Source organism: Perognathus longimembris, unplaced genomic scaffold (assembly GCF_023159225.1).
Source record: "Perognathus longimembris pacificus isolate PPM17 unplaced genomic scaffold, ASM2315922v1 HiC_scaffold_5290, whole genome shotgun sequence".
NCBI classification, from domain to species: Eukaryota; Metazoa; Chordata; class Mammalia; order Rodentia; family Heteromyidae; genus Perognathus; species Perognathus longimembris.
Genome location: NW_025960701.1, coordinates 200266 through 340455, shown reverse-complemented (window position 1 = coordinate 340455; position 140190 = coordinate 200266). Strand labels below are relative to the sequence as shown.

The 140190-nt window shown below is 61.3% G+C and overlaps 2 protein-coding genes across 4 annotated transcripts; one reads left to right on the top strand and one right to left on the bottom strand.

Moving 5' to 3' along the window:
• The first annotated feature begins 28014 nt into the window (after positions 1-28014).
• Positions 28015-52630, top strand: LOC125345085 (protein naked cuticle homolog 2-like). 2 transcript variants are annotated; one of them, XM_048337326.1, is made up of 10 exons: positions 28015-28093; positions 29722-29781; positions 29923-30023; positions 46705-46762; positions 48174-48301; positions 48917-49012; positions 49628-49775; positions 50940-51009; positions 51387-51514; positions 52077-52630. In XM_048337326.1, the coding sequence occupies exons 1-10, from the start codon at positions 28069-28071 to the stop codon at positions 52628-52630; spliced, it is 1368 nt and encodes a 455-aa protein (XP_048193283.1). In that variant the 5' UTR covers positions 28015-28068. The 2 variants fall into 2 exon arrangements, with proteins under 2 accessions (XP_048193283.1, XP_048193284.1); XM_048337327.1 differs by having other exon boundaries at positions 28062-28098.
• Positions 52631-57014: 4384 nt separating this feature from the next.
• LOC125345086 (solute carrier family 12 member 7) lies at positions 57015-105768 on the bottom strand. 2 transcript variants are annotated; one of them, XM_048337329.1, is made up of 25 exons: positions 105580-105768; positions 90036-90130; positions 89491-89613; positions 86966-87112; positions 85833-85887; positions 83992-84122; positions 83539-83780; positions 82782-82993; positions 80911-81078; positions 79588-79686; positions 78304-78361; positions 76998-77172; positions 76270-76388; positions 75785-75883; positions 75212-75331; positions 74227-74331; positions 73714-73882; positions 70353-70548; positions 69860-70029; positions 69353-69484; positions 63701-63808; positions 62244-62422; positions 61356-61370; positions 58399-58532; positions 57015-57191 (listed from the first exon to the last, which is right to left on the bottom strand). In XM_048337329.1, exons 1-25 carry the CDS (start codon positions 105704-105706, stop codon positions 57100-57102), a joined length of 3270 nt encoding a protein of 1089 aa, XP_048193286.1. In that variant the 5' UTR covers positions 105707-105768; the 3' UTR covers positions 57015-57099. The 2 variants fall into 2 exon arrangements, with proteins under 2 accessions (XP_048193286.1, XP_048193285.1); XM_048337328.1 differs by lacking the exon at positions 61356-61370 and having other exon boundaries at positions 105580-105767.
• Positions 105769-140190: the final 34422 nt, after the last annotated feature.

The following is a 140190-nucleotide window of genomic DNA, read 5'->3' as shown; positions in this document are numbered from 1 at the left end:
ACCGAGTCGGGCTCAGGAGCCCAGCTAGCACTGAATCCCCGTCTGTGCCCTCTTCTTTTGCCTCCTCCCTCTGCAGGACCAGAGGGTGTCTCTTTGAGGCCCTGTCAAGTCCAGGGTCCAAGGCTGGGGCAGAGGCCTTGCTTTCAGGAAGAGAGAGACAGGAAATGAGGCAGGAACAGTGGGCCTGTTCCCCATACAGGCTCTGGGACAAGGTCTCAAGGGTAAAATGGAGCTGGCCCAGGGGTCCCAGAAGCAGAGAAGGAGTCAGGAAAATCAAACACCAGGATTGTTGGGGTCTCTAGCCCCCTACGCTCTCCTGACCTGCGGGAGAGATGGGAAAACACGCCCTGACCAGGCGAGCCAAGAAGAGGAAAGGGTGGACAGACTGCCCACACCCAGCCCTCCCTCACTGGAGGACAAACAGACGGCCTGGGAGCTAAGTCAGTGAAAAGTCTCGTTTATTGAGGTAGATCCTTCTATTAAATAAGGCACAGGAGCCAATCAGGTCAAAGATTGGCTGGAAGAGGAGGGGTATACGTGCACCTATCTAGGGACTGTGAGGGGTGGCCTGAGCTGTCCGTCAAGGGTGGAGAGCCAAGGGACCAATCCTAAAAGGTGGCCTTATTTTACGTCACAGCCCACAGGACCCTCTCTGGATTCACCATCAGGTGCCATCTTGGCCACACGTGGTCCCAAGGCTGGGAGGTGGGGCCAGCTAGAACCGCCTTTCCAGCGTAATAGCCACACGTGACCCCGAGCCTGGGAAACAGACAGGGCCAGCTAATTGCCTCTTTCTGATGTAACATGCCCCGGCATGTCCCACACAGGATGTCTCTGGATTGGCTCAAAATGGGCAGAGAGCTAGTGGCTGATGAGAGCCACCAGCCCGTTTGGAGATGGAATGGCCTCTGAGGGACCCAGGGGAACAGAGGGCAAACTACAGGAGTGGAACCATGTGTGCCAGGCCCCAGGTAGCGCCCACCGTGTGGCAACAGGTGGCCAGCCCCAAGTGTGTGTGTGACCTATGGAGATGGCCCTGAGTGCCTGGTGACCTGAGGCGTGCGGCGTGAGGGCGTGTTGAGAACTCGGCATGGAGGGCGTGGATGAGGAGTCCTCTAGGGTGAATGTTGGGGTCAGCTGTGCCTTTAAGGGGCCACTGCTGACCTTGGCCTGTCCCTCCCCTTCCTCCTTTGGCAGGAAGAGAAGGCCCTGCTCCTGGGGCAGCATGTGTGTAATGGAGGACACCCCAGAAACCCAATCCTTGGGGGACTGGGCCTCCGCCCCCCAAAGGAGGTCCCCTGACATCACTTGATGGACAGCCCTCTGTGACCAATCTGCAATCCCTCTCTTGTGCCCGCCCTCGGGGGTATATCTGGGGGGGGCTCCTCATTTGAATAAACAGAAGCCCTAGAGGTTTTCTCCGGGATCTCACGCGCTATTGTCTTCCTTGGGCTGGCGAGCATGGAAGTCTCGCACCCACACGTGACCCAAGGCTAAACCCGGGACCCCACTCCCGCGTCCGATACCCTACCGGCCGGAGGGGGCGTGAGAGAGTAGGTATGGATCCCCCGCAGAATAGATAGATAAGCCCAGGACCCTTCTCCACGTGTTGGGGAGGGATAGAGCTAAGCCCGGCAAATTTACAGCCCAACAGGTGAACACATCTCACACTGTCCTCTAGGAGGAGACTGCTCTTGGCCTTGGACATGGATGCCATACTGTTCTGGGGGGAGCTAGTGAGGCCTGGACACACAGCGGGGCAGACAGGGCCCAGTGAGATTTGAACACAGAGCTGAGAGCATGGATGTGAGAGCAGGCCCAAGCCCCTGGAGGAGGAGAGTGGTGGCTCCCAAGGGCTGGGGCAGGGCAGGGACGGACTGCTGTGACCCAGTGGACACAAAGGACACCGCACGGGTGACATGGGAGGCTGTAGACTCAGGTCTGGGACACCAGGCTGTGGGTGCAGCACGTGAGACCCGAGACTAGTGTGGAATAGGTTTGGAGGCACCTGGAAAGCAGAGTGCCACAAACCCTGGAAGGGTCCCAGCTATGCCAGGGCCTCTGTGCCCAGCGTGCACTACCATCTGGAGCTGGCATGTCCCACTGGCAAAGAACTGAAGGGAGGACACATGGAGATGGGGCAAGGAGCTAAACTAGCTGACTGCAGAAGTAACAAACTCCTCCAGAGAAGACTCCCACCAAATAGAGAATTTTTCGAGGCAGAAAACGTGGAGTAGAGGCAGAGCTTATTTGACTGGAAGACTAAGACACCAGGGGAAACTGAGATAAAGCCTCTTAACTGCCAGTGAGTTGGTAGAAATCCCTAACCTGGACTGCTGACCAGGAGGGCTGCCTTATGTCCTGTGAGGTGTTAATGCTCCTGCTTCCGAGGTGAGGAGGACACTATGGCGGTAGAGACACTGCCACAGATTCCACAGACACCAAGGCGACAGAGGCACCACCACAGATCCCACAGACGCCGAGGCGATGGAGGCACCGCCACAGATCCCACAGATGCCGAGGCGACGGAGGCACCGCCACAGATCCCACAGACGCCGAGGCGACGGAGGCACCGCCACAGATCCCACAGACGCCGAGGCGACGGAGGCACCGCCACGGATCCCACAGGCGCCGAGGGGACAGAGGCACCGCCACAGATAGATCCCACAGACGCCGAGGCGATGGAGGCACCGCCACAGATCCCACAGACACCGAGGTGATGGAGGCACCGCCACAGATCCCACAGACGCCGAGGCGACAGAGGCACCGCCACGGATCCCACAGATGCCGAGGCGACAGAGGCACCGCCACGGATCCCACAGACGCCGAGGTGACAGAGGCACCGCCACAGATCCCACAGATGGCGAGGGGACAGAGGCACCGCCACAGATCCCACAGACGCTGAGGTGACAGAGGCACCGCCACAGATCCCACAGAAGCCCAGGCGACGGAGGCACCGCCACGGATCCCACAGATGCCACAGATGCCGAGGCAACAGAGGCACCGCCACAGATCCCACAGACGCCGAGGCGACAGAGGCACCGCCACAGATAGATCCCACAGACGCCGAGGTGATGGAGGCACTGCCACAGATCCCACAGACGCCGAGGCGATGGAGGCACTGCCACAGATCCCACAGACGCCGAGGCGACGGAGGCACCGCCACAGATCCCACAGACGCCGAGGCGATGGAGGCACCGCCACGGATCCCACAGACGCCGAGGGGGCAGAGGCACTGCCATAGATCCCACAGACGCCGAGGCGACGGAGGCACCGCCACAGATCCCACAGACGCCGAGGCGACAGAGGCACCGCCACAGATCCCACAGACGCCGAGGTGACAGAGGCACCGCCACAGATCCCACAGACGCCGAGGCGACGGAGGCACCGCCACAGATCCCACAGACGCCGAGGCGACGGAGGCACCGCCACGGATCCCACAGACGCCGAGGGGACAGAGGCACCGCCACAGATAGATCCCACAGACGCCGAGGCGACGGAGGCACCGCCACGGATCCCACAGACGCCGAGGCGACAGAGGCACCGCCACAGATCCCACAGACGCCGAGGGGACAGAGGCACCGCCACAGATCCCACAGACGCTGAGGTGATGGAGGCACCGCCACAGATCCCACAGACGCCGAGGCGATGGAGGCACCACCACAGATCCCACAGATGCCGAGGGGACAGAGGCACCGCCACGGATCCCACAGACGCCAAGGCGACGGAGGCACCGCCACAGATCCCACAGACGCCGAGGCGATGGAGGCACTGCCATGGATCCCACAGATCCTATAGACATCGAGGCGATGGAGGCACCGCCACAGATCCCACAGACACTGAAGTGATAAGAGCTACACTGAATAACATTCATGCTAATAATTTAGTTTAAGTAAATTGTATTAATTCTTAAAAGCCAACCCTGACAAGACCGGTACAAGAAATATTTGGCTATCTGAGTGATTCTGGTAAACATGCATCTGGCTCTGAAAGTTAATTCTTAGGCACCTCTCCACAGACCTCTTCTGCCTGCCCTCCCTGAGGGTTCAGGACATGTGGTGTGGCTGGGCCCTGAGGGAGGAGGAGGTGCTTCCCACCAGGCTGCACAGCTGGCTTTGGGAACGGCAATCAATGACAGCCGTTGAAATGTTTACATGGAGTGGGTAGGTGGCGTGGCATGTGAGTTATAACTCATAAGTTAGTCAATGTAAAAAATAAAACCCACTTTAAAAAGTACAAAGAACTAGTTACACATATTGGTAGATGTTTTAAAAATCAAAACACGGGGCAGCAGTGGCTCACGCTTGTAATCCTAGCTACTCAAGAGGCTGAGATCTGAGGATTGAGGTTCAAAGTCAGCCCAGCAGGAAAGTCCATGAGACTCCCTCTTATCTCCAATTAACCACCAGAAAACCAAGCGGCACTGTGGCTCAAGTGGTAGAGAGCTCGCCTGGAGCTGAAGGCTCAGAGACAGAGCCCAGGCCCAGAGTTCAAGCCCCACGACCAAACAACAACAACAACAACAAAAGTAAAAACACTGTGTACTCATTGTGGAAAATTTGGGAAGTACAGAAAGCCACAAAAAAGGAAAATAAACTCACTCCCACAGCAGCTTCTAAGGCCACCAGTTCAGTGGCATTTGCATTTTCTCTGCTTCTACATCAGCTTGGTGGTGACACCGCAGCCACCCCGGGGCGGTGACACCATGGCCACTGCGTGCGGCCGGGGACATTGTCCCTGTGTGCACACAGCCCAGCCACCCTGCCCTCCACTGGCACACCCTGGCCTTCACTGCCCTAAACAACACCACCACGGACATCCTCCTTCCTGACGCTTCCTTTGAAATAAAATCTCAAAATAAAATTGCTGAAAAAAGAAAACAGGCCTGGATTTTAAAAGGCTTAGAAAAGAAGGCAAGCTTTGACAAAAAAAAAAAAAAAAAAAGTTCATATTCCCGGCAAGTAGGGGAACAGCTCAGTGCATACGGACACGCGTGGGACCCACTGTGATTGGAGGTTCTTGTGTAAACAGTCTTCACCTTTTCTGACCACGATTAAAGCCTACCAAACAGAACTGGCTCTTTTCCTTAGCAAGACGCGCATTCCTCTTCTCAGAAGAATAGCTGCCATGCTTGCTGGCCTGCGTTTGGTTTTTCATCTCTTTAGTGTGGCTCAGCTGGCTGAGTCTCTGTGTCTGTGTCTCCCTGTCCCTCTGTGTGTCTCTGTCTCTGTCTCTCTGTGTCTCTGTGTCTATGTCTCTTTCCATCTCTGTCTCTATCTCCCGCTCATCCTTTGCCTTCCAGGGTTCTTATGATGGTAGTACAAAGCTTGCTGGGATACTTAGTGATTGTTTCCAAACCACACTGCTGCCAGCCTGCTTTTCATCCTCACCAGCCAGCAAGAACATCGAGCAGTTTCCTCTGTAGATCCTGGGCTGTGGCTCCTTTAACCTTAGCCAGCCACTCTCCCTCCTTGCAACTTCCCTTTGATCCCAGGAAACGGGCAGCTGGCCGGGACAGTGTCTGGGACCCTCTGCCTCCACCTCCCAGCAACCCCCGCAGCCTGCAGCAGCAGCAGCTGTGTCTCCTGCGGGGAGCGAATGGCTCTAGGCGCTGTGCTCTGGCCGGTGATGGCCCTCTTCGGGGGTGTCTGTGGGTGCAGTGTCTAGGGTGCGTGTGGGGGAATAAGTGTCTGGATGTACTGGATGTGTTTTCAGAGTCTGCTCCATGTGGATGACCAATGCTGTGTCTCCCACCGTCTCCCACAGGACACCACCGTGACGGGCTGGAGGCGATGGAGGCCTTTCAGGAGCCCGCAGGGACGAGCCGCCGTGGCTCAGCCACAGACCCCAGCTCTGCCCCTCCAGCCAGAGGCAGCCATCCATCCGTCCACCTGAGTGGCAGCAAGGGCTGCCTTCAGGGAAAGACAGCTGTAGCCTGGGCCATCCTTGTTTGACTTCCGCCTTCCATCTTGCTTTCCTTCCTCCCAGGGTAGAGACTGAGTAGCCAAAACACATCACCTTCCTTCTGTCTCCAATTTCCCTTCACAAAAAGCCTTCTGTTGGGGGGACTTGTCAGCTGTGCCCAGCTCCTGGTACCCCTCCCCAGAGGTAGGGCTCTGAGCTAGCAGGTCAGCACACGGGAAACAGGAAGGAGCGCACACTTTGCTCTGCCTCCACTTTCCTTTGACTTTCAGCCCCACGTGTCTTACAAGCCAGGGGGAAGCTGTCTCTATTGAAGGAAGGAAACACCTTCTCCAGGATGTCCTACATGGGAGGGGGATGTTCATGGAGCCACCTGGAAAGGAGTGGGTGACGGGGTGAGTGTCTGCCCAGAGGCCGTATCTCCAGCTGGAGGCACCAGCCCAGGACCAGCGACAGTGGCCAGTGTGTTCTGGGTCCCAGCCCTGGCACAGCCTCCTCTGCGCTGAGAGCAGCAGCCACAGGTGACAGGAGGGTGGGGCCAATGAGGTTTGGTCCAGTGTCTCTCCAAACACAATGGCATCGTGCGGTCATGGTGGATTTAAGAGCAAAGAAATCATATTATTACTTTTGTTCTCTTAAGGCAAGGTGAGTAATAAAACAATACAAAGCTAGCCATCAAAACTCAGTTTCCCTAGCCTGTCCCTAAAGAAAGAAATCATCCCAATGTGCCCTGTGGGGCTCTGCCTCTCTGTTCTCCTTCCAGAAGCCTGTAGGAGGCCCAGGGGAGGCCCAAGGCTTGAGCAGGGCTCCGGGCCGAGGGGAGCTGCACCCGCGCAGGGCTCTGGCCTGGCAATGCACACACGTGCAGACAGACATGCACATGTGGGGGCAGCCCACACGGAATGAGCCATCCACCAAGAGGACACGAACTACGGGACGAGCCTTCCACTGAGGACATGGACCACGGACGAGCCTTCCACTGAGGACGTGAGCCACAGGACGAGCCTTCCACTGAGGACGTGAACCACGGGACGAGCCTTCCACTGAGGACATGAGCCACGGGATGAGCCTTCCACTGAGGATGTGGACCATAGACGAGCCTTCCACTGAGGACGTGAGCCACGGGACGAGCCTCCCACTGAGGATGTGAGCCACGGATGAGCCTTCCACTGAGGATGTGAGCCACGGGACGAGCCTTCCACTGAGGACGTGAGCCACGGGACGAGCCTTCCACTGAGGACGTGAACCACGGGACGAGCCTTCCACTGAGGATGTGGACCATAGACGAGCCTTCCACTGAGGACATGAGCCACGGGATGAGCCTTCCACTGAGGATGTGGACCATAGACGAGCCTTCCACTGAGGACGTGAGCCACGGGACGAGCCTTCCACTGAGGACGTAGACCACGGGACGAGCCTTCCACTGAGGACGTGAACCACGGGACGAGCCTTCCACTGAGGACGTGGACCATAGACGAGCCTTCCACTGAGGACGTGAACCACGGGACGAGCCTTCCACTGCGGACGTGGACCACGGGACGAGCCTTCCACTGAGGATGTGGACCATGGGACGAGCCTTCCACTGAGGACGTGAACCACGGGACGAGCCTTCCACTGCGGACGTGGACCACGGGACGAGCCTTCCACTGAGGACGTGAGCCACGGGACGAGCCTTCCACTGAGGACGTGGACCATGGGACGAGCCTTCCACTGAGGACGTGAGCCACGGGACGAGCCTTCCACTGAGGACGTGAGCCACGGGACGAGCCTTCCACTGAGGACGTGGACCACGGACGAGCCTTCCACTGAGGACGTGGACCACAGACGAGCCTTCCACTGAGGACGTGAGCCACGGGACGAGCCTTCCACTGAGGACGTGAACCACGGGACAAGCCTTCCACTGAGGACGTGGACCACGGGACGAGCCTTCCACTGAGGACGTGGACCACGGGACGAGCCTTCCACTGAAGATGTGGACCACGGGACGAGCCTTCCACTGAGGACGTGGACCACGGGACGAGCCTTCCACTGAGGACGTGAGCCACGGGACGAGCCTTCCACTGAGGACGTGAGCCACGGGATGATCCTTCCACTGAGGACGTGGACCATAGACGAGCCTTCCACTGAGGACGTGGACCATAGACGAGCCTTCCACTGAGGACGTGAACCACGGGACGAGCCTTCCACTGAGGACGTGAGCCACGGACGAGCCTTCCACTGAGGACGTGGACCACGCGACGAGCCTTCCACTGAGGACGTGAGCCACGGGACGAGCCTTCCACTGAGGACGTGGACCACGGACGAGCCTTCCACTGAGGACGTGGACCACGGGACGAGCCTTCCACTGAGGACGTGAGCCACGGGACGAGCCATCCACTGAGGACGTGGACCACGGGACGAGCCTTCCACTGAGGACGTGGATCATAGACGAGCCTTCCACTGAAGACGTGGACCACGGGACGAGCCTTCCACTGAGGACGTGGCCCACGGGATGAGCCTTCCACTGAGGACGTGAGCCACGGACGAGCCTTCCACTGAGGACGTGAGCCACGGACGAGCCTTCCACTGAGGACGTGAGCCACGGGACGAGCCTTCCACTGAGGACGTGAGCCACGGGACGAGCCTTCCACTGAGGACGTGAACCACGGGACGAGCCTTCCACTGAGGACGTGGACCACGGGACGAGCCTTCCACTGAGGACGTGAACCACGGGACGAGCCTTCCACTGAGGACGTGGACCACGGACGAGCCTTCCACTGAGGACGTGAGCCACGGGACGAGCCTTCCACTGAGGACATGGACCACGGGACGAGCCTTCCACTGAGGACGTGGACCACGGGACGAGCCTTCCACTGAGGATGTGAGCCACGGGACGAGCCTTCCACTGAGGACGTGGACCACGGGACGAGCCTTCCACTGAGGACGTGAACCACGGGACGAGCCTTCCACTGAGGATGTGGACCACGGGACGAGCCTTCCACTGAGGATGTGAGCCACGGGATGAGCCTTCCACTGAGGACGTGGACCACGGGACGAGCCTTCCACTGAGGACGTGAACCACGGGATGAGCCTTCCACTGAGGACGTGGACCACGGGATGAGCCTTCCACTGAGGATGTGGACCACGGGATGAGCCTTCCACTGAGGATGTGGACCACGGGATGAGCCTTCCACTGAGGATGTGGACCACGGGATGAGCCTTCCACTGAGGACGTGGACCACGGGACGAGCCTTCCACTGAGGACGTGGACCACGGGATGAGCCTTCCACTGAGGATGTGGACCACGGGACGAGCCTTCCACTGAGGATGCAGCCCCAGGACTGGCAAAAAATAAAAATGAATAAAATTTAAAAGAACAAAAGCATAGAGACACAGAGATGCAAGGGGAAGAAAGCAGAATGGGTGTTCTGTGCCTAGTCCATTCACACACTGACAGGGCAATAGGGCGATCCCTAATTTAATGTGCCAGTGCGTTTTTATAAAGAGAGGAGCCTGGAACTAACTTACAGACAAGAAGAGCACGTGGATTGCACCCCACATCCCGAATTGCATTCACGAGCCAAGGACCCCGAGGCCTGTAGCCAGTGCAGAGAGGGGCTGAATGCCCCTCCCTCCCTGCCTCAGGAGGAACAAGCCTGCCACACCTTTACCTCAGACATTCAGCTTCCAAACACCCAGACAATGAAGGCCTGTGTCTGAGCCACCCCGTGGGCCTTTGTCTTGCATCCGCAGGAATCTTATGCGCAGAGATCCCCACAGCAGCCAGGCTCTGCAGGGCGAGTGGAGGCTGCTCTGTGCTGCAGGCTCTGTGCTCGGGCGGGGACAGCACTCAGGGTATCGCTGGGCCCTCGCTCCCTTCCACCCCAGCCGCTCTGCCGAGCACGTGCGATGGCCTCCTTCCTAGTGGAAACAAGAAGACATAACAATGAACCTATGGACAACCGGAGATGAATGACATCAGGAGACCACTGTTTGCTTGGATTCCTAGACACCAGTTAACCAAAACTGAACTTCTGGGAATGAAAACCACACATCTGAGATTAGAAATAAATATGTGGAGTACTGTGGAGACAGGCACGGCCAGGAAGTCAGAAAAACAGAATCTGTCCACACAAAGAAAGCTAAAAACTGCAAAAAGTGAAAAGTGCCTCAGAGAAGCACGGGGAATCCTGACGTGGTCTCCACATGCATTGTGTGGGACCAAGGAAAGAATACCAAAATACTTAAAGAAATAATGGCCTAAAATGTTCAAATCTGATGTGAGCTTCAACACTCTCCTTGTACAGGAGTCACACCAACCAAGGGGCATTAGGGACATCATAGGAGCAATCAGACCTAAAGAATAAATGTGAAGGGAGGAGCAGATTATCTTGTGAGCTATGAGACAATGAAGCATCCTCTGAAGTATCAGCATTAAAAACACATCAACCTGTTTTCTTTTTAGCCCAGTAAAAATATCGTTGAAAAACAAAGGCAGAGGTTCCTTCAGATAATTAAGTGCTGAGATAATTCATAGAATCCACTACACTACATGAAACACCACAGCCCTCAGGAAAGAGCCAAACGTTCAGCATCAGAATAGCAGGTACATGTGGTCTCTGATGTGTCAGTCTATGTAAATATGATGAAATGATATAGTCCCAACTTGCTGTTTATTTAGACAGAACCCTGTAAGTATAATTCTCTTAACAACTATGAAAACAAAAAAAGAATAGCAGGTGTAGATTCAGGAGTCTGAGATCTGAGGATCGAGGTTCAAAGCCAGCCCAGGCAGGAAAGTCCATGAGACTCTTATGTCCAATGAAGCACCAAAAAAGCCTGAAGTGGAGCTGTGACTCAAGTGGTAGAGCACTAGCCTGGAGTTAAAAGCTCAGAGACAATGCTCAGGCCCTGAGTTCAATTGAGTCCCAGGACTGGCATTCAGAAAATAAAAGCCAGGAATGAGGATGCCTCGTGTCCGTAGTGACAGGCCTCTGACAGGCTGAGGCATGGAGTAAACCACCAACTCAGTTCTTTTGAGAAGTTAACACAACTGTTTTTGCCTTGCACATGCAGTCAAGGCAATGTGGTATAGTCCCTAAAAAAGAAAAAGACATCCCTATGAACTGGAGTTGTGGTGATTTGGGATGAAGTGGGGGAGCCTTTACTTTGCAAGCTAAACCTCAAGTCAAAATTTAGTAACATCAATAAAGAAATAAGAAATGAATGAGTGGCCTGAGATGAGGCCTCGAGTTACAATAAATAAACAAGCAAATTAATAATATTGGTGTGGCCAAGCAAGCCTGAAGGGAAACCTTGTGTGAAACCTCAGTACCAAAATTAAACAGATAAAACCTTTATTGATGGTGGTCTGAGATTGGACCTAGCAAGCCTGATGTGAGACCCCGAGCTAAACCCCAGGAACAAACGAACAAATAAAAGAATAGCAGTTATGTGTGTGAATATGTAAACAGAGAAAACTTCTCCTTTATATGTCTTTCTAGAGCGTTAACCAACTGTGTCAACCAACATGGCAACAATGTAGGTATGTGAGGTTTATAATGTGTTTGAGTAGAGCAACAACATCAGAGACCAGAGAGGAAATGTGAGGGTAGGTCCTGCTCCTTACATTACCCATGAATGGGCATGAGGTCACTTTACGGTAGACATCTGAGAGAGATGCAGTCCTAACCCCTACAGCAAACACAAAATAGCAAAACAGAATTGTAGCTAATAAGCTAACAGAGCCCTAGATAACCACAGCAATGCCGATGCTATACCCTAAACAAGAGGGCACCAGAGCAGAAGAAATCAGAGAGACAAGGCGGGAATCGACCCCAGAGCCAGCAGCATGCTGGAGTAGGGAGGGTGGCCCCCACAGGGCCCTCATTCTTCCCAACGGGCCTCCGAGTCCACCATGGTGTTCAAAGCTGACTCCTCTGGAGTCAGGAGACTGGTACTCAGTGTCCCAGGCTGCCGCAGGAGCGCCACTAGCCAGGTTGTGTGACTCATGGCTCAGAGGCCACAGATCCAGCCCCCATTGCTCCTCTTAGACCTGTCCAGGTGAGCCTGCCCTGGCGCCTCTACTCATCTAGGTTCCAGGTGACCCCTGACTGCAGGCCCCAGGTCCGCCCGTCTCGTCCCAGCTGAGTCGGAGACTGGACCTTCACAGTGCATGGCAAAGCCCCTCCCTGCCCCTGAAAGAAAACTTTTGCCACCTCTCTGCAGGACTGCACTTAGTTCTCCAAAGATAATCTCTTACTTTAGCCTCAAGAGTTTTAAGTTCAGGGCTGGGAATATGACCTAGTGGCAAGAGCGCTTGCCTCCTACACATGAAGCTCTGGGTTCATTTCCCCAGCACCACATATACAGAAAATGGCCAGAAGGGGCGCTGTGGCTCAGGTGGCAGAGTGCTAGCCTTGAGCGGGAAGAAGCCAGGGACAGTGCTCAGGCCCTGAGTGCAAGGCCCAGGACTGGCAAAAAAAAAAAAAAGTTTTAAGTTCATAAGAAACCAAGACTCCAGACTTGGCACAGAAGTGCATACCTTTAATTCAGCATTATGAGAAATATGTAGGAGGATTATAGATTGAGGCTGACACCAGAAAAAGCACAAAACCTCATCTGAAAAGTAACTAAGGGCTTGGGGGCATGACTCAAATGGAAAAGTACCTGCCTAACAAGCAAAAGACCTGAGTTCAAATCCCAGAAAGAAAGGGAGGCTCAGGTCAGAGCCAAAGCTATCATGGTTTGACCCGTCGTCTTCCTACCTTCTCTCCAGGTTGGGAGAGTTTGTCCCACCCCACTGAGGGGGAGGAGGGTAGGCTGGGTCTGTAGAGGGCCAGCAGCTGCCCAGCAAGCTGGTCACGGCACCGAAGGACTCCCCCTCAGCTCTGGTGTCCAGTGCCCCACCCACCTGGGAGCCTCCTGCCGGATGGAGAGTACTAAGGGGGGGGCGGGAGGGGCAGGGGGGTATGCTTGAGTACCTTGTGAGCACAAGACCACAAGTACAAAGAGAAATGGAGTCCCTCCACGTCTCTCTGAGCCAGAGGTGGCTCTGTGCCTTCTGGACACCCAGCATCAGACTTCTTACATATCTCATTTGCTAATAGTTACCTTGGCCTATCCTTGCAATCATCTTTTGGCTAGAGAAGTCTGTAATTATACCCATTACCAGGATGAGACGGTGAGGAACACACCCAGTATCCCATGGCCTCAGCTGGGTCCCCCTCCAGCTGTGCACAGGCAGTGGGGGCGTAGAGAAATACAGGTGTAGGGTACACCCTTGTAGACCCCAAATCTGACCATGTGGGCCCCAGCACTGAGAGGCTAGTGAAAGGGACCCTAGTCTCTCATCAGCTCTCTACCTACCTAGACATGCGGGCATTGGCAGAGCAGTGGGTAGCTCCTCCCCCACACTGCCAAATGGGCTCCTCTGGTGGTTGGAGCAGGTGCATGGCTCTGGGAAGAGGCATCCGAATCTAGATGAGCCCCTTCATGGCCAGGTGCCATCCCAGGAGAGGCTCAAGTGTTCTCATCTGCCGTCATTCACACACACACACACACACACACACACACACACACACACACACGCGCCTTCGGAGCTTGGGGACACTGCAGACCCTGTCCAGTGCTCCTCGCCCGGAGTCATGCAAGACCCCTCCAGGCAAAAGCGACATTTGGGGAGACAGGAAACCCTCTTGGCTCCTGGGAACTCAAGGACAGATCACGCCTTCCTGGAACACTCTGGGATGTCCTCCCCGCGCTCCTATTCACCTCCTAGTGCCTGGGGTCTACTTGTGCTAAGCCACCACGCTGGGCTCGCCCAGGGCCCAGGGACCTCTACCTGAGGACCAGCCCAGCTGTGCCCTCGTTGCACTTTTCAGCTGCTTCTGGCCACTGAGGAGTTGTCTCCCCGAGCGGCACGCAGCGTCAGCACGCATTCCCATACCTTCCCCTGCCCCTACTTTGACCTCTGCTGCCCTCCCCAGCTCTCTGTGCCCTCTGTGGCCCAGCCTGGGGTCCCCCAGTGCAATGATGACAGAGCGGAAGAGTGCACGGACCGTCTGACAGCGAGCACGAGGTCCAGCGGCCCCGCTCCCCGGTGGCCCAGCCTGGGGTCCCCCAGTGCAATGATGACAGAGCGGAAGTGTGCATGGACCGTCTGACAGCGAGCACGAGGTCCAGCGGCCCCGCTCCCTGGCCTGGATGCCGGTTGCTGCTTCTCACCGGTGCAGCCTCCCCAGATGCCTCGCCGCTCCGTGCCCTGCAGTGACACTCGTCCCTGCCCTGCCCTCCCGGGGGACCTCACGGGACTCAGCAGTGGATGTTGTGTCTGACCTGAGGGGACACAGTGCCTGGGTCTCACCACAGACCGATGCCTTGTCCCTGTGCCCAAGTACAGGGCAGGCTAGGACAAATGGGAGCTGAAGACTGACCCTGCTTGTCCTGGGAGCAGAGAAAACGGAACTGTGCCCACACCAAGGACAACTCTTTCCCTGCGTCCTCTCAGATAAGGTGGCCCCACCCAATGGCTGAGATGAGAAGCTGAGGACTCAGTTGTGCAAGATCAGACAGGGCTGAGGACAACAGGCATGGCACCATGCTCGGCTGCGGGGGCGCCATCTTGTTTCCGTCACTGTCCTGCTAACTCGAAGCCAAATGGTTTGTGAGGTTCTGGGGTTCTGAGGACTGCCTGTCAATAAGGACCTGCCTGGGAAGGACCTTGACTCGCCGGTGCCTACTGTGCACTCAGCACAACATAGGAACACAGGAGAGGACACTGGACCTGGGGCCGAGGGGCGTCATGGTTCAGGTGATGACAAGGACTCTTGGACTCCAAGGCCTAGGAGGAACAGCTGTTAACAACTGGGCCAACAGCAGCGCCCCCTCCCCTTCACTGTCTGGGAAGTCAGACGCTGTCATGGGCATGTGAACAGTGGGTGTGGAAAAGCACTTATAAGCCTCCTGTGCCTGTGAACACTTGTGACTAGTTTACCCGTGTGTCCATAGGTGTCAGTGTATTTGTGTGCCCACGTGGTTATGCATGTCTGTACATGCCTGTATCCATGCATGTGTGTTTGTATCCCATGTATGCCATTGTGTTCGTGTGTGTGCATCTCTGTATGTCTCTGTGTTCATGTATATCTCTGTGTATGTGCATGTCAGTATATTCATGTCTGTGAGATCATATATGTCAGTATGTTCATGTATGTCTGTGTTCACACATGTCTGTGCATTCCTATATGTCTGTGGGTTCCTGCATGTCTGTGTGTGTGTGTGTGTGGAGGGGCCTTCCTGCATAGCTGGATTCTGGGCTCACCCCACCCTTGGGGGAGAACACAGTAACAATCGCCCACAGCGCCCACGCCTGGACCTGACACCTCTCCATCCACCTGGTGTGCTTCGCCACATGCAGTGTTCACTGAGGTCACACAGGGCCTGGCCAGCATGGATCCAGGCTACTGGGAATGGAGAGGAGGGCCTGTGGCTGAGTCCTCTGCTCAGTGAGCTCAAGCCTCTCACTCACCTTGCCCTATCCAGAGACAGGCTGAAGTCAAGGTGCTCCCCTACCAGTAGCATTGTGGGCACTGGGCCAGCAGGACCCCTGAGGCCAGCAGGTACCCCTCCTAAGGTCAGCAGGACCCCCCTCCCAAAATCACAGGACCCCCTCCCAAGGTCAGCAGGACCCCCTCCCAAGGTCAGCAGGAGCCCCCTCCCAAAGCCAGCAGGACTCCCCACAGCCAGCAGGACTGACTCCCGAGGCCAGCAGGACCAAAGTCACCAGGAGCCTCCTCAAGGCCAACAGGACCCCAGAAGGCCAGCAGGATCTGCTCCCAAGGCCAGCAGGACCCCCTCCCAAGGCCAGCAGGACCCCCCTCCCAAGGTCATCAGGACCCCCCTCCCAAGGCTGGCAGGACCCCCCCCACCAAGGCCATCAGGACCCCCCTCCCAAGGCCAGCAGGATCCCCCCCCGTCCCAAGGCTGGCAGGACCCCCCCAAGGCCATCAGGACCCCCCTCCCAAGGCCAGCAGGACCCCCCCCCCGTCCCAAGGCCGTCAGGAACAGCCCCCCCCCCCAAGGCTGGCAGGACCTCATCACCTTTCCTGAGAAGGTCCAGGCCATGATGGGTTCCAGGTCCAGTCGTGGGCGCTGTGGGCGATTGTTACTGTGTTCTCCCCCAAGGGTGGGGTGAGCCCAGAATCCAGCTATGCAGGAAGGCCCCTCCACACACACACAACGGCGTGGGGCTAGCAGAGCTGATGGGAGGGCGGAGGCCTTGCTGGGTACCAGGTCCAGGACTGGGGCTAGGAGGACTGCAAACACAGTGGTGAGAGGCTCGGGCATCCATCAGTCCGGGGTCTGCTCAGAGTGGCCCAGTGGGATCTGCCTCCTTCCGTGCCTGCCTGGATCTCTGCCCACAGTACGCTGGCCTGAGAGTACCAGGGGTGCAACGGGCTGCAGAAGCCTTAGGAGGCCACCACATGCCACCGGGACCCGCCAGGCAGCCCTGCCTTAGGAAAAGGCGGACCTGGGGGCCACACAACGCTCCAGAGGCCCGCTCCCAGCCTGCGGGAAGCCTGTTCACAGCGTCCCAACGCTCTGGAGACAGTGTCAAGGCCAGCAGCCTCTCCTGGGAAGTCCCTGCTCCCCTGACCCTAGGGCATCACAAATCACCAGCTTACAATGGCACAGCACTTCCTGTTGCCTGCAAACGGGACATTTATTCTACGATGACAATTCTGATTACGTCGTCTTTCTCTAAGGGCTGGGGGACACACCCGATGTCATGGACACTTAGGTAGAACTCCAGGGACGAGGCAGGCCCCACACCCCGCAGGCCAGGTGTACAGAAGGAAGCTCCATGCCGGCCTGCTTCCCAGTGACTAACCTTAAACAAACACATTGTTTCATCCTGCTCCCCCACAGGGCTGGGAGGGAGGGGTGGGGAGGGACCGGGCCTCATCCAGCCCTCAGCCCACCGCAGCCTGGAAGCAGGACCTGCCGCTGGTGCCCCGGGGGGGGGGGGGGGGGGACAAGGGAGGTGCTGGGGCAGTGCTTCCAAGAGGCCCCCTCCTTTCTGTTGGATAAGGACCTAGAGAGTGGTGGCGTCTGTCTCTCTCTCTCTCTCTCTCCCCCCCCACCCCACCGGCAGAGGCACTCTGTTCTGCCAGGCAAAGCCCCCCAGGTCACCAGCAGGAGGACTAGGCCTGGCCCCCCACACCCATGAGCCCCATGCCTTCGCGTCCTCATCATGCCCTCCGCCCGGGGTGAGGCCGCACAGGCCCCTCCTCCTGCACCTGCTCCCCACAGACTCCACTCGCTCGTCAGGGAGAGCTGTCAGGACTCAGCCCTGAGGCATCTGACACACAAGGAACCTCCCCTCACCTTAGATGGCGTGTTCACGCCAGTGGCTTTGGGAACAGCAGTGGTAGGCAAAGGGGACTGCAGGCAAGAGGTTAAGTGGGACTTAGAGTCTTCCTCAAGGAAATCCCGTTGAGGGCCAGGGTGGGAAAGGCCTGTGCTCATCCCTAGGCCGTGGGCCTGCTGAGATTGGCGTGCTACCCTCCCCTCCCCGAGCTGAGCTGTGGGGTCCTCATCGTGGTTCCAGGGGAGCTGCCTCAGCAACCATGAGGGGGACCGTGGGTGTGCGTCCTCCATAGGCGGGGCATTGGCCCCAAAAGCAGAAGACCGTGTGAGCGTGGAGTCAGGGTGTGAGTGCCCTCATCTGTCACCCACCTGGTGTGAGCTGCATTCTCACTACCCACCCAATGAGAACTCCTTCCTCCATCACCACACAGTGTGAGCTCCCTACTCGTTACCCACCAGGTGTGATCTCCTTCCTCCATCACCACACAGTGTGAGCTCCCTACTCGTTACCTACCAGGTGTGATCTCCTTCCTCCATCACCACACAGTGTGAGCTCCCTCCTCATCACTAGGTGGTGTGATCTCCTTCCTCCATCACCACACAGTGTGAGCTCCCTCCTCAACACTAGCTGGTGTGATCTCCTTCCTCCAACACCACACAGTGTGAGCTCCCTCCTCATCACTAGCTGGTGTGATCTCCTTCCTCCATCACCACACAGTGTGAGCTCCCTCCTTGCCACCACCTGGTATGAGCTCCTTCTTCATCACTACTTGGTGTGAGTGCCTCCTCCCCCACCGCTGATGTGTTTCTGGGCCCCAGCATAGCAGTGTCCCCTTCTCTCCCCCAGAACCACATACCATCACCGTGGCTGGAGAACCTCCAGCCTCCAGACTGAAATGCTGTGGGCTGGGCCCAAGCGAGGAACCCATCGCTGGTGTGACCTAAGGCAAGGTGTTGTGCTTTTTCCTGCTGGGTATGTCTTCTAGTCCTAGGGTGAGCAGCCTCAATGCCGCATGTGGCTTCTCTTGGCTGCAAAACGCGGGACCTGATAAAGGAAGCAGAGGCCCCAGAGCCCGAGAAGGACACCATGTGGCCACCTAACGGGGAGGGACAGCTACCGGGGTCGGGATGAGTGGCCAGGAGCACTCTTTTTTTATCTTTTTTTTTTTTTTTCCAGGAGCACTCTTGATGACCGCAGCAACAGAGTGCACGGATCCTTCTGGAAAGGCACAGGGAAACACAGTGTCTAGGGGTCTTTGGGGTAGTGGAGGTGCCTGTGAACAGCCTGGGCTGGAGGACATTGTGATAACTGGCCATCTGGAGCCTGGCCAGAGGCCAGCAGCAGCCACCTTTGCATCCGAATCCCTGGTCCTGAGGGAGAGCCTTTGGCCTGGGGTGTGAGTCCTACACTATGGGAACAAGAATGGGCCCTGTGTGCAGACCACGCTCTTCAATCCAGATCTTCCTCTGTCTCAGGGCTGACAGCTGCAAAGAACCAGCATCGACACCTTCCTGAGTAGGTAAGCGCAGTGGTAAGCAGGCGTGGACATGGTAAGGACTCTTAAGATTCTCTGTTGACTCCTGAACACACTTTGCAGCCACCTGACAGGCCTGCCGCAGAATGGGCTTTCAGAAAGTAGGTACAGAGCTCCAGGTGGCTTTTCAGCTTCACCGCCAGCCCTCCTACCTCAAAGAATGCTATGTGCGAAAGCTACGGCCATGTTCTCTGTGACACACAGGTGGGCACTGGGGTCTCAGGTGGCAGAGCCTGTACCCAGCAGTTGTTTGTCCATAGTCCCCCATCTCCCGGATACTCAGTCTGAAAAACTTAATTTTGATGTGATTAAAACTTGTAAAACAATGCATGCAAAACCAGGCTGAGGATGTGTTTGTGTTTTGAAAGATCCTTTTGTGAATAGCATAAAATTTGCATGAATGGCTTGCATAGATATTCCTCTTTCTGTGAAAATCTATGTCTCCTTGCCACCCACAAAGCTTATTTCCAAGGAGAAGTGCGGTCATGCGATGGAAGTGTGCAGGTAACTCTTGGTCAGTGTGGGGACCCATGAGACTACTCTTTCTAGGAACCCTGGGGACTGACGCGCCTCCCAGGCCTCCCTGCTTCAGATCCATTTCTATTGTAGTAGCTTTGAGCGGCTGAGATGCAAGTACAGAGCGGGCAGCTATTATTTCTAAAGCAACTGCCACTGGACAGATCCCTGAGCATCAGAGGAGACAGGAAGAAAGTGGAGGGCTGCAGGTAGTTGTCAGAGCAATTCTGAGGTCATCTTGGGCACAATAATCCATTCACAAAGTGATGAGCAGACACCTGCTTCTAGACTCGGCCACTGTCTGCGTGTGTGTGTGATAGAGAAGGGAGACTTACAGGGCTTTGATCCTATCATCTAGCTTTTCCTGAAGTAGGCAGTGCTTCCTGGGCAAGACCCCGGGCCCACAGGAAGCTGGCATGCCAACCCAGGCCCACAGGAAGCTGGCCTGTGAGACCCCATGGCTCATATTAAGCTGGTCCACGGCTGCATGCAGCTTCCAGTTGTACCAGCAACTTTAGCAGGGGGAACAGCCTGTTCTTGCCCTGTGCTAGCAAAGTGTCCCGTGAGGAGGGCACCCTACATCGGTGTCGGGGGGAGGGGTACCCTAAAGCCCTGTGCATTGAGAGGAGCTGGCCACCACAGATACAGAGCCCACTCTACCCTTGGAGACTTCCAGCAGCCAAAATCCATGGCGAGTGGAAGCTGAGGTCCAGATCCAAGGGGAAGTGGAGGCAGCTCTTATAGTGCCTCTGGACAGTCCCTGTTCCACCCAGTGTGGACAGACTCACACACACACACACACACACACACACACACACACACACACACACACGCCACATCTCCTCTTCCTTTCTTTGAGCATGTTTGTCTTTATAAAAAGGACCGTAGCAGCCCCCAGACACGTTGGCATGGTGGACGACAGTACCAGAGCTGGGTGCTCACATGGCAGCAGGGTAGGGTCCTGGTGTCCAGCAGAGGCCAGGAGATGGGGCCAGCTCCCATCTCTGATGGGATCAAAGCCCGGAGCTGAGGCCTCCACACACAGGGAGGGCCCTGCTGTCTTCACAAGTCTGATTTCCGTAAGACCTGCTCAGCCTGTGGTGAGTTGTAGACAGGGTGGTGTGCAGGGCCCCATCCTCACTGCCGTGAGTTGGCCCACACCCATCGTGCCAGGGGTGATGCTTCCCTTGGAAGAGGGACGGGCACTGGCAACCAACCGTGGTGTAAACACCCCACGCTCGGGACGTGTCACCCCTCAGCATGGTGACCGGGCCCTGAGGACGGCGCCACCTCTCTGCACGGTGGCACGGACACGAGAACAGTTTCACAGCTGAGGCCCAGTCCTGTGAGGTGCCCTCGGGATAGATTTCATAGGTGCAAGTGTCTTCCTGGCTTCAGAACAGCCAGTGACCTCATCCACAGGCAGAGGAGCAGGGGCGCAGCCGTCCCCACGGTGGAGGCCATGGCTGCCCCCTGGAGAGACGGGGCACAGCTCACAGAGCAGAGCACCCGGGAGCCGCACAGCCCAGGGCCCGCCCCGTCCCAGGGCTCCAGCCGCAGGGAGCGCAGGGGTGGGCGTGGGTGGCTGTCGTGCGCAGGCTGCCGCGTCTCTTCATGTCAAGATAAGAGCTGCTCTGCTCACCTCTGACGGATAATGAAAAAAATGCTTTGAAAAGCTGCATGAACACAAATTAACAAAACAGGTGTTGCTGCCACATAGCTTTGCTCTTTGAAAGTTCTGAGAGCAGATTTTATCAGCAAGGAGAGCTTTTCCAAGGGCCTCAGGCCTGAGGAAAGGGGAACCTGGACACAGGATTTGCCAGGCAAGATGAAGGATGATGGATGTGCACAGAAGATATGGGATGTGGGGTGCGGGCAAGTCCCTACCTGGTCCAGGCTCTCCTCTGTCCTCCCACACCGGCCTGCCTGAGAAACAAGGCACTTTGGCCCCAGAAGTTGCTAGGGACCCCAATGACCACAGAGACTAGCGGGGGGGGCGGGGGTCCTGGGAAGGGGCAGAAGCCATCCTAGGCCCCAGGATGAGCAGGGACAGACGCCGCTCCAGATATGCCAGGAGAGAGGGCCTCGAGTGGGCACCACGGGAGGAGGTGACCCGGGACGCTGGGAGGAGGTGACCCCTGGGAGGAGGTGACCCCTGGGAGGAGGTGACCCGGGACCCTGGGAGGAGGTGACCCGGGACCCTGGGAGGAGGTGATCTGGGACCCCTGGGAGGAGGTGACCCAGGACCCTGGGAGGAGGTGACCCGGGACACTGGGAGGAGGTGACCCGGGACCCTGGGAGGAGGTGACCCGGGACCCTGGGAGGAGGTGACCTGGGACCCCTGGGAGGAGGTGACCCGGGACCCTGGGAGGAGGTGACCCGGGACCCTGGGAGGAGGTGACCCGGGACCCTGGGAGGAGGTGACCCGGGACCCTGGGAGGAAGTGACCCGGGACCCTGGGAGGAGGTGACCCGGGACCCTGGGAGGAGGTGACCCCTGGGAGGAGGTGACCCGGGACCCTGGGAGGAGGTGACCCCTGGGAGGAGGTGACCCGGGACGCTGGGAGGAGGTGACCCTGGGAGGAGGTGACCCCTGGGAGGAGGTGACCCGGGACCCCTGGGAGGAGGTGACCCTGGGAGGAGGTGACCCCTGGGAGGAGGTGACCCGGGACGCTGGGAGGAGGTGACCCGGGACCCTGGGAGGAGGTGACCCGGGACCCTGGGAGGAGGTGACCCCTGGGAGGAGGTGACCCGGGACCCTGGGAGAAGGTGACCCGGGACCCTGGGAGGAGGTGACCCGGGACCCTGGGAGGAGGTGACCCCTGGGAGGAGGTGACCCCTGGGAGGAGGTGACCCGGGACCCTGGGAGGAGGTGACCTGGGACCCTGGGAGAAGGTGACCCCTGGGAGGAGGTGACCCGGGACCCTGGGAGAAGGTGACCCGGGACCCTGGGAGGAGGTGACCCGGGACCCTGGGAGGAGGTGACCTGGGACGCTGGGAGGAGGTGACCCGGGACCCTGGGAGGAGGTGACCTGGGACGCTGGGAGGAGGTGACCCGGGACCCTGGGAGGAGGTGACCCCTGGGAGGAGGTGACCCCTGGGAGGAGGTGACCGTGGCTCCTCAGGACTCTGGCAGGAGGATTCTGTGACCTGGACGGAAGGGGACAAACGTCCACGGTTGTACCTGGCCTCTGGGGGCCGAAGTCCCCCTGGCCCAGCAGTGTCCCGTGTCCCCCCCATCCTGAACAGACTGTGCAGCCCCCTGAGTGATGGTGGATCTGGGATGGGGAGGGGTGGGGAGTGTGAGAGTGTCCTCAGAAATTCCACCCAGGCCTGGCTCTACCAGGCAGGGGAGCCATGGACCCCCCGACCTCCCTCCCTCGCCCCTCGCCCCCCGCCCCGGCATGGCAAAGTGGGGGTGCGGGACACCTGCCCCCCCAGTGTGGCAAAGTGGGGGTGGGGGGTGGGACGCTTGCCCAGAGGTGAGTCTGGGAGGCGGCCGAGCACACTGGTGCACTCTCACTGGGGCTCAGGGATGGGTATGGTTGTGTCGCCGTGCACACTGGTGCACTCTCACTGGGGCTCAGGGACGGGGATGGTTGTGTCACTGTGCACAGTGGTGCACTCTCACTGGGGCTCAGGGATGCGGATGGTTGTGCACACTGGTGCACTCTCACTGGTGCTCAGGGACGGGGATGGCCGAGCACACTGGTGCACTCTCACTGGGGCTCAGGGATGGGGATGGTTGTGTCGCCGTGCACACTGGTGCACTCTCACTGGGGCTCAGGGACGGGGATGGTTGTGTCGCCATGCACACTGGTGCACTCTCACTGGGGCTCAGGGATGGGGATGGTTGTGTCGCCGTGCACACTGGTGCACTCTCACTGGGGCTCAGGGATGGGGATGGTTGTGCACACTGGTGCACTCTCACTGGGGCTCAGGGACGGGGATGGTTGTGTCGCTGTGCACACTGGTGCACTCTCACTGGGGCTCAGGGACGGGGATGGTTGTGTCGCCATGCATACTGGTGCACTCTCACTGGGGCTCAGGGATGGGGATGGTTGTGTCGCCGTGCACACTGGTGCACTCTCACTGGGGCTCAGGGATGGGGATGGTTGTGCACACTGGTGCACTCTCACTGGGGCTCAGGGACGGGGATGGTTGTGTCGCTGTGCACACTGGTGCACTCTCACTGGGGCTCAGGGATGGGGATGGTTGTGTCGCCGTGCACACTGGTGCACTCTCACTGGGGCTCAGGGATGGGGATGGTTGTGTCGCCGTGCACACTGGTGCACTCTCACTGGGGCTCAGGGACGGGGATGGTTGTGTCGCCGTGCACACTGGTGCACTCTCACTGGGGCTCAGGGACGGGGATGGTTGTGTCGCCATGCACACTGGTGCACTCTCACTGGGGCTCAGGGACGGGGATGGTTGTGTCGCTGTGCACACTGGTGCACTCTCACTGGGGCTCAGGGATGGGGATGGCCGAGCACACTGGTGCACTCTCACTGGGGCTCAGGGATGGGGATGGTTGTGTCGCCGTGCACACTGGTGCACTCTCACTGGGGCTCAGGGATGGGGATGGTTGTGCACACTGGTGCACTCTCACTGGGGCTCAGGGATGGGGATGGTTGTGTCGCCGTGCACACTGGTGCACTCTCACTGGGGCTCAGGGACGGGGATGGTTGTGTCGCCGTGCACACTGGTGCACTCTCACTGGGGCTCAGGGACGGGGATGGTTGTGTCGCCATGCACACTGGTGCACTCTCACTGGGGCTCAGGGACGGGGATGGTTGTGTCGCTGTGCACACTGGTGCACTCTCACTGGGGCTCAGGGATGGGGATGGCCGAGCACACTGGTGCACTCTCACTGGGGCTCAGGGATGGGGATGGTTGTGTCGCCGTGCACACTGGTGCACTCTCACTGGGGCTCAGGGATGGGGATGGTTGTGCACACTGGTGCACTCTCACTGGGGCTCAGGGATGGGGATGGTTGTGTCGCCGTGCACACTGGTGCACTCTCACTGGGGCTCAGGGACGGGGATGGTTGTGTCGCTGTGCACACTGGTGCACTCTCACTGGGGCTCAGGGATGGGGATGGCCGAGCACACTGGTGCACTCTCACTGGGGCTCAGGGATGGGGATGGTTGTGTCGCCGTGCACACTGGTGCACTCTCACTGGGGCTCAGGGATGGGGATGGTTGTGCACACTGGTGCACTCTCACTGGGGCTCAGGGACGGGGATGGCCGTGCACACTGGTGCACTCTCACTGGGGCTCAGGGACAGGGATGGTTGTGTCACCGTGCACACTGGTGCACTCTCACTGGGGCTCAGGGACGGGGATGGTTGTGTCGCCGTGCACACTGGTGCACTCTCACTGGGGCTCAGGGACGGGGATGGCCGTGTCGCCTTGCACACTGGTGCACTCTCACTGGGGCTCAGGGACGGGGATGGTTGTGTCGCCGTGCACACTGGTGCACTCTCACTGGGGCTCAGGGATGGGTATGGCCGTGTCGCCGTGCACACTGGTGCACTCTCACTGGGGCTCAGGGACGGGGATGGCCGTGCACACTGGTGCACTCTCACTGGGGCTCAGGGACGGGGATGGCCGTGTCGCCGTGCACACTGGTGCACTCTCACTGGGGCTCAGGGACGGGGATGGTTGTGTCGCCGTGCACACTGGTGCACTCTCACTGGGGCTCAGGGATGGGGATGGTTGTGCACACTGGTGCACTCTCACTGGGGCTCAGGGATGGGTATGGCCGTGTCACCGTGCACACTGGTGCACTCTCACTGGGGCTCAGGGACGGGGATGGTTGTGTCACCATGCACACTGGTGCACTCTTACTGGGGCTCAGGGACGGGGATGGTTGTGTCGCCGTGCACACTGGTGCACTCTCACTGGGGCTCAGGGATGGGGATGGTTGTGTCACCGTGCACACTGGTGCACTCTCACTGGGGCTCAGGGACGGGGATGGCTGTGCACACTGGTGCACTCTCACTGGGGCTCAGGGATGGGGATGGCCATGCACACTGGTGCACTCTCACTGGGGCTCAGGGATGGGGATGGCCGTGTCGCCGTGCACACTGGTGCACTCTCACTGGGGCTCAGGGACGGGGATGGTTGTGTCGCAGTGCACACTGGTGCACTCTCACTGGGGCTCAGGGACGGGGATGGCCGTGCACACTGGTGCACTCTCACTGGGGCTCAGGGACGGGGATGGTTGTGTCGCTGTGCACACTGGTGCACTCTCACTGGGGCTCAGGGATGGGGATGGCTGTTTCTGCAGATGCCACAAGGCGCAGCTGCAGCCCCCGACCATGGTGGCCAGGGCTCTCTCCGTGCTCCCTCCCTCACAGGGCTCCTCTCCTGGTACCCTCTTGGCAGCCCTGCCTTGCTTCCTCCCCCACTTGCAGGGAGCGGGAGCGGGTGGGGGCCTGTCTCAGGGAGGGGAGGGAGAAGGCAAGCTGGGGTCCAGGCCCTGGTGTGCTGGCTGTGAGCCCCACCCTCCACGAGGTGTTCTGCCTCTGCCTCCCCTGCTTCTGCCTCGTCCCTGGCTGTTGCACCGTGCTGCCTGGGATCAACAAGTGTCCTGGGGTGAAGAACTCAGCACCGACCACCGGAAGGTGCTCCTCTGAACCCTTGATGGGCCGCCTGCTGGCTGCTGCCATGGGAGTAGTGAGTAGACAGCAAAACGATGGCCCAAAGAACAGAGAGGTACGCCACCCGCGCACGGCCAGCCGAGCGAACAGCAGATGGGGATGGGAAATGTCTGTCTCAGAGGACACCGCTGAGAAAGTGGGAGGTCAGCCTGGGATGGGACGCAACGGCCGCAAGTCACACTTGTCTGCAGACCACTGCAGGCTACTCAGCAACAGAAAGAGCAAAGGCTCTGAAAGGACGCCCGGGCATCAGGCAACAGGCAGGGGTGGTGGAGCAGGTGGGCGCTTCGTGTGCTGCTGTGGCAGCGGACCATCGGGGGGCCCTGAGCCAGAGTGAGGAAAAGCAGCCTCCCCACTCTATGCCGGTGCAGAGAACACCCAGAAGCGCTTGCGTGGGCTCGTTCACGGCACCAGCGTGTGGAGAAACCACAGGGTCAGTACACAACACAGAACGGTACTTGGCAACGCATAGGCTATTACACGGATGGACTGTGAAAACACCACACTGCACAAACCACGCCAGACACAGAACACCGCACGCCACGGGAGTCCATTTGTACAAAGTGTCCAGGAGAGGGATATTCAGGGACCCAGGAGGATTCGTGGCTGCCTAGGCCGGGGTGGGGGGTGGATTGAAGGAGCCGAGAGAGTAAAGGATATAGGGTAGAATTCACTGTCCCAGGCAGAGACCATTCTAAATTGACCCTGGTGGTGGCTGCAGTACCAGTGAATCAGGAAAAGCCATTGGGTGAATGACAAGAAAACTGGGAGCGCGGAGGCCGCACGCACGTGTGGGTGATGGCAGCCTGTGGGGGCAATACCCCTGCTTGCTTTGGAACTCGTCCCAGTGCTGCCCCAGAGGAGGCGGAGGTGCCCAGGAGGGAAGCGTCCTAAGGGGCAATAGGTGAAGGAGGAGGCAGGAAGAGGAGGTGAGAAAACGCAGGCTTCTCTGAAGGGCAGTGCCGCCACGGAGAGGACGCTGCATGGGCGTCTCAGGCTGGCCACCGAGGGACGCGTAGCCAGCGCCACCGGAACCAGCCAGGGGACCGAGCTGAAGAGCGCCCACCCCCCTTCCCCATGGCCCTCAGACCAGCGGGGACTCCACCCGGCCGCCGGGAGCTGAGCGGGAGGGCCGCGGCTCCTCCGCGTGAGGACAGCTCCTCCACGTGAGGACAGCTCCTCCATGTGAGGACAGCTCCTCCACGTGAGGACAGCTCCGCTCTGGTGGTGGCTCAGCTCCTCCACGTGAGGACAGCTCCGCTCTGGTCGTGGCTCGGTGTTGGGCAGAAAGAAGCCGGCGCTGGCCCATCCCCAGTAGGAAGGGCGGCCCAGGGAAGAGCTCGTCCCTCCTCCCCCCTTCTCCCCCCCCCACGGGCACCCACGGGGGACCTCCGCCGCCCAAAGACCTGGGCTGCGCCCCTGAGGCTGGGCGTCCTTCCCAAGGCAGCCCCCCCCCCAGGCTCCTGTAGGACTTGGGTGTCCCGGCTGGGGTGGCCGGCTGAGGGCGGGCAGCTGGGTCCTGTGGGTCCTTGGAGAGCCAGGACCTGGGGTCCAGTTGTGGCCCCAGGGTCCTCATGGGCAGCACCCCTCCGTGGGACACGTGGGGTGTTCAGGAGGCGCTTAGGGGGTGCTGGGGTGCTTAGAGGGTGTCAGAGGATGCCCCGGGAGTGCTTAGGAGGTTGTGAGGGGGACCCGGGGCGCCCGGGGGGTCTGGGGGCCCCGAGCGGGCACATGTGCTGGGTCGGCACCCCGGGAAGCCGGGCGGCTGCGGTCGGGGCCGCAGGGGTGGCGCCGGCCGGGGCGCTGCGGGCCGGGGCGCTGCGGAGCTCGGCCACCGGGGGCGCTGCGGGGGCCGCCGTTAAAACCGGGAGCGGGTGGCGCGCGCGGAGCAGAGGCGGAGCAGAGGCCGCCGGCGCCCCGGTCCCCGCCGCCCCGGTCCCGCCGCCCCGGTCCCCGCCGCGCCCCAGGCCCCCCGCCCGGCCCGCCGGTCCTCCGGGCCTCGCGCCGGCCCCGGACCTCAGCCCAGCCCGCGGCGCCCGGGACCCCGGCGGGCGGTGGCCGAGGACGCGGGCGCGGGCGCCGCAGCATGGGGAAATTTCAGTCCAAGCACGGTGAGGTGCGGGCCCGGGGCCGGGCACGGGGTGGGCGCCTCCCCTGCCGTCCCCCCCACCCCGCCCTTCCAGCCCCTCCCGCCCCCTGCCCCCCCGTCCTCCCCCGTCCCCTCGGCCCCCTCCTGTCTGCTCTGGCCTGTGCCCGCTCCTCTCCCCATCCATTTCTCCCCCCATCCCCTCCGGTCCCTTCGGATCCTATGTCCCCCCAGGTCCCCTCTGAACCTCTAGATCTTCCTGTACCCCAACCCTGCCTGTCCCCCACCCACTCCTGTGCCCCCAACCCCGCCTGTGCCCCCAACCCCGCCTGTCCCCCAACCCCTCCTGTACCCCAACCCCTCCTGTCCCCCACCCCCTCCTGTGCCCCCACCCCCTCCTGTGCCCCCACCCCCTCCTGTCCCCCAACCCCTCCTGTCCCCCAACCCCTCCTGTCCCCCAACCCCTCCTGTCCCCCAACCCCTCCTGTCCCCCACCCCCTCCTGTGCCCCCAACCCCTCCTGTCCCCCACCCCCTCCTGTGCCCCCAACCCCGAAGTCCCCCACCCCTCCTGTGCCCCCAACCCCGACTGTCCCCCACCCCTCCTGTGCCCCCAACCCCTCCTGTCCCCCACCCCTCCTGTGCCCCCAACCCCTCCTGTCCCCCACCCCTCCTGTGCCCCCAACCCCTCCTGTCCCCCACCCCTCCTGTGCCCCCAACCCCTCCTGTCCCCCACCCCTCCTGTGCCCCCAACCCCTCCTGTGCCCCCAACCCCGACTGTCCCCCACCCCCTCCTGTGTCCCCAACCCCGACTGTCCCCCACCCCCTACTGTGCCCCCAACCCCTCCTGTCCCCCACCCCTCCTGTGCCCCCAACCCCGCCTGTCCCCCACCCCTCCTGTGCCCCCACCCCCTCCTGTCCCTCACCCCCTCCTGTGCCCCCAACCCCGCCTGTCCCCCACCCCTCCTGTGCCCCCAACCCCGCCTGTCCCCCACCCCTCCTGTGCCCCCAACCCTGCCTGTCCCCCACCCCTCCTGTGCCCCCACCCCCTCCTGTCCCTCACCCCTCCAGCCCACCTCCGCCTGTCCCCCATCCCCTCCTGTCCCCCACCCCTCCTGTCCCCCGTCCCCTCCTGTCCCCCTCTCCCCTGACCCCCTCCACTCACCCTCCCCTCCTGTCCCCCTCTCCCCTGACCCCCTCCACTCACCCTCCCCTCCCGTCCCCCTCTCCCCAGACCCCCTCCACTCACCCTCCCCTCCTGTCCCCCTCTCCCCTGACCCCCTCCACTCACCCTCCCCTCCTGTCCCCCTCTCCCCAGACCCCCTCCACTCACCCTCCCCTCCTGTCCCCCTCTCCCCAGACCCCCCCCTCCACTCACCCTCCCCTCCTGTCCCCCTCTCCCCAGACCCCCTCCACTCACCCTCCCCTCCTGTCCCCCTCTCCCCAGACCCCCTCCACTCACCCTCCCCTCCTGTCCCCCTCTCCCCTGACCCCCTCCACTCACCCTCCCCTCCTGTCCCCCTCTCCCCAGACCCCCTCCACTCACCCTCCCCTCCTGTCCCCCTCTCCCCTGACCCCCTCCACTCACCCTCCCCTTCTGTCCCCCTCTCCCCAGACCCCCCCCTCCACTCACCCTCCCCTCCTGTCTCTTGCAGGGCGCATGCCCTGCGTCACTGCAGCCGCTCACACCTGCAAGAGGAGAGAGAGCCCGGAGGGTAAGCGCCCGCGGGCCCCAGGCCGGACACGAAAGCCCCGATCCTGGGGTGCCCTCGGGGGTGGGTGGGGGCTGAGGTCCCGGGGCTTGGGGCTTGGGGCTCACCCCACCCCCGGCATTGCCTGATCTCCCACGCCCACAGGGGACAGCTTTGCGGCGTCACAGGCCGGCAGGGGCGGCCACAGAGGCGCGGAGGAGGTGCGCTGTGCCGGCAGAGCGGAGCACCATGTCCGGGACAGGCCGGTAGGTAGGGGCCAGGGGCCTCGGCCACGCCGGCAGGTGGGCCGGGCCGTGCAGGAGGGGGGACCGCAGACCACGCGGAGGGCCACGCGATCACGGGAGCAGGAGCACTGTGGCCGCTCGCCACGGGCCGGGCCGTGCAGGAGGGGGGGCTGCAGACCACGCGGAGGGCCACGCGATCACGGGAGCAGGAGCACTGTGGCCGCCCGCCCACGCCTCGGTGCTCACCGAGGCGTGCTCAGGACTTGGGTGTCCCTGAGGGTGGATCGGGGGGCACCATGCCTGCGATGAGAGCCACCCTGGCCCGCCCACTGGGTAGTTAGGTAAAGAACGTGGGCCTGCTGGTCGAGCCTAAGGCAGTGGACATTAGGTTGGCATGGGTGTGTGTGTAGGTGGGGGGCCGGGGGATGAGGGTTAGTGTAGACAGCCGGCCGAGACCCTGCTGGTCCCCGGGGCCTGCTGCGCCCCGTGAAGTAAGCCCCCTCTCTGACAGTCGGAGGCTGCTGGGGTTGTGAATGCTGTGCGTAGCCCCGTCAGGGTCGGGGGCCTTGTTTGCCCGCATTAACCAGTGATGGATGGCGCTTTGGACTTCTGCTTTCTGGGGTACGGAATGCCGCACTGCATGGAGGAATGCATTCTGAGACACTTTTCAGATCCAGAATAAGAAGAATGGTGGGGAGGGGTGACAGGGAAGGGACTGTAGGGGCTCCCCTGTTCCTGGTGAGGAATCCAGATTGAGGCTATACAGGGTGACACCCCAGTCTTGCCTCGCTCGCTTGCCAATCGCGTTTGCCGATGAGCATGCGGATGGCCACGTGGTGCCGTCTGAACCCAGGTGTGTCCAGAAATGCTGGACTGGATCGCCTGGGGATCGGGCCGGCCCTTCCTAAGGGAGGGGGAGGACTGCCCCTTGTCGCCTGGCTTTCTCCCCCGCAAGTGCTGTGGGCTCAGCCCCCAGGGCCCTGGGTGTGACCGGTGGTGCCCAGAGCAGGACTGACACCCAGGAAGGACGTCCCTCGGGGTGGGGCACAGAGTCCACTGGGGAGAACGGCAGCCCCTCTCTCGGGGCTTGTGACGCTGGGCCTAATGGGCCCCGCCGTGGGAACCTTTCAAGACCCCGGTGAGGCCCCGGCTGGCGCGGTTAACATTTGATTCTACCATCATTCCACGGGCACAGTCCTGTCCAGAAAGAACAGAATCCAGAAGCGAAGACTGCCGTGTGACTTAAGCTCTATCCTCATTCGGCTGTGGTCTGGATGCCTGGCCGGCCTGGAGCCCGGAGTCAGGGCCTGCCCAGGCCCGGCCATCTCTGTCTGTGCAGTGCATCCCTGCTCCTCTTCGTGGACAGCTCCGGCTCAGGCCCAGCAGGGGCTGTCCATCCCCCCTCCCCCCCCGCCCAGCCACTCTGAGCGGGAGGAGACAGAGTCCCTTCTGTCTCTACCCATCTGCACAAGGTGTCGCCCCTCCCAGTGGCGTCTCCTGTGGAAGGCCAGCCCTGGATTGTACTGCGCCCCCATCAGGGAGGCTTCACGGGGCCGGCTCAGAACCTCGCCCTCCTCCTCTCTGCAGTACCCCAGGTTTCGACACAGTGACGGGGTGCGGGGTCACCCCAGCGACGGCAACAGGCATCTGTGAGGACACCAGGTGTTCAGCACTCAGCAGATCCACCTGCCCTCCCCACACCAGCTCCCGCCTGCCCTCCCCACACCAGCTCCCGCCTGCCCTCCCCACACCAGCTCCCGCCTGCCCTCCCCACACCAGCTCCCACCTGCCCTCCCCACACCAGCTCCCGCCTGCCCTCCCCACACCAGCTCCCACCTGCCCTCCCCACCACACCAGCTCCCACCTGCCCTCCCCACACCAGCTCCCCCCTGCCCTCCCCACACCAGCTCCCACCTGCCCTCCCCACCACACCAGCTCCCGCCTGCCCTCCCCACCACCAGCTCCCCCCTGCCCTCCCCACACCAGCTCCCGCCTGCCCTCCCCACCACCAGCTCCCCCCTGCCCTCCCCACACCAGCTCCCGCCTGCCCTCCCCACCACCAGCTCCCACCTGCCCTCCCCACACCAGCTCCCCCCTGCCCTCCCCACACCAGCTCCCACCTGCCCTCCCCACCACACCAGCTCCCGCCTGCCCTCCCCACCACGCCAGCTCCCCCCTGCCCTCCCCACACCAGCTCCCGCCTGCCCTCCCCACGCCAGCTCCCGCCTGCCCTCCCCCCACACTGACTTTGGCAGGGACCACCCTGAACTGCATGGTCTCCTTGTGTCTGAAAGGCACCCGCGTGTCAGCCTTTGCTGAGGAAAAGTCCCCTTAGTTTCCTGTTCCAGCCAAGTTCTCCTCCCAGTCAAAAGAGACCAGGACCAGGGACATAGACCCATCCTCACGGAGACTGGGGGCCGGGAAGCTGCTCAGGACTGGGGGAGCACCACCATGGCTCAGGAGGGTGATCAGGATGAGGAGGGAGCACCACCATGGCTCAGGAGGGTGATCAGGATGAGGAGGGAGCACCACCATGGCTCAGGAAGGTGCTCAGGACTGGGGGAGCACCACCATGGCTCAGGAAGATCAGGATGAGGAGGGAGCACCACCATGGCTAAGGACAGTGATCAGGATGAGGAGGGAGCACCACCATGGCTCAGGAAGGTGATCAGGATGAGGAGGGAGCACCACCATGGCTCAGGAAGGTGATCAGGATGAGGAGGGGGCACCACCATGGCTCAGGAAGGTGATCAGGATGAGGAGGGAGCATCACCAGGGCTCAGGAAGGTGATCAGGATGAGGAGGGGGCACTACCATGGCTCAGAAAGGTGATCAGGATGAGGAGGGAGCACCACCATGGCTCAGGAAGGTGCTCAGGACTGGGGGAGCACCACCATGGCTCAGGAGGGTGCCCAGGGCCAAGGGAGCACCACCATGGCTCAGGAAGGTGATCAGGATGAGGAGGGGAGCACTACCATGGCTCAGAAAGGTGATCAGGATGAGGAGGGAGCACCACCATGGCTCAGGAAGGTGATCAGGATGAGGAGGGAGCACCACCATGGCTCAGGAAGGTGATCAGGATGAGGAGGGAGCACCACCATGGCTCAGGAAGGTGATCAGGATGAGGAGAGAGCACCACCATGGCTCAGGACAGTGATCAGGACGAGGAGGGAGCACCACCATGGCTAAGGACGGTGATCAGGTTGAGGAGGGAGCACCACCATGGCTCAGGAAGGTGATCAGGATGAGGAGGGAGCACCACTATGGCTCAGGAAGGTGATCAGGACCGAGGGAGCACCACCGTGGCTCAGGAAGGTGCTCGGGACTGAGGGAGCACCACCAGGGCTCAGGAAGGTGCTCAGGACGAGGAGGGAGCACCACCGTGGCTCAGGAAGGTGCTCAGGACCGAGGGAGCACCACTGTGGCTCAGGAAGGTGCTCAGGACCGAGGGAGCACCACCGTGGCTCAGGAAGGTGCTCAGGACCGAGGGAGCACCACCATGGCTCAGGAAGGTGCTCAGGACGAGGAGGGAGCACCACCATGGCTCAGGAAGGTGCTCAGGACGAGGAGGGAGCACCACCATGGCTCAGGAAGGTGATCAGGATGAGGAGGGAGCACCACCATGGCTCAGGAAGGTGATCAGGATGAGGAGAGCACCACCATGGCTAAGGACGGTGATCAGGATGAGGAGGGAGCACCACCATGGCTCAGGAAGGTGATCAGGATGAGGAGGGAGCACCACTATGGCTCAGGAAGGTGATCAGGACCGAGGGAGCACCACCGTGGCTCAGGAAGGTGCTCGGGACTGAGGGAGCACCACCAGGGCTCAGGAAGGTGCTCAGGACGAGGAGGGAGCACCACCGTGGCTCAGGAAGGTGCTCAGGACCGAGGGAGCACCACTGTGGCTCAGGAAGGTGCTCAGGACCGAGGGAGCACCACCGTGGCTCAGGAAGGTGCTCAGGACCGAGGGAGCACCACCATGGCTCAGGAAGGTGATCAGGATGAGGAAGGAGCACCACCATGGCTCAGGAAGGTGATCAGGACGAGGAGGGAGCACCACCATGGCTCAGGAAGGTGATCAGGATGAGGAGGGAGCACCACCAGGGCTCAGGAAGGTGCTCAGGACTGGGGGAGCACCACCATGGCTCAGGAAGGTGATCAGGATGAGGAGGGAGCACCACCATGGCTCAGGAAGGTGATCAGGATGAGGAGGGAGCACCACCGTGTCTCAGGAAGGTGCTCAGGATGAGGAGGGAGCACCACCAGGGCTCAGGAAGGTGATCAGGACGAGGAGGGAGCACCACCATGGCTCAGGAAGGTGATCAGGATGAGGAGGGAGCACCACCATGGCTCAGGACAGTGATCAGGATGAGGGGGGAGCACCACCATGGCTCAGGAAGATCAACACCAAGGGAGCACCACCATGGCTAAGGACGGTGATCAGGATGAGGAGGGAGCACCACCATGGCTCAGGAAGGTGATCAGGATGAGGAGGGAGCACCACCATGGCTCAGGAAGGTGATCAGGATGAGGAGGGAGCACCACCATGGCTCAGGAAGGTGATCAGGATGAGGAGGGAGCACCACCGTGTCTCAGGAAGGTGCTCAGGATGAGGAGGGAGCACCACCAGGGCTCAGGAAGGTGCTCAGGACGAGGAGGGAGCACCACCATGGCTCAGGAAGGTGCTCAGGACGAGGAGGGAGCACCACCATGGCTCAGGACCGTGATCAGGATGAGGAGGGAGCACCACCGTAGCTCAGGAAGGTGCTCAGGACCGAGGGAGCACCACCGTGGCTCAGGAAGGTGCTCAGGACCGAGGGAGCACCACCAGGGCTCAGGAAGGTGCTCAGGACCGAGGGAGCACCACCATAGGTCAGGGTCAGGTGGGATCTTGGGATGAGATCAGGAGGCTCTTCCTCATCCTCAGTCTCTGTCCCAGAAGGGCTGGGTTTCCTCTGCGCACATTCCGCAGGAGCTCCAGCCACAGAAAGCTCTGGGTTCAGGGGACTCAGCCCTCTCGCACTCAGGATGAAGGGCGGTTTCAGAAGGAAGGAAGCCCGGGCCCCCTGGGTGTGCTGTCTGGGTGTTGGTGGGGCTGTTGCCGACAGCGTACCTACCCGGTCGTCTTTGGCTGTCTCTGCGTGTCTGATCCTTGGAGATCAGCACAGATGTGTCTGTTTGCGTGTGTGGACCCTTGGGTGTCGGCCTGGGCGCCCGCCCTGGACCCCGGAGGAGCACTGCAGGTCCTGTGCTTCTGAAACTGCGCCTCTTCTGTGTTCACCATGCAGGCGGTTGTGGATTGGGTGAATTCACTACGTCAGGCCTGGGGGCTCCACCTGAGGGAGCCATCCTGTCTAGGTACCTGGAACGTTCCGCACACCACAGTGGTCTGTGTCCCTGCGGGAGGAACCGCAGCTCTCTGCAAGTGAAAGCCAAGTTCTGCCCTGACCGGTGGGTGTCGGCCTCCGTAGGAACTCGTGCCACCTCTTCGAAGCTCAGGTCCTGCTCTCCAGTTTTACATGTGGCTAAGTAATTTGAATAACCAAGGTTGCTTTCTTTGGTATTTTGGAGTTGAAGAGCTGATAGTGTACCTTTTCTTGAAAAGTCTTTGCATGTCGTCTCCAGCGTTCAGCCCTGGCCGCTGTCTGGAAAGGCTGTGTCTAGGTGGTGTGGGCAGACTCGCAGTGGGTGAGCTCCTGAATCTGTTAGCCAGGCCAGCGGGCGTCCGGGGCTGTGTGCGTCGGGGGCAGTGAGCGTCAGGGCAGTGTCCTCATGGAAGAACGCACCTGGCGAGGTGCCATGTCACAGATCCTAGCACGTTTTGGCCGTCACTCTGGTCCCCACAGCCTCCCCTTGGGTCTTGGCTCATTCGGTGGTTGTTCTGGGGGATGTGAATGGCCATGCCCCTTCCAAATCGGGTTCAGAGCAAGTGGGATTCTGGCTGCTCACTTGGGCCCTCAGTGGGAACCGAGGGCCGAGGGCCCTTGCGAGGCTCCGTTCTGCCTCAAACCCCAGTGCAGCCTAACTCCAGGGAGGGTTGAAGCAATGCCTCTAGCATGGAGTGGGGCCTCCTGGAACAAGGATGGCCCCGTCTAGGCCCTCACGAGATGCGAGTGATTCTGCCCCCAGCCATGGCCTAGGGGTGCCCGTGTTGCTTCCCCAAGCCCAGCACCAGTGGCTCAAGCTTGTCGTGCCGGTGAAAAAAATGCTCATGCCTCAGGAGGGTGAGATCTGAGTATTGCAATTAGAAGCCAACGGAGGCAGAAACCTCCATGAGTAACGCAGCAAAAAGCTGAGATGGAGGTGTGGCTCAAATAGTAGACCAGCAGCCTTCAGTGAAAACGCCAAGTAAGAGCTTGAGGCCCTGCGTTCAAGCCCCAGTACCAGCGCCAAAAAATAAACCCATGAGTGAACCCGTTGCTGTCCTGAGCAGAAGTGCAGTGCTGGCTTAGTCTGGACCAGTGCGCTGGGAGCTGCTGCTCTGTGGAGAAGCCTGAGTGCAGATAGACCTCAATCTGGTCTCGCAGCAATCCCACCCGCTGCAGGGCCGGGGCCTCGGGGGGGGGGGGGAGCTGTTAGCCCTCCCCCCAACTGTAGGGCTGCCGTCTCGGGGGGCTGCGCCCTCGCCTAGGCCGTGGTTTCGGGGAGGCTCGCCCTCCGCCGGGCCGGTACATGCTTTAATCGGCTTTCCTGTTGACAGAGATCTGGCAGGGCCCCCACTGGCAGCCTTTCGTGCCAACATTGAACAAATTGTGTCTGTTGGATCCTGTTTGCCTCACATAGCTGGAATTTACGGATGATGGCCAGCCTTGGCAGCCGCAGGGAGGATTCCGTTTCCTTTTGTTCTGCAGGATCTTCCAAGGAAATGGTAGTTAGTTTTGAGTTCTGAAATCAGAGAAACTAAAAAGCACGTGAAATGCTAATATAGAAATTCAAATGGCGAATCATTTTAACACACATCAAGCGTCCCGGCCAGCCTGAAGTGAGAGCACCAGGCAGGCAGCCTGTGCACAAAGCCCACCCTGCAGCGGTCCCCACACTGTGGGTGCTGCTGGCCTGTACCCCAGGGACCACCCCAGGATGCCCGCACCCCTCCATTTGCCCATGAGACCCTTGGCCCAGCACCAGGACCCCTTCAGCTACAGGAGAAATGAGTCTTTTCTCCATCTCCAGTAATGAGAAGCCTAACTTCAACTTGTCTCTAGGGCAAACCGTCCTTCAAGCCCACAGGCCCCGCCCTCCTCCAGACCCCCGGTGCACACGCCTCGAACACGTCCCTCGCTGCAAGCCCCTCCCAGCCCCTTCTTGAATGAGGTCAGGGCATGGAGGATGGATCTGAGGACTGAGGGCCGGAGGGCAGACGGGTCGGCTCCGGCCCTCACTCTCAGCTGGTTGACGTCCCACCCTGACTGTGGATGGCCACAGGCTCCTCTGGTGCCCAGGCCCTGTGCCGTGGACTTTGGGTTGGCAGGGTGTGTTCTTACCCACAATGGTTGGCTTGGTGCCCTGCCAGAGGAATCCCTCTGCCCATTGAATCCTTCAAATCTGCCCTCCCACCTCTGCTGACTGCTCTTCATCTGCGCTGGAGCTGGATAGCTCAGGTTTTGTGCAGCCCAAGCCCTGGCCCTTGTCCCCTCTTGGAGATGAGACATGCCATCATCACGTAGCACTCTGCCCCCGACATACTCCCCAAGGTGCCAGGATGGCAAGCCTGGGGGTACAGAGCATGAAGGGCGGTGCAGAATGAAGGATGGTACAGCATGAACAGCATGAAGGGTGGTACAGCATGAAGGGTGGTACAGCATGAAGGGCAGTACAGCATGAAGGATGGTACAGCATGAAGGGTGGTACAGCATGAAGGGTGGTACAGAATGAAGGGCGGTACAACATGAAGGGCGGTACAGCATGAAGGGTGGTACAGCATGAAGGATGGTACAGCATAAAGGATAGTATAGCGTGAAGGGTAGTACAGCATGAAGGATGGTACAGCACGATGGATGGTACAGCATGAAGGGTAGTACAGCATGAAGGGCAGTTCCGCGTGAAGGGAAGGGTAGTACAGCATGAAGGATGGTACAGCATGAAGGGTGGTACAGCATGAAGGATGGTACAGCATGAAGGATGGTATAGCATGAAGGGTGGTACAGCATGAAGGGTGGTACAGCATGAAGGGCGGTACAGCATGAAGGATGGTACAGCATGAAGGGCGGTACAGCATGAAGGGCGGTACAACATGAAGGGCGGTACAGCATGAAGGGTGGTACAGCATGAAGGGCGGTACAACATGAAGGGCGGTACAGCATGAAGGGTGGTACAGCATGAAGGGCGGTACAACATGAAGGGCGGTACAGCATGAAGGGTGGTACAGCATGAAGGGCGGTACAACATGAAGGGCGGTACAGCATGAAGGGTGGTACAGCATGAAGGGTGGTACAGCATGAAGGGCGGTACAGCATGAAGCACCATATCTTCTTGGGTTGAAAGGAAAGTGAACAGACCACAGCACTCATTTCACTCTCTCCATTGTGCCTCTGGCTGTCCCCAGACCTAGTTGCCTAAACAGTGTTCAGCCAGCAACCTGTCTCCTCCTCCCAGACCCTACTTACCTTTTTCTTTAACGTTTAGGTCCAAGATCAGGACTTGAGCTTAGTACCTGATACCTTTGCTCATTGGCTAGTGCTCTAACCGCTACCCCACACCTCCAGCTCCTCGGAACTCCATTACGCCCACGCTTTCCTGCTCTTCTGTGTTTGGGGCCCGAGATCTGCTGCAGCGGGCTTCCTGCTCCTCAGAGCTCATTCCGCAGCTGCGCGGCTGCTTAGCTACCTGGGGTCAGCTTTGCTCCGGAGACAGGATGGTTGTTGTCTTAATGGATGTGCACGCTAGCCTCTGGACACTTTCATGTTTTGCACAAGGCCTTGCTGAACTCCAGCACGACTGCGGTTGTGTTTGAGAGGAGCTTAGCTTTGGCCTCTGCTCCTTCAAGGTCTCTGAGGCCTCTGCTTTGATCCCCACAGCCAGGCCAACAACAGTAGAGCCAGTGAGAGGCTATTAAATTGTGGTGCGCAGTAGTGTGTTTCCACACAGAACTGCCCAGGGCACTTTAATAAAAAAAAGAAGAAGAAATGTTTATTGCTTTTTTCTGAGAAGCTTAGTCCCTAAGGCCTGGGGCAGTGTGCAGTCTGCTTATCTCTGGCCAGGGCCCGGTGCCACTCACAACTCGTGGCTAGCATAGGAGCCTTCTAAACGGAAACCAGCGCAATAACTTAATTTAAACAATAATGGGAATGCAGTGGGGTTCCCTTCCAGATTTGGAATTAATCGTCCTTTGAAATGGGAAACATAAGGCTTTAATATGAATGAAAGAAAACTAAGATGTCCAGAGGGCCCCGGTGGAGGGTCATAGGCAGAGGGAGCTGACGTAGGGCCTGCGTTTCAGACGCGGTGGAGCAAGCCCCCGTCGCAGCAGGCTGAGGATGGAGGTTCTGGGGCTTGGGGGGACTCTGGAGTCGAGGGGTTGTTTTGTAACCTCAGTGGCTCGTGAGCTCTGGGCAGTTGCCAGCGTGGGAAGGCCGCCCTTTCTTGGTCTCCTTTTTTCTGTGAAATTCTAAGTCATTAGCTTGAAGACGGAAATGGCAGCAGGCATGGTTGGGGGAAGAAAGAGGCGGGGCTGCTGATTTCTGTGAAATGGTCATTGAAGACCTAGTGATAAATTAAAAATGGGGGTCCATGGGTGCCTCATGTCCTTTAAACCTCCGCACTGAAATGGCCTCTATTTGCTGTTCATGTGTAGGCACATGTGTACAGATGTGTACACAAAGAGGCTGCACACACGTGCGTGTGCAAAGCCTGAGTTTGTGTGCCAGGAACATTTTGAGGCGTGGGATCCCCTGGGGATCCGGTTGAAGGTGGATCCCTTCAGTGCCTAGCTGTGTTCTGAGCTGTGTTAAAGTGGGAGACGCAGCTTGGCCGGGTCCCTGCGAGGGGTGGAGAGTCCTGACCCCCGAGTCCAAGCAGAGGTGTTGCTGGTCTCCCTGCACTGCTCACGCCGGGGAGGTTTCATCCGCGGAGGGTTGCGGCTCCGACCTGCAGCACCAAGCGAATCATTCTGCGCTTCCTCCTGGAAGTGCAGGGCCGGCCTTGTCCACACGGATGGCCGTGTCCGGGGACCCGCAGGGGCCTCCTCCCGGCCCCCTGGGGAGTGAGAGGGCTCAGACCCGGTGTGGCACCCACCACTCTTGGAAGCGAGAGGAGTCCTGGCAGGGACGAGAGGAAGGTCACGACGGGGAGGTGTGTATTTTTCCGCCTGGCCCAGGAAGTGGAGTTACAGTGAAGCCCACCATGGGAATTTTAGGGGACCCTGCGACCCCAAGTTACCAATCTAGCAGTGAGCGAGTTTCCAACCCGCTCATCCCGAAATCTGGTGGAACAATCCTTAACCAAGAACGCAGCAGGTAGGCGGAATAGAGATGTCCTCAGATCCCGACGCTGGTCTAATTCAGAAAGAGGACCAGGCAGGAGGCCCGCGCGGCGTGGAGGCGGAGGCGGCCGTGTGCCCACGCGGTGCGGAGGCGGCCGTGTGCTCGCGCGGTGTGGAGGCGGAGGCGGCCGTGTGCCCGCGCGGTGTGGAGGCGGCCGTGTGCACGCGCGGTGTGGAGGCGGAGGCGGCCGTGTGCACGCGCGGTGTGGAGGCGGCCGTGTGCTCGCGCGGCGTGGAGGCGGCCGTGTGCCCGCGCGGTGTGGAGGCGGAGGCGGCCGTGTGCACGCGCGGTGTGGAGGCGGCCGTGTGCACGCGCGGTGTGGAGGCGGCCGTGTGCACGCGCGGTGTGGAGGCGGAGGCGGCCGTGTGCACGCGCGGTGTGGAGGCGGAGGCGGCCGTGTGCACGCGCGGTGTGGAGGCGGCCGTGTGCTCGCGCGGCGTGGAGGCGGCCGTGTGCCCGCGCGGTGTGGAGGCGGAGGCGGCCGTGTGCTCGCGCGGTGTGGAGGCGGAGGCGGCCGTGTGCCCGCGCGGTGTGGAGGCGGAGGCGGCCGTGTGCTCGCGCGGTGTGGAGGCGGAGGCGGCCGTGTGCTCGCGCGGTGTGGAGGCGGCCGTGTGCCCGCGCGGTGTGGAGGCGGAGGCGGCCGTGTGCACGCGCGGCGTGGAGGCGGAGGCGGCCGTGTGCACGCGCGGTGTGGAGGCGGCCGTGTGCTCGCGCGGCGTGGAGGCGGCCGTGTGCCCGCGCGGTGTGGAGGCGGAGGCGGCCGTGTGCACGCGCGGTGTGGAGGCGGCCGTGTGCCCGCGCGGCGTGGAGGCGGCCGTGCGCTCGCCCTCCCCTGGCAAGCTCCGCTTCCACCCTTCGGCACCGTGCCCGAGACCCGGCCTCCGGGCCGGTGCAGCGCCGCCGGGGCCCGGGCCCGCACCGCCCATGTGTCGGAACTACTAAGCCCATAAAACGACACCGTCACATCTGAAACGGTTTAGCTGCCGAGACCGAGACGTGGCTTCAAAGCGGGCTGCGTCTCCAGACGGACGAGCCGGCGGAGCGCCTCGAGGTGGAGTTCCCGCCGCTGGCGGCGGCCGCGTGCGCGGGGGACGGGCTCCTCGCCCCAGCGGGGCGCGTGCGCGGAGGGCGGGCCCCTCGCCCCAGCCGACGGCGCGTGCGCGGAGGGCGGGCCCAGCCGACGGCGCATGCGCGGAGGGCGGGCCCCTCGCCCCGGCGGACGGCGCGTGCGCGGAGGGCGGGCCCAGCCGACGGCGCATGCGCGGAGGGCGGGCTCCTCGCCCCAGCCGACGGCGCGTGCGCGGAGGGCGGGCCCAGCCGACGGCGCGTGCGCGGAGGGCGGGCCCAGCCGACGGCGCGTGCGCGGGGGGGACGGGCTCCTCACCCGGGCCCCCGGCTTCACTCCCGCGGCCGGCCTGTGTGGGCCTCGTGCCTGTCCCTGCCATCTCCAGTGACTCCTGACGTGCTATGGTGGCCTCGGCCAGCTACAGCTCCCACCCCCGGGCAGCCGGGCTCCCTCTTGCCCCCTCAGCCTTCTGACTACCCACGCCCACCGGCTGCTCCGGCTGGGCTGAAGCCGAGGAAGCAGAGCCTGTCGGTGTGGTCAGAGCTGCGTCCTCCCATCCGCGGGGACGGACGGCACGCGGCGAAACGCAGGCCTCCTGCAGCCCGCGCCGGACGGGGCCGCCGCGTCTCTGCGTCTCGTCTTCGCTCTAGGAGAGGGAACCCCAGTGACCGGAGCTCGAGGGACCCGCGTCCCGTGGCAGGGGGCTTGTTCTCGGGAAGACAAAGGCCCGGAGAGCAGGAGGCTGGTCCACAGTGGCCAGGGGGGGCTCGGCTGCCACTCGGCACGGACGGCACAGGGGCGACGCTGCCTGGAGCTAGTGCAAGGGGAGGCATCAGCAAGTGCGGGCCGCTCAGCGCTTGCCCACTGCGGGGTGAGCCCACGACCAGCCCCGGGGCTCTCAGCCCCGAGGGGTCGCCACCGCGGGGGGGCAGGGCCCCCGGCATCGGCGGCCAGCTGCCGAGGGTATGAAGAGGGCAGTCAGCAGGAAGCTTGGCCAGGGAGGGAGGTAAGAGGGCGATGAAGGTTGGTTAGAGGGCGTTGTGTGGGGTTGGGTTTCGTGGGAGGGGTGAGGGAGAGGAGGGAGACTGGGGCCCTGGCGTCTAGCGTGGGGCCTGAGGCTGCCGGGCTCTGCCCTGCGGGGGTAGGCGGCCTCTGTGTGTGTCCGGCCTGGCCTGGGAACCTGAGTTCTGGGGGTTTGGCCGCTCGGGAGGAGGGGCTGTTGCTCATCCGGCCAGAGCTCTGGGCAGGTTTTATAAGTTGCAATTAAAGTTCTCAGTCCTTCTATTTAACTGAAGCAGTTAGATTAGAGAGTGTTTTATGAAAGCAGGGAACATCTGACTTAAATCACCAGGCACGGAGACTTGAATTACTTTTTCCCACAAATGCTCATTTCCTCTTCTTTGATCCTTCTGGCTCTTGTGACTTCGCAACCTGCGTGGCTCGGGGCTGGTGGGCGGGCTCTCCTGCCACACTGCCTTCCGCATGGGACTGGGTGCTGTGACCTTGCTGGGTTGAAGCAGCCATGTTTGGTTATAGCAGTCTAGATTGGAATTTTTTTCAGTCGCAGTTGGTTATTCCAGCCTTAGTTGGTTAAAGCAGCTGTGGATATTGAAGCATTTGGGAATGTGTCCAGACCAACCTAGAGTCTGAGATTTATTTTTCTTTCTCTCCTTTGCAGTGCTGAGGATTGAACCCAGTCCTCTTCTGTCTTGGATTCTGTCCATATTCTTCTATCCATCCATCCGCCTACCCAACTACCAATCCATCCACCCGCCCACCCATCTATCCATTCATCCATCCATATACCCACTCATCTACCTACCTACCCATCCATCCATCCATTCACCCATCCACCCCCCCTCATCTACCTACCTACCCATCCATCCATCCATTCACCCATCCACCCCCCTCATCTACCTACCTACCCATCCCTCCATCTACCCACCCATCCATCTACCTACTCTCCCATCCATTTATCCATTCATTCATCCACCCACCCACCCACCCATCCATCCACTCATTACACTCTGATCTATAACCAATGCAGGATGCCAAATCCAATGCTCAGATTATCTTAAGAATGAAATGTTGGCTCAGGCTCCCACCTGTCGATTGTACCCCTGGTCTCATCAGGAGCTACTGTACCCTGCAGATTCTGTGGCGCCCAGCACTTTCCCAGAAGCTGCTGCTCGTTCTGTAGCCCTGAGGGCTGCAGGGCTCTGACCAGGGCGTGGAGTGACGTGGCACTCCTGGGATGCTCCTGGCTGTGTCCCACCATCACTGCTGCCACTCACTCCTGCATGCAGCAAGGTGAGAAGCGTCACTCATCAGGATCCAAGCTCTCTGGCCACTGGTCTAACAAGGGGCCAAGCCTCTTGAAGTGCTGTGTCTAGACCACGAGACCCTGCATCTTTGTACCTCCAGAAGTGCCGGGGGGCAGGGCACGAGACCCCATGTGCTTCCCTGCCAGCCTGCCACGTCTGGGAAGTCCTGCTGCGGAGTCTCGGGGAGGCCCACCTTGGCATCTGCAGTGCTGGCCTTCCCTGCTGGCACTGGTCAATGGCTCACCCAGTTTCTGTCCATGGACTTGCGGGGTCTAGCCTGGCATAAGACCCACAAGCCTTGCCACCTTGGAACCCCCCAGAAGGAAGTCGAGGCTACATCTGGTGTCCTCGGCACCACCTTGTACCTCATGGAAGGATGTTTTTTATTTTTCAGAAAAACAAACTCCAGGTCATGTTAGACATTTCTAGAAGTGAGTAGTTTCATCTTAATGTCCACCTGATGCCTGTGTTGCAGGCTGGAAATTCCTCCGCACGTGAGGCCCCTGCTCTGTAGGGGGCAGGTGGCAAGAGGCTTCACAGAACCCAGGTAAAAAGAAAGTCCTTCACACGTCGGCGGCTGTAGAGGGAAAGAGTGCTCCCCACTCCCGTCCTGGGGCTTGAACGCGGGGCCCGGGCGCTGCCCTTGTGCTTGTTTGCTCAAGGCCAGCTCTCTACTTCTTGAGCCACAACTCCACTTCCAGCTTTTTTTTTTTTTTTTTTTTTTTTTTTTGGTGGTTAATTGGATATAAGGTTTTATGGACTTTCCTGTCTGGGCTGGCTTTGAACCGTGATCCTCAGATCTCAGCTTCCTGAGTATCTAGAATTTCAGGCGTGAGCCACTGGCATCTGGATAAAAGTGCTTTCTAATGGCTGTTTTCTCTTATTAAGCTGGGCTCTGGCATAACCCTCCAAAAGGAATCCCGAAGCCCAACTACACAAGCAACCTTTTCCTGATGGGTCGGTCCCCTAGGAAGGGGCCTGGGGACATGGGGATGCCGGAGTCCAGAGGCCAGGGGCCAGGTCTCCTTCGTCCCAGCCGCACTCTCCTGCTATCACATGACCCGCACAGCATTTCCGGGGCAGCCAGACTTTGGGGTGCTGGGGCGCCTGCCAAGATGGCGCTGTGCTGCCGTAAGCGTGGGTGAAGCTCGTAGCCTGCATGCTCAGGGTGGCAGCATGGTGGCATTATGTGCTGTTCGCCCCTGAGGGGTGGACATGGGGACAGGCAGACGTGGCAGGTGCCTTCAGGCCAGCTGTGGCCCTTGCCGCTGTCTGTGCACCTCAGTGTCTCCCTGTCCTCCAAGCGGCCTGCAGAACAATCCACCTGTCCACTTTTGCCCTTAATGTCTACTTCCACTTGCTGCCACACTCGGAAAGGACAGGCCAAGGACACTTTTCTGGGTTTGGGAGGGGGCATGTTGCCCGATGCCTCCCGAAAACGGGCACAGGTGGCAGAGGTGGTGCCATGTGTCCTGTCACCAAGAAACCAGAACTGGCAGGCACTGCCATGTCCTCAGTGGGGGGCTGAGCAGTATGTGGGCGCCGCCGTGTCCTCAGTGGGGGGCTGGGCAGTATGTGGGCGCTGCTGTGCCCTCAGTGGGGGGCCGAGAAGTATGTGGGTACTACCACGTCCTCAGTGGGGGGCTGGGCAGTATGTGGGCACCGCTGTGTCCTCAATGGGGGGCTGGGCAGTACGTGGGCGCCGCCATGTCCTCAGTGGGGGGCTGGGCAGTATGTGGGCACTGCCACGTCCTCAGTGGGGGGCTGGGCAGTATGTGGGCACCGCTGTGTCCTCAATGGGGGGCTGGGCAGTACGTGGGCGCCGCCATGTCCTCAGTGGGGGGCTGGGCAGTACGTGGGTGCTGCTATGTCCTCAGTGGGGGGCTGGGAAGTACATGGACCAGAGCAGTTGCCAGAAGGAGTCAACAAGCTCCGGTCCCTGGATTTGTTTCCTATCATCACTGGTCAGGGCAAAGACATGCCAGGCTCCCCTTGGGGGGGCGGGCTGCGTGCTCTGGGTAACGTGTAAAGTGTTCTGCACCAGCTACGAGCCAGGGGAGCCCTCTGGCCTCCGCGTCACTCCGGCAGATGCCATCTCCTAGCTGGGTGGCATGGCATCTCTGAAAGGCTTTCAGGGCTTTGTGGCCACCTGGCCTCAGAAAGACATGCCAGGTAACTGTGGGGTAACTCCTGGGGTCACAGGCACTGGGCTTGGGGACTCCACCTTCCCAGCCCAGGCAGGGCCCTCTGAAGGAAGGCAGTAGCCGTGGGCTTGTTTTGTGTTTTTCTTTCTCTGTATCCTCCACTTCCACGGGTTACTTATGAGAACCATGTGAGCTTTTGTTCTGCAGAGTTTCTTGGCTGACACATTGCTGGGATGTGTTTGAAGTGTTTCCCATCTTTCCATGACTCGTCTTGAGATCAACTGCGGGCCGAGCGGGGTCTCCCGGTGGCTGGCCTTGGGAGCCGTGCCGGCCGGGCCGGGGCCCCCGCTGAGACCGTCCAGCGCCAGCCACGCCGCACTGGGGGCCCTGCGCTCCCAGACATCGAGAGGACTGGAAGCGCTGCAGGCCGGCCCGGCCACAGAGGCCAGGCGGGGCTCTGGGACTCGGCCTCTCGCGGCAGGGGAGCCTTGGGTTCTTCAACCAGCGGTTATTGCTGGCAGTGACGGCCCACCCCGGCCACATGGCAGGCCCTGGGCGTTCTGGTGGTGTTGCTGGTCTCAGAGCTCAGGAGCCCCAGGAGCCTGAGGCTGGCTTCTGTTCTAGCCCTGGCCACCCAGGGCTCACCCCCCCCGCCCAAACCTGTCTTATGGCGCTATTCTCCTGCAGGAACTGCTCAGCGGGGACCCCAAGGAAGGGCCTTTTCGAGAGGAACAGGGGCCTCTAGGTGAGTAACTCATGGCTGCTCTTCCTGCACCTCATGGGATTCTCTCCGCAGATACTCGGTGCGCGTGTGAGCCATCCCAGGCCCTTCCCGCAGAGGGCAGCACAGCCAGCGATCAGAGCAGCAAACTGGGCCGGTGTCCCCAGGTGCCCCAGGAGGGACGGGGAGCTGGCTTCTATACACAGACAGTTGTGAATTCGGAGCCAACACTTGCCTGGCAGTGCAAGGCATCCTGTGCCAGTGTGGAAGGCTGCTCAAGGCTCCCGGTGTGACTCACGGGCACGCCTGTGTGTCTTTGGTGGAAGTCCCACCTTAGCATGTGGCAGATTACCCAAGGCTACTGCTGATAAAGAGCCAGGGTGCTGGGCTGACGGCACCCTCACTTGGGAGCTCCCGGGGCCCCCAGCTCTGGAGAGGGCACCTCCCGCAGGCCTGCTTGCCCTCTGGGGGCTTGGCTTGTGATCCAGAGGACGAGCAAGGCCCCGCATGGGGGGCTTCTACTTGAAGCCGGCAGGGCTGCTCAGCCTTGCCGTGGGCATGCAGAGGTGGAGACTCCATGACGCAGGGCCTTCCCCGTGTCCCCGAACAGAGCCGAGGGGCTTTCCCCAACGTCTCTGCACCCCAGCAGCCACTCTCTTAAGCCCAAGGACATTTTGCTCCCTGGATGAGCACTGTGGGCACCTGGGAGCATGCGGGAGGGGCCTCTGCGTTGGAGCTGGCCCCGGAGGGGGTTAGGGCTCGGCAAGTCTTTTCCTTGCTGGCCCATTGACACCTTGTCCCCGAGGGACACGTTCTGGCCCAGCCCAACGAGAAGCAGAGGGTAGGTGAGGGCAGGGAGGGCAGACACGGCTTTCCCAGGCTAGGCCAGAGTCTTTGTCTCTAATGGCTATGTGGACCAGGCCCGTCCCCACCCCCTCTCATCCCTAGTGGCAGTCCCCCCCGAGAGCCACGTGGACCAGGCCCGTCCTCACCCCCTCTCTTCCCCTAGTGGCAGTCCCCCCTGAGAGCCACGTGGACCAGGCCCATCCTTATCCCCCTCTCTTCCCCTAGTGGCAGTCCCCCCTGAGAGCCACGTGGACCAGGCCCGTCCCCACCCCCTCTCATCCCTAGTGGCAGTCCCCCCTGAGAGCCACGTGGACCAGGCCACATCCCCACCCCTCTCATCCCTAGTGGCAGTCCCCCCTGAGAGCCACGTGGACCAGGCCCATCCTCACCCCCTCTCATCCCTAGTGGCAGTCCCCCCCGAGAGCCACGTGGACCAGGCCCATCCTCACCCCCCTCTCATCCCCTAGTGGCAGTCCCCCCTGAGAGCCACGTGGACCAGGCCCGTCCTCACCCCCTCTCATCCCTAGTGGCAGTCCCCCCCCTGAGAGCCACATGGACCAGGCCCATCCCCACCCCCTCTCATCCCTAGTGGCAGTCCCCCCTGAGAAGGCCGAGGGCCGAGAGGGCCCAGGACAGCTCTTGGGCCTGGAGGATAGAGAGAGGACAGGGAGCCACGAAGGACCACGGGGACCAGGGAAGAAGAACCTAAATATCGATGTAAGTCTTTGCCTTCTGTTCCCACAGGCATTCCTGGGCCTGGGTCTGAATGGGTGACGGGGGGGCTTCCAGTCCATGGCTTCCTGTAGTTCAGCCAGTTCCAGGCATTACAGAGAAACTGAAGTCACGGTGCTAGTTCTGGGCATCACTCTAAATGTGGCTAAGTCAGTTTATGCGGCACTAAAATGTCTGAGACACTTAAGGTTGACGTGCTCAGCCCTTCGGGAGTCAGTGAAGAAGACTTTCTGGAGTCCATGCCACCTTTGACTTTAAGTCTGGATTTCTGGACTGACAACACCCTGTGCTCAGGTGGCCTCGCATGGGTGGGCTGGCCATCCGCGTGAGCAGGGACACATCCCATAGTAAGGAAGCCAGTCCCAGGGCTTGGAGCCAGATCCCCACAAGGAGTGGAGTTGGCTAAGGTGAGGTGGATCTTTAGGTTCTGGCTGGAAGAAAGGAGAGCCTAGCCATGTCCCATGGAAGCTTCTGGTAAGAGGCCCCTTGAGGTCATGGTCCCCTTGTTTGGTGAATGCAAAGAAGATCCAGAGGTGGCAGGGAGACTGCTGGCCTCAGGCCCCAGAGCCGCTGGCCTCCTGACACCTCTGCCACCTGTAGGCCCTGCAGTGCGACGTGTCCGTGGAGGGGGACAACCGACAAGAGTGGACCTTCACGCTCTATGACTTTGACAACTGCGGGAAGGTCACCAGGGAGGTAATGCGGCCATGTGTGGCAGAACCGCTATCGGGAAGGGACTCCGGATGTGGCCAGGGAAGTGACGTGGCCACAGGCGGTAGGCCAGCCATGGGAAGGGGACTCGGGGTGTGGCCTACGGTATGTGGAATCCCGCTGGTCCAAGAGAGGGACGAACAGATAGATTGTGCTTGGGCCAAGATGGGGAGACGGGCTGTGCTTTGAATGAAAGCGAGGACACGCTAGCTGGCGTCTTTCAAGACAGGATGGGAGGTGGACGTGGCAGTGCCCGCTGCATGTCCTCAGCTGGAAGTGGGGCCTCTGTACCTAGCTCCCTGGGTGAACCCACAGAGCCTCGTGCAGTCTCGCTTCTGCAGCTGTGAACCTCCCTGGCCCCACCTGGTCCCCAAGGTGGCCCCGCTGCGCGGGGCTGTGTGTCCAGGATGGCCGAGGAGATGAGTGTGTGTGTGTGTGTGTGTGCACGCGCGCGTGTGCAGACGTCCACAGAGCCAGCCGGGGGCCAGGCCAGGCTGCCTAGACAGCACGAGTGCAGGTCTGGACGTAGGACGAGTGGAGCTGGGGCAGGACGGCTGGGCGGGAGGGCAGGGCCCCTAAGGCCCGCTGTGTCGCTCCCAGGACATGTCCAGCCTGATGCACACTATCTACGAGGTCGTGGATGCCTCCATCAACCACTCCTCAGGCAGCAGCAAGACTCTCCGAGTGAAGCTGACAGTCAGCCCGGAACCCTCTAGCAAGAGGAAAGAGTGTCTTCCCAGCGGTCAAGGTGAGGGGGCCTGCGCCAAGGGGCACCCGGCCCGGTGCTGTCCCGCGCACAGTAGGCCTGCGCCAAGGGGCACCCGGCCCGGTGCTGTCCCGCGCACAGTAGGCCTGCGCCAAGGGGCACCCGGCCCGGTGCTGTCCCGCGCACAGTAGGCCTGCGCACAGGGGCACTGGGCCCGGTGCTGTCCTGCGCACAGTAGGCCTGCGCCAAGGGGCGCCCGGCCCGGTGCTGTCCCGCGCACAGTAGGCCCGCGCCCTGGGGCACTGCACCCAGTGCTGTCGCACGCGCAGTAGGCCTGTGTTTCCCACACACGGTACTCCAAAGAAGGGTGTCAGTGGCACGCCCCCCCCCCAGCCACCCGGTTCACGCCCTCCTGTGCTTCCCAGGACTCTCCACATCGTGCCAGGACCAGCCCCTTGTCCTTTGTCCCCTGCCTCCCCCACCAGGCCCAGGCCTCGTGTCCATGTCCCCCCTAGCAATCCATGACCCCTGGAAGGGAAAACTGTGTGAGGGGAAGGCTGGACATGGGTGGCGGCCACGCCCACAGCCCTAGCAGCAGACCTGAGGAAGGGGTGGTGTGTTTAAGTCAACCTGGGCCACCGAGTAAACCCCTGCCTTACACACACATATCCCCCGTACCACACGCGCGTGCTCGCACACCCGCCATGCACCTGCTCCTGTGCATGCACATGCACACGCACGCACACACACACATGCACACACATGAGCACTGGTCGCTCATGTCTGTAATCTTGGCTACTCTGAGTAGCTAGGCCAGCCCAGGCAGAAAAGCCCACCAGCCTCTATCTCCAAGACAACCGTAGAAAGGCCCAGATGGAGGTGTGGCTCAAATAGTAGCACCCCAGCTGAGCCAGCAAGCCAAGCCAACCCAAGCACGAGACCCTGAGTTCAAACTCCAGTACTGGCAAAAGCAAAAACAACCCGCCCCCCCCCAAGGATTTGATGGATGGGTAAATGATGAAGCTACAATGAGTGGGTGGATGAAAGGCGAGTGAAAGGCAGAGGAGTGGATGGGGCTGAATGAGCACGCGACCCGGGGGGGAGGGGGAGGAAGGGGGAGGGGGGAGGAGGAGCGAGTGTGTTAGCCAGTGGGAAGCGCACACACCGGTGGGGCCTCGTGCTCACGGGGGGACCCCGCCTTTCCAGACCAGGAGCCCTCGCGCAGCAGGACCGAGAGCGACCTCGCGGACGACAGGAGACCGTCTTACCACTGCAGGTGAGGGGGGGGCCCGGCCGCCTGGCCCCGGCGAGGCCCGCGCAGGGCCGGGCACCAGGTGAGCCCTGCCCTGGGTGGCTGGAACCACCTAGCCCAGGGCGTGCGAGCTGCGTGGCTCCACTCCCCAGCCCCGGTGTGGGGGCAGGGGTCACGGTGGGCCGGGGGGGTCGCAAGCACCCCCCCCACGCCCGGCTGTGGGAGGGGGCAGTCCTGGATCCCGGCGGGCCTTCCCGTGGGTGACACGCAGCCGGTGCCCCTCTCCAGCTTTCCCCGGGCAGCGAGTGCCCTCAGCCCTCCCGCCACCCTCCGCGCGGGGCTCCCATCAGGAGGGGGCTGCGTCTGTGTCGGGGGGTCAAGTCCCCCTCTGTTCCCTGCAGGAGGCCCAACACAGACTCACGGCCCTGCTCCGTGCGGGGGTCCTACTGCGTGGACGAGAACACGGAGCGGAGGAACCACTACCTGGACCTCGCGGGAATCGAGAACTACACATCCAAGTTTGGCCCTGGTTTGTATCCCGGACCTTCGCTGCTGGCCCGGCGGGGGCACCCTGCCCGCCTGAAGGCCCGTCCCTCCTGGCGCCCCGGTGTGGGCCCACGGAGGCCGTGGGGCAAGGCTGCTGTGGCCCAGGAGATGCGAATCTGATCGCTGGGCTTCCGTGCACGGGGCGGGGCGGGTGGGGCTGGCCAGGGGCCGACCCTGCCTCCGAAGCACTCCGCCCCGGGTGCTCCAAGAGGCGGGGCCTGCGTCTCCCGATGCCACGGCGGTCGCTGCAGAGGAGGGGTGGCGGCAGCAGATCCCGGCCCCCCACTGGGGGGGTTCTGCTGTCACGGCTGCTATCCCTGCAGGCAGGACCCCCACGGGACAGGGCCAGCAGCGGGCACCACGGTGGCTGTGCCCTCTCCTGGGGTGACAGCCAGGGCCACCTCCTGGAGTCCAGGACAGGTCCAGACTGGGCTGGGACCTCCCTGCCCCGTGCACGGGGGGTGCCCTGACGCAGACCCCCCACTGGGGCCGCCGTTAGGAGGAGGGCACAGGCCCGACCCCAGCCCTGCCGTGTCTCGCTGCAGGGTCGCCGCCAGACGCGGGCAGGCAGGAGCACCACAGCAGGGCCGTGCACCCCCAGAGCCGGTGCCGCTCCCAGGACTCAGACGCACACGGCGGGCACCCACGCAGGTCCCAGGCGCCGGCTGACCACCCGCCGCCCGCCGCCCAGCCCCGACCGAAGGGGCCGGAAAAGCAGTTCCTGAGGTCCCCCAAGGGCTCGGGGAAGCCCCCGGGGGGGCCGGGCTGCGGCAAGGCCGGGAAAGCCCCGAGCCACTGCCCGGCGGCCGCCCCGCCCCCCCCCGCCGCCCAGGACGGCCACCACCTCCCCCCGCCCCCGCCGCAGCCCCCGCCGCAGCCCCACGGCCAGAAGCGGCACCGGCAGAAGGGCAGGGAGGGCCACTCGCCCCTCAAGGCCGCGCACGGCCAGCCGGCCCCGGCGGAGCTCGAGGCGGCCAGGGACCTGCCGCCCGTGCTGGCCCCCGAGGGCCACGGGGGGCCCGTGATCCAGAGGCACGAGCACCACCACCACCACGAGCACCACCACCACCACCACCACCACCACTTCCACCCCTCCTAGCGCGGGCCCCGCGGAGGGCGCCCCGGGGACTCGCCCCCGCCACCCCCGGCGGCCGAGGCCAAGCGCCGCGCCGCGGACAGGCCGGGCCGCTCCAGGACCGGCTCCTCTGTGTCCCCGCCCCACCTCCGTAGACGGCAGCGCACTTGGCGCCGCCGGTAGCTCCGTCGCAAGCTGTTCTGCGTAACTCCCAACCGCAGACAGGGGCGCAGGGCGATCTCCACCGCTTTCCCTTGTGATCCCGAAGCGGGGCCCAGGGCCTCTACAGGGGCCTGGGGGCCACCCCTGGTCCCCGCGAGCCAGCCGGGCGTCCTGCTGAGGACCTGCCCCGGTCGCCCCGCACAGGGCGGCACTGGACCCACCCGGGGGCACCGCGCAGGTGGGGCTGCGGGCGAACACAGCGCTGACCTCTGGGTGCCTCAGGTTGGGCCCAACGGAAAAAGCAAAGCCTCGTGGGGTTTACTCAGAAAGTGCCAACACGACCGTGCGCTTCCTGTCTGACAAGGGCAAAGGGATGGAGCGGGGGCTCACTTTTCCTCAGTGCGCTGTGTGCTGCTTCCCGGAAAGGCAAAGCGCCTCGGAGCACAAGCCCAGCCCAGGAACCAGCACGAGGGGGGCCAGGGAGAGGTGGGCCACGCAGTTCTGCGCGTCCAGCCAGCTGGGAATGCCACGGCCGCCGGGCGCCGCCTCGCGCTACCGGGGCCTCTCCCCAGAGCAGGCGCTGCCGGGGCCTCTCCTCAGAGCAGGTGCTACCGGGGCCTCTCCCCAGAGCAGGCGCTACCGGGGCCTCTCCCCAGAGCAGGCGCTGCCGGGGCCTCTGCCTCTCCCCAGAGCAGGCGCTGCCGGGGCCTCTCCCCAGAGCAGGCGCTGCCGGGGCCTCTCCCCAGAGCAGGCGCTGCCGGGGCCTCTCCCCAGAGCAGGCGCTGCCGGGGCCTCTCCTCACAGCAGGCGCTGCCGGGGCCTCTCCTCAGAGCAGGCGCTGCCGGGGCCTCTCCTCACAGCAGGCGCTGCCGGGGCCTCTCCTCACAGCAGGCGCTGCCGGGGCCTCTCCCCAGAGCAGGCGCTGCCGGGGCCTCTCCCCAGAGCAGGCGCTGCCGGGGCCTCTCCCCAGAGCAGGCGCTGCCGGGGCCTCTCCTCACAGCAGGCGCTGCCGGGGCCTCTCCTCAGAGCAGGCGCTGCCGGGGCCTCTCCTCACAGCAGGCGCTGCCGGGGCCTCTCCTCACAGCAGGCGCTGCCGGGGCCTCTCCCCAGAGCAGGCGCTGCCGGGGCCTCTCCTCACAGCAGGCGCTGCCGGGGCCTCTCCTCAGAGCAGGCGCTGCCGGGGCCTCTCCCCAGAGCAGGCGCTGCCGGGGCCTCTCCCCAGAGCGGGCGCTGCCGGGGCCTCTCCCCAGAGCGGGCGCTGCCGGGGCCTCTCCTCAGAGCAGGCGATGCCGGGGCCTCTCCTCACAGCAGGCGCTGCCGGGGCCTCTCCTCAGAGCAGGCGCTGCCGGGGCCTCTCCTCACAGCAGGCGCTGCCGGGGCCTCTCCTCACAGCAGGCGCTGCCGGGGCCTCTCCCCAGAGCAGGCGCTGCCGGGGCCTCTCCTCAGAGCAGGCGCTACCGGGGCCTCTCCTCAGAGCAGGCGCTGCCGGGGCCTCTCCTCAGAGCAGGCGCTGCCGGGGCCTCTGCCTCTCCCCAGAGCAGGCGCTGCCGGGGCCTCTGCCTCTCCTCAGAGCAGGCGCTGCCGGGGCCTCTCCTCAGAGCAGGCGCTGCCGGGGCCTCTGCCTCTCCTCAGAGCAGGCGCTGCCGGGGCCTCTGCCTCTCCCCAGAGCAGGCGCTGCCGGGGCCTCTGCCTCTCCTCAGAGCAGGCGCTACCGGGGCCTCTCCTCAGAGCAGGCGCTACCGGGGCCTCTCCTCAGAGCAGGCGATGCCGGGGCCTCTCCCCAGAGCAGGCACTGCCGGGGCCTCTGCCTCTCCCCAGAGCAGGCGCTGCCGGGGCCTCTCCTCAGAGCAGGCGCTGCCGGGGCCTCTCCTCAGAGCAGGCGCTGCCGGGGCCTCTCCTCAGAGCAGGCGCTGCCGGGGCCTCTGCCTCTCCCCAGAGCAGGCGCTGCCGGGGCCTCTGCCTCTCCTCAGAGCAGGCGCTGCCGGGGCCTCTCCTCAGAGCAGGCGCTGCCGGGGCCTCTCCTCAGAGCAGGCGATGCCGGGGCCTCTCCTCAGAGCAGGCGCTGCCGGGGCCTCTCCCCAGAGCAGGCGCTACCGGGGCCTCTCCTCAGAGCAGGCGCTCGGCTGCCGGCAGGGCCACAGGAGGTAACGGCTCGCACAGCTTGTGTCTCCACACCAGCCTCCTGCATCATTCCTAAAAAACCCCAAATGGATGGCCGACGGGTGGTTAGGATTTCCTTCTCGCGTAATAAAAATATACATTTAATGATACGTCGCACCTTGCATTGAAACAAGCGTTCCAAAGAGCCACGGTGAGTTCGCTTACACAAGTGGCCACAGGCATGGCCCGTGCACGGCCATCGGGAGGAAGTGTGTGCTGGAGACCATGTCTGCCTCTGCTCCCACGTAAAGAGGACACGGGCGCACACACGCACGCACACACCCTGCACTATACCTGTGCCACGGGGTTTCTTGTACTACTATGAGAAAATTCAAACAATGAAAGCTCAGAAATATTGCTCATGGTAAGAGGAACTCCAGGCACTCCACCGAGCTGGGGCCCGGGGCTCTGACTCCCCTCCCCTCCCCCCCCTCCCCTCCTCTCCAGTGTCACTCAAGCCGGGCCTCAACACTCAGCCTGCAGGAACCCAGGAAGGAGACGGGGTGTGCGTTTTCTCTAGTTATTTTTAACTTCACAGTAAAATAGGCGAGTCGGGTTTCCTAAGCACTCGAATTTCAGAACTTTATTCTTCTACTAACAAAAATCATACAAAGACAAGAACCTAAAAATTAAAAAACAACCGACACTATGAATTCAATTCTGCATGGCTATGGTTACTGGGGTCGCGGAGTTTGTCAGGGAGGAGACCAGGCACGGAGGGGCCTACGGCTTGGCAGGCAGCTGCGGCGAATGGAGACTTGGGACTGGAGCCGTGCTCTGCCACCCAGGGTCTGTTTCCTGTGCTGGCCAAGGTGTCCTGCCTGTGCCCGGGGCTGGGGGATCTGCCTTCACCCAGACCTAAGCCCCAGAGGGAAGGAGCAAGGAGGCCCGGGCCGGGTGGGTGGCACTGGCCTGCTGCGGGCAGCCCTGACGGGTGCGCTGTCCCTCTCGGTGGCCAAGACAGCCCCTGGGAGGCTCCGCCCTTCCCCAGCTCCACAGGCAGGGCGGGTTCTCTCGGGCACCCGGAAGCCAGACAACCCGGCCTGGCCATATCCACCCCCTTCACGGACAACACCACCACCCCACCGGGGCGTTAAATAAATAAATATGCCATACAGAACAGGAGGCACGGATTGCTGCCACGACCCACAGCTCGAGGGACAGAACAGGACCTACAAGGCGAGGCTTGAGGGTAAAGTGCAAATCTGTCGGGCCCTGGAAAGCAGAGGGCTCTGCCGCCCTACTGTGTGAGGCACATGGCCCGGGCGGGGCCACGAGGCCTCCCTGAGGCGGACCCAGGGCTCGGCCCGGGCGGTCTCCCTGAAGGCTGGGGCGGAGGGGGTGCGCCACCTCGGGCGGGCAGTGCCGCTGCAGGGGGCAGCGGGGCGGCATCACAACATTTAGACTCTGCCCGTGGCACCGGGGTCTCTGCACTGACTGCGAACTCAGGCTGAGACCCATCGCGCTTCCAAAGCAAAGTGGCTGGGTTCCCACGAAAGGAGAAAAGCCCAGACTGAACACTACTGGTAGGTAGCCCACATGACCTCCTCCTCCTGACACACGAGGCTCCTCCCTTCCAGGTGGCTGCGGCCCACAGCCTACCTGTGGGGTGTGGACGGGTGTGTCCCACGAGGAGGGGTGCGCTCAGGGGGCACGGAGGGGGCAGCCCCTGGCGCCCTGCCCAGCCCGCAAACATGCGACCGAGGCACCGAGGAGGCGGAGAAGCCTGCAGGGACCTGCGGCCGGGCCCGGCCTTCAGCCTCCGGCTCAGAGGGACCGTGTGCTTCTCCACGAAGGTTCGGAACAGGGTAGAAGTGAAATGTAACTAACACGTGACTGGACTACGCTGCTATGGACGGGCGATCCTGGAAGCTGGAGGTGGAGTCTGGGAAGGACTCTTGGTGGGCAGTGGCCATTCTCGGGTCCCAACCCACCAACCTCAGTTTTGCCCTAGATGACTAAGTTTGCAAAGAACTCCCCAGTCCTGCACCTGCCCTCTCAGCACTGCCAGGAACACCTTCCACCTAGAGGATGCCACGGCGTGGCACCCTAGCCAGTGGCAGGGCTGGGGGAAGCCACACAGGACAGGGCGGCCCCCACCCCGGCGTGGCGTCTTGGTGAGTCTGAGCCTGGCTCCAGGCTGCTGGCACTGTCCTCGGTGTTGTCAGGCGTTACGAGTAGATGGTGATGACCTCTCGTCCACCGCCTCGGACCAACAGGACCCTGTTGAGCCCCTCGGTCAAGACCTCAAGAAACTCCATATCTGTGGGGCAGCATTAAGGCCGTACAACCTCACCTGGGTTACACTGAGGGTAATGCTGCTGATGACACAGCTTCGGTTAAGTGGCCCAGGCATCAGAGAAAGGTAGACCTGTGGGGTGGGGGAGATCTGGGGGCCCCAGGAAGGGGAGCGTCCTGGAAAGAGCAAGTAGCTATCGCTTCCCAAGGGTTAGGCGAGCGGGGGCAAGGACAGGCACCTCTCCAAAGTCTGCCACGCGACCAGACGGGAGGGGTCCTGGCACACCAGGCTGGCCCACGACCCCTTCCCTGCCACGGCCCCTGTGTCGCACCCAGGACACCCCACTATGGCCTGTGGACTTGCCCCCTCAAATCTAAGGCCCAGGATCTCATGAAGGGGGACCCTCAGGACTGCCCTGGTGGGCACACAGGTGCCCCATTCTGGCTCAGGAACCCAGGCTGGCACCGGCTGCGCGTACAGCTCGTGTCCCCTCAACCAACCAAACAGGGACCGGGTCTGTGTGGGGAGGCAGGGGCTGAGCTGCTCCTGGAGCCAGGAGAGGGTGCGTCAGACCCGCTAAGCCATCCGGTGCACGGTGGGCAGTCAGTCTCTCCCTCTGCTGCCGGGGCCACCTGCCGGTTGGCAGTTCTGTATGGCCTGCAAATGAGGTTCTAAGTACTCAAGCAGTCGTGGTGGGAATGAAAGGTTCTCCCCCAGCCTAGAGGTCTGCCCACTCCACGGGCATCCTGCCGGACGGTCTGTGTGCTAGTTCCCCAACCGGCATCCATTTTCGCCATGGAAGACTGCCTTTCCTTCGCTATCCGTAGCCCCTCCTCCTGCAGTCTGCGCACCAACCAGCAACACAAATCAAGCTCTCCAGAGCCAGCGCTCCTACAGCCCAGGTCGTACTTCCTGGCCTCCGGCGGCTCAAAAGCCAGGGGCCCAACTCCCACCCCTCCCTGTCTGCCGCAGGATCCGTGCCGGTCGTAGGGCCAGGCCCAGACTCTGCCTGTCCCCACCTCCCAGGGCTCCAGAGCGATGCAAGGGTGGGCAGCGAGGAGTGAGATGACTGGGAGCCCCGCACCCCACCCCGTGTCAGGTCACCACGCTACCTCGGGGGGCCTCTGGGCAGAAGGAACAGGCCCCGCCCCCTCCCCGCCCCCACAATCCTAACGGGCCCAGCAGCACCCTCACCCCACACCTCCCGTGAGCACTCTGCAGTGAAGGATACAGTTCTCATCGCCCTGCCGGTTTCTGGGGGGCCCTGGCATGTTCAGCAGGACGAGCTGGGCATCCTGGGACTTGCTGAGCACCACCCCATTGAGCTTCACGGCCGTGTGCATCCTCCTGACGTTGGACTGGTCCCTGCGGGAGGGGCGTCGCCGTGGGTGGGCAAGGCCTTGGGCCAGCCTGACCTGCCCACAGTGCTTGAAAGCGTGAGGAAGGCCGGGGTCAGACGAGTTCCCCGCTCGGAGGAGGCGATTCCACGCAAAAAATCATCTGCTAACAGCCGTGGAGGCCTACGGCATTCTAGAATCGAGCCTCTAAGCTGCCAAGCTTCTGACAACTGCACAGGGAAGCGGCGTCAGCTAGACACACCTGGCAAACGACACCTGCAGAGCTATACAAAGCAGCTGTCAGCTAGACACACCTGGCAAACGACACCTGCAGAGCTAGCTACAAAGCGGCTGTCAACAGGGGCAGAAGCAGAGCCAGAACACAGCAGCTGCCCAGGGGCCAGGGGAAGGACTGTGGACCCTGACCCCTCCCTGTTCACATCCTGCCCCCACGGGAAGCACTGAAGTGTGAGCCAGCAACTGAGCACCCACACACAGGTCCGTGTCCAGGAGAGTCAGGCTCGCACCCGACGGAAGAGCAAGAGCCTCTGTGCTGGGGAGCGGTGTCCCGGCTCCCCTGCACTGTGTGCTCTGGGCCCTGTGTCCTTGCTGCCCTTCCCAGCGTTCTGGTGGTCAGACCCGGTGGTGGCCCCCCAGGCTGCAACCACTTAAGTGAGGTGATGCTGCAAATGTGCACTCCCTGCACACAGGTGCTTGGCTACCTCAGGCAGAGGCCTGACCTTCTGAGTACCCTCCAGGTCCTCCAGCAGGTGGACACAGTGCCCCTCCCGGGATCCAGGGAGACCCCGTCAGACTCAGGAAGCCTCTCTGGGAAGGTCTGCTGCAGGTGCTGCCCACCTGGAGCACCTGCCCCTCGTGCTGCTGAGGGCCAGCCAGCCAATCCAACCACACGCTCTCAGATGCAGATCTCCTGAGTGGGAACCGCCTATGCCTCAAACACAGGACAAGCAACAGAGGCTGCCATCTGCAGCCAGAGAAAGGCCCTGAGATCTCAGACCCATGCCCTTTCACCAACCCAACCCTTAAGCCAATACAACAGCTTGTAAACTAACAGCCAATTACTAAGCAAAGACCAGGTCAGTGGGCTCTTTCTCTTTCGCTAGTTTAATTTGGTGAAATCACAGTTTAATTTGGTGAAACCACCATCCAGGAAAACAGAACCTGCTGGGTGCTGGTGGTGCACGTCTATAAACCTAGTTACCCAGGAGGCTGAGATCTGAGGACTGCAGTTCAAAGCCGGCCTGGGCAGGAATGTCCATGACACTCTTACCTCCAATGAACTTCCAAAAGTCAAAACTGGAGCTGGGTCTCCAGTGATAGAGGGAGGGAGGGAGGGAGGGAGGGAAAAGAAAGAAGGAAAGCCGCATCCCTAGCTCCTGCAAAGGCCATAGGTCCCGAGCTTGTCCAGCAGCAGACCTAAGACGGCCTGTGTAGCACGCAGGCCTGTGGTGGGGAGGGCACAGGTGTGGACCTGGCTGCAGGAGGTTCCAGAAGCCAACTGAAGACGGTGTGACTGCCCGGCAGATCTGCATGCATGAGGAGGGACAGGCCCCCTGGACAGCTGACTCCAGTGACATTTCCTAGGCAGGGAGTCTAGGGCCGTGTCCACACAGCAGCCCGAGAGCAGAGCTGAGCAGTCACAGCTGTAGCTGGCAGCTAGAAGCCACCCCAGACAGGCCAAGACACAGAGAGGGAGGAGAGACTCAGCACCAACACGCACATTAATGAGTGCATGTGCAACATGCACATAGCCGGTATACATAAGCATATGGATGTGCATACACACACACGCACACACACGCACGCACGTGCGCGGACGCCCCCCAAGCGCCGTCAGAAGGAAGCACACCTCACACCCAGGCTGACTTCTGAGCCAAGGAGGTCAAGCCCAGCTGCAGGAGAACCACGGCCACCCCGACCCCCACCCCACTCCTTCCAGCGCGCCTGTCCTCAGGGATCTGTGCGGAGCGCGCCTGCGTCCTGTGTCAGCCGGGCTCTTCTCCTGTTGTGGCTGTTCAGTTTAAACCCTTTGGGAGCATGTTCCAATTTATGGAGAAAAGCAGAACGCAAAGGTCCTGTATGCAGGAGATTCGTACGACCCCAGATAGGTCAAATTTCTTGGGGTTTTCCTGGTGTGAGCGAGTCGGGTGTGATCATGAAGTCACTAGCACCCAACTCTAACACTGCCCTGGTTGCTATCCGCTTGCGAGGCGAAAGGGCCAGGGCAGGGAGACACACGGACAAAGGGCCAGACAGGCCACGGTCTCCGTGTCTGCCCAGGAAGCCCCCTGCTCTTGGGATACCCTCGCCTGGGCCCCCAGCCCTGGAGCTCAGATGCTGACGTAAGGATCTACCCACACCCCGTTCTGCTGGAGGTGGCAGGGTAGGGTGCGCTGTGCCCAAGGGATGGGAGGAGATGCACTCCGCTCCTGCTTCCTGTCAGAGCAGCTCAGGACGAGTCAGTGGGAGCACCTCCGAAGGCCATTTTGAGCGTAGACACCCTTGGCCACTTCAAGAAGAGCAGGGCAAACAGAACACTATACGTGTACAGGGGAGTACACACAGAGCTGGGCACACTCAGCTGACACGCAGGGGTGCACACACACGAGGATGTGGAACACAGTGCTGTCTATGCACATACATATAGGCCCACGTGTGCAAGGCTGCACACACACAGGGCCACCCACACACAAGGCCATGCGCACGGAGTTGTGCATGCACAGGGACGTGCATATACAGAGCTGTACACACGGAGGGCACAGGGCTGCACACACACAGGCACGCACAGCAACTGAGACTAGGGGCAGCTCGGCAAGGTAGGTGGACTTACAGGTTTCCCCATTCTCTACACAGAAGAGAAGAACAGAGTGGTTAGTCCCAAGGTACCATACCCCAATGCACACCAGGCGCAAACAGCTGACCCCTGCCCTTCTCCTGGGATCCCACCCTAACAGCCCTCCAGGAACCCAGGCCTTCAGGGTCAGCCCCACCACCTAAGACCCACTAAGGAAGAGCTCTGGCCCTCCTAGGGCTCTGTCGACTGGATCAGCTCCCTCCACAGCCCAGAGCTCCTGGCAGCCAGCCCTTAAAGCCTTGCGCATTCTCAGCACTCCACCTAGGAAGGGCGAGGAGCTGAGTCTGCCGCAAAGCCGCACCCTTCTGAGCTGATGCAGCTCTCTGCCGGGCACAGGCCCTGCCCTAACGGCAGTGGTACTAAGCAGACAGACAGCCTTGGCCTGGCTCCTATTCCAATGGGTCCACTGGTTGATGAGCCACCTGAAAGCTCCTCAGCGGGCAGTCAGAGCCTGTCCCCACCACAGGCCCACTCTCGGTGGGCAGTCAGGCCCTGTCCCCACCGCAGGCCCACTCTTGGTGGGCAGTCAGAGCCTGTCCCCACGGCAGGCCTGTCCCCACCACAGGCCCGCCCTAACTGGGCAGTCAGAGCCTGTCCCCACAGCAGGCCCACTCTCGGTGGGCAGTCAGAGCCTGTCCCACCACAGGCCCGCCCTAACTGGGCAGTCTGAGCCTGTCCCCACCACAGGCCCGCCCTCGGTGGGCAGTAAGAGCCTGTCCCCACCGCGGGCCCGCCCTAACTGGGCAGTCTGAGCCTGTCCCCACCGCAGGCCTGTCCCCACCGCTGGCGGGCTCTGCCAGGTTCTGACCCCACCTCAGTTGGGCTCTGTCGGGCTCTGTCCCCCAATGACCCAGTGGCACTCACGGCTTCAGGCTGAAGAGGTCTTTAAACCCAGAGGCACCCGGGTCCTTGTTCCTGTGCTTCTCTGCGATCAGCTTCTCCTTTGTCCATGTCATCTGCACTCTGTCCGGGGTGGAGGGGGCCTGGGTCCTGGCAGTGGCCATGGTGTGAGATGCGGTGTTCCGGTCATGGATCAGCTGGGCCTGGCAGGGGGAGGCAGGACTTAGTAGTGCCACCCGCAGGAAGCCTAACGGTGTGCCAGGCCGTCCAGCGAGCCAGGGCCTGGTGAAGAGCTGACCAGGACCCTGATCCAGGGTCCTCCACAGGGGCCTGGGCTTCCAGACTGATCCTGTGCTCCCTTCTGCCTCTTCTCACCTTCCTAACAGAATGCCCCGGAGAGGAGGCACCCAGAGCTGTAGGGACGTGAGGGGACACTGGCCGAGCGCCACTCCTGTGACATGGCTCCTTCGACTGCACCTCTCCCAGGGCTCTTGTCTCTGGGAGAGGCGAGAGGAAGCAGGCAATGTCTGAAGCCAGGGGCTGCTCAGCCAGGATGCTGCAGGGAAGATGGACATCAGATAAAAGATGCGCCTCGGCAGACCAGACCAGAGACAGCAGGCCGGGGTTCAAGGCGGCAATCCCTGAGACTCCAGCTCCACGCCCGGCTCGTCCTGACACTGGCATCCTAGGTGCTCTAACGCCTGTGGTCCAGGCACTGGCAGGCTGGACTGGGCCAGGGCCAGTGGCAATGCCACCTACCCAGACCAGAAAAAGGGGGTGGAAGCCTCAGTGGGTGAGCAGTCCGGTCAGAGACGCTTCTACACAAAAGCACTGTCATGTGCCAGAAGAAATGAGGCTTCCCGATGCTCTCTAAGCGTGGGAGGGGACCAGGGGTAACTTCTGGGTGCCTCCCACACTCTGCCACCCTAGAGCCCGGGACTCCTGTAATCTCTGCTGGGGGGGATGGAGGGTGGGCACCACCTCGGTGTGCTGTCCTTCTACACAGGCCCCTGCACTGACCTCAGTTCTCATCCCCCAAACACATGACTGTGCCTGTCTTCCATTCACCCTTGGACACACAGTCACCGTGTTCTGGACCCTGGACACACACACACACAGTCCCAGTGTTCTGGACCCTGGACACACACACACAGTCACCGTGTTCTGGACCCTGGACACACACACACACAGTCCCAGTGTTCTGGACCCTGGACACACACACACAGTCACTGTGTTCTGGACCCTGGACACACACACACACACAGTCCCAGTGTTCTGGACCCTGGACACACACACACAGTCACTGTGTTCTGGACCCTGGACACACACACACACACAGTCCCAGTGTTCTGGACACTGGACACACACACACAGTCACTGTGTTCTGGACCCTGGACACACACACAGTCACAGTGTTCTGAGCCTTGAACACACAGCCTGTGCCCTGGAAGGGCCTGGGCTCCAGGTCTCTGCTCACTCACCTCTCTCTCCCGCTCAGTCTTAGACAGTTGCATCTGCTTCAGCATCTGGGATCTCTGCTCCATCATCAGTGTCTTTTCATAGGTGAATGCAGAAATATCATTCTCAACCTAGAAAGTTCCAAAGCACACACGTAAACAGCGTGGACGGAGACTGCCGTGTAGTCGCCAGGCGTCGTCCACTCCTCGCAGGTGGCCTGGATGCGTCCTGGGCCCCACGTCCTCCCCTCACTGAAGTCGGAGCCTGGCCCAGAACGGCCCCCGAGGGCTGTAACACGCGAGGGGTGGTGAGATGTGACCTCCAGTCTCAACTGCACACTATTCCCGCTGGCACCCCTCCTCAGCCCCCTGACCTCAGCCGGAAGTGTGATGACAACACTGCCACCCAGCCCGACGCGGGGCTGGGCGTGGAGGGGGCGTGCCTTTCCGGGATTGGCTGGGACACGGGGTTGGGCGTGGAGGGGGCGTGCCTTTCGGGATTGGCTGGGACACGGGGCTGGGCGTGGAGGGGGCGTGCCTTGCCGGGATTGGCTGGGACACGGGGTTGGGCGTGGAGGGGGCGTGCCTTTCCGGGATTGGCTGGGACACGGGCGTGGAGGGGGCGTGGCTTTCCGGGATTGGCTGGGACACGGGGCTGGGCGCGGAGGGGGCGTGCCTTTCCGGGATTGGCTGGGACACAGGGTTGGGATGGCTGGGACACGGGGGTTGGGTGTGGAGGGGGCGTGCCTTTCCGAGATTGGCTGAGACACGGCGTGGAGGGGGCGTGCCTTTCCGGGATTGGCTGGGACACGGGGTTGGGCGTGGAGGGGGCGTGCCTTTCCGGGATTGGCTGGGACACAGGGTTGGGCGGGGAGGGGGCGTGGCTTGCCGGGATTGGCTGGGACACGGAGTCGGGCGGGGAGGGGCGTGGCTTGCCGGGATTGGCTGGGACACAGGGTTGGGCGGGGAGGGGGCGTGGCTTGCCGGGATTGGCTGGGACACGGGGTTGGGCGTGGAGGGGGCGTGGCTTGCCGGGATTGGCTGGGACACGGGGCTGGGCGTGGAGGGGGCGTGGCTTGCTGGGATTGGCTGGGACACGGGAGGGGGCGTGGCTTGCCAGGATTGGCTGGGACACGGGGCTGGGCGTGGAGGGGGCGTGGCTTGCTGGGCTGCAGAAGCTGTGGCTTCAAGGGGCACCTGCTCACAAATACCAGGTGTTCTCTGCTTTGGGGTGAGCTCGTGACCCTCAGAGGTGAAATCACAGAAAACGCTCTCCTGCCATTCCCTGCCCATTACAACCAACAAATACCATCTGTAGTTACCCATCCCGGGCCATTCCAGTCCCCAGTCCACATCCCAGCTGTGGGGGGGACGGAGGGCAGCACTGACCAAGGCCCAGCAAGGGCCTGGGCAGCCCACGCACGGGGCGGGTTCACCAGCTGTACGGGACCTGCTTTCCAGCCACAGGGCCAGCTGGCAAAGCCTCATCTCCTCCAGGGATCGTTCCAGGCAGCTTGCTCCCGCATCACAAAGGTGATTTCTAATGTTACTTGTGCGAGTCCTCACACTAAGATCTAGAGAGCAAGTCTGCAGAGAACTGCGAGGGAGAGCCACTGAAAGCAAGTCCTCAGGCTTGAAACAACGAGGCTGTCCCAACACAGATGCACAGGTCCAAACAGCAAGCCTGGGGCTTCAAGAGACACTCCAACTGTGTGTGCCCAGATGTGTGCATGCCTCAATAGTGTGTCCCTGACTCATGCAAATGCTGTGGGGGGCCGGGGGTAAAGAGACACCACTCCAGATGAGCAGGGGCAGTCAACAGCTCTGCAGCCCAGGCCAGGATGGGACCTGGTGGTTAAGGATGCTGGGACACTGCCTGCACAAGCCCAGCGTGTGGGGACACTGTGCACAAGCCCAGCGTGTGGGGACACTGTGCACAAGCCCAGCGCGTGGGGACACTGCACTGCCTGCACAGCCCAGTGCGTGGGGACACTGTACTACCTGCACAAGCCCAGCGCGTGGGGACACTGTGCACAAGCCTAGCGCGTGGGGACACTGCTGAATGCACAAGCCCAGCGCGTGGGGACACTGCCTGCACAAGCCCAGCACGTGGGGACACTGCTGACTGCATAAGCCCAGCGTGTGGGAACACTGTGCACAAGCCCAGCGTGTGGGGACACTGCTGACTGCACAAGCCCAGCGCGTGGGGACACTGCCTGCACAAGCCCAGCGCGTGGGGACACTGCCTGCACAAGTCCAGCGCGTGGGGACACTGCTGATTGCACAAGCCCAGTGTGTGGGGACACTGTGCACAAGCCTAGCGCGTGGGGACACTGCTGATTGCACAAGCCCAGCGTGTGGGGACACTGTGCACAAGCCTAGCGTGTGGGGACACTGTGCACAAGCCCAGCGCGTGGGGACACTGTGCACAAGCCCAGCGCGTGGGGACACTGCTGATTGCACAAGCCCAGCGTGTGGGGACACTGTGCACAAGCCTAGCGCGTGGGGACACTGTGTACAAGCCCAGCGCGTGGGGACACTGTGCACAAGCCTAGCGCGTGGGGACACTGCTGATTGCACAAGCCCAGCGTGTGGGGACACTGTGCACAAGCCCAGCGCGTGGGGACACTGTGCACAAGCCCAGCGCGTGGGGACACTGTGCACAAGCCCAGCGCGTGGGGACACTGCACTGCCTGCACAAGCCCAGCGCGTGGGGACACTGTGCACAAGCCCAGCGTGTGGGGACACTGTGCACAAGCCCAGCGCGTGGGGACACTGTGCACAAGCCCAGCGTGTGGGGACACTGCACTGCCTGCACAAGCCCAGCGCGTGGGGACACTGTGCACAAGCCCAGCGTGTGGGGACACTGTACTGCCTGCACAAGCCCAGCGCGTGGGGACACTGTGCACAAGCCCAGCGTGTGGGGACACTGTACTACCTGCACAAGCCCAGCGCGTGGGGACACTGTGTACAAGCCCAGCGCGTGGGGACACTGCACTGCCTGCACAAGCCTAGCGTGTGGGGACACTGTACTACCTGCACAAGCCCAGCGCGTGGGGACACTGTGCACAAGCCCAGCGTGTGGGGACACTGCACTGCCTGCACAAGCCCAGCGCGTGGGGACACTGTGCACAAGCCCAGCGTGTGGGGACACTGCCTGCACAAGCCCAGCGTGTGGGGACACTGCCTGCACAAGCCCAGCGTGTGGGGACACTGCCTGCACAAGCCCAGCGCGTGGGGACACTGTGCACAAGCCCAGCGTGTGGGGACACTGCCTGCACAAGCCCAGCGCGTGGGGACACTGCACTGCCTGCACAAGCCCAGCGTGTGGGGACACTGTGCACAAGCCCAGCGCGTGGGGACACTGTGCACAAGCCCAGCGTGTGGGGACACTGCACTGCCTGCACAAGCCCAGCGCGTGGGGACACTGTGCACAAGCCCAGCGTGTGGGGACACTGTACTACCTGCACAAGCCCAGCGCGTGGGGACACTGTGTACAAGCCCAGCGCGTGGGGACACTGCACTGCCTGCACAAGCCTAGCGTGTGGGGACACTGCACTGCCTGCACAAGCCCAGCGCGTGGGGACACTGTGCACAAGCCTAGCACGTGGGGACACTGTGCACAAGCCCAGCGCGTGGGGACACTGCCTGCACAAGCCCAGCGCGTAAGCCCAGCGCGTGGGGACACTGTGCACAAGCCCAGCGCGTGGGGACACTGTGCACAAGCCCAGCGCGTGGGGACACTGTGCACAAGCCCAGCGTGTGGGGACACTGCACTGCCTGCACAAGCCCAGCGCGTGGGGACACTGCTGACTGCACAAGCCCAGCGCGTGGGGACACTGTGCACAAGCCCAGCGCGTGGGGACACTGCTGACTGCACAAGCCCAGCGCGTGGGGACACTGCCTGCACAAGCCCAGCACATGGGAACACTGCCTGCACAAGCCCAGCGCGTGGGGACACTGCTGACTGCACAAGCCCAGCGCGTGGGGACACTGTGCACAAGCCCAGCGTGTGGGGACACTGCACTGCCTGCACAAGCCCAGCGCGTGGGGACACTGCCTGCACAAGCCCAGCGCGTGGGGACACTGCCTGCACAAGCCCAGCGCGTGGGGACACTGTGCACAAGCCCAGCGTGTGGGGACACTGCACTGCCTGCACAAGCCCAGCGCGTGGGGACACTGTGCACAAGCCCAGCGTGTGGGGACACTGCACTGCCTGCACAAGCCCAGCGCGTGGGGACACTGTGCACAAGCCCAGCGTGTGGGGACACTGCACTGCCTGCACAAGCCCAGCGCGTGGGGACACTGTGCACAAGCCCAGCGTGTGGGGACACTGTGCACAAGCCCAGCGTGTGGGGACACTGCTGATTGCACAAGCCCAGCGTGTGGGGACACTGTGCACAAGCCCAGAGCGTGGGGACACTGTGCACAAGCCCAGCGTGTGGGGACACTGTGCACAAGCCCAGCGTGTGGGGACACTGTGCACAAGCCCAGCGCGTGGGGACACTGTGCACAAGCCCAGCGCGTGGGGACACTGTGCACAAGCCCAGCGCGTGGGGACACTGTGCACAAGCCCAGCGCGTGGGGACACTGCCTGCACAAGCCCAGCGCGTGGGGACACTGCTGACTGCACAAGCCCAGCGCGTGGGGACACTGTGCACAAGCCCAGCGCGTGGGGACACTGTGCACAAGCCCAGCGCATGGGGACACTGTGCACAAGCCCAGCGTGTGGGGACACTGCACTGCCTGCACAAGCCCAGCGCGTGGGGACACTGCCTGCACAAGCCCAGCGCATGGGGACACTGCCTGCACAAGCCCAGCGTGTGGGGACACTGTGCACAAGCCCAGCGCGTGGGGACACTGTGCACAAGCCCAGCGTGTGGGGACACTGTGCACAAGCCCAGCGTGTGGGGACACTGCACTGCCTGCACAAGCCCAGCGCGTGGGGACACTGTGCACAAGCCCAGCGTGTGGGGACACTGTGCACAAGCCCAGCGTGTGGGGACACTGCACTGCCTGCACAAGCCTAGCGTGTGGGGACACTGCCTGCACAAGCCCAGCGCGTGGGGACACTGTGCACAAGCCCAGCGCGTGGGGACACTGTGCACAAGCCCAGCGTGTGGGGACACTGCACTGCCTGCACAAGCCTAGCGTGTGGGGACACTGCCTGCACAAGCCCAGTGTGTGGGGACACTGTGCACAAGCCCAGCGCGTGGGGACACTGTGCACAGCCCAGCGCGTGGGGACACTGCCTGCACAAGCCCAGCGCGTGGGGACACTGTGCACAAGCCCAGCGCGTGGGGACACTGCCTGCACAAGCCCAGCGCGTGGGGACACTGCTGACTGCACAAGCCCAGCGCGTGGGGACACTGCTGACTGCACAAGCCCAGCGCATGGGGACACTGCACTGCCTGCACAAGCCCAGCACGTGGGGACACTGCCTGCACAAGCCCAGCACGTGGGGACACTGCCTGAACAAGCCCAGCGCGTGGGAACACTGTGCACAAGCCCAGCGCGTGGGAACACTGTGCACAAGCCCAGCGTGTGGGGACACCGTGCACAAGCCCAGCGTGTGGGGACACTGCCTGAACAAGTCCAGCGTGTGGGGTGTTTTCAACTCCATCACTATCAAGTGGCACCTGACCTCCCTCCCCACAGAGCAGCAGAGGAACTCACCATCTCTACGACTTCCACCTCCGCGCTGATCCTGAGGTGATACAGAAACGTCTGCAGGTCCTTCTTCATCTGGATGCTGTTGTCGTCCACCTGGGCCACTGTGAAGATGCGCATCCGGCACTTCCGCCACACCTGGAGGAGGAAGGGGCGTTCCAGCAGGCCCCCCACCCCCATAGGCCCCCAGCCCAGCCCACACCTGGAGGAGGAACATTCCAGCAGGCCCCCCACCCCCACAGGCCCCCAGCCCAGCCCACACCTGGAGGAGGAACATTCCAGCAGGCCCCCCCCCACAGGCCCCCAGCCCAGCCCACACCTGGAGGAGGAAGGGGCGTTCCAGCAGGCCCCCCACCCCCACAGGCCCCCAGCCCAGCCCACACCTGGAGGAGGAAGGGGCATTCCAGCAAGCTCCCCCCCCCCCCCCAGTGCTGTGCTGGCTTCCTGTCTCAAGCCCCGCAAGCCCCCCACGCCCTCCCTTCCTGCCCTCCCCCCAGTCCACTGCACGGCCACCTTGTGCTGGCACAGCAGGAAGGGCAGCAGCATCAGCATGCCCCCGTCATGCACGATCCACCACACGTCGATGTTCCCCTCGCTGAAGCGCTCCTGGTTTTGTGGGAACATGTCGATGTTTTTGGCCACCAGCAGGGCCTGTTGGGCCGCAGTGGTGTCACGGACAGTGTCTGTGGGGAGACACAGGCGGGTCACTCGAGGGCAAGCGGGAGAGCAGTGGGGTCACACAAAGGTCCTCCCGGGGGCAGGAGGATGGAAGGCTGTGTCACCAGCTCCCCCAGACTCCGGTGCCCGCAAGTCACACCTGAGGGAGCACTTCCTCCCCCAAAGAAGGCAGAGCACGAGGGAGAAGAGGGCGGTTGCAATCTTTCAACGGGGCCTGTTTCTGTCTAGCAGCAGCTTGTCCAGGGCTTTAGCAGCACTAAGCACACATTCCTAAGATGGCACCGGTTATAACAGCACACAGGCGCCCACACACTTCTAGTACACCCACCAACGAAGTTCTTCCAGGAGAAAGGGTTGTCTGCCTGCTTCCAGGACTTGGGCCAGGCCATGAGCACCGTGTTGTGCTTCATGCCTCCAAGGCCGGCTGACTGGATCAGGTGAGATGTGCCGTCCCGCAGATTGGAGGAAACGACCAGCTGGCAGAAGCCCTTGGTCTTCTCTGCACCCATCAGAGCCCGGATGTTCTGCAGGAGAGGGGCAGAGTCAGTGCGTGGCATCCTGGAGGGAGAGGGCTGCTGAAGAGTTGTGAGGAGGCACAACGGAGTGCAGGAGACTCGCAGAACACACGACGCCCCGTGCCCTTTCCAGCCATGGGTGTCCTCACCAAGCCACCCACTGCGCTTCCAGGACTTCTGGGGCCACGTGCTGTTCAATCCGAACAACGAAGACACAACTACAGTGAGTCAAATCCTTCAGCCCTTCTAAAGAAGGGCTGCATTTCCAAGGATTCCAGGAAGAAAGTACCAGATAAGCCATAAGACAATGCTGGTGGCCAATATGCCCCTTCCTATGTCCCTTCTTCTACGGCTGCCAGGGAAGCAGCCTCCACTGAGCAGCGAGGCTTTAAGGGAAAGCTGGACACACCACGACCCGTGGCGTGGAACGCTGGCCTCGAACAGCCAGGCGTGCAGGTCTCCTTGGGCACAGCGCATCTGCCGTGAAGGACAACCACCCTGCTGGGTTTCCCACCCACATGGGCAGTAATCTCTAATTCTCTTTCAGGGCAGGAACACACTGCCATTGTTGTGGGCCCACGGATACCTCATTTCCACGTCCCTCGGGCCCCGTCGGGTGCTACCAGTGCCTGGCTCAGGGTGAGGATGGGGAGAAGGGATTGACCCAGTGACCCTGGTAAGCCGACGCGTTGCAGCACGGTGAAAGGCTGAGATTTCAGGCAGAAGAGGAAATGGTGTGGAGATGCAGGCCACAGAGGGGCACTGCCACCAGCCCAGAGACCTCTGGAGTCCTAGAACTAGAAGTGGAGGGCTCGGCACGTGGCCCTGCCCACGCCGCCATCAGAGATGCTAATGTTGACGTCAGTTACTGTCTGTGGGTGCGAGGGGCCTAATCTGGGTGTCCCTCCAAAAGCCACAGGCAGCTCACACAGAGGGCTAGGCCACTTCCTGCCTCCTTGTCACGATTTCAGTTGCTACACCGTCACCTTGTGGTGTCATGATGACACAGCTTACTTCTGCAGTCACACACACACACACACACACACACACACACACACACACACACGGCTCCCGATCCCGCCTCGCCCCTCCTGTCACCTCCTACCCCTTACTCTTACTCCTTGGTCACCTCCACTGTCCACTTGGAATACACAGGGCCAGCACCAGGCATGCATGTCCAGTCCAGCATGCAGACTGCTTCCCCAAAGAGCCCACAGGTGAGTGGTGCGGCGCGTCCAGGGGGCAGGTGCTGTGGAGACGACACCACTGCCCCAAGCAGGAAGGAGTAAGAAGTCCCCACCGTGGAGGAGCCGTGGAAGAAGGCTGTTCAACCCCCCTGGGTGTGACCGCCCTGGCCACAGGAAGCCCACTCCGTAGGGTAGACCAGCATGTCAGGGCTTGGCTGGGCACAACCTAGAGAGAAAGGGCTCAGTGTGCTGCCCTTCCCGGACATGGCCAAGTGCCGCCCTTCCCAGACAGGGCCAAGTGCCGCCCTTCCCAGACATGTCTCTCCAGGTTCTGGGCACCACACCCCTGGCTCTGCAACTGCCAAGGCTGCAGCATCCTCACACTAGACAGAGGGAAGGCCACCGAGGCCCAAGTGGCTAAAACACTGACCACGTCCTCGCACAACTGGACAGAGGGAAGGCCACGGAGTCCTGACAGGCTCTTGAGTTGCCAAGTCAGTTTCTTTCTTTTTTTTTTTTTTTTTTTTTTTGCCAGTCCTGGGCCTTGGACTCAGGGCCTGAGCACTGTCCCTGGCTTCTTTTTGCTCAAGGTTAGCACCCTGCCACTTGAGCCACAGCGCCACCTCTGGCCTTTTCTGTATGTGTGGTGCTGAGGAATCGAACCCAGGGCCTCATGTATAGGAGGCAAGCACTCTTGCCACTAGGACATATTCCCAGCCCCCAAGTCAGTTTCTTATAGAAGATTTTATGACTTAAAAGGTTCCTCCAAACTGCTCTCATTTTTATTGCCAGCTTGTACTTGAAATGGCTCCAATAGCAACGGGGCCAGACCTGAGTCTGAGGGGCCCCTGGGGCTTCTTCCTGCCTTTGCTGACAATGAGCAACTGCTCCAGAGACAGCCATGGCTAGCTCAGACCCTCCAAAGGCAACTCAGCTGAAACACACTGCGATTCAAATCCTCCACCCTGTGTGGGATACAGCTCAGTGATAGAACACTTGCCTAAGCATGCATGAATGAGGTCCTAACTCAGGACTGACAAAAAAAATACAGCCTGGCCCTAAATTAGATACTGTAAAGTGACTGGGTACCAGTCATCCTAACTATTTAAAGGCTAAGAATAGAAAGAGAAGGTTCCAGGCTAGCTTGGGAAGAAAACATGAGACCCTTTCTCAACACATTGGACACAGAGTTAAGTACCCATCATCCTAGCTACAGGAGAAGCTTGAGATCAGGAGCCCTGCAGTTCTGACAAGCCAGGATGAGAAGCTGAGATCATCTCCACGGGAGACGCTGGTGTCCACCCTAGCTGTGACAGGAAACACAGAAGAGGGGGACTGTGGTCCACGGAAGACGCTGGCGTCCACCCTAGCTGTGACAGGAAGCACAGAAGAGGGGGACGGTGGTCCAGGGAAGACGCTGGCGTCCACCCTAGCTGTGACAGGAAACACAGAAGAGGGGGACTGTGGTCCACAGAAGACGCTGGCGTCCACCCTAGCTGTGACAGGAAACACAGAACAGGTGGACTGTGGTCCAAGTATCACCCAGACAGGAAGTAAACTCTAAGTGACCGAGACCGCCTTCCCCCTTTGCAGGGGTCACCCAGGCAGGAGCAGGTGCAGGTCCCTCACGCCCTCACCCACAGGGAAGCCCACGACCCCCACAGCTGCAGAGCGCAAGTACAGGGAGGGGCGGCGAGGCAGCGGGCGCAGCGAGGGCCGGAGGCCCAGGGGTGAGGCCGGGCAGCGGGGGCCCCCCGTGGCCCGGTCCCCCAGCGTCCATCTTGGCTTGCTGCACACCGGGCCTCTCCAGGACTCACGCCAGCACAATTCAGTTGCCCACGCTGTCTTTGACAGAACAGAGGCAGCCGCATACCAAGACTCACTTCAAGAACTCAAGATACAGAACGCTCCGGTCGGCCCGCAGGAGGCCCTGGTGGTCCACGCCCTCCCCAGCCCTCCCCCCCACCCCTGCGCCCAGCCCGCCGACCTCCTCGGCCCGCTGTGCTTCGGCGTGCTTGTCCAGGTAGGTGCCCTCCAGCACGGAGCCCACGATGGTCAGGCCCTTGCCCGCCTTCAGCTGGGAGGTGAAGGACAGCAGGCGGGGGTGCTTCACGCACTGCTCCGCGTCCAGGTTCAGCATCACCAGCACCTGGGGCCTGGGCGGGGGGGACACCAAGGAACCCCGGTTAGGGAAGGCAGCCAGACGCAGGGCTGCCGAGGCCTCGGGCCCCAGGCTCCAAACGCCAGTGCTCCCCTCCGGGCCTCCTGAGGTGAGGCAGGGCCCGCTGCCTCCCGCAGCTGCAGGGCTGGCACCTGCCTCCAGGGACACCTAGCCACACTGCCAGAGGCCTGCTAGGACGCCATGACTGCTGCCTGGCGGCTGTCTCACTGCCCGCCGAGGCCCTAGGAGGCTGAAGGCCAAAGCTGGAGAGCAGCGCTTCCCAGCGGGCCTCGGCCTCCTGGCGCTGTCCTGCCACCGGGTCTGGGCCTGAGCACTCACCTCCAGTTCTTGGTGTGAGGGGGGCCGTGCTCTACACGGAGCAGGGCATAACGGGCGGCGTTCAGTGACAGGCCCCTGATGCCATCGCCCCACTCCTTCTCAGCGCTGTGGGGGGACAGAGACAGACGTGACCACTGAGTCCAGCAGTGCCCGAGCAGTGTGCACCTGAGAGGATGCCCAGGGGTTTCTGCAGACCCCAGAGAGGGGCGGCTTCCTCCTGCAGAGCACTGGCCACGAGGGGCAATTCAGGCGAAGGACAGGGTGCTGTGAAAAGCGGTGACCTTGGACAGAGCTAGCTGAGTGTCCAGACCTACCAACAGGGAGAGGCCTATGCCCCCCCCCCAGGGACCTGCAGGGAGTGCCCCCCCCCCCACCATCCACCAGGGAACTGCTTCAGAGGGCTTCAGCTCTGGGTCCTCTGGGAACGTAGAGAGCAAGCCGCCGGGCCATGGAGGTGGGCACAGGGTCAGGGAGAACAAGAGCCCGTCAGCTCACAGAGTTGCTTTGAAGGCACCGCGCCAGGCTGCTCTCAAGCTTTGGGATGGGCACCGGATGGCCCCCAGAGGCAGGGTGGGCAGGGTGGGCAGGCTTCGGGGACAGCGGCATGCGGAAGGGGAGGGAGGATGGGGAGAGGGCGGGGCGGGGAGTCCCTCCTGCTCTGACACAGCTCCGGCACAGGCCACTCTGGCCCAGGCATTCTTTCTATACAAGGTATTTGGACTTTTTGGAAATTCGGAAAAAGTCCCCCAAGCACAGACCATAAAACACCACAGATGTTGCCTGCAGATGTAGGCACGCGTGTTAATAAATCCTGACAGCCCGTGCTCTCAGCTCTCAGGCTGCAAACCCAAGCCCCGGGTTTGGGGGTGCTGACCTCGCCGTGGGAAGCAAGGAGGAACTCTGACCCCACGGAAGCGCCGTCGGTGCCGCCCAGGCCCAGCCCCCGTGGGCTGCCCTGTCTGGGTGAACGCGCTCTGCCACTCACCCTCGGTACTCGATGTACTTGTAGATGCAGCCGGCGATGAGCATGGCGAAGAGGGCATAGTACCAGGAACAGATGAACATGAGGGCGAGGCACAGGCTCATGCCCAGGAAGGACAGGGTCCTGAGGGACACACGGCTCAGACTCCAGCCGCGTGGCCCTCCTCCAGCATCTAAGCACTGAGCCACCCACGTCACTTCTGTCCTTAGGAAAATCATCCTTTGCCTGACACCTGGCCATCGGGCTCGTGCCCGCTCACGCCTGAGATCTGAGACCGGTGGGACCCGGGACCAGGGCCCCGCCAGTGGGAGCTGTAGCTCCCGACAATGCTGGATGCTGGCTCCATGCTCCAGGCAAAACACTAAACAGGTTCCGTCTGCCCACAGATGCCCGATGTCTGAGGCTCAACCCCGGGCCTGCGCTGGGGTCAGAGGCCAGGCACAGATTTAGAGCCTCCTGGGCCTCACTGGTCCAGCCCGGGGCTCCGGGCTCAATGGCAGCCAGCCCTGATGACAGCTGGTACCCTGGCCCTTTGGGCCTCCTCCCCAGCAGACCGCCGGCACCAGGGGGCCTTACCAGTGGTAGTACTTAAAGCGGGGACGCCAGTTGGGTGTGCGCAGCAGAGTCTGCACCGCGCAGGCCAGGTTCACAAACATGTAGCACATGAGGAAGAACCTGTGGCAGGACAGGCCACGTGAGTCACGTGAGTCACACGGGTCACACAGTGTCCCTCACCTGCTGTCCTACCCATACACTGTCCACCACCGACAACCCCGCCCCCATCCACACTACTGCGCCCCCTCCATAGTTTCCCTGTCCCTCCAGACTGGCTCCACACAGTGGCCCCAAGTCCGGGGCCTGTCACAAATGACCCTATGCTACACAGACAGCTACAGGCCCTGGTGCGGTGGCCATCCAGCCAGCCACACCAGCTCCACCTGGGCCAACAACTCTGGTAAGTGACCACCCAGCCTGAAAGACTGTGTGTTCACTGGGAAGCTCAGGGCCCGGGAGGGCAGGGAGGGGCCTTGTCCTCCCCCTCCCCCTCCCCGGACACTCACATGGAGAGGATGGGTGCCACCGCATCCAGGGAGGCGATGAGAATGCCGGTCTCGCAGATGAGTGCCGTGAGCAGAAGGGCCCACGTGGGCTCCCCGTTGGCCTTCCCATGGCCGAACACCTGCAGGACGAAGGGAAGCGGGGGGCTGGGCGGCCGGGTGCCTCCCTGGGAGGTGAGCTGCCTGACCGATTCTGCCCAGGAAAGTCTCTAAGGTGTGGGGCTAGGAGAACCTCATTCTCCTGTACGTAGCCTATCACCAGACTGCACACAGATAGAACCAGGAGGAAAACCCAAAAATGAAGAAGACAGGCTCAGGAGAACCAGCGCTGCTGCACCTAGATCTGAGACCTCATTTTCCAGAAGAAGAAAAAACAAATTTCTGCTATTTAAGCATCTGACCTGAGGTACTATCAGAGGAGCAAGGGAGCCCCTGTCTCCATCAACCCTCTCCAAGTGCAGTCTAGAAAGCCTCCGTGCCGGCAGGGGGCTCGGACGAGGGTCCCTGGTTAACAGGCCCGTGACGCCCGGGAGGCAGCATCTGCAAGCCATTCAGGTGGCTGAAGCTCACGGGACCCCAGAGAGGCAGAGAAGAACTACCCTCAGACAGATTGCAGTGAAAACAGTAAAAATACAGAACAAGGAAAGGATGCTGAGGGCTGCAGAGGACAGGTGAGCTTCACACAGCGGCGAGCCCACGAGAACAGACCTCCACCAGAACCGAGAGCTCACCTGCAGGAAAGGGACGATGCCATCACGGGCAATGGCCTGCAGGAGGCGGGGTGCCCCGGTCAGACTCTGCAGTCCTGCGCCACAGGTGGAGAAGAAGGAGCCAATGACGATGACCCAGGGAGACGGCCAGGCCAGCATGCCGATGACCAGGTTTCCCTGCAGGGCTTCCCCAAACCTGCAGGTGCAGAGGGAGCCATCAGCAGTTTCTAAACTGAGCTGGAGACGGAGGAAAGTGTCTCTGTTCCCAGTGCAAACCCCTGGGCCAAGGGGAAAGGGAGATGAGGACACGGGACCGGAGACTGTGCCTGACTGAGGCCCCACGAGCTTGGTCAGCACCCTGTGGAAAGGCTTTGATATCGCCCTGCTCTCACAAGTCCTCTGGGCACCAGAACGCCCTGGTCCAGCCCAGGTGGGTCTCACCTGTCACTTTTTTTTTTCCTTGGCCAGTCCCGGAGCTTGAACTCAAGGCCTGAGCACTGTCCCTGGCTTCTTTTTGCTCAAGGCTAGCACTCTGCCACTTGAGCCACAGCACCACTTCTGGCCTTTTCCATATATGTGGTGCTGAGGAATCAAACCTAGGGCTTCATGTGTACGAGGCGAGCGCTCTACCACTAGGCCACATTCCCAGCCCCAAGCCCGTCACTTTTGTGAAGACAGCATATCCATGGGTCTCGAAGCTCAGGTGTCCTCACCAATGGGGGCCCCAGGACCCTGGAAGCTGAGGTTCTGATGAGAAGGGCTCCTCAACTACAGCAGAGGCTCGCGAGTGTCCTTCCCACACCTGCCCTGTCGGGCATCCACTTTGCTCTGATCAGCTCCCCGGCTCCAGGATGGAGCGGTGCCACCTGATCCCCTCGGTCAGGCAAAGGGCAGCCTGGCCCAGAGCCTTCAGCCCAGGGATGCGAACTCCCCAGGCGAAATGGCCCTCGGAAAGCCGGGCCTGAGCGCACAGCCTGGCCCAGAGCTTTCAGCCCAGGGATGCGAACTCCCCAGGCGAAATGGCCCTCGGAAAGCCGGGCCTGAGCGCACAGCCTGGCCCAGAGCCTTCAGCCCAGGGATGCGAACTCCCCAGGCGAAATGGCCCTCGGAAAGCCGGGCCTGAGCGCACAGCCTGGCCCAGAGCCTTCAGCCCAGGGATGCGAACTCCCCAGGCGAAATGGCCCTCGGAAAGCCGGGCCTGAGCGCACAGCCTGGCCCAGAGCCTTCAGCCCAGGGATGCGAACTCCCCAGGCGAAATGGCCCTCGGAAAGCCGGGCCTGAGCGCACAGCCTGGCCCACTGGCAGCACTGCCCCGAGAGGCACGTACTTGTCTCGCAGCACGACGCCTTCGATGCAGGCCCCAAAAAGCACTATGCAGGAGAGATCTGCAGCGAAGGTCAAGGAGGGACAAGTCCTGGGGTGAAGGGACAGCAGGGGAAAGCTTCGGGGTAGACATGTCCCAGGGTCTGTGAACCCATCCTCTTGCTGTGCCCAGACCAAGCCGGTGCTTGACTTCCCACACCACAGCCTCATCTCCAAGTGTCAGGGGTCCCGAGACCCACTGCTGTGCTCCCCCCTCATGCGCTCAGAGCACCCCCCCACCTCCACTACCTCCTCACCTCCAACCCCCCACATCTCCAACCCCCACATCTCCACCCCCCACATCTCCACCCCCCCACATCTCCACCCCCCACATCTCACCCCCCCACATCTCCACCCCCCACATCTCCACCCCCCACATCTCCACCCCCCCACATATCCACCCCCCACATCTCCACCCCCCACATCTCCACCCCCCCACATCTCCACTACCTCCTCATCTCCACCCCCCACATCTCCACCCCCCCACATCTCCACCCCCCACATCTCCACCCCCCCACATCTCCAACCCCCACATCTCCACCCCCCACATCTCCACCCCCCACATCTCCACCCCCCCACATCTCCACCCCCCCACATCTCCACCCCCCCCACATCTCCACTACCTCATCTCCACCCCCCACATCTCCACCCCCCACATCTCCACCCCCCCACATCTCCACCCCCCCACATCTCCACTACCTCCTCATCTCCAACCCCCCACATCTCCACCCCCCACATCTCCACCCCCCACATCTCCACCCCCCACATCTCCACTACCTCCTCATCTCCAACCCCCCACATCTCCACCACCCCATCTCCACCATCCTCTCATCTCCCCTAGCTGCAGCCAGAGCCTCAGGTGGCCAGAGGTGTGTGGCCTATGGCCTGATCCCCAGTGTGTGTGTGTGGGGGGGGGGGGGTCAGTAGGAGCAGCTCACTGAGTAACACAACGTCTCCTGAAATCTCAGCTTCATAAAAGAGACGGCAGCTAGTGTCTGCCACACACTGTCACGTGGTGGCTGTTATGAATGCTGGCCGCTCAGGTTGTATGCATGACGTACTCTCACACATCCGATCACGAGGAACCTGAGGGGCTGCCAGGCTTTATCCTGCGCCATCACATCGCTGGCAGCCCCAGCGTGGGGGAAACGCTGTGGTCAGGACCGACTACCCCAGGAGAACCTACAGCCGGGGTCTGCACAGGCTGAGGCTAGACCCATTCCTCCAGCACACGAGTCCTTAAGGATACAAATGAACGACGTGGTCACAATGGCCAGGATGGTGCCTGTGGGGATGGACTTCTGCGCATCCTTGAGGTCGCCAGAGCGGTTGGATCCTGCCATGATACCTGCAGAGCAGACCAAAGAGCCAACAGTGCACAGCAAAACCCAACCGTGGCAGTCAAAGGAGTCCCAACCGCAGCTGAGGGGACGGGGATAGAGTGAGACTAAGACACAGACAGAGACAGAGCTAGAGCAAACACCAGAGATAGGACAAGACGGACACACGGAGACAGAGTGAGACTAAGACACAGACAGAGACAGAGCTAGAGCAAACACCAGAGATGGGACAAGACGGACACACGGAGACAGAGTGAGACTAAGACACAGACAGAGACAGAGCTAGAGCAAACACCAGAGACAGGACAAGACGGACACATGGAGACAGAGTGAGACTAAGACACAGACAGAGACGGAGCAAACACCAGAGACAGGACAAGACGGACACACGGAGACAGAGTGAGACTAAGACACAGACAGAGACAGGACAAGACGGACACACGGAGACAGAGTGAGACCAAGACACAGACAGAGACAGGACAAGACGGACACACGGAGACAGAGTGAGACTAAGACACAGACAGAGACGGAGCTAGAGCAAACACCAGAGACAGGACAAGACGGACACACGGAGACAGAGTGAGACTAAGACACAGACAGAGACAGCTAGAGCAAACACCAGAGACAGGACAAGACGGACACACGGAGACAGAGTGAGACTAAGACACAGACAGAGACAGGACAAGACGGACACACGGAGACAGAGTGAGACCAAGACACAGACAGAGACAGCTAGAGCAAACACCAGAGACAGGACAAGACGGACACACGGAGACAGAGTGAGACTAAGACACAGACAGAGACGGAGCAAACACCAGAGACAGGACAAGACGGACACACCGAGACAGAGTGAGACTAAGACACAGACAGAGACGGAGCAAACACCAGAGACAGGACAAGACGGACACACGGAGACAGAGTGAGACTAAGACACAGACAGAGACAGAGCTAGAGCAAACACCAGAGATGGGACAAGACGGACACACGGAGACAGAGTGAGACCAAGACACAGACAGAGACAGCTAGAGCAAACACCAGAGACGGGACAAGACGGACACACACCCGAGGGGACAGACTGAGAAGAGATGGGATAAGGTGGATACACAGACTGAGATGATACATGGAGAAGACACAGGACAAGACAGACAGACAGAAGGGACAGATGAAGAGACAGGACAAGGTGGACATACAGACACAGGGGACAGACAGAGACGCTGGGGAGAAGAGCTCACCTGTGACGGAGGGGAAGTAGATGCCGACCAGCAAGGTGAAGTAGGTCATGATGTCAGTGAGGACGTACGGCATCCCGCTGGGCCGGCCCTCCTCAGGCACAGGCACCGAGGGAACGCCCTTCTTCTCCACAAATGCCCCCTTGTCTGAGTATGTGCCCCACAGGTTATCTGTGGGGAGAACAGGCCATGCTAGAAGCCTCCTCCGGGGATTCTGAAATCTTCTCTCCCAGCCTCGGGGTGGCTTGCTCTTTTCCCATGGCTTAGAGGACACCTGACTGGGGACGACATCTGAGAAGCCACCTTCGCAAACCTCAGTGTGAGGTTCTGGCATTGAAGGGCCTCGTGCGGTGCAGCCATCAATGTCCTGCAGTCCACAGTGCAGGCCCTGGGCAGCCTTACAGCGCTGCAGAGAGGACAGGCCCTGGGCAGCCTTACAGTGCGGCAGAGAGGACAGGCCCTGGGCAGCCTTACAGCACTATAGAGAGGACAGGCCCTGGGCAGCCCTACAGCGCTGCAGAGAGGACAGGCCCTGGGCAGCCTTACAGTGCGGCAGAGAGGACAGGCCCTGGGCAGCCTTACAGCACTATAGAGAGGACAGGCCCTGGGCAGCCTTACAGTGCGGCAGAGAGGACAGGCCCTGGGCAGCCTTACAGTGATACAGATAGGACAGGCCCTGGGCAGCCTTACAACACTATAGAGAGGACAGGCACTGGGCAGCCCTACAGCGCTGCAGAGAGGACAGGCCCTGGGCAGCCCTACAGTGCGGCAGAGAGGACAGGCCCTGGGCAGCCCTACAGCGCTGCAGAGAGGACAGGCACTGGGCAGCCCTACAGTGATACAGATAGGACAGGCCCTGGGCAGCCTTACAGCGCTGCAGAGAGGACAGGCCCTGGGCAGCCTTACAGTGATACAGATAGGACAGGCCCTGGGCAGCCTTACAGCGCTGCAGAGAGGACAGGCCCTGGGCAGCCTTACAGTGATACAGATAGGACAGGCCCTGGGCAGCCCTACAGTGATACAGATAGGACAGGCCCTGGGCAGCCCTACAGCGCTGCAGAGAGGACAGGCCCTGGGCAGCCTTACAGCACTACAGAGAGGACAGGCCCTGGGCAGCCTTACAGCGCTGCAGAGAGGACAGGCCCTGAGCAGTCCTGGCCAGTCCCAGGGCAACCTTACAGTGATACAGAGAGGACAGGCCCCGGGCAGCCCTACAGCTCTGCAGAGAGGACAGGCCCCGGGCAGCCTCAAGAGCCATAGAAGTACCTCAGGGACCTGTGTACAGGCCACCCCCTTGGCCTCCACTCAGCTACATCCCTTTGGCCTCCCAAGAGACTCAGGGGCCACCTTCTCCTGCCATCTTGTCCTGCGGAGGGCTAGGTGCCTGCCCCCTCCTGCCCACACAGTCTGGACAGAGTCCTCAGCCACCCACTGGTGTCACGCAGAATCCCAACCACACACATGAGTGGACAACCAGGGAACAAGCACTTGGGTCCTCTGAGAACTATTCCTTTCCTAAAAATGTCAGGGCAGTCAGTGGGAGCCACACTTCCACATCACAGGGAAGTATGGGTGAGTAAGGCTAGTCACCGCCTGAGGGTTACGTTCCTGTTCACCCACCCCCCGCACCGTTACGATATCACAAAACAGCAACTCTAAAGCTGCTGGCTGGCCTGGCACCCCTGACTTGGGTCACAGGGGCAGGCAGGGCCCTCCTGGGCTGGTTGGCAGTGCTGGGAGGTCAAGCTCGGCCTTAGGTCCGGCTGGTCGGGAGCCCAGGGCTTAGCCAGGCAGGAGCCGCCAAGGCCTTGAGACACAGCTTCCACCAGGGCAGAAATCCCAGCCGTCCCCGGCAGAGACCGGCTGGTGCTCACCCAAGAAGACACCGCTGGCCACGCCAGGGATGCCCTGCACCTCGGTGACGTTGTTCTGCACAAAGTACTCGTCGCAGGCAGCACTGAGACTGGAGCCGTTGCAGAAGAGGCCCCAGAGGGCGGTGGTCACCGTCCCGTTGCTGATCACCTCTACCTTGGCACAGACGTTGAAGCTGCGTCTCGACAGCGTGCGGTTCCCCAGCAGACAGACCCTGCGGCAGGAGGGGGCGGCTCACCCCAGCAGCTTGGACTCCCGTGAGGCTCGGAGGTGCCACCCTGCGCCCAGGCAGCATCCAGCCAGGCCCCTGCCACCTCGGGAGGGAGCTCCGGCCCACGGGCCTTCAGCCTCCTCTGCCATCCCGGGGCGCTCTCGGGGAGGAGGGGCTGGAGTCTCAGTGGGAGTGTTCCCCCCCCCCACGCGGGACCCGGGGGGGCTGAGGCTCCACACAGTGAGCAGCCACCTCCCTCTCAACCACAGAACCACGAGAGGATGAAGAGAGCTGAGCCTGGGAAGGACGGGAGCCGGCCACACGGAGCTCAGCCACCTGAGTCACCACACGTGGGGCCTTCGCTGACCTCCCGTCCACACAGACGCGACCGGGCCTGCCACACACGCCGAAACCACCCGCAGGCCTGATCTCCTCAGCCAGCTTCCATGAAGGAGCCCCGGGAAGGAGCCGGTCCAGGAGGCCCCTCCCCCTCCCCCTCCCCCCCCCCCAGAGAGGGCGAGGCCGACCCCAAACCTCCCGGGACTCACGGGATGTCAGGCGGGTCGAAGGCCGTCTTGATGACGCCAGCGTAGATGGCCAGGATAGAGAGCACCACGCAGGCCAGGAAGACCAGGGCCAGCTTGTTGACGTACTTCACCCCCACGAAGACCACCACAGCCATGAGCACCAGGGTGCAGCTGCCGTAGACGCGCATGTTGTGCAGCATGGCGGCTGCCTCGCCACCCGCCCCCTCCGCCTGGAAGATGGCCGCGCTCGGGGAGATGTAGGTCTGCAGGAGGAAACCCAGCTGTGGAAAGCCCGGAAGACACGGCTGCCCCGGCCCTGGCCCTCCCGCCCCCCCACAGCCCTCCCCACACCTGGACGCTGTCACCCAAACCCAGCCAGGCGGAGACGGCCGCACGCGGCGGTGAGATCTTGGGGCAGTCACCCGGGAGCCAGGGGCAGAGAACCCGCGAGGAAACCGCTGCACACACGCTCACCAAGAAGATCTCGATGGTGCCCAAGATGTACATGGCCCCCGCAAACGTTGTGCCCAAATAGAAACAGAGGCCAACAGCCCCTCCAAACTCGGGCCCCAGAGACCGAGAAATCATGTAGTAGGAGCCTCCGGCTGCAAACAACACCAGGAGAGAAGCGGATCAGGATGGGCCCTGTACAACCAATGCTGTGCACCTAGGGGGAGGAGGAGCACTGTCTGGGTGTCCAGGAGGAGGAGGAGCACTGTCTGGGTGTCCAGGAGGAGGAGGAGCACTGTCTGGGTGTCCAGGAGGAGGAGGAGCACTGTCTGGGTGTCCAGGGGGGAGGAGGAGCACTGTCTGGGTGTCCAGGAGGAGGAGGAGCACTGTCTGTGTGTCTAGGGAGAGGAGCACTATCTCTGTGTGTCTAGGGAGAGGAGGAGCACTGTCTGTGTCTCTAAGGGGAGGAGCAACACTACCTGTGTGTCTAGGAGGAGGAGGAGCACTGTCTGTGTGTCCAGGGCAAGGAGGAGCACTATCTCTCTGTGTCTAGGAGGAGGAGCACTGTCTGTGTGCCTAAGGGGAGGAGCAACACTACCTGTGTCTAGGGAGAGGAGGAGCACTATCTCTGTATGTCTAGGGAGAGGAGCACTATCTCTGTGTGTCTAGGGAGAGGAGCACTATCTCTGTGTGTCTAGGAGGAGAAGCACTGTCTGTGTGTCTAGGGAGAGGAGGAGCACTATCTCTGTGCGTCTAGGGAGAAGAGGAGCACTATCTGTGTGTCTAGGGAGAAGAGGAGCACTGTCTGTGTGTCTAGGGAGAAGAGGAGCACTGTCTGTGTGTCTAGGGAGAAGAGGAGCACTGTCTGTGTGTCTAGGGAGAAGAGGAGCACTGTCTGTGTGTCAAGGGGGAGGAGGAGCACTGTCTGTGCGTCTAGGGAGAGGAGGAGCACTGTCTGTGTGTCTAGGGAGAGGAGGAGCACTATCTCTGCGCATCAAGGGAGAGGAGGAGCACTGTCTGGGTGTCTAGGGAGAGGAGGAGGATCACTGTCTGGGTGTCTAGGGAGAGGAGGAGGAGCACTGTCTGGGTGTCTAGGGAGAGGAGGAGCACTGTCTGGGTGTCTAGGGAGAGGAGGAGCACTGTCTGTGCGTCTAGGGAGAGGAGGAGCACTGTCTGTGTGTCTAGGGAGAGGAGGAGCACTATCTCTGTGCGTCAAGGGAGAGGAGGAGCACTGTCTGGGTGTCTAGGGAGAGGAGGAGCATTCCCTGGGTGGGTCTAGAGGAAGAACTCGCTCTATAAAGTACAGTCTCAGCCCATCCTCAAATACCACTCAGAAAATGCTTGAAGTACGCCTGTGACTAGCTTTTGGAAGAGAGGCTGAGGCTGAAGGACAACAGTTCAAGACCACCCTGAACGACATAGGACGTTCCTGTAGAGGGCCTGCGTGTGTGGTGCTGGGCCAACTCTATCAATCCGCCACCATTTCCAAAGCCAGGCAGGGGAGCAGGGAAGTTGTTTCACAGCCGTCTGGAAAGCCCTTGTGTGGCTGGTGCCCACAGCGTCCATCCCAGCTGGCTGATCTTGAGCTCCGACCCCCAGACCCGGGTGACTCCAGGAGGTCAAGAACTTCTAGGAGTGCACCTGTTCCTGAGAGCCAGCTGCAGACTGGACCCCAGTCGTGCATGCCTGCCAGGCTAGCTCAGCCTTCCGCAGTGGGCAGCACAAGAAGGCACTCCTTGCAGGGCCATTCCTGGGCCCACGGTGAAGGTTCGGGCCACCGTCACCTGTAAGGCAGCCCTGTACCTCCCTGTGAAAAGGCTCGTTTACACCAGCTCCAGAGCCACAGGTGGCAGGCAGGTGCTTACCTGGGACAACACCATTGGTGGCGATGGCGCTCATGGAGATGGCCGTCAACATTGTCTATGAAGGGAAAGGCGGATCTTCAGGGAAGGCACAGCTGAGACACCCGGGGCATCTGACCCTGGGCCATGCCCCTGACCACAGCGAAGCTGCTGAGGCCGGATGAGACCAGACCCCATGGTACACCAGCGTTCAGCCCTGTCTCCCTCAAGCCGCAGGAAACCTCCCCTTCAGACCCCACGGCGCTCGCTCGAAGCCCTGGCTCTGCCCGGGTGCCCAGGGGAATTCCAACTAGGCGTCTATCACCCCCAGGAGGGATCAGCCAAGAGGACAGCCTGGAGCAGTGGTCCAAAAGACACTCCTTCGCAGCTGCATTGTTTGAATTCTTTCCTAAAGAGAACCTTCTACCTGTCCTCCTCAATACAATAGGAGAAAGGAAGGAAAGGAGGCTGCTAAGGGGTCTGGGGCACAATTAAAAGTAAAGCAACTGGCGTTAGCGGCTCATGCCGGTAATCCTAGCTACACAAGAGGCTGATATCTGAGGAATGCGCTCAAAGCCAGTCCCATGGAGACAGGCAGACAAAGCCAGCGCAGGCAGCAAAGTTCAAGAAGCTCTTATCTCCAATTAACCACCAAAGAGGTAGAAGTGGAACTGTGGCTCAAGCGGTAGAGCACCATCCTTGAACTTTAAAAGAGCCCAGGGATAGCACCCTGACCCTGAGTTCAAGGAGGACTGGCGTGCGCGCACACACACACGTAAAGCAGACGTTTAAAAAAAAAAAAAGCAGAGCTAAAGAGATTCCATGTGACAGGCCCATGGGAGGCGCTAGGTCTGAAGGACTGAGCTTGATGTCTCTCTAGAACCAGCACTGGCTTGCCGGCTCTCTCCAGCATGCAGCAGTATCCTGCTGAATGGCAAGAGTGCCCTCTGCAGCCCCCAGCCGGTGCCCACCCCAGCACACCCGCTGGGCTAGCAGACAGATGCAGCTAAGAAAGGTCAGCCCGGGCAATGGCTGTGCGTGGCAGGAGGGCCGGGGCAGCCCTCTTCCCCACAGCCCCCCGACACAGAGGGCAGGGAGGGCCCCGGCAGCCCCCCCGCAGCTGCTGGGGAAAGGCCTGGGCGGCCACCGTGACTCACACAGGTGCAGCACATGGCCACGATGAGGAAGGACTCCAGGACGCCAGCCGCACCCACAATCCACGTCAGGCGCAGGAAGAGGATCACACCCAGGATGTTCTGCAGGCAGGGCAGGTACACGCCGATGAAGGTGCCCATGCGCGGAGCCTGCAGAGAGCAGGGAGTGAGGGACCAGGAAGGAGGAGCCCCTGTTCTGCCGGCAGCCCCGCCCAGGAGCCCCGCCGAGCTTCACCCAGAGGTCTCAGGAACAGAGGGGCCCAACAGAAGGATGGGGGCCTGGTGAAGACCCCTGACACGTGACCATGTCCCACAGGAACTGAGGCTCCAGGGTTCCAGGGCAGGACCTCAGCCACGGGCCGGGGGAGGGAGGGGCGAAGGGCGGGGAGAGAGGGGTTGCTCCCCTCCCGGCACAGAGCAGAGGAAGTCAGCTATCCAGCCCCACTCCCCTCCACTGGGGAGAAAGCTCAGGGGGCAGTGCAGCTGAGGCCGACGCCACAGAGACTGCCTGTCGTGATGGAGCTCAGTGTGGAAGGAGAGCCAAACACGAGACACTGCCACATAAACTACAGAAGTCACAGCCTGACCGCACCCTGGCAGAACCATGCCACTAGGGCTGCAAGGAGCCCTCCCCTCCTGGAGCACAAGGATTTCAATGACCACGTGAAGGGGAAATGGCACACCTCTCCACAGCCAAGCAAATCAATTGGACCCAAGATGAACGACGTGGCTGGAGTTGGCCAGCTGCCCTGCCCCATGCTGCCTCCCTCCACAAGAGCCGAAGACACCTGGCGGAAGTCTGGATGACAGCCAGCATCGAGGTGGCTGCTGTCAGGGGACACGCTTGGGATCGCCCCAGACGTGATGCCGAGGAGCCAGCCAGACAAGGACAGGTGTCCCAGCAGGAAGCACACCTCCACGCAGTGACGACACCTTGCTGAGAAGGCCTCTCCCTGGGTGACACTGGAAAGGCTGCTGCAGAGCAAAGCCTTGTCCAGAAACCTGCAGAGGACATCGTGAAGCCTGCTGGGGGAGTGGCTGAATCCTGGCGCCCAATGAGCATAGACTGCTGACTGCAAACGCAAGAATATGCCGAGAATCCCACCGCCAAAGGGCAATGAAGCTGCCCAGGCTGCACGCAGGACCTGCCCCCGAGAGCTCGATCCGGCAGCGGGACTTTGAGTTCCACTGTCTGAAACTCAGGGGTCCCACAAGAAGTTAGCCCACGTGGAGCTGGGACAGAAAGCCAAGGGGCTTCCACCGTGAGCCCAGCAGCGAGTGTCACACGAGTTCGGAGTGGCCACACGTCAGGAGTGGCCAGCAGCTGCTTCGCACCCTTGGTACTGTCGGATCTAGATGCTGCAGCCACAGGCAGAGGAGGGAAGTCTTTCTAAACTCTGCAAGCCGGGCAGACAAAGAAAGGTCTTTGGGATTTCTCAGTTGCATAGAAGTGCGAAGGTGTGTGTACAGTATCGAAGCCAGCGGCAGACTTACAGACTGGCACCAACGAGCCCCACAGGTGGACCCGGGAGTCCTCCTCGGGGGCACATGGGCTGGGAAGTGCCCCGTGCACACGCCTTATCTGTGGCCAGTATCTCCAGGTGCAGTGATGGCTCCGTTCCCGGATGGTAGGGAGCCCACCCCTTTGCCCTCTGTCCTCTGCTCTTAATGTTGTTTTCTTAGCAATTGCTTTTCGAGGACTTGCTCCTAAGCAATAAAGGCGAGCTGCCTGCCCTGTGACTCTTCGATGTGTATCTGGAGAGCCACACCTTCCTGCCAACTCCTACGCTGCCCACGGAGCTGGGCCAGTCGTCATCTCTGTGAGAGCTCGAGCATTAGGTGCAGGGGAATAAAAACACCATTTCAAAACCTGTGGCTGCCCGGTGCTCAGCGCTGAGGCCCACTGCCCGGTGCTCAGCACTGCCCACTGCCCGGTGCTCAGCGCTGCCCACTGCCCGGTGCTCAGCACTGCCCACTGCCCGGTGCTCAGCACTGAGGCCCACTGCCCGGTGCTCAGCACTGCCCACTGCCCGGTGCTCAGCACTGAGGCCCACTGCCCGGTGCTCAGCACTGCCTGGTGCCCGGTGCTCAGCGCTAAAGCCCACTGCCCGGTGCTCAGCACTGCCCGGTGCTCAGCACTGCCCGGTGCTCAGCGCTGCCCAGTGCCCGGTGCTCAGCACTGCTCTGATCATCCAGAGCTACAGCAGGGGCTGGCTCCCAATCAGGGGTTAGGAAACAGTCACAGGATGGTCGGAGCCCAAGCTCCGTTCTCAGCACCCACACCCAAACGTCATCTGCAGATACGGGCCACAGCCAAGGCGTCCACTAACATGAAACAGAGCAAAGAAGACCCCTCGTGGAGAAAGGGGCTGGACTTGACAAGAACTCCTGGGGAATGTATTCTCTGCTGGGAAGTGAATTCTCCACTCGGCCTGCATCCCGGGTCCCCGGAAAGATGCTTGACGTAGTTGAGAGCGTGTGCACGCACACGCGCGTATGTGTGCACGCGTGCACGCGCACAACAGTACCTTGGCCTCCCGACGCCGGCTGTCCTCATCCTCCTCGTGTTCCACCACGCCCTGGCTCAGGTTGGTGTAGGTGGCCAGCTTGTTCAACAGTGAGGACACCATGGGGTTGCTGTCCATCTCCTCCTGTGTGCACAGTACCAGCCTCAGGCAGGTCTCCAGCAGATGCCCTGCCCAGCATGCCCGCCCCGCACCAGGGCCACATCGGGGCTGAGCCCTCAGAGGCCCCAGACACCCGGGCAGCAGGTCTGGAATCGGCTGAGCCAGGCAGGAGGGAAGGACTGGGGCTCCGAGGAGCTCTCCAAGGCTGAAGCCTCGCTACCCTCACAGAGCCTGTGGAGCACGACTGGCCAAGGCCAGCCAAGGCCTGCACCGTGAGGGACCCCTCCCCATCGGGGTCATCCCCCGAGGCCTGGCCGGGCAGTCCTCTCCTGGGACTTGAGCTCCTCCTCACTCAGTCTAGGGACCCTCAAGCCAATGATGCTTTGTTTCTTCACAGGAAAGTCGTTCCCTGCCCTTTCCCCTGGGAGACAGTAAATTGAAGTTACCTCAAAAAGTGCCATGTTCTTTCCTTCATAATAACTTTCTCTTTCCATCTCCACATTGTTGATGAACGGACTGATTTCCCTGGGAGTCCCATCTCCTGTGGGAAAAGATTTGGGCCAGTTTTAGAAGGAAGCTGTGGAGGGCAGGCACGGGCTGGGCAGGCGTGGTCCCCACAGGCCCCTCATCTGTGGCCACAGCAAGGAATGCTTGTCTACTACCACACTCTCCCTCTGCTCACGCACCCAAAGACATTGGTGCACCCCTAGACCATGCACAATTTGTCCTAAAACCAAGAAGCCCAGCCTCACCTGCACAACTGGGGCAGCCAAGAGACACAAGAGAGCCTAGCCCAGAGACACAGGAGATTCCTAACCAAGAGAGATAGGAGATCCCTAATCCAGAGACAGAGCAGATCCTAGCCCAGAGACAGAGCAGATCCTAGACAAGAGACACAGCAGATCCTAGCCCAGAGACACAGCAGATCCCTAACCAAGAGAGATAGGAGATCCCCAACCCAGAGACAGAGCAGATCCTAGCCCAGAGACACAGGAGATCCCTAACCAAGAGAGATAGGAGATCCCCAACCCAGAGACAGAGCAGATCAGATCCTAGCCCAGAGACACAGCAGATCCTAGCCCAGAGACACAGGAGATTCCTAACCAAGAGAGATAGGAGATCCCTAATCCAGAGACAGAGCAGATCCTAGCCCAGAGACAGAGCAGATCCTAGCCCAGAGACACAGCAGATCCTAGCCCAGAGACACAGGAGATCCCTAACCAAGAGAGATAGGAGATCCCCAACCCAGAGACAGAGCAGATCCTAGCCCAGAGACACAGCAGATCCTAGACAAGAGACACAGCAGATCCTAGCCCAGAGACACAGGAGATCCCTAACCAAGAGAGATAAGAGATCCCCAACCCAGAGACAGAGCAGATCCTAGCCCAGAGACACAGCAGAACCTAGCCCTGGGACATAGGAGATCCCTAGCCCAGATCTTAGCTCAGATCTCCTTGCTTCAGTTAACCCCCCTGGGAAAGGTGACTCACAGGCGTTTGACCCTGGGAACTCAAACTAGGGCAGACTGCAGGACACTCGCCCCACCATCCCGCGGTCCCACCAAAGGGACTCCCGCCCTGGGAGAGGGCTGTGCTCTCTCTGGCAGGAACAGCTGCGGGGACCGGGTCTGGGAGTGAGGGAAGGGTGATCAAGGCAGGGCAGGGGAGAGAGAAATACCCTGGCAAACAGAGGGACTGGAGGGTGACAGTAGTGGGCTGGAACCCCCATCTGTGCCCCCATCTGTTCACGAGCTTCCAGCCCGTTTCTGGGTGCAGGGTGGACGTAGGTCCTGTTCCCAAAGGCCCCGGGCTCAGGCCTGGATGCCCAACCCGCCGAGGGACAGTGGTGCTGGCTCAGCCACCCAGCGAGCCAGGAGGGGTGACGTGAACCCCAGCACACTGAGGTCCTGTGCCACGGGTGAGCAGAGGGAGGAGCCTGAGCCGCCTGACCTCTTCCACCACAAGACCCCAGCAGCCTCTCTGCGCACAGCGGACGTCCCCTCGGCGAAAACTCAACAAGAGCTCCTATGTCCCGGCAAATCCGGAATGCCCGCAGATGTCAGAGACAAAGCCAGAAATGCCCGAGGCAAGCCAAACTGCTGTCCCAGTGGGCACAGGCCAAGCAAACCATGCCGAGCCGGTGCTGAGATGAAAGTCAGGCTGGGGTTTGAACTTGGGGACTCACACGCGCCAGGAAGTGTTTACCCTCTGGAGCATCGTTCTTTAGTCTGTTTTGACTTTAAACTTTCACACTTCAGGCAGGGAAGGGGCTCAGACTTCCCAATCCGCTCAGGTTGGGGAAACAGGCATGTTTTCCTGGTGCTTCCGGGGACAATGTCGAAAACAACACAAAAAACCCAACTTCCGCCTCTAGGATCTGAGGACAGAGCCAATCAGCCCAGACAGACTCATCTGAAGACTCTCGTCTCCCATTCACCCGTAAAACACCTGAAATGGAGGAATGGCTCAAGCACCAGTCTGGAGCAGAAACAGTTAAGCAAGAAGGTGTGAGCTCAAGCACCAACCAGGGCACAAACAAAAGTCAAAACTTCCAACAAAGCAAGGGACTCCGTCTGCAGACGGGCTCCAGCCACCCGGGGGAGAGGCTCTGGTTTAAGATGTGGATACTGGGTCTGAGTGGCTCCATCTTGTCCTCACTGTCATCTTGGCTTCTCAAGAGATGAAGGGGAGTTTACACCCATTTCCAAGAACTGCAGAAGAGATGTCAGGGAACTACGGAGGTGACCTAGGTTGTCCAGAGAACTGCAGGTGTGTCAAGGGTCCTTAAGCTCCAAGAAAATCCTCAAGTTCCAGGAAAGTCTTGCTCCAGGGAATTCTTGACCTTGATCGCCCCCAGTTGTTCGCCCCAGATAACCTTTAACGAGCTTGCTTTTGCTAGGACTCTTCCTCCTACCAACCACGGTGTGGTTTGGGCCCCTACAGGCTTTGCACGGACTGCATTCTGGGCGGCACTCTGAGTTCTTTGGGGTGAGTCCCTCAGTCACCAGTTCTGTAATGCAGGCTCCCTCCCTGCCTGCTGGACCTCAGAGAGTGACGCCGACCCAATTCCCGAAGAACACTTGGACCTCCGCTTTGAGGTTCAAATACCCCAAATCCCGGTGGATTAGGCTGGCCTCAAGGGTGACTTCTGCCTGTTGAGAGCGCAACTGGCTTTGTAAGTGATCCCACCTACCACAGCACTGCTGCCCCCGGGCGGCCCTGGCCGGCCCGCCCGCAGCACCGAGGCTCACACGGGCTGCAAGGACTCCAGGGTGCCTGAACTCCAGGAGCTGACGCACATCCCTGACACTCGCTTGGCCTCTTCTGTTCTCAGCAGACGCCTGACCCCGGCTCGAGTCGTGAACTCCACAATCAAGGCCATCGGGCCAGTACACAAAGGAACACAAAGCACAGCCCTGAATTCGATAGGAGCCACTCCCAGACCCCAAAAATGTGGCGCCCAGTTACGTGTTCAACACACAACGGGAGAGAAAGAAGTCAATGAGGCCACAGCCTAGAAGTGGCCGTGCTGTAAGCAGCCCTTCCCTCCTGAGATCTAGCAAGACATCTCGCCCAAGACAGAGGAGCCCTGGCCAGCCCCCCCGCCCCCCACTGGCCAGTCACACTGCCCAGGAGAGAGGCAGACTGAACAGAGCTCCAGACGGAAGGGGCCAGCGACGGCACACAATGCAGAACCCCCGTTTCCTTCCTGCCGGCAGCCACGGGAGGCTACCGGGAACCCTAAGAACGTCACACTTTCCTTGTCCATTCCCAGTTACCTACTCCCTGCTGCAGAGATACGGAAAAATAAAGTGCTCGTTCTTAGGAAATGTACCTAGAAAAGGCCTTGAAGTGACTATATACCTCCAAACAGGGCAAAGTGCGTGAGAGAGACAGCATGAGAGGCAAGGGAGGCAGGTGATGGAGGAATAAGGAAGGAAGCCCGGAGCAAAGGTGGGAAACTGAGGCAGGTAAGCATGCAAATCCACACTGAAGTCTGAAGTCAAATTAAAGCCAGCTTTCAGAATGAAATACAAATATATTCAAATAAAAAGGACGTTTCCAAAGTGTCTACTGTTAGTCACGGGTGCTCCAGAGACTGAGACCCCCAAGGCCTGTCCATTTCCAGGCTCTCAATCTCTGAGCTGCCACTCGGCGTCCTTCCGTACAAGTGATCAATTAGAGATCAGCGACCACAGGGTGAACGCTCTGTGCTCTGTAGACTGAAGGGTCAGCCAGAACACATGTGCGGGCACACCCTGGCCACAGGGCTGGCTGTGTGTCACCGGCTCTACGGGCACAGAGGACTAGGGAGAGACCAAGGGCCAACTGCCCTTGGGAGGGGACAGATACAGGGTTTCAGGTCCTCCCTCTACAAAACCAACCTCTAAGCCTATGACCTTGGACAAAGTCACCCCGCAGAGCTCAAGTTCCCGGTCACCAGGGAGAGCCAACATGAAGGGCATGGGAGGCAAGTGAAACCCTCCAGCCCAGCCAGGAGCCGGTCATCCTGGTGTTCACCAGAGACGCCTTGCTCACCTGCCACGCAGGGAGAACCACATCGTTCTCGGGCTCTCACAGCTCAGCCCTGCACCTCCACCTTTACAGCTCACATGATGACAAAGAACCAAAGCCCGGAGCCCAGAGCAGCAACCACAAGCTGCTGGCAGGAAAGGAGAAAACAACACAGGAAATGGCTTATCCAGGCATTCGGTCACTGCACAGAATGACCAAGAAGCTGGAAATCTGGCCAGGGTCAGGCTTCAGAGGCTGGATGGGGGAAAGGAGGCGGGTTGTCAGCCCCGCTCAGGAGAGCAAGCAGAAACAATCAACAACAAAAGTCACAGTAAAGACACGCCACCAGAATTGCAGTATACAACCCACAGGCACTTACTGCTCACCTCGGGGGACCAGTGCCAATCCTTTAAGGAGAAGATGTTTCTCTGTTGACTAAAGTCACCCGGTCACACCAAAGCCATGTGGAGATAGTCTCTCCATGGGAAGAGGAGAGGTCTTTCCACAGGGTCTCAACAGAGCTGGGGAGCAGATGAGAAAATGCCCGCGGACTCACACCTGAAATCCTAGCTACTCAGAAGGCTGAAACCTGAGGATCACGGTTCAAAGCCAGCCTGGGCAGGAAAGTCCATGAGACTCTTATCTCCAAAGAACCACTAGAACACCGGAAGTGGCACCGTGGCTCAAGTGGCAGAGCACTGGCCTTGAGCTGAAGAGCTCAGGAACAGGGTCCAGGCCCAGAGTTCAAGCTCCATGATCACCACCACCACCAACAGCGTGCCCAGCGACACCCCACCAGCCCGCCCCCGAGGGGGCATCCAAGTGACACCCTGGGCTCTGCCTGAGCCGAGAAAAGCTTAATTAAAAAGCAAATGCTTCCATCGGAGCCAGTCTCCTAAGTTTCTATCAAGACGAATACTCCTACAACCTGCTTTACGATCTCCCCTAGTTACTTTTAAATCTAATAAATACACTCAAGTTTCAGTCTATATGTCCTGAGACACCATGCTGCAATTAAAGTTTGCACGGAAGACATCCTGATTTAAACACACGCGCACACACACACACGCCTGTGCACGCACGCACACAACTCAGGAATGACCAGGCCTGCCTGCACCCTGCCCGTCCAATCCTTCCTGCACACAGAGCCTCCTGTGGCAGCGAGCATGACCTGGGGGGAAGGTGCCCACAAGCAGGACTAGCCCTTCACACTCACCTGGACGCATCACCAGACATAACCGGCCCGGGCCCCTGGGCGCAGGGGAGGGCAGGGGAGCTCCCGCTGAGACCTACCAGGTTCTGGGACAAAGCCACTCACCTATGGTGGCATCCCTATCCCCGTCCGTCTGCATACTCATGCTGACTGGAAGGATCCAAGGGTAATCCTGGGCCAGGAGGCAGGGAGGACCCCTGCCAGTGCCTTCCTGGACTGGGTCGTCCAGGGCGCCACCGCCCAGCCAGCAGCCCCTGCGGTGCACGGCACTGTGCCGGAGCGGCCTCTGCCAGCCACACAAAGCAGAGGGATGGAGAGATAAGGAAGAACGAACGGGTGACCTGGATCAGGTGTCCACCGCCAGGCACTCAAACACAGCCACCACCGCCAGGGCTGGTGGGAGAGCACCTCCAGCCGCCTTCCGGCTCCAGCCAGGAGCCCTCCCCAGCCAGCCCTGGTCTGTGATGGAGAGGCCCGGAACCACCGTGGGTCAGAGGTTTCATCACAGTGTGGCTGGCAGACCATCATATCACAATACCCCTCTCTCTCCTCCCCCAGAAAGTGGACCCATTTCCGAGGCGCCTTCACATTTAAGAACTAAAAACGCTCAACTTGCCACACCGATGGAAACACTTTTGAAACCCCGATCCACTCTACATTACGGAGGACGTGATCTGCAATTTGCTGTTTGCACTCAAAAGGCTGAGGTGAAATTCACCACTCAGGCTGAACCCAGAGCCTCCAAATTGATACGCGCTGAAATCCAGAAAGTCATAGGGCCACGCCATTCCTCTGAACACAGAATGGAGCACTGGGCAGGCACTGCGAGCCGACTCGCTCTGGAAGGCTGGGAGGTGACCACAGAGGTCAGTCCCAGTCCTAGGGGGTCTGGCCACACCCTGCCCTCCACCGCACACCGCGAGAGTTCTGGCTGCTTCTGTCACTTGAGAAACGGGAACACCTTTTAAAACAATGACCTTCAGCCAACAAGACTCACAACAGAACAGAACAGGCACGCAGAGGAGGGCCTCTTTCATGGAGTAACCAGAGGCTGGTGGCCACTTCCCAGAGCACCCAGTGCCACTGAGTCCACAGATCCACAGGCCATGGAACAAAGAGAGAGAGCTCGGGGTTCCTCTGGATCACAGAGGGGAGGCTGTCTAGCCCCCACTCCTGCACTTGTATCAAACTGCCCTGACCTTTGGCCTCTAGAGGGCAAGGCCTTGTTCGGGGGAACTGTCAACAAAGCTGCTTACAGGAGAGATACTGACTCCCCCAGGCTCCAACCAACAGACGCCACGGAGGCCTGGTAGGAGCAGCTGGCAGCCCCACGTCTCAGGACCACCGGGCCCAGGCCACACACAGCCACTTCCTGCAGTCAGGTCTCCTCACAGCCTCTAAATGCATATTTAATGGTGTCAGGGTAACCTGAGCAGCAATCAGCTCCCGGGCGGGCCAGGCCCAGCCTTGGGGCACTGGCCGCCGCCGCCAGCGGTGTCCAGGCAGTACCTGCCACTCCTACCCGGGGCCCGGAAATGGCGGGCCCGAGCAGAAACCAGCGCAGTTACCTCACGGAGCACCACACCAGGTCCTCCTGGTGTAACCAAAGCAGCTGGTCAGTGGGCCAGCCCCGAGCACGGCCCCGGCCGCACAGAGCAAATGCTTCAGGAAGCCTACGGTGGCTGTGGTGAGGCCCTGACCTCTGACACGGTACTCCTGCTATGAAGGCGTTAGCCGGGAGAACCGTCAGTGAAAATCTCGCTGTCATTTTCCACCTCTGCATCTTGTCATGAAGACGATCCCACGCTCCCTGCCAGCCAAGGCCCCATGCATCTTGAAGCACACAGCCAGGGCCTGCAGGCTTCCAAGCCCCCGCCTCCACAGGGCCCCTAGACCCACACCTTGCCCGGACTCCAAGGTGCCCAGGATAATCTGGGCGGACAGGTCCTCTAGCGGCACGTTTCTGCCAGCCCAGACGTCCAGAGCAGCTCTGAAGATGCCCAGCAGGCTGCTCTGCACAAGTCACAGTGAACTCAGGCAGTCGCCGCCAGCACGGTCAGCTACCGCACCTCTCCAGACAGAGCATATACACACAGCATATGCTCACCCACACGTGAATCTGCAGTCTGCGCGGGTGCGTGGACATGTGTGCACTGCTCATGTATGTTCTGAGACTCACACATGTACACGTGTTCAGCCACTCGTGATATGCAGCAGTCGGGAACACATGTGCACCAGATACCACAGCACACACAGCGTATGCTCATGAGTCTGCACATCTGTGCACGGGCACATACACGTGTATGCATTGCTCATACATACTTAGAATCACACATGAACACACATTTCATCCACTCATGACATGCAGCAGTGGAAAACACGTGTGCATGAGACACACCATACTCGTGTGTGCATAAATCTGCACATGCATATACATGCATGCATTGCTCCTGCATGTTCTCAGAAACATGCATATCCATGTGTGCCCGTCTGCCTGTGACACGTACACACTAGTCACACACTCATGTGCAGATACAGATACATTTGCACACGTGTGCACACTCACCCATGTACGACACTCGTGTATGTGATTAACCCACACAGCAGCACACACACTTGTGCAAAGCTCCAGAGGGCCTATGGTTCAGACCACACCACCCGGGGGGCCTGGTGTCCAGGCCCACAGCGCTGGGGCAGCCTGTGGTCTGGCACTTCCTGTCTGCAGGGCGTGACCCTCATGAGGAAGGCCTCTGGCAACCTCACTCCTGATGTGCGGGTCCTGGGCCGGCCTCTCTCCTCCTCAAAGACCGCAGCAGTGTCAGAGCTGGGGGGGGAGGGGGGCCACCAAAGAACGGGCAGGTCCCCGATTACCCAGGTGCCTGGGACCCGGGACAAGGTGAGGGCATGAAGGTGGAGGGGAGGCCCCCACCTGCCACGAGCACCGCCATCCAGGCACCAGCGAGGCCCTCCCAGGGGTGGCTCCTGTTTCAGGCCGTCAGGACTGTGGTCCAGACCCTCCACTAAATGGAAAGGAAACTTTCCCTGCTCTGATTTCCTGCTCACTCAATCCTCCCCAGTGACCGTGAGGCGTTCCCTGAGCCTCCCGGAGAGGCCGGCCCGACCCGCCGGCGCCACAGCCCCACAGTCAGGGATCGAAGAGGTGAGACGCCAAGGCCACCTCTGGTGGCCCAGTTCCTGGTGAGAGGACTGAGGCACAGAGAGACGCCAGAGCCTCCCTTTCATGGCCCCTGGAACGTGGAGCTGGACAGACGTTTCCTAAGAGAGGGGCTGGGCATCCCTGGACACGGGCCGTGCTCCCACACGAGGTCAGCCACAGGACAGCGGGCACCGGGCCCGTGCGCAGGGCACGGGGGTGGGAGGCCCACGGCTGCATCTCAGAGGCCACGGGACGGGCCACACTGAGAGCCCAGGGCAGCCCAAGCAAGGCTCACTACAGACACCGGAGGCACGAGGCCACCACTCCTTCAGGGCCCTGGGAGTGACCCACAGGGGCTGTGGGGGTCTGGACAAAAGAAAACACAACGCAGGAAACAACACTGCCAGTCCACCCCAGCCACTTCCTTCCAACAAAACTGGCCAGGAAGGAGGAAAGAACCCAGGCCTGGCCAGGGAGCCGCCTTACTTCACTCACACATCCGAAGGAGACCCCAAGACCCCAGGACAGCCACACCGGCCTCCCTTTACTCTCACACACCCCAGGGAGACCCCAAGACACCAGGACAGCCGCACAGGCCTCCCTTTACTCTCACACACCCCAGGGAGACCCCAAGACCCCAGGACAGCCGCACAGGCCTCCCTTTACTCTCACACACCCCAGGGAGACCCCAAGACCCCAGGACAGCCGCACAGGCCTCCCTTTACTCTCACACACCCCAGGGAGACCCCAAGATCTCAGGACAGCCACACAGGCCTCCCTTTACTCTCACACACCCCAGGGAGACCCCAAGACCCCAGGACAGCCGCACAGGCCTGCTTCGGCAAGCACAGCTCCTGCCTCCTCTCTCCCCAAAGGGGACTCCTTGACCAGCCGCTACCAGCAATCCTGGCTGCAGGCTGGAGGACGCGCGGGGGCCTAGGGGTGGACACGCACTGGCCAGCCACAGGCGCAGAGCTGCCCCGCCCCAGCCCCCGGTGCTGAAAGGCTCTCTGCACAGTCCAGACCCCACTCCTCTGCATACAGGAAGGCCGTAGCCCTCGGTGCTCTGCTCTCAGAGGCTGGCTCTGGTGAGGTCCAGGGCAGCTTCCACGGCCCGGGCACCCCACCCTCCGACAGCCCAGAGACCATCTGTCCATCCTGAGGCCCAGCCCCGGGCCCTGCTGGTCACTGGCTGCACGCGGCTCCCTCTCTTGAAGCCCCAGAGGGACTCCTCTAGCAGCCACCTGCCAACCCTGGGCAGGTGTCGGAGCTCCATCCAGCCACAGGGAACCTGGGCTGAGGTTAATACTTAACTCTGAGGCTCACTTTGCCCTCCGGGCTTGGTGTCTTTCCAGCCCTGAAGGAAGGAGCCCGGGTGGCTCACCGCAGGGCACTCCCACTGCGGGAAGCTACTCTGGGCCTGGAGGGCAGAGTCCCCCCCATAGCCCGGGAGGGCAGTGGCCCTGGGCGGGTGCCTCAGGCTGCCCAAACCAGGAACCTGGACCTGCCCGGGAAACCTCGGCGAGGCCCTGCGTTCCAGGGAGCGCGGTGGTCCGGGGTCCAGCAGGCTGAGCCCCTCACAAAGCACCTCAGCTCCCTGGCCCGCCTCCCTGAAAGGCGGTGGGCGGACGTGGCAGCACCCCCATGGAGGCCTGGGACTTCCCACGCCACAGCACAGACCCCACACACCGTCCAGCAGGGGCAGCCCTGAGCCCCCCCTCAGATGCCCCTCCAGACTACCCAGGGGCCGGAGGTCACCCCCAAATCCAGTCACGCCGGCCACACGGAGGGGAAGAGCCACAGCCTCCCCCCACCCACCCCCGCAGGTCTCAAAGGCTGAGAGGGCAGGGGTGTGCTCCCCGCTGGTGCTCCTCCAGCCTGGCCTAAGGCCAGGCAAGCTCTCAAACCACACATCGGCACAGACCACAGGGACCTCAGGCAGCCCCAGGTCACCCCCAGGCAACCCACGCTCTGCGCGGAGAGACGTGTCAACATGCTGAGCACACGGAGCACCCCACCACACAGGCACACACGCGTGCGCGCGCGTCTTCACGCGGAGCCATCCTCCCGGGAGCGTGCAGCTGAGGAGGGTCTGGGGCCCGGCGGCCCGGCCGGGAGATGCTGCAGCCCCGGGGCAGGCGCACCTGCTCCTCAAGCCCCACCGGGCAGGCACAGGACCGCCCTGGCAGGCCCCGACTCGCTCCCCAAGCCCGTGCACCCTCAAACTGCACAGCCTCCACCTGCTCTCGGCAGCGGCAGCCCCCCCACGCGGGCCTCCCCAGCGACCCACCATCACCTTCTCCCTCACCACGCCCTTGAAGGACTCTGGTGACCAGCGCCGGCAGGCCCAGGGGCAAGGCTGACCATGCCTGACCCCCAGAGCCCCTCCCTCGCAACGACCACCTTTGGCACTTCTCTGAGCGGCAACCAGTCCTTCACCTACTCAGACACCCACCGATTGTCTCACAGAGGACCCGCCCTTCTAAGCCCACGGCACAGACGTGCACACGAGGCACAGGTGTGCACACACAGAGGACCCGCCCTTCTAAGCCCACAGCACAGACGTGCACACGAGGCACAGGTGTGCACACACAGAGGACCCATCCCTCTAAGCCCACAGCACAGACATGCACACGAGGCACAGGTGTGCACACACAGAGGACCCATCCCTGTAAGCCCACGGCACAAGTGTACACACACAGCACAGGTGTGCAACCATTGCACAAGGCATGCAGACAGCGCACAGGTGTGCACACACATGCACCCTCCTCCACGTGCCCACCGTGAGCTTACAGCCTAGCGTGTGAGGGAAGGGAGGAACCTGCAACCAGGAGGTGGTGGAGTCTATGGTGGCTATGGACTGGTTTGGGGCGGCCAGCCCCCTGGTTATGCTGTTTCCTGGGTGGCTATCTTCTTTGCTGGGACCTGCTCAGTACACAACCCTTCTTTCCTCTGGGCTGTCTTCTTTTCATTCTTGTGCCAGCGTGTGTGCTTGAACCCAGGGCCTCGAGCTCTCGCTCGTCTTTTGCCCAAGGCTAGTGCTCCCCCACTTGAGCTCCATTTCTTTCGTTTCTTTTGCTCTTTAGTACGGGGGATCAACCTCACGGCCAGCGGCCGGGCACTGAGTCGCCAGCCCCTCCAGCCCACTCTGATGTGAAGAATGCAGTACACAGAGCGTGTTTTGTAACCGACCCTGGTCCCTCTGCACACGGCTCTCACAACCCTCAATGCCCACTTTCCAAGATTCCTGACATCACGGTGCTGTTGACGGGACGGTGGGGGGCGGGGCACGGCTGAGTGACCCTCCGGGACGACCTCGGGGAGGGGGGGTGACACCCCTTCCTAACCCCCTGGGAGAGCGGCAGCCACGCTTGTCCTTGATCAGGACAGACTCTGGAAGCCTGTGTTCTAACTACTGTTTCCCACAGTGACCCTAGGCTGCAGGCGTGCCTCGCCAACATCCAGTCACCAGCAGCCCTTGAGGCAGCTTGGGGCACTCCAGAGTGCTGCTTCCAGGGTACCCCCAAAACACAAGTGGCCTACCACAGACCAGCACCCCCAAAGGACAAAGGTGGCCTAGCGCTGACCCGACACCCCGCAAGTACACAGGTGGCCTAGGACTGTCCCAGACATCACACAGGGACAATGGTGGCCTAGGACTGTCTCTGAGTCTGTGAGGAGATGGGGTGAGCTCTACAGATGGAGGCAGGAAGCACCGCCCCCCACCCCCAGGCCCCACACAAAAACCACCACAGCACACAAAAGCACAGGGAAGGGATCCAAAGGGGGGCTAGCAACCAGTCCAGTGGCTCTCAAAGCCATCATTACCCAAGGGTGACGGGCAGCAGAAGGGCAGTCCAGGGAGTGAGGGCTACACAGAAAACCTTGGAGGGCGTGGATAGGGACAGGTCAAGGCCCGCGTCCCTGCCCGGCTGTGGCCCTGCTCAGGAGAGGAGCATCCACTCACCAGTGAAGCAGCCTCCTGCCTCCACGAAGGACCCGTTTCATGCCATCTCTGAAAACATCACCACCCAGAACTAGGAATCAGCACGTCCTCCCCACTTCTAGAGGAACCTCACAGTAAACAAAATGCGGTTCCGTCCTGCACAAGTGTGAAGAGGCGGGGTGCCCGTTCAGGGGCAAGACCCAGGATCCCTCCAGAACACAGCCAAACAGCGAGCTACAAATGAGGAAGCAGCGGGATGTGGTGGTTGCAAGACCTTAACCCCAACACGCCAGACGCAGAGGCGAGAGGATCGCAGCCGGAGACCAACCAAGACAAGCTCAGTGAGACCCGGTCTCAGAAACAGAACTGGGTGGCTGGGTAGCGTTACGCACGCGCACACCAAGGGCAGGGCCCTAAAAGGGAGGAAGCCACGAGCCAAGTGTGGGCAGCCCACTCTGCCCGGCCACATAATCAACGTCCACTCATCTGGGGAGCAGCTGGCTCCGCCAAGGGGCCCCAGAAACAGACACACACCACTGGGGTGAACGCAGACCGCCACAGTCACGGCTCTGAAGAGCCAGCGCAGGCCGCCCGCCCGCCCGGCCGCTGCAGCAGGAGCAGTCGGGGCTCAGCCTCAGTCCAGCCGGCACCGCGGTCCTAGAAGAACTCCACTCTGCCTGTCCATCATCTCCCTCTGTGGAACACAAGCTGCAGGAGGCCCAAGGGGCTGCTGGCTCCTTCCAGCCCCAGGGGACACAGGTTCGGAAGGCCCCTTCTGGACCCCGCGAGGAGCACCCGGCCCTCCCCTGCTCCCCTGGCACACCTCACGGGGCCTCCCAAGCTCACGTCCCCACCACTAGCACCCAGGAGGCCTGGGGAGGGGGGGAGGCTCAGGAGCCCCAGGCTCTTCCTGGCTCGTGACCACGCCCTGGCCTGGGACCCGGCCTCCACAGAGCCCCCCACCCTGAAGTCACTGGTGCGGTCACATGCACCAGTGGGTGCAAATGGGGGTCCTTGTTAGGACACAACCAAGATTCAAGACCACACAAGTTCACTAACAGTACAGTGGCAGAGTTCCCCAGACTCCATGACATGCAGGGTGCGGAGCCGGGCCAGTGCCCCAGGGTGGAGTCCCACCCGAACTCAGCACCACGTCCCAAGTTCAGCTCAAAACCCACCCTGTCCTGGCAGGCTCCGCACGAAACCCACACGGGTCTGAGTGCAGTGGCAATGGGTGGAAGCCTTCCCTCAGACCTGACTTCCGCACAGCTCACGAGGGACGAGAGAAGAAGAGAGAAGTCACTTCTGCCTACACACAAACCACACTCAAACATGTCTACATTAGGCCACTGGGTACCCAGGAAGCCTTGTGGGAACCTGCGTAGTGGCGGGGGGGGGGGGGGGAGGTTTGTTTTGACACTGCCCACCCAGACAGACGCCATCAGGGCCAGGTAGGATCCCTGACCACTCCAAGGAGATACAAGCTGTCCTTGCAGAGGGCGTGGAAAGCCCCTAAGGGAAGTGGGTGGGCCCTGGACCATGTCTGCCGTGACACAGAAGTTCTACTGGTGTCTGCAGGCTCCAGAAGTGAGCTGGGAGGAAGTGCCTGCCCTTGCTTGCCTCTCTCTGAAGCCTCTTTCCAAGCCCCAGAGCAGGGAGCCTGGAACTCCAGTGAGGCCCAGAGCAGGGTGGGCGGCGAGGGCGGCTGGGCCACACGGATCTTCCCACCTTCTCAGCCCCCACAAAGGCCCTGTCGGCGGCAGAGAAACCAGGCTCCAGAGAGGAGGCAACCGGCTCAAGGTGACCCGAAAGGCAGCCAGGAGGCTGGGGCTGGGGAGGTGGAATAGACGCCCCACAAAACCCAGGAGCAAAGCGGGGAAACACACTGCCACCCAGGATGGGGGAGCTGGCTCTGTGCAGTCAATTCTGGTACCACTTGGACTGCAGTTCCTCTAGGACCCCAGGAGGGGGACTTGCCCAGACCAGCGGAGGCAGATCTGAGACACAGTGCAGGAAGACCACCAACCCGGAGGGACTCCCCTAACCCTAGACGGCCCCTACCCAGAGAGAACCCCCTACCCGGCCCCCAGACCTCCTACCCGGAGACCACCCACTCCTGGGGACCTCCCACTTCCAGGGACCTCCCCCCCAGGGGCCTCCCTAGGGGCCTCCCACCCACCTCCCCACCCCCAGGGACCTCCCCACCAGAAACCTCCCCCCCACCTCCTCACCCCCAGGGACCTCCCCACCCCCAGGGGCCTCCCCCCACCTCCCCACCCCTAGAGACCTCCCCCCAGGGACCTTTCCCCCACCTCCCCACCCCCAGGGAATTCCCACCCACCTCTAGAGACCTCCCCCCCAGGGGCCTCCACCCCACCTCCCCACCCCTAGAGACCTCCCCCCCAGGGACCTTCCCCCCACCTCCCCACCCCCAGGGAACTCCCACCCCCAGGGGCCTGCTCCTCACCTCCCCACCCCCAGGGAACTCCCACCCCCAGGGGCCTCCCCCTCACTTCCCCACCCCCAGGGAACTCCCACCCCCAGGGGCCTGCTCCTCACCTCCCCACCCCCAGGGGACTCCCACCCCCAGGGGCCTGCTCCTCACCTCCCCACCCCCAGGGGACTCCCACCCCCAGGGGCCTGCTCCTCACCTCCCCACCCCCAGGGGACTCCCACCCCCAGGGGCCTCCCCCTCACCTCCCCACCCCCAGGGAACTCCCACCCCCAGGGATCTCCCCACCCCAGGGACCTCCCACCCCCAGGGACCTCCCACCCCAGGGACCTCCCACCCCCAGGGACCTCCCACGTCGAGCCCACCGGCGGGAGCTCCGCACCCCTCCCAGCAGATTCCACCAGGAGCCCCGCGCCCCCTCTCGTCCCGGCTGGGCGGTGGTGGGTAAAGGGTCCTCCGGGGCGCTCCAGAAGTGTCCACCGCGGGCGGCGTGAGCGGGGCCCGGGAGCGGGGCGGCCCGGGGCCAGGGCTCCGCCGGAGCACGGCGCTCCGGGGCTGCATGCGGCCCGGCCCCGGGAAGCCCGGTTCCCCGCCCGGCCCCGCGGAGCCCGGTGCCCGCCCGCCCCCGCGGAGCCCGGTGCCCGCCCCGAGCGCGGGGCGCGGAGGCCCGGCCCGCCTTTGTGCGGCGGCAGGTGCGGTCGCGCTCACCCGGGCCGGGCGAGGCGGGCTCCCCGTCCTCCTCCGCGGGCCCCGGCGTCTCCTCGCGCCCGGCCACCTCGGCCCCGTCGCCGTCGGCGCGCCCCTCCACCGGCACCACGGTGAAGTTGGTCGGCATCGCGCCGCGCCGCCCGCCGGATCCGTCCCGGCGCCTCCGCGGCCCGGCAGCTGGGGCCGGGCTCGGGCGCGGGCGGGGCGGGGCGCCGGCCTCACGTGACCCGGCCCGCGGCCCGCGGAAAAGTTTGCCGGAGCCGGGGCGGGGCGGGGAGGGGCGGGGCGGGGGGCGGGGCGGGGCGCTCTCCGAGACTCCCGGCCTCCGCCTCAGGGACGCCCCCCCACCCCGCCCTCCCGCCCCGGGGACGCCCCCCCCACCTCCCCCGCTTCCCGCCCCGGGGACGCCCCCCCCCACCCCCCCCTTCCCGCCCCGGGGACGCCCCCCCACCCCGCCCTCCCGCCCCGGGGACGCCCCCCCTACCTCCCCCGCTTCCCGCCCCGGGACGCCCCCCCACCCCGCCCTCCCGCCCCGGGGACGCCCCCCCTACCTCCCCCGCTTCCCGCCCCGGGACGCCCCCCCACCCCGCCCTCCCGCCCCGGGACGCCCCCCCACCCCGCCCTCCCGCCCCGGGGACGCCCCCCCACCCCGCCCTCCCGCCTCGGGGACGCCCCCCCACCCCGCCCTCCCGCCCCGGGGACGCCCCCCCCACCTCCCCCGCTTCCCGCCCCGGGGACGCCCCCCCCACCCCGCCCTCCCGCCCCGGGGACGCCCCCCCCCACCTCCCCCGCTTCCCGCCCCGGGGACGCCCCCCCCACCTCCCCGGCTTCCCGCCCCGGGGACGCCCCCCCCACCCCGCCCTCCCGCCCCGGGACGCCCCCCCCACCTCCCCCGCTTCCCGCCCCGGGGACGCCCCCCCACCCCGCCCTCCCGCCCCGGGGACGCCCCCCCACCCCGCCCTCCCGCCCCGGGCCCGCCCCCAGCTTCTCCCGGCCCGCCCCGGGGCGCCCTCCGCGGCCCCCTCCCCGCAGACCCCCCCTCCCCTGGGCCATGGGGAGACGGCCCGGTCCGGGCTGGGTCACCCCACCGCCCCGCGCCCCCTTCTGGAGACCCCGCCGCCTGGCCGGGGCGTCTTCCCCACCGGGCACCCGCCCTCTGGCTGCTCCCCGGGCTCTGAAGCCACGGCGGGGCAGGGAGGATGAGCAGCTCTCGGTGCCCGGTGCCGGACGCCCTCCAGGGGGAAGCTGCGACTCGGAGGCAGCCGTCTATCAAGTGACGGGAAGGCAGCGCGAGCCCCGGCCCGCCGGCTCCAGGCCCTGGCTCTCATTTCCAGAGCGGTGCCCTGGATGAGGCCGAAACAGGTGCTGCGGTAGAGGTGGACACCCCCTTCCCCACTGGGGCGGCCCGGACCGCACGGCCGTGTGGAACAGGCCTCCGCTCTGTGCTCCGAAGGCACCGCCAGGCCAGGGACCACATGAAACCCGAGTAATTATTTCCTGAGGAGAGCCACGAGTTCCCAGGGTTCTGCCTTCCGCCAGGAAGCGCGGGCTCTCCTGCGGGGCCTGGGCAGCTCTGGGCAGGGAGAAACTGACCAGAGCCATACCTCACCCCTGACACCTTCCACCGGGAGCTAATGCCCTGGGGACAAATGACACCCCTAAAAACCTAACATGTTCTTGGGGGAAGCTTTACCAAAACACCTGGATATTGCTGGAGGAACGGCAGGAACAAAGTATCCTCCACCTAACTAGGGCTTGGGCCCAGTACAGATTCCTCCCAAAGTGGCTTCCCTCTCTGGGTAGTGAAGTCCTTAGCCCAGGTCCAAAGAGAGAGCACAGAAGTCTCCTGTGGGAGCGGACAGAAAGGCAGCCAGGGCCAAGTCTCCTGTGCCCATCAGTGGCTCTGCTTCTACAGAAGGGGTCAACGCTGCCTTCTCTTCTTCACAGGTTCTGTAGCATTGCACGGACCTGGCTGTACTCCAGAAATATCTAGGCATATCAGAACGGTGCGCCACTGTTTTTCTTTCAACATGCGTCCTAGCTTTGCCCCACAGAAGCTTGTTCAAATTGAATCCGATGTCCTGTTTCTCTGATGGCTTGTTGGCGTGTGGCAGACACGAGCAGGGAAGCTTGTGGGATGCAGTAGATGGTGGTTTGTGCTGGGAGCACCTCGGACAGCCCCAACCTCCCAGCTCAGAGAGGGTGCTTTCCAGCTGGCTCAGCACCCCAACTCCCAAGTGAGGAGGCCACCAGGTCCATGGCTTGGTTTGAGAACTCCCTGCCTCTGTCTGGGTGAGGAACCTTCTGTCTGAGGGCCAGGGAGCAGGGACACAGGTCCCACTGGGGAAGGGTGAGCTTGGAGGGTCTGACGACCAGGTGCAGAAGGGTGATCTTGGGTCCTGAGACCAGAGCAAGGAACACTAGTTGTCATGACGGGAGGTCAGGACACTCCCTTCTCACAAGGAGCTGCCTGCCTTTAGCAGTGCCGGGCCAGGCTCCGCCCGGGGGGACCTGTGATTGTGGCAGGGCACCAGCCATTTGACTTCCATGAGCTTTCGGGACACCTATCAAGGCCTGCCCTAGCCCTTGGGACAAAGCCCACCAGAGAGACACAGGGAGTAGGGTGGTCAGGAGTGAAGAGAAAGTAAGAGGAAAGGAAGGGCGGAGTGGGCTGAACAGAGGGGAAGGAAGGAGAGGCTCCAGTTTCCCAAAGCTGGTTTTTGTTTTTGTTTTAAGTTTTAAAAAACAAAGGCCAGGGGGCCTAGGAATATGGCCTAGTGGTAAAGTGCTTGCCTCGCATACATGAAGCCCTGGGTTTGATTCCTCAGCACCTACTTATATTTAAAAAAAAAAAGCCAGAAATGGTGCTGTGACTCAAATAGTAGAGTGCTAGCCTTGAGCCCAAAGAAGCCAGGAACAGTGCTCAGGCCCTGAATCCCAAGCCCCAGCACTGGAAAATAAAAAATTTTTAAAAGGCCGTATTCTAGTGGCTGATGTCTGTAATCCTAGCTACTCTGGAAGCTGAGAGCCATTCAAAGCCAACCCAAGAAGGAAAGTCTGTGAGACTTTTAGCTCCAATAATCATCAAAAGGCCTGAAGCAGAACTGGGGCTTAAGTTGTAGAGTGCCAATCTTGAGCAGAAAAGCTCAGGAACCGCATCCAGGCCCTGAGTTCAAGCCCCGGGACTGGTGTGCATGTACACACATACACACACATACACACACACACACACACACACACACACACAAATTAAAAAGAAAAGAAATAAAAGCAAAAAAGGGGGGATGGGCAGGTAGCTGTTTGCCTGCCCCATCGGAACTGAACTTGCTGGCCCAAGATTCCTGGGAGAGCCAGAGGGATTTTTACCCTTGGACTGTGCTAAGGCCCCACTGGGCTCTGAGCCACCGCAGACAGGACAGCAGGACGGAGGTCTGCAGTAGCCTCCCAGAAAGGCCAGAGCAGAGAGCACGAGGGGCACAGGCGCAGAAAGATCACGGGAGCCCGCATGTTGTAAGTCTGCAGGCCAGGGATGGGTCCTGGAAGGGTTACTTCCCCTCGGAGCCTCCTGTCCCGAGCAGGCCTTTGCAGAGCTCTTCGCTGCCTTACAAGCTGAGTTCAGAGAATGCTGGGTGTTTGCCGCCTCTGCCCCACCACAGTGCAGCCGAGGTGGAGGGACCAGCCAGGTCAAAGCAGCCTTCAGAGGCAGCCAAATCTGGCAGAGGCCAGGCTGCTCCCACAGGCTGGGCTGGGCAGGGCTTCCAGGCAGCTCGGCACCCTTCTGCTGACCCAAAGAAATGGGTGAGTCCTGAACTCCTTGAACACTGAGATGGGAACACTGAAGAGACTCTGGCCACATCAGACCCAATGGAATTCTCCTGGGTGGCAGCAGTGCCAGGAAACTGTCCAAGTAAATGAGTTGTGCATCAGATCACTGGACCTACAGGGCCTGGGGACCAAGGGGGAGAGACACAGAAAGCCATTGCAGGGCCAAAGGCTCTGGAGAGTTACCTATCGGTGACAAGGGGAGGAATCCAAGAGGAAAGAGGGCAGGGGCATGAGACCACCGCGCAGCCACGGAATCCAAGAGGGAAGAGGGTAGGGCATGAGACCACCACACAGCCATGGAATCCAAGAGGGAAGAGGGCAGGGGCATGAGACCACCACACAGCCACGGAACACAAGAGGGAAGAGGATAGGGCATGAGACCACCACGTAGCCACGAATCCAAGAGGGAAGAGGATAGGGCATGAGACCCTCGCACAGCCACAGAATCCAAGAGGGAAGAGGGCAGGGGCATGAGACCACCACACAGCCACAGAATTCAAGAGGGAAGAGGGCAGGGGCATGAGACCACCACGCAGCCACGGAATCCAAGAGGAAGGCAGGTAGGGCATGATACCACCACACAGCCACAGAATCCAAGAGGGAAGAGGGCAGGGGCATGAGACCACCACATAGCCACGGAATCCAAGAGATAATTGGATAGGGCATGAGACCACCACACATCCATGGAATCCAAGAGAGAAGAGGATAGGGCATGAGATTACCACATAGCCACGGGATCCAAGAGGGAAGAGGGCAGGGGCATGAGACCACCGCGCAGCCACGGAATCCAAGAGGGAAGAGGGCAGGGGCATGAGACCACCACATAGCCACAGAATCCAAGAGGGAAGAGGGCAGGGGCATGAGATTACCACATAGCCACAGAATCCAAGAGGGAAGAGGGAAAGGGCATGAGACCACCACATAGCCACAGAATCCAAGAGGGAAGAGGATAGGGCATGAGACCACCACATAGCCACGGAATCCAAGAGGGAAGAGGATAGGGCATGAGACCACCACACAGCCACAGAATCCAAGAGGGAAGAGGGCAGGGGCATGAGACCACCACACAGCCACGGAATCCAAGAGGGAAAAGGATAGGACATGAGACCACCACATAGCCATGGAACCCAAGAAGGAAGGGGATAGGGCATGAGACCATCACATAGCCACGGAACCCAAGAAGGAAGAGGATAGGGCATGAGACCACCACGCAGCCAAACAGGCAGGGTTGGTACTGCTGCGGTGTAAAACAGCAAGCTGGGCAACCCTGAAGACCAAGCAGCCACTGAGTGGCTTGATCAGAAGCCTGAAGAAAGTGAGGTGGTGAGCAGGGCTGGTTTGCGGAGGGCAGAGTCCACCAGTCTAGACCTAGCTGCCAGGGCGCTCCGTGGTAACTGAGCACTGAGGAGGTCTCAGGCCACAAAGGCAGAGCTGGAAGACCGTCACTGAGCTTGCTCCAGCCTCAGGGCCACCACAGCGGGCCAGGGACAGAACGCCCAGCAGTTGTCTCTTTGCAGACAACCGGTTCCCTTCATTCTTTCTCCTTCCAAAGTTGTCCGTCCAGGCCAAAGGGGAGACTCACCCAAAAGGCCACGCCACATAAGCCTTCTGGCCCGTGCCTGGAGTCAGCTCCAGCCTCCCTGGCACGATTTACCTCGCTGCCCAGACACCCTGGGCTGGACAGGAGACCCCATGAGGCCAACAGGGAGACCCCAAGTTTGCAGCACTCGGCTTGACATCCAGCCAAGATTTGCAGACAGTATCACAAGCTCAGGGTCCTTTGTGACCACTACACATGCGGTAGACTGACACAATGGTTTCCATTAAAACAACACTTTGCTGTTGTTCAAGACTCCATTGAACAAGGCTGGAAAAGCAAGGTCACGGTGGACACGAGCAGACACACAAACATCTCCACAGCAGCAGACCAGAACCAGCCCATACCACACCCACAGCACAGTGATGACCAGATGCACCTCCCGTGGAATCCCACAGGCCCACACCGGCTGACAGCACGATGGTAACCACACACACCTCCACTAGAATTCCACAGGGCTGCAAGCGCCGGAGCCTTGGTCACGCACCTCACAGATGCCTTTGTAACCCGGTTGGGAACAGAAGCGTGTGGTGACACGCAGCTCAGAGGAGCAAAACACAGACCTAAGAGCAGCAGCTCTCGGCTGGCCCACGGGTGGACAGGAAGGACATCTGGGCAGGAGTAGTGCTTCAACCTGGTAGGGTCTGCACACACATAAAATTCGACTGCAGACACGAACCGTGCAAGGTGCCAGCGGCCCTCGGTGGGAGCACAAAGTTGTTCCGCCAGGCATGGCTGGCTCACCTCAGAAATCAGAGGCTGAGCTCTGAGGATTGTGGTTCAAAGCCAGCTGGGCAAATGTCTGTATGACTTTTATCTCCAACGAACCACCAAAAGGCCATCAGTGGAGGTGTGGCTCCGGTGTTAGAGCACCAGTCTTGAGCAGAAAAGCCGGGCCAAAGCACAAAATCCTGAGTTTGGGGTCCAGAACCGGCATGTGTGTGTGTGTACACGCGCACGCACACACACGGTAGAGCCCGGCTTGGCGGCCTCTCCAACCTGCAGCTTTTGCGTCCCGTTAAAACAGAGCTGGCTCTCCCCAATCTGGCACCATGCACCTGGCCCAAGTCACCTCCACCTACAGTTCCCAGGTCCCGGCTGCCCTGGAGCGGAGACCTGGCTGGTTTTGATACACCCTGTGTCAACTGGAAAGGTCAAGCCAGCAAATATTTGCTAAATCACAAAGCCAGCTCAGTACTCAAGAATTCATCTGGTCATGTGGTCCCCAAGGACTGGGTTAGGGAGGAATTCCCAGGTGGCATCCGTCCCAGCCGGAGGTGAGCACCGAGGCTGGGCTCCCGGTGGCTCACGCCCTCACGCCCGGTGTGACTGAGTGTGTTGCTCCATTACAGCTCCCAAGCCTTCCCAGCACGCCCCACCCATCGTGGAAGAGAAGGCAGTGCACGTCTGGGCACCGGGCCGTACCCACCTGGTCCCATCAGTGCTGTTGCCTGGCCCCGGGTCACACAGACAGCAGCTAGGGCAGAGCGGGGACAGGGGCGGAAACTCCAGGAGCCCAGGAGAGGAGCGGGGCGGGAGAGGCCCGGTCCTCCCCCAGCCCTGTGCTTCTTGGGGCGAGGCCCAGGGATGCCCCGAGCCCTCTCCCCTTGGCTCTGAGAGGAGTGAGGTGGGCCCCTAGGGGTGAAGCTTCTACACCCACCCCAAGCCTCCGCCCTGCTGCTGGGCCCCGGCCCGGGCCGCCACCGCCCACAGCCCCGTGGCTGCCACTGGTGCTTTGGGGCCTCCGCTCCCAACTCAACTGCGGGTGACTTTATTTTAAGGAACTGTTTGCCATCTTAGCTTCACCACAGGTGCGTAAGGCCACGGTTCTACCTGCATCACCGCTGTCCAGACCAGCTGTGCCCAAACGAGAACTCCGTCCCCACTCAACACGGCTCCTCCGCCCCTCCCGCCCGCCTGCCCGGCCCCTGGCTCTTACGCTCTGTGTGAGCCCAGTCCAGCCCCATCCTCTCAGCTGTCCAGGCGCCGCCCCATCCTGCAGCGTGCGCCCCGTGGTCAGCCTCATGTGCATCCCCTCCTTCACGGAAGGGCGGGAGGTGTGCCCTCCTCCTGGCTTCAGGAGGACAATTGTTGTCTTGTTGAATGATTTCCTCCTGTGTGGAGGAAGAGGGGCAACTCCTAGGATACCTCCTATCTCTCTATCCACCTATCTATCCATCTATCTACCTTATCATATATATAACATATAATATATATACATATTTATACAGAGAGAGAGAGGGAGAGAGACAGAGAGGGAGAGAGAGGGGTACATATGGTAAGTGTTTGAAGTGTGCCCTTTTTTTTTTTTTTAGAGAACCACAAACTTGTCCACAAGCTACCTGGGAGAGACAGGACACACCATGTGGGGTCTATCTATGGGTAAAAGGGCTGGCTTTCCCTTGCCTCCCCCCTTCCTCCCCCCCCCCCCCCGCCTCCTCCCTCGCTCTGCCCCACCCCCTGTACCTATCACATCTCATAGCATGTGAAGCCTTGTCAAGACAAAAATACTTCACAATCACGTAGACCAGCCAGCTGCCCATGCTGAAGATAAGCAGACCATGCTCCACCCCCACCCCCCACCCCACCCCCGCCATGATCTCTGTGCTATTATTACCCAAGCGGGGAAAAGGGTCACGCGACCAAGGTCACTCTGTAGGGCACAGAGGGCACGAGCAGCCTGGGTGGATGGACAGCGGAGGCCTCCAGCCCAGAGCCCAGAGCAGAGCCACAGGCAGTAAGGCGGCAGGGGCCCGAGGAGTGAGTGGGGACAGACCCCGCGGGCTCCGCGTGAACGGGTGTGCCCAGGCACGCGTGCACACTGCTGCCCAGGCACTTCCGATGGGACAGGGATTTCTCCCCGACACTTTCCAAACCGGGGCACCCCAGCTCCTCAAGGTTCACTTATTTATTTTTGTGTACGGACTGGGGCTTGAACTCAAGGTCTGGGCATAGTCCCTTCGCTTTTTCACCGAAGGCCGGCGCTCTACCCCGTGAGCCACAGCTCCCCTTCCAGCTTTGGGCTGGTTCGTTGGAGATAAGGGCCTCACAGACTTTCTTGCCCACACTGGTTTCAAATTGAATCTCCAGGTCTCGGACTTCTGGGGAGCTGGGATTACAGGCATGCCGTTGACACCGGGCCTATCTCTTCCAATGTTGGACTTCAAATTCTGCTTGGGCAATGGAACAAAAATCCACTGCTTGCTTCCCCTTTCTTCTTCCGTCTCATTACGAGGGCAGTGGGGAGGGAGGCTGGCCTGGCTAGTGTTGACCGAGAACGCGCTCCTAGCTTAATCACTCTATTCAAACCTTAAATATTTGGCTTGAGTCCCGTGAGAGCAGCCAGACAAACAGGCTATTAAAAGTCACTGCTATCGATGTGAACTACTTTTTTGATGTGTGTGCAAATATTCAGAGTCACTAATTTCTGTTTCCTCGGGCAGTGAGTTAAAAATACATTTTAAAAGTAAGCCCTGATTGGTCTTGAAACTCGTCAGCACCACACGGACTCGCGGCTCAAAACCAAGGCCAGGTCAGCCTGCCCTCCAGCACCGAGAGCCTGCCCAAGAGACACATTTAACAGGCCAAAGGCCTCTCATACCAAGATGCTGATGACTACCCAGGGTAAAGAAGCTTCCGTTAAAGGCACCCAAGCGGCCAGGGGTGCGGCTCAGCGCTAGAGCCGCCCAGCATGGGGCTGGGTGTGGGGATGATCCCCAGCACAGTGGGGGGAGAAAGCAGGGGCATTGAGTCACTATGAAACAGACTGGCCAGAGTGAAGGCTACAGGTATACCTACCCGGATTTAAACACACCACGATGGATGCGATAATAAAATACCGCATGGCATCCCGTTTATAGGTACAGTGTTTGTAGGTGTCAGTTAAATTAATTTTTAAAAGAAGATTTGCAACTCGCGCTCTGGTGTCAGCCCAGCTCCTGAGACGCCGGAGGATGCTGCGACTCCGATAGAACATCACCGCAAATGCAGCCACCACAGCAAACGCCCCTTTAAGATGCAGGCGGCAAAGTGAGCCAGACCCAAAGAAACACAGGCGGCGTGCTTTCCCGCGTTTGTGGTAACTAGAATGTGCTTACAAACCTATAAGTAAGCATAACGGACAGTAAAAGACAAAAAAATTTTCACTTGCATATGGTAAGTTAAACAGGACTCTAAACCTTCACCCACGGAGACCAAAGGAGGATATTCTTAGGAGAGCATCACCAAGGCTATGTGCACATGACCATACAAAATGAGGTTTATCGAAATGAACTCCAAAAATTGGAAACAAGGTTTTTTGTTATTTTGCTTTTTGAGTTTGTTTGTTTTCTCCTTTGTAACTGTTTCTTTTTAAAAATTATTTCCGTACCTTTTGTCTTGTTTATCTGTTTTGGGAGGGCAAGGGGGAGCACAGAAATGCAGACTGGAGACACAGCTGGGGCTGGGTCAATGCATCTGTCTGCGATCAGGAGATAGAGCTGGGTCTAGGTCAACACGGTGGTGATTGATCAGGAGATGCAGCTGGAGCCTGGTCAATGCATCCGTGATCAGGAGACAGGGCTGGGTCTAGGTCAACACGGTGGTGATTGATCAGGAGATGCGGCTGGAGCCTGGTCAATGCATCCGTGATCAGGAGACAGGGCTGGGTCTAGGTCAACACGGTGGTGATTGATCAGGAGATGCGGCTGGAGCCTGGTCAATGCATCCGTGATCAGGAGACAGGGCTGGGTCTAGGTCAACACGGTGGTGATTGATCAGGAGATGCGGCTGGAGCCTGGTCAATGCATCCGTGATCAGGAGACAGGGCTGGGTCTAGGTCAACACGGTGGTGATTGATCAGGAGATGCGGCTGGAGCCTGGTCAATGCATCCGTGATCAGGAGACAGGGCTGGGTCTAGGTCAACACAGTGGTGATTGATCAGGAGATGCGGCTGGGGGCTGGGTCAATGCATCTGTGATCAGGAGACAGGGCTGGGTCTAGGTCAACACGGTGGTGATTGATTGGGAGATGCGGCTGGGGGCTGGGTCAATGCATCTGTGATCAGGAGATAGAGCTGGGTCTAGGTCAACACGGTGGTGATTGATTGGGAGATGCGGCTGGGGGCTGGGTCAATGCATCTGTGATCAGGAGACAGGGCTGGGTCTAGGTCAACACGGTGGTGATTGATCAGGAGATGCGGCTGGAGCCTGGTCAATGCATCCGTGATCAGGAGACAGGGCTGGGTCTAGGTCAACACAGTGGTGATTGATCAGGAGATGCGGCTGGGGGCTGGGTCAATGCATCTGTGATCAGGAGACAGGGCTGGGTCTAGGTCAACACGGTGGTGATTGATCAGGAGATACGGCTGGGGGCTGGGTCAATGCATCTGTGATCAGGAGACAGGGCTGGGTCTAGGGACACAGTGGTGATTGATCGGGAGATGCGGCAGGGACTCGGTCAGTGCAGTGATGATCAGGAGATCGGCGGGGGCTGGGTCAACGCACCGACGATCAAGGAACTCAGGCAAGCACCCATCGTCCAAACACACAAACATGAATGGGAAGATCTGACTGAAGTCTCCAAGCACACAACGTACGAGGCTGGCCAGAATACTCACCCATCCGGCAGAGGATGAAAAGCCTGGTAACGGCCAACCAGCACCAGAAAAGCACTTGTTAAAAAGTACTTGTTAAATCTAAAGGCTGAGAGAGGACAGATGCCCATGCAAACCCTGACTCAAAGACCCAGCTTCGAATGCATGTGCCCTAAAATGCCAGTGCAGTAAGCGCCCCAGGACCAGAGAAAACCAGAAGTCCCCTCTCACTTCCCCATGCTCCCAGCTCTGGACCTCTCAGCTCCCGCAGTGACAGGGCAGAGTGCACCCCAATCAGCGTGGGGGAGGCGTGATGCAGAACATGAACTGTGAGCACAGCCACAGAAAGACAACCAGAAAGTCCCCAGACTCTGGGAAATGACGCAGCACACTCTAGGAACCCTCTGTGCTGAAGAAGCTGGGACTGAAAGACAACTCAATCCTGACCTAACTGCAAGTAACATGTAATAAAAGCAGGAGATGAAGCTAAAACATGCTTCAGGGAGAGCCAATTGCTCCAAAGGCAATCCTCCCCATGGTGGCCAGGAGGGGGCGCAGGGCAGATCCCGTGGTGACCGGGGGGGGGGGGCACAGGGCAGATCCCCATGGTGGCCAAGAGGAGGCGCGGTAGATCCCGTGGTGGCCAGGAGGGGGCACAGGGCAGATCCCATGGTGGCCAGGAGGGGCACGGTAGATCCCGTGGTGGCCAGGAGGGGGCACGGTAGATCCCGTGGTGGCCAGGAGGGGGCACAGGGCAGATCCCCATGGTGGCCAAGAGGGGGCACAGGGCAGATCCCGTGGTGGTCAGGAGGGGGCACAGGGCAGATCCCGTGGTGGCCAGGAGGGGACACGGTAGATCCCCATGGTGGCCAGGAGGGGGCACAGGGCAGATCCCGTGGTGGCCAGGAGGGGACACGGTAGATCCCGTGGTGGCCAGGAGGGGGCACAGGGTAGATCCCTGTAGCCAGGAGGGGGCACAGGGTAGATCCCGTGGTGGTCAGGAGGGGGCGCGGTAGATCCCGTGGTGGCCAGGAGGGGGCGTGGTAAATCCCATGGTGGCCAGGAGGGGACACAGGTCAGATCCCGTGGTGGCCAGGAGGGGGCGCGGTAGATCCCGTGGTGGCCAGGAGGGGGCGCGGTAGATCCCCATGTTGGCCAGGAGGGGGTGCGGCAGATCCCATGGTGGCCAGGAGGGGACACAGGACAGATCCCATGGTGGCCAGGAGGGGACACAGGGCAGATCCCATGGTGGCCAGGAGGGGGCACGGTAGATCCCGTGGTGGCCAGGAGGGGGCGCAGTAGATCCCCATGGTGGCCAGGAGGGGGTGCGGCAGATCCCGTGGGGGCCAGGAGGGGACACAGGGCAGATCCCGTGGTGGCCAGGAGGGGGTGCGGTAGATCCTGTGGTGGCCAGGAGGGGGCGTGGTAGATCCCGTGGTGGCCAGGATGGGACACAGGGTAGATCCCGTGGTGGCCAGAAGGGGGCGCGGTAGATCCCGTGGTGGCCAGGAGGGGGCGCGGTAGATCCCGTGGTGGCCAGGAGGGGGCACAGGGCAGATCCCGTGGTGGCCAGGAGGGGGCGCGGTAGATCCCGTGGTGGCCAGGAGGGGGCGCGGCAGATCCCGTGGTGGCCAGGAGGGGACACAGGGTAGATCCCGTGGTGGCCAGGAGGGGGCGCGGTAGATCCCGTGGTGGCCAGGAGGGGGCACAGGGTAGATCCCGTGGTGGCCAGGAGGGGGCATGGTAGATCCCGTGGTGGCCAGGAGGGGGCGCGGCAGATCCTGTGTTGGCCAGGAGGGGGCGCGGCAGATCCCGTGGTGGCCAGGAGGGGGGCGTGGTAGATCCCGTGGTGGCCAGGAGGGGGCGCGGCAGATCCCGTGGTGGCCAGGAGGGGGCGCGGGTAGGTGGCTGTTGCCCTCAGGCTTGGAGGGTGATGGCGGGTGTGGCCTGGGCAGGGCAGATCTAGGGAATGGTGCTTGTGTAACAAGCTAACCAAGTGTGAGCAAAGAGCAAGACGCCACCCAGCGTAGTAAAACGCTGGCAGGGCCGACATGGGCGAGGAAGGAGGGCAGGGTGGGCAGAGGTGAGGGCTGGGCCTGGTACAGACCACTTCCACTTCCTTAAAGCAGTTTCTGATCTGATCTACAGGGCAAAGGCAAGGTGCTGGTCCTGGGGCTGCAGGGAGGGGGGGGAGGAGGGGGAGGGGGCTGTGTGGAGGGGAGGGAGGGAAGGAAGGAAGGACAGGGCTGTGGGGGGGAGGGAGGGGAGGACAGGGCTGTGTGAAGTGGGGGGAGAGTCCCTCCCTCAGGGCTCATCACTCCGCTCTCAGTGACTGAGGCAGAGCCCGAGGAGGGGCCCTGCTCCCCAGGCCGTGGCCAGGCTCCCGAGCCTGTCCTAAGTGGCTGCCCTGGGCCCTGCCCTCTGGGTAAATGTCTGGTTAGGCCCAGCTTCTGTGGGCTCCGGGAGCCGGCTGTCTCCGTTGCTGTCCCTTCTCTCGAGGACACCGTGGATGAGCCCTCCCCACAGGCAGGGCCCTGGACTCCAGACTCCAGAACTGTGCAGAGTCCCTGTGCCATCCGTGACCACCACGCACAGCCGCCCCCGTCTCCATAAAGGAGACAAATGACTGCCCAGGCCCACGGGGCAGCCACGCATTGGAGGGTGCCCGGGCCAGCACAGTGACAGAGGGATGGCAAAGCCCTGGCGAATGAGAGGAGATGACGGCGTCCAGTCCCTCAGTGAGGGGAGATGGTGGCGTCCAGTCCCTCAGTGAGGGGAGGTGGTGGCGTCCAGTCCCTGAGTGAGGGGAGGTGGTGGCGTCCAGTCCCTCAGTGAGGGGAGATGGTGGCGTCCAGTCCCTCAGTGAGGGGAGGTGGTGGCGTCCAGTCCCTGAGTGAGGGGAGATGGTGGCGTCCAGTCCCTCAGTGAGGGGAGATGGTGGCGTCCAGTCCCTCAGTGAGGGGAGGTGGTGGCGTCCAGTCCCTGAGTGAGGGGAGATGGTGGCGTCCAGTCCCTCAGTGAGGGGAGATGGTGGCGTCCAGTCCCTCAGTGAGGGGAGGTGGTGGCGTCCAGTCCCTGAGTGAGGGGAGATGGTGGCGTCCAGTCCCTCAGTGAGGGGAGATGGTGGCGTCCAGTCCCTCAGTGAGGGGAGGTGGTGGCGTCCAGTCCCTGAGGGGAGATGATGGCGTCCAGTCCCTGAGTGAGGGGAGATGATGGCGTCCAGTCCCTGAGTGAGGGGAGATGGTGGCGTCCAGTCCCTGAGTGAGGGGAGATGGTGGCGTCCAGTCCCTCAGTGAGGGGAGATGGTGGCGTCCAGTCCCTCAGTGAGGGGAGGTGGTGGCGTCCAGTCCCTGAGGGGAGATGATGGCGTCCAGTCCCTGAGTGAGGGGAGATGATGGCGTCCAGTCCCTGAGTGAGGGGAGATGGTGGCGTCCAGTCCCTGAGTGAGGGGAGATGGTGGCGTCCAGTCCCTCAGTGAGGGGAGATGGTGGCGTCCAGTCCCTCAGTGAGGGGAGGTGGTGGCGTCCAGTCCCTGAGTGAGGGGAGATGGTGGCGTCCAGTCCCTCAGTGAGGGGAGATGGTGGCGTCCAGTCCCTCAGTGAGGGGAGGTGGTGGCGTCCAGTCCCTGAGGGGAGATGACGGCGTCCAGTCCCTCAGTGAGGGGAGATGATGGCGTCCAGTCCCTCAGTGAGGGGAGATGATGGCGTCCAGTCCCTCAGTGAGGGGAGGTGGTGGCGTCCAGTCCCTCAGTGAGGGGAGATGGTGGCGTCCAGTCCCTCAGTGAGGGGAGATGGTGGCGTCCAGTCCCTCAGTGAGGGGAGATGGTGGCGTCCAGTCCCTCAGTGAGGGGAGATGGTGGCGTCCAGTCCCTCAGTGAGGGGAGGTGGTGGCGTCCAGTCCCTGAGTGAGGGGAGATGGTGGCGTCCAGTCCCTCAGTGAGGGGAGATGGTGGCGTCCAGTCCCTGAGTGACAGGTGATGGCGTCCAGTCCCTGAGTGACAGGTGATGGTGTCCGGTCCCTGAGTGAGGGACAACAGTGGTGTCCAGTTCCCAGACCTAGGGGCAGCCCAGAGCTCCTCTCAGGTCAGCCCGCCAGCCTCCCCGGGCCCTGCCACCCATTCTGCGCGGCTTCTGCCCCTCCGGGATCCTTTCCTGGCCCTTCCCAGCCGTCAGCATTCTCTCTCTTCAGAGTCACAGAAAGGGGAGCCCCTGGGGGCTCTGTCACTCAGCCCTAGTCCACTTCCATACCTAGAGAAGAAGAGGGAAGCCGACCTTCCTCCAGATGGCAGACCCACAGGACGCAGACATGGCCCGCAGTGGCTTTGCCCTGTGGAGCTGCCCCCGCCCCCACCGAAATGCCTAAGATTGAGGAGTTTGCGGAGCCCGCGCCTAGGCCGGGCTGCCCGCCTCACTCTGACGGTGAACCATGGCTCTGTGTTCTACTCTGCTTCGACGGAATCCAGCTTTTGCTTACAGGAGGCTTGCTTCGTGGAGGGCTCGTCTGTGTGTCTCCAAGAAGACCAAGGCCTTCTCACCTCCGCCCCCCCACCCCCCCACCCCCGCCATGGGAGGCCAGGTGTGGCAGCTCAGGCTCCTCCGCCACCCTCCGCGGCCTCCCTCCCCCACGCCTCCCAAGGTGGGGAGGCTTCCGGAAAACACTCCGGGCTCAGCCGCAGAGGGGGCCCTAGGCTCCCACCAGGAGGGGCAGAGTGTGGAGAGACTCGGGACTGAGAAGTGGGTGATCGTCCCCACGTGGCCTCGCCTGCCAGCAAGACTCGGCTTCCTCCGTGAAGGGAGCCACGGAGCAGCAGTGGCGCCTTCTACCGCGCAGCTCACACGCTGGCAGGCCGGTGACCCCTGAGGAAGAGCGCCTCGCGACCGTGGGGGCAGAGTGGCCCCGAAGGCCCCCTGGCGGGCCCCCCTCTGCCCCAGAGGGTGGCTCTCTCCCTGAAGGGCGTTATGAGGGCTCCCTGGTACCGGCGGCTGGGAGACCCCGGCCCACGGGAGCTGCGGCCCCTCGATCCCGGTGACAACCCGGACCATTCTCTCCCGAGGACAGCAGCCCCGCCAGCCGACGGAAGCGCCCCCCCCCCCAGGCCCCAGGAAGGCCCACTCGCATCTGCACATCGGGGGATGCCTTATTCCATCACTCCGCCCCCATCCACGGACCCCCCTCCCCCGGGCACGGCGGACACAGGTGAGCCGGAGGGGCGGTGAGCAGAGCTCAGCCCACGGCTGCCGGGTTACCTGCTCCCTCCAGCCCTCCTCCCCAGAGCCCCCCAGGGAGAGCCGCTCTGTAAACAGGGCACCCATGTGCCCCGAGCACCGGTTCCCGTTCACACGGCGCCGCCCCAGCTGGTCCCGGGGGGCTGGTGCCAAGCAACGGAATGGGAGCGTCAGAGAAACCCGGGGCCCCAGGGAGGGCGCAGGTGGCCAGTGGCGAGCGCAGCAGATGGGGCTGCACGGCGGGGGCGGGGGGGACGCCCCTGGAAATTGGTTGACAAGCAAGCATCAAGCGTGGGAAGGACAGCCACAGCACTGGCCCTGCCGACTCCAAGGGTGCTCACCGCGGACCAAGATGGAGGCGGTCGTGGAGGCCTGGGGAGGCGGGGGGTGGGGGCTGGGGTGAGGCAGAGCAATGGGGGGGCGCACGGGCTCTTTGCACGGGATCCACTTTTAACCTGAGCCCTGAGTTTCCCCCCAAGGCCACACCTGAGAGTCACACTGGGGATGAGGGCCTTGACGCACAGTGGTCACGAGAACTTCACAGTGGTCACGAGAACTGCTGATTTTGGGGGGGGGGGAGGGCGCAGTCCCCCTAACACTGAGGCTCCGGGTTTCACCCAGAGCCCCTGTTGGTGCCGGAACCTCAGGAGGCAGGGGCAGCACCCCACATCTCACGCAAGCAGGGTCCAGCATGAGCCACCTGCCGCCTGTCCCCGCTTCCCCACCACCGACCCCTGCCCCAGGACAACCAGCAGACCCGGGGCGGCCCCCTCGGAGCGCCTGCTGGAGCCGCTGGGATGAGGGGCGGGGCGGGGAATCCTGTGGGCTCAGGCCGGGACCTGCAGCCCAGAGGGGGATTTAAACGCAGAGACACAGAGGTAGGGGGGACGCCGAGCTGGGCTCGTGCTCACCCCGGGGTCCTGCAACACAGAGGGCAGCTGCCATGACCTTCCCCTCACGCATCCCACCCGCTGCAGCCTGCCGCCCGCCATGAGCGGACGGGCCCTCCTTCCCCTCCTTCCTGGGCTGAGCCCTCACTGACCCGGACAGAGAGGTGGGCATCGAGCACTTTCCGTGGCCTTCGGGCCGGGCCCGGGCCTGGGCAGACACCCCAGGACGAAGACGAAGCCAAGGCGGGCACCTGCCTTGAGGGTACGTGTGCCCCTCACCCTTTTGTGAAGTGTGGGTGCTCATCTGTTTGCCCTCCCAGTCACAGATGACCGGCGCAGGGCGTGCTGCCCTTCACAGGCGAGGTAAGGGGGGGCTGGGCGGCGCCCCCACCTCGCACATCCCAGTGGGGACACAGCAGACGGCCAGAGGCCCCATCGCGGCCCTGTCTGCCAGTCTTCCCCACGCTGCAGGACACGGAGCCGAGTGCGGCTCGTCTCCGAATCACGGCTCAGTTTCCGTTGTTAGCGATGACTACTAAGCTAAACCACTCAACACTCAGCACACAGGACACGGGACGGGCCTCCTCCCCCGTGGCTGCCTCCAGAGGCCCCCCCAGGAGGGTGAGCCTCCCCACCGGAGGGCTCAGGCCAGAGGAAGCTGGGCGGGGCCTCGCTGCGCGGCTACGCGACACTGAGGGGGTCTCGGCCGCAGAGTGGGTTAGGTAAGGGGCGAGACACGGAGGCCCGACGGCGCTCACCAACCACTGGCGGTCTGGTCAGGCCCCGTGCCTCACTGGTTTTATAACAACTTGGTGTTAGAATCAGAACCAAGGCATCAAATGAATAAATGGATTTCTGTGCAGAAAAGAACTTCCAGCAGATGGGAGGCTAAAACCATCATCCCTTATCAGTGTGTACCTGTGTGCGTGTGCACACACACGTATGCACACGTGCCTGGATGAGGCGTCCGTGGGCGCCTATAGCCACCCTCCTGGGACACGCTGGTGAGGACCGTGCCCTGCCATGCAGGCCGCGCAGAGCCCGCCGTCTGTGCAGCGGTGCAGGAGGCCTGGCCGTCTGAGGTGTCTCCAGGAAGACAGGGCCCTGGTGAAGACATGGCGGCCGTGGCAGCCCTCTCCTAGGTGCTGTCTGGGTAAACGGAGGTGCCGCTGGACACATCTGGCCCACAGAGACATCAGACCCCGGGAGGCAGCTGTGTGTGTGCAGCCTGCCCTCCCTCCTTCCCCCAGGACCAGTGCCAAGGATGTGATTGACAACAGGCAAGCTGTCTCTTCTAGGCGGTGGGAAGTGCACCTTGCAGAGAGTAATTTAGAGGAGGAAGGACCCCTCTCAGAGGCGTGAATTGATTTAATCAAATTGGCACCCCGTCTTTGTTTCCTGTCACCCCCTCCTCTGCTTGCATTTCCTTTCTGACTTCTGGTAAAATATGAGCAACATAAAGGTGACCATTGTTAAGCAGCTTCCAGCCTTCAGTGACGGTGCCCCTGCAGAAGCTCTGCACCTAGGAAAGCGAAAGCCCAGTCCCCATCCCCCGGCCCCGCTCGGCCCCTGCAGCCACCACCACCGCCTGGGACAGCCGTAGAGGGGACAGGCCCTGCACAGCTGACTCCACACACTTGTCCCTTCATGTCACAATGTCCCCGGGCCCATCTCTCTTCTAAGAGGTTCCACAATTTCCTTCCTTTTTAGGGCTGAATTGTAATATTCCCTTGTATGAATTACCAAAAGACAACATGCTAACGAGTTTCGCTACAGCTATAATTGGCTATCATTTGTGAGTTACAAGCAGCAGCCCCCTGGCAAGCAGGGCTTTGGAAGGTGGAAATAAGGGAACAGAACAACAGAAAACCCAACTGGTTAACTGGTTCCTACAGATCCTTTTCTAAATCTCAAGGCAGCAGAGAAGCAGACTTCCTTATAGCTGAGTTGGGTGGACTGGAACATCCTGCTTTCAAGAAAAACTGGTCTGTTAGGGATCTACCAGTGCCTCGTAGTGGCCTTTGATAATGCAGTGTTTACCACCCGTGGCTCCGTGTTGACTGGTCTGTCTGAGGGCACCAACGGCAGCAGCCCCGTCCAGAGAACCGTCTCCATCGGGGGACTGGACACCTAGACCGCATTATGTTTGTCCACGCACGGATGGATACCGGTACTCCTGTGAACGGTTCTATGAGCATGGGCGTGCAGACATCCATCCAGCTCCTGCTTCCAAGTGTATTGAGTCCACTTAGAAGTCACATTGACAGATCGTATGACACTACTTCACTGAGAGTTCTGGGGAGCTGCCCTGTCGCTTTAAGTGTGGTATTTCTGCCAGCAAAACAGCAGGTTTAATTTCTCCCTATCTGTGCCAACACTTGTAATGTTCCATCATTTTGAGAGTAGTCAATAGGTAGGTGTGAAGTGGTCTTCATGGTGGTTTCATCTCTCCTCTCTCTCTCCTTCTTTTTCCTTTCTTTCTTTTTCTTTCTTTCTTTTTTTTTTTTTTGTATGTGTGCCAGTCCTGGGACTTGAACTCAGGGCTGAGATGCTGTCCCTGAGCTTTTTCTTTCAAGGCTAACACCTACAACTTGAGCCACAGCTCCATGTCTATCTTGGTAGCTCATTGGAGGTAAGAGTCTCATGGACTTTCCTGTCTGGGCTGGCTTTGAACCGCCATCCTCAGATCCCAGCCTCCAGAGAAGCTGGGGTTACAGGTGGGAGCCACCAGCGCCCGGCTGTACACTGGGGCCCCTGGCCACGCTGCCCATCACAAGTGTCCTCCTGTTCCTTCCTCAGAGATAGGGTGACCTTTGTGGACAAATGTCTAGGCAAGTGCTTTGCCTATTTTGAGTCAGTGTATTTTTTAGTTGTTAAGTTATGAAAGCGCGTTATAATCTGGGTATTAAGGTTTATTAGAAGTGTGATCTGCAAGTATTTCCTCCCACACTCTGGGTGATCTTTTCACTTTCTGCCGGTGCCTGCACTTTTCACCCTGTGCCACCTGCCCCCCCTCCTACATGCCCACACTGTAGCCAAAAATCACACCCCTGGGCTGGGGATATGGCCTAGTGGCAAGAGTGCCTGCCTCGGATACACGAGGCCCTAGGTTCGATTCCCCAGCACCACATATACAGAAAACGGCCAGAAGCGGCGCTGTGGCTCAAGTGGCGGAGTGCTAGCCTTGAGCAAAAAGAAGCCAGGGACAGTGCTCAGGCCCTGAGTCCAAGCCCCAGGACTGGCCAAAAAAAAAAAAAAAAAAAAAAAATCACACCCCTACCCCGCTCAGTGTCCAAGTATGCATCCCTCAGAACTCACCAGAGCCCGCCTCTGAGCCCACAGGACAGGAAACATTGAGTGCTCCTCTGTGTTTGCTTCTTGTCTGAGCTAATTACCAACAGGATAGGAGGCATCAGAGCCGGACACCCCAGGGTCAAGCCCCCCCCCCCATTTCACCTGGGCCAGGAGACCCAGGCAGGGTCTGGCACCCAGAAGACCCCAGGAGACCCCAGAACACCCAGGGCCTGGCACCCAGGAGACCCCAGGATACCCCAGGAGACTCAAGGAGATCCCTGGCCTGGCATCCAGGAGACTCCAGGAGACCCCGGGTCTGGGATGCAGGACACCCCAGGACACCCCAGGAGACCCCCAGCCTGGCACCCAGGACACCCCAGGAGACCCTAGGAGACCCCAGGTCTGGGATCCAGGACATCTCAGACACCCCAGGAGACCTCCGGCCTGGCACCCAGGAGACCCCAGGAGACCCTCGGCCTGGCACCCAGGAGACCCCTGGCCTGGCACCCAGGAGACTCCCGGCCTGGCACCCAGGAGACCCCAGGAGACCCCGGGTCTGGGATCCAGGACACCTCAGACACCCCAGGAGACCCCCAGCCTGGCACCCAGGAGACCCCAGGAGACCCCCGGCCTGGCACCCAGGAGACCCCCGGCCTGGCAACCAGGAGACCCCAGGACACCCCAGGACACCCCAGGAGACCCCAGGAGACCCCAGGAGACCCCGGGTCTGGGATCCAGGACACCTCAGACACCCCAGGAGACCCCCGGCCTGGCACCCAGGACACCCCAGGAGACCCCAGGAGACCCAGGGCCTGAGCAGCCCCACCCTGAGGCCTCCATGCCAGGTACAATGCTCTGTTATGCTCATTTAGAGAAAAGTCTAACATACAAGGGAGTTGCCTCAAAGCCCAGATCCCACTCCAGCAACAAAAGAAGCCAAATTAAACATGAGGTAGCAAAGGGCAGAATGGAAGATGTGGATTCCAGCACTTTCTTGTCAAACCAAGTTAACTATCACCAAGAAGAGAATTCTAGCAGTGAGGTGACAGCAAGGCCGGCCCGCTGGGCTCCAGGAGAGTGGAAAGCAGGCTAAGGCTGAGCGCCATGAAATATTTAAGCAAAAAGAAAACAAAGTCTGCCCAGTGGGCGGGCCGTGGGTTTTCGGATACCAGAGCCCCAGCCTGGGGCCTGGGATCAGCTCCGCGGCCTCCAGCAGCCGGAGAGAAGAGGCAGTCACAGCGGGCAGTCAGTCACGGGGGCCCCAAGCGGAGGGGCACCCCACCCTCACCCTGAGCAGACCCCTAGGACCCCAGGGAAGGCCCTCATCTGACCAGGTGTACACACGGCAGGGCGAGCCAGGCTCCCGGAACCGTGGGTGGGCAGCAACACTGGGCACTGAGCCTCCCCCTGGTGTCAGGCGGGGGCGGGGGGGGCACGGTTCCCACCATGCCCCATTCATTCTCCAGATCCCAGAAGCCTGGATGGCCGAGCCCATCTTCCTCGCAAGCTTCGAACATGGGCTTCTTTTGCACAAGGACCCCACAGAAACACAAGCAGATGGCATAGAGACACACACACAGACACACCGCAGACAGACAACATGGAGACACACAGAGACACACGCAACAGACCCAGAAACTCACGCATCCCACCTCTAGCAGGGACACACGTGTGGGTGGAGGCACACCCCCGCACAGTACCCAGGGGCGCTCAGCCGGAGCTCCCGGAAGGCGAGGTGTCTTCTTGGCCCCGGGGCCTCAGAGGGGCCGGGCAGGGCCTTCCGTGGGGACGGCCACGATGGCTCCTGCCCTGCCCTGCACCCACGTGCTGTCCACAAACCCTCCCGGTGTAATTACGAGCGTCGGGCAGACTTGTGGGCGACCGGTCATCGCCATGACCGGCAGCGCCGTGTCCACCCTCGATCAGGGCTCAGCCCCGGCCTTTGCCTCTACGGGGGATGAAACCGCGGGAGCCCTCAGGCCCTGGCGCGGCCGGAACAGGGTCGGGGCCGCCTGGAGGTGAGAGGCCTGTGACCCCACAGATGACCCTGCTGTCGGGGCCCTCTCCTCCTCCTCCTCTTTTCTTAAACTTTATTTTTATTGCTATCGTGAAGGTGAGGTACAGAGGGCGGACAGTTACATCCGTCAGATAAAGAGCACATTTCTTTTAGGGCAGTGTCACCCCATCCCTCCTCTCTCCCAGTTCCTCCCTCCCCTCACCCTTCCTGACCCGCGGGACGGACGTCGCGGGCGACCGTCCAGCTCCTCTGGGTCCTGGGACCGGCTCGCATCCACCGCCACCCAGCCTGACTCTCTCTCTCCTGTGGTCACTCGCGGTCAGGCCGCCTCTCCCCGCCCTGGGCACCTGTGCCCCCAGGTGTGCTGCGCCCAGGAAGCAGGTGGCAACACCTAGCAACAGGTGGGCGGCAACTCACCTTTGCGCCCTCCGCGGGCCCCACCCTCGGGGAAGCAGACGGCCCGGAGCGGGGAGGCGTGCCGTCCCGGTCTGCGGCCTGAGTGTGCCCCGCGTGTGGGCCCGTGGCGTTCCACACCGCCGTTCTCCTCGGGGCATCTTCGAGAAGGGAGACCCCACCCCACACAGACACCCCCGGACGCCCCACCGAGCGCACTCGGGGGGGCCGTCGAGGGGTCACGACCGAGCTGCGGGGTAACGGTAAAGTCAGGAAAGTGTGAGGCCAGGGTGCTGGCGAGGCAGAGGCTGCCACCCTGGACACCCGGTTGTGTGGGGTTGGAGAAAGTTCATTCCCACTGCTTGCCACACATCTGCAGCTGAAAGGTCAGCTCGGGACAAAGGCCCCACCCAGCCCTCAGCAACTGGCACGGCGCCTAAAGCAGGCCAATAAAACCTTTGTTTGCTTTTTTAAACTTAAGTTTACATTGTCTGAATGACAGCGCCAAATAATAGATCTTCTGTTCCCAAGTAGTGGACATAACACAAAGTCATTTGATTAACCGTCGGCTGGAACTGTCGCATAATCCTTGCATGACTAGAGCCCAGTGGTCTACTGACAGACACCGATGGCTAGCCAGGCAGTCTCCATGCTGGGGCCATGGGTCCAGGGTCCACCTGGGGCAGGAAGCGACAGACCCAGCCCTTCCCAGGTCTTCCAGCCTGGGTCTGACCCCTTCTAGCCCAATGTCAGAGAACCTACAAGGGGGAGGGGGGCCCTTTAGAGTTGGAGGTCTCTGGTCTGTCTCTGAATAAATAGCCGTCTCTCACCTGCTACTTCCAGGAGTCTGGGGCAATGCCCTTCCTCCAAATGAGAGTCGGGGTGGACAGATCCTGAGGCAGGAGGAAGGATGGGTCACAGCTACGGCCACCCCCCCCCCAGGCACCCTGTCCCCGGGGGCAAAATGAGACTTGCCATCCAGCATGGAAGGCTCTGAGGGTCAAAGGCAAAAGAAGGAGGCTCAGAGAGAGGGCCTTGTCCCTGCCCAGGACAGGATGCTGGTGGTGGACAGTGCTCCTGGACACCCACGTCAAGACGTCCAGGCCGGCACTGGCCCACCCTGACAGGCCGGCCCTCAGCAGGTTTACCCGGCCTGCCCTGGGGACAGTAGGGCTCACCGCTGCAACTCAGGAGGACCCCGTGGTAGGGACAGCCCTGCATGTTCTCACTCTCCCCTTCTCCCAAGACCTTCCTGACCCCCTTTGTCAAGAGTCCTACCCCCGGGCCTGCACACCCCTTAACGGCTCTGACCATGCCTCTCTGTAGCGTGGTGAGTCACCAATTCACTTCTTGGGTCCCACAAAAGAAACCAAAGAAATATGTCCCTTGGCAGGCAGGCAGGCAGGCAGGCAGGCAGAGGGGCGTTCTGCAGCCTCGCTGCCAGAAAAGATCAGGAGTCAATCCCGTCCTTTCCCCGAGGCATCTGTGCCAGGGGCCAGAGGCAAGATTCCACCCTTCCTCCACCCCAGGGGCCGCCGGGCACTCCCCCGAGTCCCGCAAAGGCTCGGGAGCTGCAGGTGGTGGGAAGCAGGGTCTGAGAACCAGCTGTCACTCACCCTGGCGCGAGGCGCGTAGCCACGGCTGACCCCGTGCTCACAGCAAGCACGGAGGGCAGAGGCTCCATCACACACCACGCCAGAACTAGCTGGGGCAGTCCTGGGGAATGGGCGCTGCAACATCAAAGCACACACACACACACACACACACACACACACTCACACACTGCCTAGCTCAAGTGGGGAGCCCACGGGACACCTCACTGAAGGACCTACGAGCCATCTCTGCCTGTAGCCATCTCACGGGCCCCAGGATGCACACCTCTGAGACGGACACGCACACACTGTATGTGACGTGCACCAACACCAGCGCCTCAGTGCAGAACTTGGGTCAGGAAGGGCAGACAGACCCCCACAGGAGCCAGGAGCCCTGGGGGGCGCCCTGCCCGTGCTGCCCATCTCCAGGTAGGTGGGACTTGAAGATGATCCCTCCTCCAGGCCCTACTGTCTTCACTGGAGATCCCAAACAGGACTTTGAGACAGAGGAGAGTTTGCACAGAGCCCGAGTGGTCAGGTGCCTCACGGCCCGGCCCCCTGGGGCCCAGCACCCAGGGGTGCAGCGCAGTCCTTCCCAGCTGTCCCTTCTCAGCATTCTGAGGAGCGCCCCACAAGAGCCACAGGAAGCCAGGGGCTGAGGGGCTAGGCCACTGAGTAAGCGTGGACAGCACGTGACAAGGGAGTCCAGACATGGGCGTCCACCTGCGCACGCCTGCCTCCCCCCGAAGCCTGGCCGCGCTGGGCGGCCCACCCACCATCACCACCACCAACAGCGTCCCCACTGGCTCCTCTGCCCGTCGGAAGCACGGTGCCCCCGGCAAGGCTCCCAGGACTCCCAGACGGGGGCAGGGATCCGCCACCATCGACGCGGACCAGAGCCACAGTCGCTCCCAATGTCCAGCCAGCCATGGCCGCCTCCCGACCCTCGGGCGGCAGGCAGAGAGCTGCAGCCTCCCGCGTCTACAGACGACCACAAGGACGGGCCGGACGCCCAGAGGCCTGGGGCCATCGAGGACCTTGCCTGTCCTGTGCACACCCACCCCACGGCACACACCCGCGTGCCCGCGCGTGCCCCACGTGAAGTCGCGAGCCCCCTCCCAGGCACATGCCCACGGAAGAGGCGGACACCCCCGGGGGGGGGCGCACGTCTCCAGTGAGGAAGGACACCCCTCCCCCCGTGGGGACGCACGCCCCCCCCGCCCCCCGCAGCGCGCACGCCCACCGCCCACTCCGGCGCACGCACGCACGGCCGGGCACACCGGGCACGCCGGGCACACCGGGCACGCCTACCGTAGCGGCTGGGCTCCCGACAGTAGCGCAGGATGGGGAGCGCATCCACCCCGGGCAGCTCCGGCGAGGCTGCGCGGCCGGGGCCGGGGTCGGGGCCGGCGTCGGGGCTCCCCGCCCCGGGCCCCGAGTCCCCCGTCCCGCCTGCGGCCGGGGTCACCACGAAGCGCTGGGACATGCTGGCCTCCGAGGGCCGGCGGGCGCCGCGCGGGCTGCGGGATGCCGGGCGGACCTGCCCGCCGTCGGTCGGCGCTGGGCTGGGCCGGAGGCGGGAAGGGCCGGGCGGGAGGGGAGGAGCGGGGCGGGGGCGGGGGGAGGGCGGGGCGGGGCCGCCGCGGGGAGCGCGGAGGGCGGGAGGGAGGCCAGGTGGAGGGCGCGGGCTCCCACCTGCGGGCCTGCGGGGGGTGGGGGGGGGTCACATGGGGTCTGCTGGAGCCCGCCCCCCACAGGCTGAAGCCCCAGCTGGGACGGGGGGGGGGGGGGCGGAGGGGAGGAGGAGGGGGGGGCCTGTGGCTCCTGCCCTCCGGCTCCTGCCCTTCTTTCACAGGCTCTGCAGTCCGTCCACCCGGCCCACGGGGTGCGGGGGGGACACGGGGAGAAGTCCCCGTCCTTGAAGGGGCCTTCCAGGGGGAGGCAGAGGTGGAGAGGCTCACGCGGAGGGTGAGGGAGGGCGGCCCATGATGGGGGGCTCTGTCCCTCGCCCCTGGCTGGCCGGCCGCTGGGGGGGGGGGGGCAGCCCCACTTCTGTCCCCACAGGGGATGGGAAGCAGAGAAGCAGCCTAGCCCCCCCCCCCTTGCTTCCTGCCCCTTCACTCCCCGTCCTCACGTGGGACCAGGCCCCAGGAATGGGCTCAGCTGTGTCTGGGCAGTGCAGGTGTGGTGCGTCCGGGAAGGGAGGAAGACCCGGGGCCGGGGGGGAAGGGGGGAAGAAGGCGTGTACGCTGTGGGAGCAGGGTTTCGCCATCTCCCACCCCCACTGCCTCCCACCTCCAGTCACCTGGCAGCCAGGCCCGCCCGGGGAAACCCAGGGCTGGAGTGCTTCCCCGCAGGCCCGCCCGTCCACACCGCCCCGGTGGCTCAGACTGCTCCGGGCTTGCTGGGAAGCCAGCCCTCGCCGGAGGAGGGCCACCCCGAGCCCTGTCCCCCCTCCAGTCTTCCTGGACACTTCCTAGGCCCTTCTGGTCCCCGCTGAAGATGGATTTCCAATGGTTCCCTCCAACAATGCGTTTATAAATCTGCTGAGAAGTGGCATGTTTACATGGTCTCATCTTTCATCAAGATCCCCCATTGTTTTCCATGTAGTTATTCACATTTCTGTTACTGCTGCCATGGATCTTACACAATGACGGTAGGTAAATACAGAACAAGACATTACTGCCCTAGTCTGTTTCTCTTGTAACCTGTCACCTCATACATCTCTAAATTCTGTTATTTGAATGTTTTTCTAGTTCAACCACTGGCGTTTTCCAATAAAAACTTTAGCCTATAAATAATGATAGCATAAAAAATGATAGCATTGTTTATTTATTTTTGTTCATTAATTACTTTTGCCAGTCCTGGCGCTTGACCTCGGGGCCTGGGTGCTGTCCCTGAGCTTTTGTGCTCAATGCTCGCGCTCTACCATTTGAGCCACAGCTCCATTTCTGGCTTTTTGTGGCTAATTGGAAATAAGAGTCTCGTGGACATTCCTGCCCAGCTGACTTTGAACTGAGATCCTCATATCCTCCTGAGTAGCTAGGGTTACAGGCGTGAGTCGCTGGTGCCAGGCTCCCTTTCTGATTTTTAACCTCTTCATTTTTCTTGTTACCTCTTTGTTCTTAACTTGGAATTTTCTAGAAGTTCCCAGATACTACTTGATGCTGTTTACTCAAGTTGCTGCTTCTCTGTGGTGGCCATAGGTGAGGATGCTCTGCGATGAGTGAGACGAGCCAGGACTTGGGGTGACTACCACTGCCCCCCGAAACAGCTCTGGTTCCACCTTTCAGACGCAGAGGAAGCCCCACACGGACTCTGCTGAGCAGGGAGCTGCCCACGGCCTGACTCCTCTCTACGGGTCAGGTCTGATCTGGTGAGGGGCCTTCCAGGTGTCAGCCCAGATCCGTGTCTCTGCCCTTTACTACTTTCTCCTCCATTCCCATCACATCCTCCTAGGGATCTAGAAGGATCTGGAGCCAGCCTGACCTTGGCTGACCTTCGCCCAGTGGGCTCCTTACAGGTTGCTGCCCCTACTCCAAGCAGGGGTTGTGCCTTGAACCTCGGGTCCCTGAAGACCCATGCCGGGCCTTGACGCCTCTCAGGCTGAGGGTGGATGGGACCCGTCACCCTGTTGACCTGACCATCACCATGCCTCTTCACAGAGAGGAAGAGAGGCAGAGGCAGACAGAGGAGGAGGCAGCACAGGGATGCAGGGACCCCTCTCCACTGTTTCAGGAGCTGTGTATTGGACAAAGGGACCAAGCCTTGTCTGGGCTGTAGGGCTCCCCAAGACCCGCGTGGCCTGCTCTTTCTGAAGAGACACAGGGCTGGGGAGCGGAGGCAAGAGATGACCCCCAAGGGACAGGGGCGTTGCCTGTGACGCGAGACTCTGGTTCTCCTAGCAGTCCATGGGAGTCCTGAGGGAGCGAAAATCAGGGGTCAGACCTGGCCGTGGTCACCGCTGTGCTTCAGTTCTGGCTCCCTGGCGAGCTGGGGACTCTGATGGCCACGGGTCTCCTGCCACCATGCCAGAGCAGGGTTTCGTGCAGTCTCAGTTCAGACAAGGGGGCTGCGGTGTGGACTGCGGGGAGCTCACAGCCCGGGAGGCCGTGGAGTGGGGGGCTCACGCCAGCTCTTCCCATCCAGGATCAGCCGGAGGCCCCTCTGGTGTCCAGGCAGAGCCGGTGGACGGACGGTGTCTCATCTGGCTGAGCTGTTCTGCCCTCACTGCAGCTACCTGCCTGGGGCCAGAGGCAGCTCCGTGTCCAGGCCCAGGGCCAGACACAAGTGAGAGGAGGCCAGGAGCAGGGAGAGTTTGGCTTTGGGTCCCTGTGTCCCCAGCAGGACCGGTCCCAGCCACGGGGTGGCTTCTTTCCATCCCCTCATTCACAATTCCTGGGCAGGAATGTTGCAGTGCCAGCACCAGAGTGACCAGACAGATCCAGCTTGCATTTTAGGAGACTCTTGCCCAAAGTAACACACATAGCCTTTGTGAGACGGGCAGGTCTTCTGTGAGGAGAAAGGAGAGAGAGCGGCTCCAGGCATCCTGAGGTTTGCGAGGAACACATGGAAGCCTTTGGCAATGTCCATTCCACGGGAGTATCCTTTCTTTTCTGCCTGAACATGCTGGGGAAGGGCCAGCCCTGTGGCTCAGCCTCTGTCCCCACCGAGAGAAGGCCCCGGTGTCAGGCTGTGCTGGAGCCACCTGGCACGTCTAAACTCTCCAAGGAGAAAGTGTTCTGGCCCCTGGCTCCTAAGCTCTGTGTTGCTCCCTTCTCAGCCCAATCTTTATATCTATCCAAAGACCCTATATGAAGGACTGGCCTCTCCCCTCGAGGCCCATCTTGCCCTGTATCCAGAGACGGAATGTGAAGGATTCACACACACACACACACACACACACACACACACACACGTTCCAGGCGCACACAGACCTCAGGCAAGCCACCAGCAGGGCCACCCACCTACGCCCATTGTGGGCCCTACGGACAAGCCCCCACCTCCCTAGACCTCGTGGCTTTTTCATTCAGCGCTGCCTCCTTGCCCAAACCTCCACACATCTCCACGCCTCGCTGCTGGGTCTCAACAAACGGTCCTCACCCATGGAGGATGGAGTCCGGCCCGCTTCCTTCCTTTCTCCTCCACTTCCCTAACACTGCCACCTTGCGTCCAGGCTCTCACGAGTCCCTCTCAAGGCAGGAGAGGGGCATCTACTCAGCCCCCAGAGGTGCTGCAGGGCGGCCCAGGGCAGAGCCACCCACCCCACCCCACCCCACCTGGCCCGTTCCCGAGGGAGTGAAAATCACAGTCATGTGATGGACAGCCGCTCAGCCTGCAGGGGGCTGGATTAAGGACATGTGTCCTCACTGGCCAGCGGTTGTGACGATTGATACAAGTGTGTCCTCACTGGCCAGCGGTTGTGACAATGTAACACTCCCGTATTCGCCTGTTAGGCCCGAGGGAAGAGGGGAAGGGGTCTGGGCCGGTCTGGATCGAAGTCTGCCGCCCCAGAACTGCTCTAAGCAACTAGGGTCAGACTCCCGGGAGAAGAGCCGGCAGCCCTGGCTCCTCCGCTTTCTCCGCGATGATCGCCGCAGTGTGTTCTCGGGAGAAGCAGTGACAAGAGCACGTGAAACGTCCCCCCTCGGCCCACGCCAGGGGAAGCTGGCCGCCGGGTCCCGTGGGGCCAGCATCGAGAGGAAGGAAGGCCCTAGGGCCTCCCACCTGTGGCCCCTCCCCCAGGCCCGCCACACTGCGGACCCAGGCGGCCCGTCGGGTCTGCGCCTGCTCCGCACCGGCAGCCCCCGTGCAGCCCCGGTCAGGTTCAGGGCCACAGCTCGGACGGGGTAGCCCAGTCTGGAGTGCTGATAAAAGCACTTCTGGCCCTAGGTCTCTGCCTGGGTGCCCCCCACCCCACCCCTTGAGGAACAGTGAGCGCCTACGGAGGTGGGAAGAGGCCCCGTCCAGGGCTTGTGCAATAAACAAGCCCGTGGCGGCCCCCCGTGGGGTGAGCCACATTGTGGGCCGAGGTCCCTGGGGAGAGGACCGTCCTTCCGGCTGCTTGGCCGCGCATGCCCCGTGGGTGTCGCATTGTCCTTCAGCCCACGCGTGCGCCCGGCCTCAGCGGGGTACAGATCCTTCTCTGTCCTGCGTTTCCAGCGGCCCCAGCTCCGGGCCGCGCCGGCATTGTCATCGCGTGTCCCGCGGGGAGCCGGGCCTGCTCACCACCCCGGGGACCCTGCGCCTCCCCGCCCCGTCCCCCCCCCCCCCCCCCCCCCGCAAGCGACACACATTTGGTCTGGGAAGACAACAGTCCGCTTTGTGGCTCCCGCCGCCAGCACACACCCACACACCCCTGCCGTGCACGGCCTCCCCTCCCCCAGGCCTCCGAAATCTCCACGTGCGGTTAGCTGGGCGCCAGGACGTCGCCCCACCGGCCGAGCCTTAAGGGTGCATCCATCCGGCAGCTCGCCTTCGAGCTGCGGGCACTGCTCACCGGGGGCTGGGCGTGAGCTGCCGGGGCCCCGTGTGCTCTGCCAGCCGAGCCTCGGGGCCCGGCACCTGTGGGTCTCTCCCGCCCACCCTCCCCAGGGCAGGCGGGAGGAGGCCCACGGCAGGGCTCTCCGTGGGAACAGGTGAGGTCACTCTGGTTTTCCACCACCCGCCCTCCCCGGGCCCTCGGTGCTCACTTCCTGGGCGGCTGGGCCCCCAGCCTTCTGCTGCCGACCGTCAGAAGAACAAAGGAGGGGTCCACCTAAGGGCTGAGTCTGGGCCGGGTGGACCACGCGCGCAGCGTGTCCTGCCCAGGCGTCACCGTGCGTGGGGGAAGAGGAGTTACCGCCACACAGGGAGGCTGCGAGCTCCGTGCCGCTCACGCACACTCCGGAAGACACGGCCCGCGGGGTGGCTTCCCTGGGCTTTCTGCCAGTGACCAGGGCCCCAGCCCTTAGAGAGCCTCCTGGGAGAGCTGTCCTTCACCGGGCAAGCAGCTCCCGGTCCCCGCCAGCCCCCTCGCCGTGGCCTCCGGAGCGGGCGAGGCCCGCTGCACTTTGAACTGCTCACATGGAAACTTGGCCACCGCCGGCCCCAGTAGCGCGGTGACCAGGTCCCTTGCCCTGCGCGGGCCCCCGCTCCTCCATCAGGTCAGGTTTCTTGCCTCTCAGCCTGTTGGAGCCAGGGCCCGAAGACAACTCCGCCCCCGGTTCTTCCCTACGGTCCATCCAAAATGGGAGGGACACATGGGGGATGGGGAAGACAACTGGTGTGGGCCGGGGGCCTCTCTAGGAAAAGATGCCCTCGCCAGCCTGAACTCCCAGACCCAGGGCATGATGGGGCACATTCGTGGCAGGGGGCCCAGGCCCCGGGTGGCACCAGGTACCCCAGCTGGCTAGACAACCAGCGTGCAGACAATGTCCTTGCTTTATATTCTATGTCACAATATGGTTGCACAACCACATGGACAACCACCTCCCTCAACTGACATCCGATAGCAGACACACAGAGACACGTACAAGGATGTACACACACAGGGCTGTACACACAGAGGAATGTACACACTATGATGGATGTACACACCCAGAGGGATATATAAAACACAAATGGATGCACACACAGGGATGACTGTACACACAGGATGGCTGTACACACAGGGATAGGTGTACCTGCAGGGATGGGTGTACCCACAGGGATGTACACCCAGTGATGAATGTACACACGGGGATGTATACACAGGGATGGCTGTACACACAGGGATAGGTGTACATGCAGGGATGGGTGTACCCACAGGGGTGTACACCCAGTGATGAATGTACACACAGGATGTATACACAGGGATGGGTGTACACACAGAGATGGATGTACACATAGGGAAATACACACAAGGATGGACATAGATGCACAGAGACACACAAGGATGTAGACACATGTAAACACACAGATATATACCAGAGATATATGCACACATGTACACATGGACATAGAACGGGAATATATGGACAGACTGGAGTATAGACACAAAGGCATTACCAGGAACATAGACATACACAACACAGATAGGTACAGAGATGCACCCAGACACCCAGACAGGGACCGATACACTCCTCTCCATTCACGAGTACACACCCTGCATGCACACAGATGTGCACATAGCTGCTGCTCCCCGAGACCAGTCAGCTCCTTGGGGCCCTGGGTTTGAGAAATTCTCACTGCTGAGCTGAGTTGGAGTCCTTTGCTGTGTGCCTGGTCCCTGTTCCTCACCCCTGGGCTGCAGGGGGCAGGGCGGGGGAGCACTGGCTCCCGTCCCTCATCCCTGGGCTGCAGGGGGCGGGGGGGGCCCTGGTCCCTGTCCCTCACACCTGGGCTGCAGGGGCAGGGGGGGGGCCCTGGTCCCTGTCCCTCACACCTGGGCTGCAGGGGGCGGGGGAGGGGGGCCTGGCTCCCGTCCCTCACACCTGGGCTGCAGGGGGCGGCGGGGGGGGGGCCTGGCTCCCGTCCCTCACACCTGGGCTGCAGGGGGCGGGGGGGGGGGCCTGGTCCCTGTCCCTCACACCTGGGCTGCAGGGGGCGGGGGGGGGCCCTGGTCCCTGTCCCTCACACCTGGGCTGCAGGGGCGGGGGGGGGGCCTGGCTCCCGTCCCTCACCCCTGGGCTGGCAGTGGGCTCAGCCCCAGAACACGTGGATGAGCACTCTCTGTCCGGAAGACACTGGGGCCCGCTAGCACTGGGGATCCTTGAGCTTAGCAAGGGCCAAGAGAAGCCAGGCTTTGTCTTCCATAGCCCTGGCAGCAAAGAAAGGGTGATGAGTGGATTTCGGGGAAGGTACAAGACAGAGCTAGACTGTGGACAGGCTATTGGCCACCTCTGCCCTGGAAGCAGTCCTTAGTTGTGGCCGGGTCTGTGAGATCCTGTTGGTGGTGGAAACAGGCTCAGCAACCCTCCACTGTTCCCCAGGGGACACTGACCAGGTCCCTGGCCCAGCACAGTGACGGGATACTGGGAGATGTCTGGCCCCTGAGAACACAAAGGGCTAGGCCCTCCTAGAAGACTCCCAAAGGATGGGGCAAAAGCCACCAGCCCCTGGGCTGGACAACTAGACTTGGCTCTGTGGGGAGGACCCACAACCCAGTGGGTGGTGAGATCACCGAGACTCTGCCCCTGAAGGGCAGAGCTTCCGGCTTCCCTTCCCCTCCCCCCCCCCCCGCATGTGTCTCTCTATCTCTGTCTCTGTCTCTCTCTCTCTCTCTCTCTCTGCTTCCTGGCCTTCAGGAGGTGGCACTCGCTCTCCTCCTTGTCCCCCGCCCCCCGTCACGTGTGCTGGGGCTTGCTCCCCTCAGAGCTGGGCACCACTGTGCAATGCGTGCAAGTTTAATGAGTACTTCCTTAGAGGCGTGTCAGGTGTGTCTGTTTATGTGCTTACCTTTTGAGTCTGTGTTTTTTTTTTTTAAATAAGGTATCTTGATGGTCATTGACTTATTTTTAAATTGGGTTGTTGGTTTGATTATTGTTGAATATGAAGGGTTCCTGGTATATTTTGAACAATTCCTTTATCTGCTGTGTCTTCTACCAGTGTTTTCTCCCAGTCTGTAGTTTGTCTTCTCATTTTCTGGTATGCCTCTCAAAGGCAGAAAAGAATGTGCTAATGGGGTGAGGGGAGGTAGTGGGATCTGAAGTCAAGGTGTTGCTTCTGACTAGGTGCGCTACCACTTGAGCCACACCTCGCCTCGCCCCCATTTTTGTGCCCATCATGGACCTTGAAATCAGTGCTTGGACACTTTGCTTGAGCTCTTCTGCTCACAGGTTCTACTGCCTAAACACAGCTCTGCGTCTGGCATTTAGGTGGTTATTTGGAGATAAGAATCTCACATTCTTCTGTGCTTGGGCTAGCTTTGAACCACAGTCCTTAGACCTCCACCTCCTGAGTAGCTGGGCTTACAGTCCTTTGTGCTTTGTTTGTTTGCCCCAGCTGGCCTGAGCATGAGCCTCCTGCTGATGCCTCCCATGTAGCTAGTATGACAGCCTCACCACCGTGCTGTATGCTCAGCTATTGGCTGAGATGGGATTTCACACACCGCTGGCCGGGCAGGCCTGAAAGCGTGATCTTCCTGATCTCTATCTCCTGAGTAGCTGGGATTACCGGTGTGAGCCACCACTGCCTGGCTCACGTCACTTCTTTCTTTCATCGATGTGTGGCTGTTTTGTGTCCAG

Bases quoted from the DNA above. Each gene is read 5' to 3' on its own strand.
- LOC125345086 (XM_048337329.1), bottom strand. From the start codon at position 105,706: ATGCCGACCAACTTCACCGTGGTGCCGGTGGAGGGGCGCGCCGACGGC. The intron at 75,884-76,269 runs GTGAGTGTCCGG...GTCCTGCCACAG, and splicing joins GTGGCACCCATCCTCTCCAT to GTTCTTCCTCATGTGCTACA. The intron at 70,549-73,713 runs GTCGGCGGGCTG...CCTCTCCTGCAG, and splicing joins AAGCACAGCGGGCCGAGGAG to AACATCCGGGCTCTGATGGG.
- LOC125345085 (XM_048337326.1), top strand. From the start codon at position 28,069: ATGGGGAAATTTCAGTCCAAGCACG. The intron at 49,013-49,627 runs GTAATGCGGCCA...TGTCGCTCCCAG, and splicing joins GCGGGAAGGTCACCAGGGAG to GACATGTCCAGCCTGATGCA. The intron at 51,515-52,076 runs GTTTGTATCCCG...GTCTCGCTGCAG, and splicing joins CACATCCAAGTTTGGCCCTG to GGTCGCCGCCAGACGCGGGC.